This window comes from Meles meles, chromosome 6 (assembly GCF_922984935.1).
Source record: "Meles meles chromosome 6, mMelMel3.1 paternal haplotype, whole genome shotgun sequence".
Classification (NCBI taxonomy): domain Eukaryota; kingdom Metazoa; phylum Chordata; class Mammalia; order Carnivora; family Mustelidae; genus Meles; species Meles meles.
The window spans coordinates 93719170-93863348 of record NC_060071.1 but is presented as its reverse complement, the minus strand read 5'-3'; positions in this window follow the sequence as shown (position 1 = coordinate 93863348).

The window sequence follows — 144179 nt, the reverse complement described above, 5'->3', positions numbered from 1 at the left end:
CATTTCTATGAGGATTCAAAAGTTTCATCAATGTATTTACTATCCTTCAGGGTAGAGGTGTTTTCACAAACACAATCTTCTATCTTTGTAGCCCATCGACAGCATTCCCTGCTCAGCTAGTGAGCTTGGTGGGATTTTTCTAATTACCAGGAAAACAAACTCCAGGAAGCATATTTAAGTTGGAAAAGACAACAAAGTACATGATCTGTGCCACATGGTTTGGTTTCTGTGTGGTTTGTTAGTTTTTGCCTTTAGACTTACTATCTGTGCTTCCTCATTTCTTATTTAGATATGCTGAAAATGTGCTTTTGTTTATTTCCAATACCATTTTTGAGATGTAATTTATGTACCACAAAATTCACCTATTTTACATTGAGTGTGCAACTCAGTGATTTTTATTAAATATACAGAGTTCTACAAACATCACCACAAACCTATTTTAGTACATTTCCATTACTGCATAGAAAACACTTGCCTGTTAACAGTCAATTCCTCCTTCTACTCCAGCTCAAGGCATCCATTAATCTGCTTTCTGTCTTTACAGATTTGTCTTCTCTGCGTGTTTCAGATAAAATGACTCATAATATATGTAGTCTTTTGCCTTTGGTTTCTTTTACCTAGCGTAATATTTTTTAATTCATCCACGTTGTAGCAAGCACTAGTACCTCATTCCTTTTATATTGCTGAATGGCGTTCCATTGTACGGGTGTTTTACAGTTGATTATCCAATAACCAGATGATGAACTTTTGCATTGTTGTCACTTTGGGTATGTTATAAATAATTCTGCTAAGAATATTTAAATTTGTCTTTTGTGGGCATATATTTATATTTTCCCGATAGACACTCCAAATTGGAATTATTAGGTCACAAGGAAAATTTTTATTTGACTTTTTAAAGTACTGTGAAACTATTTTCTAAATTGGCTACCATTTTACATTCCAGTCATAAGTGTAGAAGAGTTCCAGCTTCTCTGTATCTTCCTTAACTCATTCTTGTCTTTTTGTTTATGACTATTCTAGTGGTTATGTAGAGGTATGTCGTTATGATTTTAATTTGCATTCTATAGTCGGCATGTATGATGCTGAGTTTCTTTTCCCTTTTTTTAAATTTAATTGGACATTTGAAATGTCATCTGGATTATGTCTCTGGCTGGTATTGTTTGTTTACTCTCTCTCTCTGTCACACAGACACATAGACACACACAGACACACACACACACATATACACTTTGCTTAATTTCTAGTCCATTATTGATAAACTGTTATGCCCAGTGGGTGTTTTGATTCTCTAGTTCTATTACCTTCTTGTAACAACAGCCCCCTGCTATCTTCCTACGTTTTTATATTGTAAATTCTTCAGATCCATTAGTCTCCTATGGGGATATTTTGAAGTACCAACTACAAAGTTATAGGAAGTCCGATTGTTTTAATAAGCATTTCATTTTCTATTAAGATGTTGCTATGCTTTTTAAATACATATTTCTTAATATTTATAACATACATATTTATTTAGAATGCAGGTGGTGTTGATTTAATATCTGTTCTCAAGGGGAAAAATAATCCTCAGGGAATTTTACTTTTGATTAGGGTGACTTTAACAAGACATTTTCTCCTAATGAGATTCTAATTGCCTAAAATCAAGTAAAGAGACCCTAAAGTCTACTCTGGGAGGCCATTTCACAAGTTTAGAAATTATCTTAATCTTTTTTTTTAATAGTGAAAGCCCTAGTACTGAATGTATCTATCACTCTTAAATGGACATTGTGTGAACTGTTTCTTAACATACGGTATTGATCACCTGGGAACTCTGAAAAGGGACCATGATCAATGGGGAGAAGAGTAATGGGTCTGGCAGCTAATTGTGTATGCCTGTGCCTGGGGGCACGTTCTTTTCTACTGGTAGATGATGATAGCATGCTCATTATTTTTCCAAATTACAAATGAACTCCCTACTTTTTTCTTATTATCTCTGAAACACCAAATAAAATGTCAATTGGAGCCAATATTATAAAGTAATGAAATCCCTAGAGCAAGAGAACCCTAGTAAAGGAAGAAAACACCTAATTAAAATGAAAGAATGAAGCAAAATGCTTTTATTAGCCTCAGTAAGACAGAATATGTGTGAATCCCCAATGCAGGTCTTGGATTTAAAATGTCTTTATGCCTAATATAAACAAAGGAGTCCATTTCTAAGGACTCCCAAATGTACCATTATGTAGTTAAATCAGAACACTTTTCAATGGCATTCCATTAACTTGCTTTGTTGAAGAAAAGATTCTCACCAAAGCCCCCTTCTGCCAAATAAATATAGTAATGTTTTCTCTAAAATAAAGAAAACCTGGTGGGATTATATTTAAACTCTCCAGTGCAGACAGACTCTCTATATGAAGCTCCATTACACAGAATAAAATTAAATATATACTTCCTTTGACACTCATAATCTAAAAAAAATAAAAATAAAAAAAAAAGAAGTAGTGTTATTTTTGATGACATTTTGAGATTCATAACTGAGTTCCTCCAAAATGGAAATATCCTGCTCATGGTCATACTCTAGTATATTATGCTGAGATTCTTTTCGATGGTTTTTAAATCCAAATACCAGTCTTCTTTTATCTTGTTTGTTTTCCCTTTGTACCAGAGACAATATCTCACTTGGGTTTATGTATGAAAGGAGAGAGGCATTGCTACCATCATAACTAGTTAACTCTGGAGCCTAATAAGTAATTTCATGTCAAAAAAGACATCTCACTCTTCAGGGGCATTAAAGAGAGAAAGCCAAACCTATGTTATGACTGAGCTCTTTAGAAGAGATGTCATATTTATTAAGAAAATTGTCACCTTTCACCAGCACATCATAGAGGTTCCTAAATTAAATCAAATTTCTTAGTGTTAAAAAAATGATAGTTTAAAAATTTTACTCATCACATATATGAGATATAGGCAAGTAAAAAACATGATTTGGCAACATTATATGGAAAAGGTATTTTAATACATCACTTTTAAGAGTATGAATATATACATCAATGTAGTGGGTAGCTAAAGAGGAAAAAGAGTACTCAGAGGGAAAACATTTTTTCCTCTACTCACTGAATACTCCAAATGTATGGGTTTCTCAAACCAAGCAATTCTCTGACACCAGCTGGGTGTCATACAATTTAACTCAATTCTGATGTTATCTGCCTGGAGAGAGTGTCAGATATCATCAGTTAGGGGCTTGGTCTCACAAGACTGCCCCTACTTCCAATGTCAATCATTTGTTGAAACGGTTCACAGAATCCAGGAAAAGAGTTTACTGAGCAGATCACTGGTTTATTACGAAGATTGTAACTCGGGAGCAGCTAGGTAAAAGACATGCCCAAAGCAGGGTGTGGAGGAAGGGACATGAAGTTTCCATGCCCTCCATGAGTGTACCACTCTCCCAGAACCTCCACAGGCTCGCCAACCTAGACGTTCTCCAAACCTCTTCAGTTAGAATTTTTTATGGAGGCTTCATTACCTAGACATGATTGATTAAATTACTGGTCATAAGTGATTACCTCAAACTCCAGTTCCTATCCTGTCCCCAGAAGTAAGGAGGTGGGGCTGAAAGTTCTAACCCTGAATCTTGAGGTTGGTTCCCCTGGCAACAGAGCTCCTTCTTTAGGGGTTTTCCAAAAGTTACCTTACTAACCTAAATTCAAGTGTGGTTAAAAGAAGCTTGCTGAAAAACAACCAGAGGGTTTTGAAGGGGCGGGGGGGGTGGGAGGTTGAGGAACCAGGTGGTGGGTAATAGGGAGGGCACGTACTGCATGGAGCACTGGGTGTGGTGCAAAAACAGTGAACACTGTTATGCTGAAAATAAACAAATAAAAATTTAAAAAAATGAAAAAAAAAAAGAATCTTGCTATGAATAAAAAAAAGACACTTTCTGGCCACTGACTCAGTGGGTTAAGCCTCTGCCTTTGGCTCAGCTCATGATCTCAGGTCCTGGGATCGAGCCCCGCATCAGACTCTCTGCTCAGCGGGGAGCCTGCTTCCCCCTCTCTCTGTCTCTGCCTGCCTCTCTGCCTACTTGTGATCTCTCTGTCAAATAAATAAAATCTTAAAAAAAAAAAAGACACTTTCACCTTTATCACTCTGGAAGGAGTTCGGGAACTGTAGTGATTTGAAGACAAAAAAGCCCAAATATTATAACAAAAGATACTCCCATGACTCTTACTGCTTAGGAAATTACAAGGGTTTTTGGAGCTGTGTAACAGGAAAAGGAACAAAGACCAAATAAACATTTTTTTATTTTAAATCACAACATCACAGTGGCTTAGTACAATCACTTAAAACTAAGAATATTTCTATGTCCCAGAACTTCTCCCTCAAGTGTCTTAACTTTGAGAAACTTCCAACTACACACAAGACATCCCAGATATTAATTACACCATTTAGTACATATAAACAAAAATTAAAATCTAAATGTCTACCAAAATCAACGTCTAAATTAAATATGGTGCATTTCTACAGTTCAACACAAAGCATGTATAAAGGAATGTTTGATCTACATGTTTTAATATGAATATTCTCAAGGAAAGAAACAGTTGGTTAAAAACAAGCGAGCTCCTAAGCAGTATTAAAGTAAGATACTATTTATCTGAAAAAATACGGAAAGTCATACAAAATATTGTCTATTAATTTTCGCAATGTTTTCAACTATACATAAAAGTTGAAAAATCAGTCAAGAATGATGCAAGAAAATGATGATCATCTCTGGCGAGGAAGAGAAGTGACTAGAGTACAGAATGATGATTAGGGAGTAATTTTAATTTTACTAACAATATGCATATGTTATAAGGGAGAAAATATTCACCTATTACTTATATAATTAAAATTTAATAAAACTGGATAGTTATTAAAATTAATACTCATTAAAATTTATGAATAATTTCATTGGAAACTGTTAAGTAAATAACATATCTTCCTATATTCATAAACTCATATTAAAGATTAGGGTCTATTTCCTACAGTGAAAATAGTTTCAACAACAGATCCATTTTTGTCAAATTTGTATATGACAGGTAAATGCATATGTTGTTACTAATTTACCTTGTGAGTTAATTTACTGCCACTATAAAATATCCGTGTAATCAAGAGTACTTAACCGGTATCTGTGAAGAAATTTTATAATCAAATTGAATGCAAAAAAAATCGCTAAAATGTTAGCATTAATATTCTTATAATCATATTAACAGCAATGTTGCATGTACAATATGCTCTCCTCTTTTACCAGCCCAGAAGCTTGTTTTATAATGAACTCTATTCCATTTTCTGTGGTTCACAGGGTTATGACTACAAAGAGTTACATGCTGCCACATCACTGTAATTGAGAGGACTGCCGAAAGTCACATCAATACCCCATAGTTTGATCCCAGACATTCTCACACTCACGTAAATTATTTTGATTTAGCTGCTATATAGGTTATCTTACCAAAGTTCAATTAGCCATTTATAAATTTGCAGGGGATGGTTTAAATTTGTCCTGGCCCATGACAAACAGAGCTGAGTATGAGAGTTAAGAATTTTGAGAATGGACCCAACTATAATGAGGCTCCAAGAAGCAGAGGTAAGAAGACTGCAGTGGGGTGGAGGAGGGAAGGTAAGAGCATGTAGGTGCAGGTCTGGGGAGGATGATTGACTTCATACATGTTCGGGTGCAGAGCTATTCTCTGAACATACAGCCATGAATAACAAATCAGCACATACACATGAAAAGTGAATTTAATTGTTATTTCTAAGTAAACAGGTGAATTTCTCTTTAAAGAAAACTTAGAATATTTGAGAATATTGATTCATTTTCTGTGTGCTTTAACAAGTTTGCAATATTCCACCATCGAGCAAAGTAGAAAGATACTGATAAAAAGCCACTTTAAAATCAATCTTGTCACTTCAATGTGTAATATTTTGACATATTTATAAATATCATTGAAATATTACAGTAGCAAGTAGCTCTCAGTCTTAAAAACGTAAATCTGTAAAATAGCGTACAAAAGTTTTAATTTTCTAGCCAGTACAATTAGGTTTATCCTTAATTTTATTCATAATATAAGAAAATAAAATATGGGCTTGTGATTCTGTAAGAAGTTCTGGTCCTTCAGAAACTTAAAGGAGCCCAAAGAAAGAGACAACTAGGTACCATAGCTGTGCGATAAGAGCCTTTGAGTTGTCTCCATTCTTTTTTCTACATGGCCTGCATGGATCAGTATTTGCTTCTTAGCTTTTCAAAAAGCAGTAATATCAGCTAAAGGCAGTGGGGCAGTATTATGACCGTAATGAATCTGCTTGGTATGGGGAGGACCCAAAACCAATCAGTATAGACAGACTCCTGGGAATCATTTTGGCAGTTCTTCACCTTTCAAGCAATGTACTTAGAATGAGACAATATTTTGCAAAGAGCAGTTTTTGTATAAAGTGAGCTGCCCTACAGAGAGCCCACAGTTAACACTGTAGGATCAAGTCCTTATTTGACATCCAGAAACTTATGGACCTCAAGGAGGGCTCTTTTCAGTGAGGCATGCTCTGAAAAATCCAAGTGCTTGCAGACATCACAATGACCATGACATAAAATCCTGAGATGCTTAGATAAAACAAAACACAGAAGCACATTGCTATGATAGATGCATTGAAGACAACCACAAAGAGAATATTAGGGTTTTGTTTTTGTTTGTTTCTTTCTGGTTTTTGGTTTGTTTTTTTCTTTTTTTTTTTTAAGATTTTATTTTATTTATTTGACAGAGAGAGAGATCACAAATAGGCAGAGAGGCAGGCAGAGAGAGAGAGGAGGAAGCAGGCTCCCTGCGGAGCAGAGAGCCCGACCCGGAGCTCGATTCCAGGACCCTGAGATCATGACCTGAGCCGAAGGCAGCGGCTTAATCCACTGAGCCACCCAGGCGCCCCTGGTTTGTTTTTTTCATTTCCTCAGTTGATGATACAGGAATAGAATACGACATCCTAGGCAAATATCAAAATACCTACAATGGTAATATTTATGACGGACAAATCTGAGCATGGTAAGAAAAACTTTAGGGGGGATGTTCTAATTGACAAAAATAACACAAATAACATCTGTACTTGAATTAATGCTTCAAGATAAATTAGTAGCTATCAGCTTTTGGCATAAATACAGAGAATTGGAATAAAGTCTGCAGCCATATAACAGAAAATGCACATTTTTTAGCATATGAATATGGTCATTTTGTATGTTTACTTCAAAATGACCTAAGTTTCCAGTTATTAAATCAAACACTAGCCTTGCTATTGCTGAGGAGATATTTTGTAGACATGTAATTAAAATGTATATCAGTTAACTTTAAGGCACATTTTCTAGATAATCTGGGCGGGTCTAATACAATTAATTAAAAGCAACCTGAGGATTCCCTGAAGAACACTGCTTATGGAGAAGAGCTTCCGCTTTTGCTTTAGAGTTCCAGACTACCCTTCCCGATAGTCTGTCCCATGGTCACATAATTCACATTCTTACACTAAGTCTTTAAATATATCTATCTCCTGCTGGTGCTGTTTTCTTGGTTGAACTCTGACACAGCATACATGGATCGATCATTCTTAAAAATGAACTACTAAACTAGACCACAGTCCAAAGACTCTGGGGAAATATTACTCTCTGACCTCAACACAATAAAATAAGAAATACATAATAAAAGGTGGCTAAAAATCCCATATAATTATGAACAAAAATCAATAGTAAGGACAAAGACTAATAGCATGGTTAAACACAAGACAAAATGGATGGAAAAAAAATTAAAGCTAATCCAAACAAAATAAAGAAGGAAAGGGGAAGAAACAACTATAGCTATAATAGATTTTAAAAATTAAGATTATATTTTTGAATGAATAAATTCAGCAACCCTAGCTGACTAGATTCTTATCTGGAGCTCTGAGCAATTCCAGATGATAATGGTAGTCAAAATGTTTTAAAAGCCAGTTCTACTAAACCTGCAGGGAAAAAATATTTCCTAACTTTGACGTTGTTCTAGATAATGTTAAAAAAAAAAAAAAGGATTTTTATCTAAAGAGTCAATGACACATATATCCTTATTAGTAAAATCAGATATGACTTTTTTTAAAAAAATAGACTATTATTTTAGAGCAGTTTTAGGTTCACAGCAAAATTAAGTGGCAAGTACAGAGTTCCCATATGTCTCCAACCACCCCCCCCATCATCACCCAAAGTCCATATGGGTTTTTAAAAACTCACCATATGCGTTTTAACAAATATATAATGACATGGACCCACCATTACAATTTCATACAGAAAAGTTTCACTGCATAATATCACAAAAATTGTTACGTGAGGTTGTATTAGTGTCTAGGCAGGAAAACAGAAACTACTCTGGAAACATCAAAAGGAGGGTACTTAATATGGGAATTGTTGACAAAAGTATTGAAAGTGCTGGAGAAACAAAAGGAGAATAATAATTTTTAGCCCACAAATTAAGAACAGCTGGAAGCTGCTATCATCCCTAGGGCTGGTGGAGCAAAAGTCAAAAGCCTGTGATCATTGTGTTTTTAAGACTACCGCAGTTACATTTACAAGACACGGGTGTTAATGCAAGGACAAATACAAGTAACAAAAATTGATGCTGTGGGAATTTGACCTGTCTGCTTGTGACACTTAAATCTTCCGCTACCACTTGGTAATATAGAGCTGCTGTATATCTAACAATATCGCTAAGTGAAATGTCTAATTAATGTCTAATCTAAATGGGCAGCTCAGGTTACAGTGTCACTTGGTGTGGCAAGGTGAGGCCATCAGTTCTCTATCAAGGCCCACCAGCAAAGAAGAGTTATCTGTAGATGCTTAAATGAATTTTCTCCAAAGCCCTAAATGCCATAAACCAGACACACATTTTATTCAAAAAACCAAATACACATTTTATCTAAAAAACCAAATAGTATATATTTTAGACTATGAAGACTATGTGGTTTCTGTCACAACTATTCAACTTTATCGTTGTAATGCAAAACAACACCTAGAAAATATGGAGTCAAGTGTCTTCCAATGAAACTATGTATAAACACAAGTCATGATCTAGTTTGAGCCATCAGGTTGTAATTTTTCAACCACTGCGATAAACACTTGAAGTTCATTTAGATCTACTCTGGACATCCAAACAGAAGGAAGCTTTCACTGAAGTCTAAACTTGGCCTCTTAAAACTGCAAGTTTTATTGGGTGCTTGGTAAGTCACTCAGAACAGCACATATATGTTTCTTTAAAAAAATATAAATTTCCAGCAAACATTGGAATTTTTCTTGCTGAGAGTTGGTACAAAGTTCCTCTTGCAGAAAGACTACTGTATCTCTGGTAACTTCACCAAAGAGGCTGGTCCATGAATTTTTACTGAGGTTATTCACCCAAGATCTATCATTCATATGAGTTATTAAGGCTTCTAGGATAGCTTCTACTTTCTGCTTACCAGGTGTAGTAAGTACTATATTTTCTGAGAAACACCAAAACATTCTGTGGGATATTGAGATAATAAAGTTCCTTGTTGACTAAAATCTGACAAAAACCAAGATAACTGAAATATCTTCAAGGTAGGACTGGGCAGATACACTGCTCTGAAAGTGCACCTTTCATTATCATGTGAAATAAAATACAGTATAGTTTTTCTTGTCTATAGATGTGATAATTATCTTTAATATGTCTACTTGACTGAAATATAGGGTGACCAGATATTTGGTTAAATATTATTCCTGTGTTGTCTGTGAAGATGTTTCTTGATAAGATTAGCATTTTAATGGGTAGTGAAAGAGACTACCTTCCCAACATGGGTCACATAATTCAATCCCTTGAGAGCCTGAATAAAATAAAAAGATGGAGGAGGAAGAATTCACTCCCTCTCTGACTGCTTGAGTAGCAAAATCAGTCTCCTGCCCTCAAACTGGAAATTATACCATCAGTTTTCCTGGTTCTCAGGTCTTTGTAACCAGATTATATTTATATTTATTCTATTCTATTTGTTCTGTTTCTTTGGAGAATCTTGACAAATACAAGAGATACAGGAGGAAAGTGTTTACCAGGAAAAATAGCTACATACCAAATTCCAGGAAGTGATATCCCCCCCCCCCAAATACGAGGTAATATTTTTAACAGCAAATGTAAGGTTAAATTATACAATCTTCACACATTCAAAAGTTAATTGAGAGAAATAAAGAAATGATAGGAGTCCCATTTCTGTACCTTTCAAGTCATGGATAGTAGTGGTACTTCTTTCTGTAGTTTCCCCAAGAATGGAATATCACATTTAGTTTACAATTCTGAAAGGACAGTCAAGTTCTGCAGGCCTTTCCCCCCAAAAGAGCCATCCCTCTGTCACTTTGGAACAGAGCCAAAACTTGGATAATGCAAATTTTGCATTAGAAAATAGAAGTATAGTTCCTAAATAATATTAACTAAATGAAATCAATGATGAAGTTACAGAATAATACACTGTGATCAAATAGGGTTTTTCCTGGGAATGGAAAAGTGATTTAATATCAGAAATGTGTTTATGAAAATCACTTCACCAATAAACTTAGAAAATGGTCAAGGAATGTAGAAAAAGCATTTGATGAATTCCGCTTCATTCCACTAAAAATAGAAATAAAATTAATTTGAAAAAGTATCTATCACAAAATATTTATAACAGAAATTTATTTTATCTAATATAGAATAGTATAGAAACCTACAATTTAGCCGTCCAGTTTCACTGAAGTTGATGGGAGAAATGGCACTCTTAGATCCAAGACAAAGGACTGTATTAATCATGGTACAGCAAGCACTCTGAGCGTCAGGATATTGGGTCAGTTCCCTTTATTCCCAAATTCCATAGAGGCAACTAAATGGCCCCAGATGGAGTCTTCTCCATGCAGTGGGCTATGGTTAAGAAGAGAACCCTGAACTTAGGAACCCAAGTCTTTTATAATACTTAGTAAACATGCTTGTCCTTTGCTTCAGCATGAGACAGTATCTTTATTACACTTGATGATCAGAATGCCTGCCCTTTACTTTGGAGGAAAAAAACACAATCCCCACAGTCCAAGATTCAATGTAAGCAGTTACCCTTTCCTAGCTGAAGAATCACCCTTTCTAACTTCCAAGGCTATTTACATTATAAACATCCTTTAACAATAGTCCTGACCAAAGGCAGTCATGATTCCTTTCATAATACATGCAGACACGTGAGCGATCCATAAAGAATTGCCTTCCAATAATAGTACCCTTCAGTCATAAATCATCTTGGACTCAGGTTAATTTTCCCATAAGTATCCCACCTTGGCGGCTACGCTGATTAATCTAACGGAGACTGGTATCAAATCTATTCAGTTTATTTCATATAGCATTTAATTAAGGCTACTATTAACAGGACTCCAAGCAACAAGAACATACTAACAGGCGGTATTGAACTCAAACATATCCCCGGGTTCTGGACCCAAAGTAGCTGAAGAAAACCATTGGGGTATTCTCCCTTACCTTTTAAAATTGGTCTTTCCACTCAGCCCAATCTGTTGATTGTATTAGCTATTGCACAAACAGTACCTTTCTCAAAAGTTGGAAGTCTAGGATAATTTTATCATCCAAAGCAACCTTGGTCAGTAAAGCAGAAACTGACCTAAATGCTGACTATAACTGAAGTGGTTTCATTGATCATTTCAGCTTTTCTCACTAGATCATCCCATTGTAGGGATAATGAGTCTTTAAAAAAATTATCTATCTACCTATATATCTATTAATTTATACTTTTTATTATTTTTATTTTAATTCCAATATAATTAATATACCATGTTATATTAGTTTCAGGTATATCACTCAGTGATTCAACAATTCTATATGTTACTCAGTGCTCATCATAATAAGTGCACTCTTAACTTCCCTCACCTTTTTCACCCATCCCCCATTCACCTCCCCTCTATGGCCATGAGTTTGTTCTCTATTGTTAAGAATCTGGTTTTTGCTGCTATCTTTATTCCTTTGTTTATTTTTTCTTTTTTAAAGTCCACACACGATTGGAAATCAGATGATATTTGACTTCTCTGACTGACTTATTTCACCTAAGCATTGTACAATCTAGATCCAACCAAATGGCAAGATCTGCAAATGGCAAGATTTCATTTCTTTGTGGCTAATACTCCATTGTTCTGGTAAGCTCCCTGGGCAAACAAGCATATCTTCAATCTGGAGATATTTCTGGTGACAACTGAGGACTACATGGTCTTTAGTGGAATTTCCTTGTACACTTGAATGTCTTCTGTGATACTTTCATGGTAGAAGTCATTATGTTTTTGCCAGGGTGGCATATTAAAAATTAACACTTGGCCCTCACACAAGAGGTATAGTTCCTGAAGTGCACATGGTCCCCTGGGGGGGGGGGGGAATATATTGCTTACAGTTTTTGTCCTTCCTGAGTGACTTACATCAATTCAGGTTTACAGGCTGACAGTGCCTCCAGCATGACACACCATCATCCAGGTGGCTTTCATCTTCCTGATAAAATTACTGGGCAATGGCAACGGAATTGAGTTGGGGGAAGAAATCCAGAGGTGTTGAGAGATATTTTTCTCATTGGTTCCACATACACAGGCAAATTGCCTCTCCAGTGGGGATGGAAAATGTGTTGTCCTAGGGCACCTGGGTGGCTTGGTGGGGTAAGCGTCTGCCTTTGGCTCAGGTCATGATCCCATAGTTCTGGGATCAAGCCCCATGTGGGGCTCTCTCCTCAGCAGGAAGTCTCCTTCTCCCTTTCCCTCTGCCTCTGCCCCACCTCACTGCTCGTTTGTTCCCTCTCTCTATCTCAAATAAATAAATAAAATCTTTTAAAAAAATGTGTTGTCCTGTTGTTATGACAATAGCTCTTCCTTTGTCTGCTTAAAGGAGAGTAAGCAGCAACCACAGAACTATGGGAGCAGCTTGTGTCAATTCTATTCTGGTTGGTCAGCCTTTAAATATTCATTATTAGGTAGTACAATGAGGAACCCTTGTTACCCCCACCACCCATACCAGCACTTGTGTTAGAGCATACACTACTGGATGTCTGGGAATCTTTTTATATCACTGAATCTACACACAGGAATCTTGTCCTTCCTCCTCCATAAAGTCACAACTCTCAAAGAATCCCATTCTGAATGGCAAAATTGTCAGTAAGTATGAATGGTTTGAGATTTTGCTCTGGGGGAGAGCTTACAAATTAACCTGCCACTATTTCATGACTGCTGACAGAGCACATAATTTCTGAAATTAAGAGAAAGGTCTTCATTTTTTTTCACAGTACAGTAAGTAACATAAGCGTCTGCTTATTTGTGTGTGTGTTCAACTTGCCCCGAGACCAATGGATACATGTACATGTGACTGGTTAACATTCAGAAGAACACTGAGCTTAGGAAACTAGGACCCATTATAATGGGTCGTAAGCATGTCTATATTTTGCTCCGCATTGAGACATTGTTATATTACACTGGACATTAAGAATGACTGCTCTTTGTTTCAGTTGAAGACACTGTCTCTATCTTCTAGGGCTATTTGCTATATAGACATGCTTGAAATTAGAGTACAGAGCAAAGGAATTTAGTGTCTCATTTTGTACGATGTGCAGAAATAAGAGAGATCTATGAAGAATTTTCTCAATAACAGTCAGGAATAGGACAATCATGCCTGTTATCATCATAAATAGCTAATGATTATGGTGAATTTAATAAAATTATTGTTCAGTGTTTAGACGAGAAGAACTTTCATTATTTGAAAATGAAATTATTACTTAAGTAGAGAATCCAATATAATCAACCAAAGCCTATGGCTATAGCATACTATAGCCATAGGCTATAGTATAGAGAGTTCAGCTAAAATACTGGATCTAAAGTGACCATATGCTTTCTTCCAGTCTGTGCATCTGAGATTTAATTTTTTTTTCTTTTTTACAGAGAGAGAGAGAGAGAGAGAGAGAGATTACAAGTAGGCAGAGCAGCAGCCAGAGAGGGGAGGAAGCAGGCTCCCTCCAAGCAGAGAGCCCGATACGGGGCTCGATTCCAGGACCCTGAGATCATGACCTGAGCTGAAGGCAGAGGCTTAACCCACTGAGCCACCCAGGCGCCCCTGCATCTGAGATTTAAAGAAAAATATAACCAGACAAACAAAAACAAATTGCTAAGTGAAGCAGCCCAGCAAGGGCCCTGAAAATTCCTGCACATTTTTGATGAATGTGCCAAACTGCAAGTCTGTGCTATACCCTGACACTGACAAGTTTCTGTGTTTATATAGTTAAATAAGTCAGTCAAAGTGAATACAACATGAATATCATGTGACAGCTTATTTCCAGTATACATTGACTGACTTGTTTTGTGGGTCACTATAAAAAATAGTAAGCCCTTGGGATTGTTTTCTTTCTTTTTCAGATAGTTCATTGTTAGTGTATACAAATGCAAACAGAAACAATTTTACTTCTTCCTTTCTGATTTGTATGCTTTCTGTATCTTTCCTAATTTCTCTAAAACTGCCAGTACTACGTTGAATAGGAGTAGCACGAGTGTGTACCCTTTTCTTGTTCCTGATCTTAGAAAAAAAAGGTCTCAACTTTCACTGTTAAATATGATGTTAGCTGTGAGCTTTTCGTTTACAGTTTTTATTATGTCAAGGTACATCATGTCCATGACTAATTTGTTGATGGTTTTTTATTATGAAAGGATTGAATTTTGTCAAATACTTTTTTTGCATCTATTGAGATCACTACATGATTTTTATTTTCATTATATTAAGGTTATTGTATCACATGTATTGATTTATTTGTATATGTTGACTCCTCTTTGCATCCCATATGATCATGGTGTAGGATCCTTTTAATGTGCTTTTGGATCTGGTTTGCTAGAATTTTGAGAATTTTTGCATCATATTATTCAGGGATATAAGCTTATAATTTTCTTTTCTTGTAGTGTCCTTATCTGGCTTTGGTACAGGGTAAGTCTGGCTTCATAAATTATGTTTGAAAGTGTTCTCTTCTCTTTAATTTTTTTTCAGATTTTATTTATTTATTTCACAGACAGAGATCACAAGTAGGCAGAGAGGCAGGCAGAGAGAGAGGAGGAAGCAGGCTCCCCACCAGCAGAGAGCCCGATTCAGGGCTCGATCCCAGGACCCCAGGATCATGACCTGAACTGAAGGCAAAGGCTTTAACTCACTGAGCCACCCAGGCACCCCTCTTCTCTTTAATTTTTTGGATTAATATTAGAAGGATTGGCATGAATTCTTTTTTAAATGTTTAGTAGAATTCACCAGTGAAACCATCTGGTCCTGGGCTTTTCTGTGTTGGGAGAGTTTTGATTACTCATGCAACCCCCTTCAGGCTAGTGGTCTGTTCACATTTCTATTTCTTCATGACTTAGTCTAATTAGGTTGTATATTTCTAGGAAATTATCCATTTCTTCTAGGTAATAGGGTGTTGCAATTATACAGAGCCTTAGCCCTGCTATGATCAGGGGGCCAACAGGCTGTGCCCCAAAGTGGGGCATGGCTATCGGTTATTCTTTGATATTGGGAAGGCTGCTAGCTGTGGTCCCCTTTTGGGTAAGGCTGCTGGCCTGGCACCCTGCTTTGGTGGGGCCATCAGCTGTACCTCACATTTGGGCAGGGTTAGAAGCTGTGCTCCAAGATCAGTTAGGGTCACTGGCTTTCTGCCTGGCAATGCTCCAGGTTGTGTTCAGTAATTGAGTGGGACTGCAGGCTGAGCTCAACTACCGATTGGGCTCCAAGGTTGCCTGGCATTATTATCCAGGGTTCCAAGTTAGGTGGGACCAGATGCTATGCTCAACAGTTGGGTGGGACAACTGCCTTGGCTTCCTGTCCTGACAAGGCCAAAAAACCATCTGATTAGTCATGATGGCTCAGTGGCTGAGGACCCAAACTGGGCAGAACTGCCAACAGAGCTCCTAGGCCAGATGGGGCCCCAGTTTTGCTCTGCAGATGGGCAGAACCACTGGCTGGGATCTCTACTCAGTTTTCGTCACCAAGAGGAATGCAGTCTGCAAAGATCCACATGCTCTTTGCTGTGAGCCCTCCACCCTTCTCAGTCTCTACCTGATTCCCCAGGTGAATTCTATGAGGCAATACCTAAATAAGAGTTCCGAAAAAGTATCCCTGAATGTGGGGGAATTTGAGTGTCCACTTTAGGTTCTCATGTTCCCACTGGAGAAACTATAGGCCTGGGCACCCCCTCAGTGCAGCGCTCCACCAGTTGGGAGAGGGACAATGAAGTCAAAGTGAAACAGTTCCTCTTCCCTTTTTAACGTAGGCACTCTCTATTGTAGTGGCCTGAGGGGATTCATCAGCTTCATCCCCAGTTTCTAACATCTTCACAAAGTTGTCTTGTCTCTAGATATTTGCAAGTTGCTTTTACTGTGACAGGAACTGAAGTCAGGAACTACCTAATTCGCCGTCTTGCTGAAGTCGCTCCAACATTCTCTTGTTCTTACTATGTTTCACTTCATCTACTCTTGGCTATTCAGGTTTGCATTTTTCACTTACACAAGAAGAAAAGAGGACAGAGAGTGAGAGATATTGACACAGAGAGAAAAAGATAAAGAGTAAAAAAAGGGGGGAACCCCCAGAAAAACTGTAGCAGCTAAACAGTTCTTATGTATAAAATACAATTCTGTATGATGAGGACAACAATTATTGAGCACCATTCTACTAAATGTCATGATGGATACTGAGAAACTTTCGTTTGACATCAAACCCAGTGCAAATGTTGTTGCACTAACTGGGGCACCTGGATGGGTCAGTAGTTAAATATCTTGATTTCAGCTCAGGTCATGATCTCAGGGTTGTGAGATCAAGCCCCGAGTGGGGCTCCACACTGGATAGAGTCTGATGAAGATTCTCTCTATTACTCTGTCCCTTGTCCTACCTCCCACCCACAGTGCATGTGCCGGCATGTCCCCTCTCTCTAAAAACAAATAAATAAATAAAATTGCTTTACTAATGAGAAAAAACAAAGTGTGGAAATGTGGTATACTGGAGAAACCATAGAGAAGCCTTCTGAATTCAATTTGCTGTGTTTTATAATATTGGGGAGAATCTCAAGCTGACAAAGAAGGCAATAATTCTTCTTTTGTGTTTTACTGAAATATTTCTGTATTTGACCTTACATTGAAAAGCATAAATATTTCCCTTGATAATAGAAATAGAGCAGACATGTAAAGAAGTCCCACAGAGAACAAGGCTGGAAGTTAGATATAAATGAGCCCTCTAAAATATAAACCTCAGAGAAATACAATCTACTTCCAAATGTTTGAAGGAAATATTCTCAGCAAAGGACATCAAATAAAACTGGCTAAAAGCTTTAGTGATCTCAACAGGTTTTCATGGGAAAAACATTGAGTTGGTGCCAATGGTGTCAGATTTTGGAAGACTTCGAATTGAGGCTTATCAAAAATTTCATATTCCTCAAAGACACCACTTGAACACCAGCTTAAATATGGCCTTTCATGGTTATAAGCACTGTTTGTGCAGGTATGTAATGATGATGATCAATCTGTAGCATGCAGTTAGTTTTCTAGGAGATATGCTAAAACACACCATCCTAGTGATTTGAAGGGCTGATGTCAATAATGGAAATAACTCAGAAGCTAGACAACAATAACAGAAATATTAAATATGAAGTGAAATGTTCTCAAGAATTCATCATGCTTTTCTGTAATTCAATTAACATAGGAAATTGGAAATAATTACATTTTTCTTCATCAAGTGTTTTAGGGGTTTAATTTCATTATCTAATAAGAGGAGAATGGAATACCTTTCCTTCTCTTATTATAAAATCTAAGGATACATATGACTCAGATGACTCAATGTTATTAATATGAATTTTTATTTTATTGACAGTATAATTATGCCTTCAGAGGTACATTAGTTGTGTAAAACAATTTTACCAATTTTTAGCTAACATTTACATTTACTGAGTTCTTACCACGTACCATTTTATAGCTAGGCACATTCAATTTATTACTTTATTGAATACTCATGAAAATATTCCTATTCTCATTTTATAGATTAGGGACCTAAAGCTGAGAGATATAAAAAAAAGTTTGCTATTGCATTGCCAGTGTGGTGGGTCTAAGCCACTGTTTGACTCCAAAACCAGTGCATATTAACAAGTATATATACAGTTCTCATGCTAAATGGGCTCTGTTGTCCTTTTAAAGTAATTTAATCTATTTTTGTAATCTTCTATTTTTTCTAACCTATTCTACTTCAGATGAATACATGCATGTGTTTAGGTACATATATGCAGTCACATACATACGCATGCATAGATGTTTGTGTCTGAATGTATGTATCTGTCTATGCATACACATATATGTGTACTCCCCTGCAGTATACTAGGTTGGAAAAAATAGAAAATTATAAAAGCAGATTAAATTACATTAAGGGAACAATAGTCCTTTTAGCATGAAACTGTGAAGATATATGTGTGTGTTAATGTGTGCACATACCACATACACTACACACATATGCACAGTTGTATATCAATTCATTCACTCTGTTGAGTGTTGGAAATATAAATAACAAAGCTTCTTTTTAAAAATATTTTATTCATTTATTTGACAGACAGAGATCACAAGTAGGCAGATAGGCAGGCAGAGACAGAGGAGGAAGCAGGCTCCCCACTGAGCAGAGAGCCTGATGCAGGGGCTCAATCCCAGGACCCTGGGATCATGACCTGAGCCAAAGGCAGAAGCTCTAACCCACTGAGCCATCCAGGCGCCCCAAATAACAAAGCTTATTGATGAGACTCTTGGACTAATGAAATTTTATTTTCAGGTTCTAAAGTATATAATTATGGGATGCATTTGAACAAGCAGAATAGGTAACTGAGAAATATTTTTCCCTTAGACCTTCACAACTGTGAGTCCAGTGTGTTTGTTTTAGAAATCTATCTTCATAAGTAGGATGTTATTGACCAGAGTATGGAAAATCTTCTAAAGTGAACTTTGGAAAAACATCTGGTCATTATACAAGGAAATGTTCTTTTGGGAAAGGATATTCACCCTTAATAGTTTAACCTGAAGATTTTATGAGTTATATTATGGTAGGATGAGTGAAATATCAGAAGTTTTCATTAAGTAATTTCATAAATAAAGGTACTAGATATTTCCTAAATATAGGGTTTAAAAAATTACAATGAGGTGTTTTTGAATATACTTTGAAATTATATATAAATAAATGAATAAATTTGAAAACTTGTTATAGATCAATTGCCATTGATGAAAGAGCATATCCTACTTTATAGAAGTTTCTTTAAAGAGACAAATTTCACTTTCTCACCTAGTTAGAAAGGGCATTCATCACTACTTGACACGCAGATGCTGTGAAATAAATGTACTTCCAAAGAACTCGATACCTAGTTCAATTTCCTCTTGACAGTAGCTTTCACATTATTTTCCTGGTAACTTTTGTGGGTTGACAGTGTTGTAGAAGTGCTAATTGACAGACATGTTCCATGAGTGACAGATGGTAACACAGACCCAATTGTCAGAGTGCAATAATGTTAACTGTCGAAATGAGAAACAAACACATCAGGGATCCCTGTTTTACACACACACACACACACACACACACACACACACACACACAGGGATACATATAAAAAGTCTGTGTTATAGAAGCCAAATGCCATCCTGAAGACTAAAAGCTAAAGGATTTTGTAGTAGGGGTCCCTTGATGGCTCAATAGGTTAAGCAACTGACTCTTGATTTTGACTCAGGTCATGACCTCAGGGTCATGAGATGGAGCCCCACGTTAGAGCTCCACTCTTAGCATGGAGCCTGCTTAGGATTCTCTACCTCCCTCTCCCTCTGCCTCTCCCTTGCTCCTCTCCCCACCCCCCCGCCCCTGCCATGTTCATTCTCTTTCTCTTAAAAAAAGAAAAAAATTAAAACGGACTTTGGAATATAAACAGTTTTCCAGAGAGTTCCCTAAAGGAAATGACAACTTCTCATAGCAGTAACCAAGATGAGGGGCAGCTGGGTGGCTCAGTCAGTTAGCCTTCCACTCAGGCCACAATCCCAGGGTCCTGGGATTGAGTCCTGCTGAGCAGGGAGCCCACTTCTCCCTCTGCCTGACGCTCCTCCTGCTTGTGTTCACTCTCTCTCTTACAAATAAATAAATAAAATATGTTTTTTTAAAAACTATATATAAGCTGATTTTAGAGTAATAGAAATGGTTCTGACAACAATTTCACAAAACTGATGGACACTATCATCATTCCTCAACCATCATCATTCATTAAAGATGTCCCAGGATGGAAAATAAAAACTTCTGTGTGTTATATCACTTCAGAATAAATACTTAATGCCTAAATTCAAATTGTATTTGAAGAAGAGAGAATGAGAGTTAGTGGTAAGAAATCAAGGGACTAAGATTTTATATAAAATCAGGTTATTTTAAACTCAAATTATTTTTAGAACTCAGAGAAGGAATCCCAACTGGAATGTTGTACATTGTGTTATATTTTTAAGACTTTATTTAAAAATGCACATGCTTTAATAATTCAAAAAGTTGGAACTTGTGAAGCAGAGAAGAGTTATACAATGACCCATCAGAACACAGGAAAAATGGTCTTTCAGATCTTATCCAGTCCCAGGAAACTTTTAAATATTTGTCTTATAAATCATTTTATGGACTGGATTACAGATTAAACTTGGCATGAACTTTATAATGAATCCAAGAATAATCTTCTTATGCCCAAACTCACATAGTCCTCTGCTAAAACTGTCAATCAGATCAAGGAATTAACAATAACTCCCGAGGAGATTTATATTTTATCTTTCTTATTTTATGAGACTATTTCTTTAAGTGATAGTAATAAATACAAAATGCATGTCTCAGCTTCCATGTCCAAAAATTCACATTCACAGCTTATAAAATTTGTTTCTGCTGGACTTGGTGACATTGCAATCCTAATGATGACATCACTTTAAAAGCAAATTTATGTATATATCAGGTGGCTAATATATTTCTAAGCATGGTTAAATCAAGAGGATTTAAGCCTCTCTTTTGGTAATGAAGAAAGAAACCTGAGATTTGCACTGAAAACAACTACTTTTGGTTAAGAGAGTGGACAGAACAAAAAAAGATCTGCTTCTTCTTCAAACCACACAACAATGACAGTAAACATATTTTTAAGGTGTAAATACGTAAATACAAAAAGAATAGGGGTGTAATGATAGCTACAAATTTTGGAAATTATAAAATAAATAGTGGGGCTCCATCTCATGGCCCACAGGCCAAACAGTGGTTCAACATGTATAAACCCATCATCTACAACACAGACCTATTTGCAGAAAAGAACAACTCCTTCCTGAACAAGCTGGATCCCAGCAAAGTGTTCAAGAGCAAGAACAAGACCTTAATCCCCAGATAGGGGCAGTCCAACCCGCAGGTGGTCAGAAAGGGCCCCCAGGTCCTCCCTCCTCTTCTAAATCTTCATCTAACCCTAGAAACCCTGTCTGTATATGAGCACCCGTACCTCCCTGCCAGTCCCTCAGCAATGATTTCTGTGCACAGATGACCGAAGCCTCCGATTCTGAGTGGCACCATAGGCGTCTTCCCATCTGGGTGAGCCAAATCCTAGGCTTTCTACTCCCACTGGCATTAGCCAGGAGTTCAAGGGCATACTCAGGTCTCCCCCAGAGTCTTTTCCTCATCCCTTGCTTCTGAAAGCTGTGGAGAGTTTCAGAACTTGTTTGTTAAATAAAACTGTTAAGACTTTTCCTCTTTCTACCAACGACCCTCTACACCTGTCAGCAGTGATTAGAGAAATCCACTGAAGAAACCACTGATTTTGACCCACGAGGCATTAGAACTGTGCTGTTCAATTGGTAATCACTAGCCACAGGCTATTTAAGCTATATTAAAAATTCAATTCCTCAATTGCATTAGCCACATTGTGAGTATTCATGTAGCTAGAAACTTCTGTATTCAACAATAGAGATAATGGAACATTTCCATCATCACAGAAAGTTTTGTTGAACAGCACTGTATTAGAATATTTTCATGCTGCCCCTACTCAAATCAGTTCATTTTTATTAGAAAATGTGGATACATTAATTTGGTGGGTCATAATACTCCATGAAAATGCTTGAAGATACAGTTGTATATGTTCTTTTTATTTTTCCTAATTCTCACTCTGGTCCTTTTTAGTTTCCTATAAAAGTTTGTTGTTTCCAGTTTAAAAAAAAAAAAAAGCCAAAAGCCTGTTAAGAGGTTCTATCTCATGTTACTATAGTTTAAAAAAGGGTGTGACTCTGGAATCATTTTTTCAGCACCTGGTTCATAAATGCAAGTATTGTATCAGTGAGAAACCAGAGTTCTTCCTCTTCTGTGTGGGTTACTGTTTTTCTGAGGAATCACCCTCCTTTTTTTTTTTTTTTTTTTAAATACATGGTGTCACAGGCTACACATTCCTGAAAATAGATGGACAGAAAGTGGGAGCAGGGTTGGGCTAGGGTTCCAACTGCATCCTAAAATTAAATACCACTTGAGTAACAGAATATGATCCAGACCTTTCTATTCTATCCTGTGTCAGAGAAATTTGGATGAGGAATGTTACCTCAAGAAAGCATAACTGCATTTATCACAGGGAATTGGATAGAATCTTCCATATATATCTTACTTCTGGCTGTAACTGTAGCTCTGAGAGGAAAATAAATTAATAAGCAAGAGAGAAAGGAATCAAGTGTCATTTACCTCTCAGACAATTACAAAACACCAGGTGAAGCTATTTTCTCAGTTGAAAAATAATCTGAGAAATTCCACATATTCAAAACAAATTCAAATATTCAAGTTAAAATCAATGAAACAAGATCCCAGACATAAAACATAACTGTCTTTTAAAACTATAAATTAAAGTTGCATACATCCAATTGGGGGAAAATATTACCCATTATGTAATGACATTCAGGCTTGCCTTGGATTTCTGTTTTCTCTTCAGCAATAAATGCCAGAAGTCAGCAAGGTGTCAAGTAATGGAGTTAGCAATGACAAGAATTTATTGCGGTTCACTATGTGTCTGACACAGTTTATCCACAACAAAGTCCCTATTGGTAAGAACTAGTGTTATCCCTCTTTGAAAAGTGAGGGAATTGAGGCACAGGGGAATTATAATTATTATCTAAGGTTAGATTGTATGAAGTGATTGACACAGGAATTATAGCTGGAACCTCAGGATTTATAGCAGAACCATTGTAATGTGCTGTGTTCCTTCTTTTAAAATGCAGGATGAAGTAATTTTAATATTTACATAAGGAAAAGCTAAAGGCAAGATGTTTTAAAGCATGCATAAACTCAGAAGAAAACATTCTCCACTTACCTAACTCAAAAAGAAAACAAAGATAAGAATATAAGAATAAGAAATGTGGAATACAAAATAATTGGTTTGAATCATTTAAAACAGCTATGCAAAAAGGACATATTATACAAAATCTATGAATTGAAGAGTAATATTCTGCATCTAAAACCCTAGCTTATTTTAATGCAAATCAGAAAGTGTGGGAGGTGTGGTTCCATATTAAATAAAGCAAGCTAAAATTTTTGTCTTATAAAGATGAACTTTTATAAAATTATACTAATCTTGAAATTTGGTAGAGAATTACACAATTACACTCAAATAAAGAGATATATTTTCACAGAATGCAGAATATTACTGAAAATTTCAGAAGAGCTTATTTAAATATAATAGATTTCATTATAGCAATAAGCTATAGAGTAATATATCAATAAATGATATGAATTTTAGCATCTATTGACATCTCAAGTAATCTATTACACTTATGAATCTTATACCAATGGTCAAAAGATGGAAATTTCAATCTGCTTTGTTGTATTACTGTTAGAATGTTTGCCAGTAATGGTTTGAGGCATATTTATTGCACAGAAAGGAACCATAAACATGGCAATGATAAATCACATAACCAGAAAGAGAAAATAAATAAAAAAATGTACAAACACTCTCATACTCTGATATGTGTCATTAGTGGCTATAGAGTATCAGGTATCAGTAATCATTTTTCATTACTAACTATCAACATTCTCTTTATTAGCATGTTGTGTACTATGTGATAACCACTGTCTAAAGCAAAGTCTGAATCACTTGGTCGGTTGTGATTAAAACTGAAAAAACGAATAAATCTCTTATTTCATTATAAAATGAAAATTCTACAGAATTCATAAGTACTTTCTCAGTGTATTTTGCCTGAGAACAAAGAAATAGAAGAGATTCAGATTATATTGCTATGCGTTTCTATTGTTATGCTTTGGAGTTAACAAAGGCGACTTTATTGTTACTATTCCAAGGGTGTTTCTTGCTGTCACTTACATATGTGATCCAGGAAACAGCATACCATTTATTACCTTTTTCATGAAGGAAATGGAAGATATTCATTAGTTCTGGTTAAACAGTCCAATCCTTTCTGTCAAAGTGCCAAGACAAGGTCTCTTAGATTCATGGTAACAAATCCTATAACAAAGGAAATCTGAAAGGTAATTAAGAAGGCCTAAGGAGCAATTGGATCTTATCTAAGAACCTCAAAAAGTGACATGGCACATAATACTAAGGAAACAGCAGAACCAATCAATTTGTCAGTCTTTCCTTTCTGTCTTGTTCTGCTTTTCGTGTTGTGAGTGGAAGAACAGCTGTGGAGAGAGCATTGTGTGCCCATCATTATGCCACTTAACATTATAATTCCCTTGAGATTGATTTACTTCTGCCCAGGACATTCATTTTCTGTCTCAGACACCCATACGTATGTAAGTAGCTAAGTATATGCAACATATCTATTTAAACTTTTTTTTTTAAAGATTTTTATTTTATTTATTTGACAGAGAGAGATCACAAGTAGGCAGAGAGGCAGGCAGAGAGAGAGGAGGAAGCAGGCTCCCTGTGGAGCAGAGAGCCCGATGCGGGGCTCGATCCCAGGACCCTGAGATCATGACCTGAGCCAAAGGCAGCGGCTTAATCCACTGAGCCACCCAGGCGCCCCTATTTAAACTTTTAATAATATGAGTGCTTAGCTTTGTCCTTTGAAATCTGCCTTTACAGAACATAACTTCTGTTTCCACGTTGAGAAGCTAGTCTACATCTCAACTTTGTAGGTATTGTTTAATGCACACTCCTTTAATGCACAAATGTTGAATATTTTCAGTTACAGAAAGATAATCTAAACAAACGCTTTGCCAAAAACATGTCATTTGTTCTTAATAGTCTCTTATTTGCATTTCATCAAAATCATTTCACATTATAAAGCACCAGCTTAATGTACTGAAACCCCGCATGGTGAAATAAAAGGCCTTAAAGAAAAGAATAAAATATTGATCAGCTTATAATTTGTTTCTTGATCTACTTTTGTGAATACACCTGCCAAGAGACAGATGTGAAATTTTTCTAGAACAGTTACACAGAACAACATAAACTAGTAATTAACTTTAATGTATGGCGAAAGTATAACCTTAAATATGATTTCCATTTGAGTCATAAGGTGTTAGTATGAACTATGACCTCTACAAAAAATAATTATTCCAGAAAATTATGTATATTCTAATGTGAAAAATTTTCCATTACCTAGTTGTTAAGGATTTCTACCCTTCTACTGTTGAGTTAGTGAAACAAAATTTTAGTCAGAGCCTGTCTTATACAATATACTTAGGAGGCAAGTAGTAGGAGACAATGCTTAGTTGGAGACTCATTTTCTACACTCAGAAGTCTCCAAAGTAGGATCTGCATTTAGCCTGGGCAGTCAGTGGTCTCAGCCAAAGAGTGGCATGTGTTATTTCCATATGCTGCCTATTTTGAAGTCTGCTCAGTCTTTTACAGACCAAACTACACACATTCCGTCTTCTCTTTCCATCATCAGTTCTTCCAGCAGCAGAGCCCTGCTTTGTGTTCCCTTTCTTTACTTAAGGGACCTCTCCAGGACGTAACTAGTTGGTCTGAACAGAAACGTGTGACTTAGATTAAATGATAAAGGCTTAAATAAATTTGCTCTTAAGATATAATTATTTTCTATCGTTATTTTACTAAAATACAATTTTTTTCTTTTAATTTATTTTACTAAAATACAATTTTTATTGAATGCTTTGTATATATGAGGATCTAGTCTACATACTTATAGTTCAATGAAAAGTAAGACATGTTGTCAGTGAGTTGATGCCACCTCTGGGTTATCTCAGAGAGAAACTAATCTTCAAAAGAACAGCATGTCTAAAATTCAATGTAACAGAGTCAGATAATAGACTCACATTTTGTCCTAATAAAATCATGTGCACTTCATTATTTCCAAGAAGAGTTTAGCTTATAAGCTTTATAGTATGCATAATTAAATATCAAATTAATTTTTAGTATCTGATGTTTATTTGCTGATTTAGCTATGTTAACATACCATGATGTTTTATTTTTATTCGTTCCTGACAGAACTCCTGGGTATTTTTTTGAAAGTTCACTTTGGGGATGATTCACATGCAAAACTCGATGAAGCAGCATATTCTTTGCCATATTTGTCTTCTTAGTTATGGAGGGAACTGTTCCTTATAACAATTCTGAATGGTTAGTATTAATGTGAGTATGGCTTTCCAAAGCAATGTCTCTTGACAGGTTATCACTCACGTAGCTTGATTTGCATTATCAACAACTAAGAGGAATTGGAATGCCAACCAAGTATGGCTAATATATCATGAGCTTAATTTACAAAATTTCCACAGGCAAGTCTGTTTGGCTGGACATCAAATTAGGAACATGGGTAAGATGTAATTTACAATTGCTTTCAGGCAATGTAGAGATAAAATACTTAATTACTTATTAATGAAGCCCTAATTAATCTTCTGAAATGCTTTTGTGTGGATGAGAAACAAGGCTTTATCTTAAAAGGCAAAATATCAAGTAATTAGCAATATAAAAATTGTGCTCTCTTACAGATTCACATGTGGGTCTAATGTCCTCAATCTATGTACTAATGCTGACATCTAACGCATGAATTATATTATCTGCTTCAGTAACAAGATTTATTTAGAGTTTAGTAATAAGGTTATAGGTTCTATGACCAATTATTTAAAAGTAATTCTTAGGCCTCCATTTTCTTTATATATATATTTGCTTTACAAAATGTTGGCTTCATACACATGTAATTCATTTTACATAAATTTTATTTAAGATTGGTCACATATGTTTTAATTAAACATGACAATAGATAAATTTCTGCTATCATTTCTTAAATAATGGTATTTATTATGGAAAATTATCAAAATAGATTGATATATGAATACTGAGAAAAAATATTATCATAAATAAGATATTACATAACTTCCTTGATTTTTTAAAACTTCCTCGATTTAATGAATAAAAGAGACCAAATATTAAAATATCAAATGCTTAATTAAGATCTATCTTTTCAGTTGCATTTTTATACATGAATAATGAAGTAGCAGAAAGAAAAATTAAGAAAACAATCCCATTTACAATTGGACCAAAAAGAATAAAACATCTAGGAGTAAACTTAACCATGGAAGTGGAAGACCTACACTCTGAAAACTACAAAGCATTCATGAAAGAAGTTGAAGATGACACAAACAGATGAAAACACATTCCATACTCATGGATTGGAAGAACTAATATTGTTAAAATGGCAATATTATCCAAAGCAATCTACAGATTCAATACAATGCCCATCAAAATGCCAATAACATTTTTCAAAGAACTGGAACAATCCTAAAACTTGTATGGAATGATAAAAGACCCCAAATAGCCAATACAATGTTGAAAAAGAAAAACAAAACTGGAAGCATGACAATCCCAGGCTTCAAGTTATATTACAAAGCAATAGTGATCAAAACAGTTTAACACTAACACAGAAAACAGATACACAAAGCAATGGAACAGAATAGAGAGTTGAGAAATAAACCCATATGATCATAAACAATTAATCTACAACAAAGGAGGCAAAAAATATATAGTGGGAGAAAGACAGTATCTTCAACAAATAGTGTGAGGAAGTCTAAGGAATGAAATTTCTTACACCAAACAAACAAACAAAAAAAACTCAAAATGGATTAAATACCTAAATATGAGATCTGAAACCATACAATTCCTAGAAGAAAATATAGGAAGTTATTTCTTTGACATAGAAACATTTTTCTAGATATGTCTCTTCTGGCAAGGAAAACAAAAGCAAAATTAAACTGTTAAAACTATACCAACATAAAAAACTTTTGCACAGTGAGGGAAACCATCAACAAAACAAAAAAGGAAACCTACTGAATGGGAGAAGATTATTTGCAAATGATATATCTGATATGGGGTTAATATCCAAAATATATAAGGAACTTACACAAATTGACACTAAGCCAACCAAATAATCTAATTTAAAAATGGGCAGAGAAATTGAATATACATTATTTCAAAGAAGATAGATTGCCAACAGACACATGAAGAGATGTTAAACATGATTAATCATCATGGAAATGTGAAACAAAACAACAATGAGATATTTTACATCAGTCAGAATGGCTAAAACAAAAACACAGGAAATAAAAAGTGTTGGCAAAGATGTGGAAGAAAAAGAGCCTCATACACTGTTGATGGGAAATTAGTACAGCTACTGTGGAAAATGGTACAGAGATTCCACAAAAAATTAATAAAATTGCCAAATGATTCAATAATTTCATAAGTTGGTACTTACCCAAAGAAAAAGAAAAGACTAATTGGAAAAGATATATGTACCCCTCTTTTTACTGCAGCATTATTCACAATAACTGAGATACAGAAGCAACCCAAGTGTACACTGGTAGAAGTATGGGTAAAGATGTGAGATATATATAGATATATATAGATATATATAGATATTACTCACCATAAAAAAATGAAATCTTGCCATTTGCAACAACATGGTTAGACCTAATTTCGCTTATGAAATAAGTCACTCAGAGAAAAACAAATACCATATAATTTCACTTATGTTAAGAAACCAACAAATGAAAAAAAATTTTTTTAAAAGGAAATAAAAAAAGAACCAAACAAATGAACAAAGAAAAAAATAAAAGAAAACAAAACCCAGAATCAAATACCGAGAATAAACTGGTGGCTGCCAGAGGGGAGGTGAGTGGGGGATGGGTAAAACAGAAAAAGGGGATTGAGACTACACTTAAAATGAACACTGAGAGATGTACTGAATTGCTGAATCACTATATTGTGTACCTGAAACTAATGTAACAATGTATGTTCATTATACTCAGAAAAAAAAAACTTTCCAAAATACTCCTTTTAGAAGGTCAGCTTAAATTTTATCAGATAAGTGAAAAAATTATCAGATAAAAAGATGACAAAATTTTACAGATGGGGAAGCAAATTGAATAAACTTGCCCAAGATGACAATCTAAACAGGTGGCAGCTTAAGATTTGCAACCATGATACCAAGTTCTCTTCATTCAAGCAAATAATGTTCTGCTTTTCTAAACCTTGTACAGGTCCCTCAGGCTTTCCAAGACCTTACCTTTTTTGTCTAAAGAGCCAAGTAGCTTAACTAGATATTCTTTTTTTTTTTTTTTTTTTTTTTTTTTTTGACAGAGAGAAATCACAACTAGGCAGAGAGGCAGGCAGAGAGAGAGGAGGAAGCAGGCTCCCCGCGGAGCAGAGAGCCCCATGCGGGGCTTGATGCCAGGACACCGGGATCACAACCTGAGCCTAAAGCAGAGGCTTTAACCCACTGAGCCACCCAGGCGCCCCTTAACTAGATATTCTTTCAGGTCCATTTCATAACCTAAAAGCATATTTCTGTTTGTTTCTAAAGAAATGTGCTGCTTTTGGCGTCTCCGTTCTTCAGGCGTTTATTACTTGAAGGTGGGAAGAGATGATTCTTGAAATAAATTTTAAAAATACAGTGAAATGTTATATTGTAATTTCAAAAAGAGTTCAAAAAGGAAATATTGAATTAATCTACAATACCCAGAGAGAAACTCATGTAGCAGATGGAGCTGGCTCGTGACCTTGAACAAATGGAAGTGTGTGGAGAGACAAAAGGGAGTCCAGGAAGAATTTCACTGAGGTACCGCTGGTGGGGACAGTGAAAGGTGAGGCAAGATATCGAAGGAAGACAACAGACTCTCCTGAGGATAAAGAGGTCAATGTCATGGTACTTGGCAACATGCACAACTAAACTATCTGTTTACGTTACAGGATAAAACTATCTGCTTACATGGTATCTGTTACATGTTACAGAACTTCTCCTAGAAGTGACTGCAGCTAAGTGAAAGAAGAGCTGATCATTACAAAGTGGCATAAGCTGGGCTCTTGGGCTCAGCAATTATTTTATGTCTTTGTTTACTGTCCCCATTTCTTTCCATGAGTGGTCAAAAGAAGGAAGCAAAAATTGAATTAAGTTGTCAGATCAACTGCCTTTTCCGTCTTCAGGTCAATTAAGAAAGAAGTTCGAGAGAAGAAAACAGAGGAATATTTCAGAGCGTCCACAAAGAACATGTGTATATGAGAGTACATAAAATGAAAATTTAAACAATGACCACAGTCTACTAAGTGCTTCAAACATATTGTTGCATTTAGTTCTCACAGCACTCCATCATTGGTACCATACATATTCCTACTTTGCAATACAGGGAAATAAGTCTTAGGGAGGGTCAGTAATTTTCCTGTTATTGTACAATGAAGAGGATTGACCCAAGAATCAAAACTAAGCAATCTGTCTCCTAAAACTGAATTTCATTATTTTATGTTCCTTCAAAGGAATAAAAAATACAAAGCCCTGTTTCCTCCTCAACTATTAATGTTAATATTTTTAAGGAAAAAAATTCACATATACTAAAATGTATACATATCTTAACTGTACCATTCCATGAGTTGCAACAAATTTTTAAATCCTTGCAACCAAAATCATCATAAAGATATGGAAAATTTTCATCACCTTAGTAAGTTCCCACATGCCTGTGGAACTTCCTATTTCTATCATTGTAGGTTAGTTTTTTCCATTAATAAAATGGAATTGTCAATATATAAACTTTTGTGTCTAGATTTTTTAGTCAATAAAATGTTTTTAATATTTAACCATGGTGCTATATGTAATGGTAGCTCATTCCACCCCTCCCTTTTTTTTTGCTGTGTGGTACAATATTCCATTGTTGGAATTCACCACAGTTTGGTTCAATTTCTAGAAACTGTTATATTTACTGCTTCTGGTTATGGCTATTAATAATAAAGCTGCTATCCTTGCATGAATTTTATGTAATATGTCTTTCATTAAGAACATTTCATAAATTAGAAATATATATTATTTGTCTTTAAGAAATCTGTCTTAGGTAAATTGCCAATTTTGAAATTGTGTAACTTAATGGCTACGATTATTCATACTGGTAATTATTATTTTGTGTTTGCTTGAAATAAATGTGGAAAATATATAAATGTAAAAAACAAATATATAAAACATAAAGTACCAGGTATTCCTTACCATTATGAGGACCCGTTCACATTTTCTAATCTCATTGTATTTCAGATTACTCACTTGCAAAATGAGAAGAGTAGCACTTTTATGTGTGGGGGTTTGAGGATGAGTGAGGACAAAAAACAGAAAAAGTTAGAATAGGGCCTGTCATATAGCCTGAGCTGCACACATTTTAGATATGCCAACTATAATAGCTCTTGACTCTGCAAAACTTAATGCATAGCATTGTTGTCAGTGATGAACATATATATTTTTATTCTCATTGGGATGGACAAACTGCTTAAAAATTTCTCTAAAAAAATTACAACAAAAGTGTCGGAATTTTATTTGAAAGAAGTAAGAAAGAAGAAGAAAAAAGGTCTGGTGGTGTGGCTGGGGGATGGAGAAGAAGGTAATATAATGAGGTAGTACAATGCACAACTATCTAACTGCTTAAAGATGATTGAACTAGGTGATCAGTTGACCAGGAAATCTTACCTTCCCAGTAGGAGTTCTTAACCTCATTAAATTTCATCAGAATACCAGTTATGTCCACAAAGGGCTGAATTAAATGATGCAAAAATGTTCTGAACCAAAAAAAAAAAAAAAATGTTCTGAACCAAGGAGGTTTAAGGCATTTTTTTTCCCTCCAGTTCCAGTGAAGAAACATCTGTTTAATTGTGTTCTTGTGAGAAAATTATTAATTGGATTTGTTGCTTATTTGATTGCTTTTAAAATTCCATATAGATGTTGAAAATCAACCACAGGCTAATTTATACAATAAACAATTACTGGTAATATCATATGCACATCAATATGATTTCTTTAAATAAATTTCTTACTTTAGGGAAAAATGTCCAAACAAAATCCCATTGTGACTCAGTTTTTTTTTTTAAAGATTTTTTATTTATTTATTTGACAGAGAGAGAGATCACAAGTAGGCAGAGAGGCAGGCAGAGAGAGAGGAGGAAGCAGGCTCCCTGCGGAGCAGAGAGCCCGATGCAGGGCTCGATCCCAGGACCCTGAGATCATGACCTGAGCCGAAGGCAGCGGCTTAATCCACTGAGCCACCCAGGCACCCCTGTGATTCAGTTTTTATGTTGGATATTTCATTTAGTCTTTGCACCTGGAATTTTGTATTTTGAATGTTTGAATTTATTTGCCTTGTTCCCTCTCCCCCCACTCCCCTCTCTCTTTGTAAGTACAAAAGCATTATTTAACACACATAAACCTCCTGGTTTGGTTCTAACATAAGTGATGCATACAAACTAAGGCAAGAGAATTAATTTTTGTTAGGAAAATTCCTAAAAATAAGAAATCAGAGCTATATTTTTGATTACTTCTATCTTCCCAGAAATAATGTTTTATTACCCTATTATCGTCTGTGTTTAGAGGACAGAGATTAAGCATTCATTCAATGTTTCCACTCAGGGTTTTTCCACATGTCCATTCATGTAAGGTAACATTCCTAGAACTGGGAGAAAATTAAGCCACAGAGTAAATACTGAACAAAAATTCTGGTTCTGATGGGACATTTTAGGCCACATATATGACCACATGTGAAGGGTTGATCCTATTCCATAGGAGTAGCTGTCATATCCAATAAAAATGGAATATATCTATGGTTGTGACATACCCCAGAAACTTTAAAAATATTATGTCCAGGTACAAAGGAAAACTAATTCTTGTTGAAACTATAACACAATATTTCAGTGAAGAGAAAATAAACCAGTTAATAATAATATATATCTTCAAATAGTATCTGTACTATTTATGTGGAGAATAAAGCCATTATTTTTACACAATAATTTTAGACCCTGACAGAGACACTACCTAGGAATATGTTTAATTGTTTTCAAATATAATGTGGTTGAAAATAGTAAAATTTCACATAGTGTCTTTTATAAAATGGTTATGATTTTTCTAAGCTTGATCAAAGAAGACACTCCTCTGAATTCCAGTCATTACCAGCTTCATGCTTCAGTTCTCCTGAGAGACATTTGCTTGTGTTAGCAATTTTTCACTTTAAAACTTTTTATAGGATAATTTCCTTCCTATGATCCCACCCAGGGACATCAGCGTATTTCCTCGTTCTAGTGGACTACAACAATGTTGGGATTATTCTGAGGAATCTAATCCTTTACTTCCTAAAGGTACATCATTTGAGATCCAGGTATTATTTCTTAAGTGGATTCTGAAGTACCTGTTTCAAAATAAACTAATTTTAAAAAGGAATTTTAAACAGCCAATAGATGAAGTACTTTATGTTACTGACTCCTTAGCATGGTTTTTTGAGAAAAAGAGTGTTCATTCTAGGTTGCTTAAGTATACCTCAAGAAAAGAGTGGGCTAAAGATAAAGTAAAATAGGGAACAAAGAGAGATGGACTTTATTAAGCATTAGAAAATAGAATTGTTGGAAATAGTGACAAGAATACTCATATATTTATAAATAGGTGTAAATAAAATTTCCCTTGGGTTTTCACCCAGGCCCATGTAAAAAGTTTTGCTTTGTTGGCTTTGGATGAGCAGAGCAATCTATCTCTCTAAGTCATGGTTTTCTAATCAAAATATTTCTAGACACCCTGGATCTCTCAGTTGCATGTGTCCTCGTCATGTCAGCTTGCTCTGGAAGCATTTTCTCCAAAATTATCCTCTGCACAGAAATCATAGACTTCCTTCAGGAGGCCAATCTCTGGCCTATAGCTCAGAGAAGGAGATTTCATATAAATGTTGAGACCGAATATGTCAGATTAATTTATGTCAGCTTTTAGAAATCAAAATTTAGAGGAGATGAATTTCTTGGGAGTATAGTTTATAAGTACATCTGCTTATAATAAGAAGATTATTGGAGTTAGGTGATGATTCCAGCAAGGAATAGAATATGCTAAAAATAGTTAGAGATTTTTCTGTAATTTTCAGCAAAAGATACCTCATATATTCTAGGGTGCGATCTGATATTTTCAGATGCAAAGTCAATTTGACTTCACAAGCTAATGATATTCACAAGACTACTACATATTTGTGTCATATAAATATAAGTAATGTAAAAAATTCTGGTTTTGCATTATACCTATTAAAAATGTATTTTATTACGTGCTACATTTATGAGGGTATTTCTTTCAGGAGTAGAAAAGTGCTAAATCTAGATCCTCAGATTTCACCTGTGTGATAATTAAAAGGATTCTATATTCTGGATTCCGGCTTTGTACACACTTTTTTTTTTTTTTTTTTTGGCCAGGCGCAATAGAACACACAACATGATATAATCACTGGTTTTTTTACAGTTTCATGGCTGGGATTGATTCACCATACCTTGCTCTACTTTCTACAGATTAGCTACGGCTGTTTGAATTCTTGAAGTGATCTAAAGAAAATAAACCTGGATCTTACATATAAAAACTCCAGCTGGAAGTCATAGTGGTCAAGTCAACAATTATCTCTTGCCAAACTCCAATAAGACCAACCTCAGGATGAAAAAAACAAAAAACATATATACTTCCATGAGAATATGCCAAGGTAATCTTGTCATTTCATTCTCCTCCAACATTATACAACCAGCATCAATTTACACTGGGCACTCTGCCTTGGCAAAGATAGTTGCTTTGGAAGGACCTTTTTAGCTTCTCTCTGTGAGCTCCTGAATTTAGGTCATGCCATAAATTATTACTCAGTGGTCCAGGCTTTACTAGTTATTTGGAGACCAAATGTAACAGTTATTTGGAGACCAAATGTAGCACATGTCTGGGCTCATACATTAACTATGAGAATGTTGCAGTATAATATCCTAAGATCCAGAGTGGCATTGTTTGAACCTACTTGGAAATGAAAAGTCCTGGAGAATTAAGCAGGTTGGCTTTGGCCCTTCATCTCTGTAATATAAGCATAGTTGAGACTATCATACTACTTTCAGTCATAGCCATTCTAAAACGAATATACAATGCTCACCACCCCACACCTATTGTAAGGTCTATGTTTAATGAATTGTTGACATTTTATAAATAATTACTACTAATATTAGTATGTGCCATCTACTTAGTATTTACAAATGTTAAACACTGTGCAAGGCTTTACAACTATGTAATTTCTAATTAACTCTACTGTGATTGTTAAATTTATGTATCATCCTCACTGGGCATGGGTATCCTGATATTTGATTAAACCGTATTCTGGGTATTACTGTGAAATGTCTGGATGAAATTAATGTCTAGATGGAGTAGAGTGGCTTTCCATCTGTAAAGTGTGGGCCTTGTTCAATCAGTTGAAGGGCTGAATAAAGCAAAGATTGAGAATCCCTCAAGTATAGAGGGAACTCCTCGTGCCTTACTACCTTCTAGCTAGGGCATTTTTTTTTTTTCTTTCCTTTTTCCCTTAAGACTCAAACTGAAACACCAGCTCTTTCTGGATCTCAAGCTGCCAGCCTTCAGACTGGAGCTACGCCATCTGTTCTCCTGGGTCGCCAGTGTGCCAGCTATATATCTTTGGACTTGACGGCCTCCATAATTGCATAAGCCAATTCTTTATAATAAATCTCTTTATACATGTGTCTGTATACATATCCTATTGGTCCCACTTCTCTGGACAACCCTGACTAGTACTCCCACAAATCTCTAAATGCTTTTGCTATTGTCCTTAGTTGATGTTGTTGTTTTTATGCTGATTCTTTCTTTAAAAAAAAAATTTTTTTTGTATTGTTTGTTTTCCACAAAGATACTGTGAATCTTAAATTACTTGCCCAAGTAAAGAAGCACAGCTAAAAAGAAACTTTGTTGAATTCTACAAACATAGTCGATCCCTTACACAGTACACTTTGAATCTCAAGGAGAATTTTTGTGGTACATTTCATTTGCATTAAATCCCTTAGTTATTCAAGTTATTACAGATTTTTAAAAACTACTTGTGGACTCTATCTAAATAAGGCTCAAATTTGGCTCATGTTTTTTTCAGAAACCCATCATTAAAATATAGGTTGGTGGGGCGCCTGGGTGGCCCAGTGGGTTAAGCCGCTGCCTTGGGCTCAGGTCATGATCTCAGGGTCTTGGGACCGAGTCCCGCATCGGGCTCTCTGCTCAGCAGGAAGCCTGCTTCCTCCTCTCTCTCTGCCTGCCTCTATGCCTACTTGTGGTCTCTCTGTCAAATAAATAAATAAAATCTTTAAAAAAAATATAGGTTGGATTCTCATATTTCTTGCTGGTTATGAAGTTTTTTAGATTGCCTATATGTCATATAAAACATACTAATGAATAATATAAAATAATATTAACATGTTTTAATTCAGTGTGATATACATATATATGCATGTATTCTATATTTTGAGAATTGAAAAAAGATGGCAATGAAATTCATGAATGCATTTGTAAACCTATAGTTTAATTAATCTGCAAAGTCAAGTAGGAAAAGGACTTCTTGTCATGCACAAGAACATTTGTAAGACAGGAGAATAATGCCATGAGAGAATATCAACTTTGTGCCTAAAGGAAAGAAGAATGTTATGCTCATTTCTTAGTCATATAAATGTAAGTCAATACCGTGAATTTAATCACCTTTTTTCTATTCACATTCAGCATGAAAAAATTTTCTGAAATACAAATGTCATTTTTGCACATTTTCATGTTTTCACAGATATTGTCAAAGTGACACAGATAGATACCACAAAGCTGGGATCATTTTGTTTGCTTAGTAACCAGTGACAGAAAAGTTGCATCTGTAGTAAAGTTAAAAATTATAATAAAACAGTGCTCATTTTCTATACAGTGAAATATGCATCTTAAATTAAAATTCCCCAAATCCCAGCATAGCTACTGCATATAATTAATTATTTCATTAATATGTTACTCTATTATTACCAACATATCTCTGGATAATAAACATATCCATCATCTCTAAGAATCCCCTTGCCATTCTTTCCTTTGTGTGTGTGTTAAAAATATTTAGTATGAGATTTATCCTCTTAAGTTCACAACCCCATATTGTTAACTACAGGAACTCCTGCAACTCAATAGAGAAAGAACGAATCCAATTAAAAAGTGGGCAACAGATTTGAATAGACATCTTTCTAAAGAAGAGGTACAGACAACCGGTATGTGAAGGTGTTCAACATCTCTAATCAGAGAAATGCAAATCAAAACCACAATGAAATAGATTATTTTTACACAGTAGCAATTTGGAGCTCAATTAGGTTCATGGTTTTTCAACATTATGTACATGGCAAAACACTGGGATCTAAGACTCAAGGGGAAAGGTAAGAAAATGTTGTTTTTGGAGCTCATTAAAGCTGCAGCTACAGCTGCAACAGAGACCTGGTGGTTGGTCTTCACCTGATATCCAAGTATAAAGAAGAAATAATTTCTAGAATAAAAGTGCAACATGAAATTAGTTTCCCTCTGCTTCAGCTATATCAAATCTATAAAAATAAATTAAGCTTGAATATTTATTCATCATCATAAATTGTTTTTGAGATTAACTATTTTACTTATAATGCCCTTCTATGAGAATACTGGATCCATTTTGAAATTATAAATATATAGACTAAATTATTTAGACTTGATCTTCAGAGCTTTTGCAATTTCAATTTTACACAGTAAATTCTTCATAATCTTCGAGTAATGTTCTTTACCTAATCTGACAAAATGCAAAATTGCTCATCAATTTGCTCAGATTAATTCACATAAAGAATATAGGCTAAAGAAAAAGAAAGGTGGGCTTTAATGAAAAATGTAACAAAATGTATCGTACCACTCATATTAGACTATCATCAGTGACCTATCATTGTTTACAGAAGAGTCATAGAGACTGCTGTTTTCTTCCCTGATGTCTAGCTCATACAAATGCATTGTATATGACAATTTTACTTACAAAAAATAGAGACAGCACAGCAACAAAGTCACTGCAAAAAACATGTCAAGATCACAAACAATAATAAATGCCTTTTATTTTTATTTTGGCATGTAAGAAAACATTGTAAGACTCACAGCTGAAAAGGTTTTCTATGGATAGTCCTTAAAGAGAACAAAAGGAGAGGAAATATGTCTGGATTAATTTGCAGAAAATCTGATGGTCAGCACACACTTCTGTCAAGTTAATGAGCTGTCCTACTAAGGCACAGCCACATGAGATTGTTCAACATAAAGAATCAAGGGGTACTAGCAATATCTATTGACAGATATTAACAGAAAAGTTTACATAAGCATTAGTTATCACTCTTTTAATAAGAGTTTTATCACACTGATAGAAAAACCAGTTTGTCTTACTTTCCTCATCTTTTCCCAAAATTATACTATTCTATGACATTTGGCATTCTTCTACTCCAAGTTTAGCTTTTGTTCTTCCTGTTGATTATATTGTTGTTTAATATACAGTCACCTTAATGAGTTAATTAAATAGGGAGAAAAGGCGAAACTTTTTATATCTTCCCAAGACCAAAGCAAGTATTACTCCAAAGTTGTTAATTACCCAAATACGATAAGTGTTGCTCAGCATAAATGAAAAAAGAAGTCTCCATCCTATTGAGTATGTTGATCTACCAACATGAGACAAATGCTAACAGATATTCTGAGGTTGAGCAAAAATATCTGAACAGATTTCTTAATTCAAGTATGTGCATGGTATATTCAACAATGAGAATATACATATATATATATATCGAACTATGATTTGAAATTTAGTATTTAAATCGCCTTTGTTAATACAACAGTAACACTGAATGGACTTCATGGACTCTGTCCTCAAAGTGTAACAGTAAAGGAAAAGATGCACAAGTGTAAGTCAATAATTAGGAACAGAGCTTGTGCCTTTAGCTTTATTGTATCCAAAATTACTGCTTATTTTTATTTAAGTAAAATGCAAGTTGCTCAACCTAAATCTCAGTATGCTTGCTAGTAATACCAGACTAACAGCAACTGCCATTCAGAGATTTTTATAATACATAAATAATTGTATATAAAGCTTTTGTTTTAATTATTATGAATGTAAATAGAATTCGAAGTCTGTTGTCTTAGCGCATTGTGCTAAGGGGTTTGGATGCTCCATCAGTCTTATTTTGAGACATTTTTTACATGTTTCAAAATATTAACTTGGCATGCACATTGAAAGAGTCCTTCAGTCTTTAAATAGGTCAGAAAAAAAATCCGAATGAGTTATGTAAATGTGTAGATCAGTTATGAATTATAAAATAAAGTCTAAGATCTGTGAAATCATGGGTTTCTCTGTTGTCAGGAAGACTGAACAGACATGGAAACTAATTAATTTCTACTCAATTCTTTTTCTCAGCCTTGTTCTTTGTATATTTTTAGCCTTTGTTTTCTAACTTTTGTTTTACAGTAGCTTTGAAAATAATCACCAAGATTTTATGTGACAGTTTCTCCAGCTCTCTTTTTAAAGACAAAACTAAGAGGTCATAATGAAAATTTTACAAAACACAAAGTAATTATCTGTTGTCATATGGAGAGAGACTGATTATCATTAACCTTAAGGATTCGTCTGCTAGAGGAAAGAAAACTGATAATGTTGTATTTTTCACATGGGGGAATAGAAAGCATGGTAGTGAATTCTAGAATCAGAAAGACCTGCCTTAGGAGGCCCCTGGCTGGCTTAGTTGACTCCTGATCTTGGATTTTAAGTTTGAGCCCTATGTTGGGGGTAGAGATTCATAAAAAGAAAAAGAAAATCTTAAAAAAAAAAAAAGGAAAGGAAGAAAGAAAGACCCGCCTTAGAATCCGTGTGCCACAAGTGCCTACATGTGTGAGCCTAACAGGGGAGCTGGTTAATTTCTTTGTGCCTCTGTTACTTTTCCCATGAAACAAATAGGTATAAAATTTTTACTTCTCTCATAGTACATTTTCAATGATTATGTGAAGCCATGCTAGTAAAGTGTTTATGATGTGGGGGAACAAAGGCAGAAGGAAATTAAATTTCCTTAATCCATTGACAAAAACTTAGGGCAGTAAAAGTAGGACATTCCTCCAGGAACTCCCAACTGTTTGAATGTTAATGCCTTGTTAAGAGGAAAAAACAATCTCACCTTGATAACAGCCAGGCTTCCAGGATTCTGTGAGTCTTCTTTAGCATATGAAAATCCTTTTGGAAACTTCCTATGTTTTTATCACCCCCAACTCCATAGTATATAATCACCTGCTCCTCACAATCCCAGTGTAGCTCTTTCTGCCCATGGGTCCTGTCCCTGTACTTTAATAAAAACATCTTTTTGCACCAATGATGGCTCAAGAATTCTTTCTTGGCCATAGGATCTGAGTCCCAACATTTCCACATCATTTAGAACATTCGCTAAACTTTAAGTTAAGCAACTGTGACATGTTCGCTGGATCTAGTTAATCACTTTGCCTCTTCTCCAGATCTTACACAATCATCCTATTCTGTTTAGGTTACTTGAATCCAATTATAACTAACAGGAAGTTGAATTCTTCTGATACCTGTAGGACATTCAGTTGGATCAGGCAGCAAATAAAGGATGTATTTTCCATAAATCAGAACTCTTCTTGTTTTCTAATTAAGCAGTTTTCAGAGATGTCACTCAGGAAGGTGACACCTGAATTCTGACCAGGCTTGGGGAGGTGGTATCAGGGACATATTGTCAGTACTTACAACACTGAAAGAAAAGGGCCTTGGTGACCAGCACCTGAAGCAACCTCAGTCTTAGAGCAAAGGAGATAGCAAGATCAAGGCTGGCAATTCACATTAAAGAAATCTGTAAATAGAAAAAGGTATTAAACATGAAGGTAAGAAATAAGCGTTTAAGTGCAAAACCCTTCTTTGACTAGTAGTAACCTTTCTTCTTCTTCATTAATCTCATTATGCCTTTCCTCAAAAGAAGAAATAAACAGCAGACAAGGAAAAAGATGCACACTAGTTCAATATAAAATGGTTAGGGAGAGAAAACATAAGGAAGAAAATGCTTTTGAATCTAATGAATGATATCTATGATGTACCTTATATATCTGAGGCATTTGATAAAGGATAATAGCTATCAACATTATCACCTATACATAATCTCAGAACTGTTGTATTGTCTGATGTGGGGGACAAAAGCAAAAGAAATAAAAAAACTAAATTTTTTTACTACTTACTGCTCTTTGATGAGCCCTTGAAACAGACAGAGTGACCTTCCTCTAAGAATGCAGTTGCCCCCATATTAATGTGAAGGGCAAAAGATAATCATCTTAGCTTAACATCATCGTGAATCCCCAGTATCCTGTAAGTCTTCTTTAAGATACAGAAATTCCTTTGGAAACTTCCTTTATCTCTACCTCTCAAGTGTTGCAGAACCTGGACTGGATCCTGGCAGAAGAACCATGTGGCATTTGGAGACTTTGGAGGATCATAGGTTTATTTAACACCGGTGGGCTCAGATGAGGTTGTTCTCCAAAGGTTTGAGTCATGAGCACAAGCAGGGAGGGGGATTTTTACCCTTCTACTTCTGCATACTTGGTACTTCTGGTGCGCACAGGAAACGGGGTAGGAGAGAAGAACCTGGAAGGGCTTTGAGACAGGAATTCCCTTGCTGGTTTGGTCAGCCATCTTACAGTACAGTTTTTCCCTATCATTAGGAATAGGTGGGCAATCATACTTCAAGCATATGGCCCACTGACACAATCTGAAGGGTCTCATGACTGAGTTTTTCTAAATAGTAATAACCTAACAATAGTTAGTCCCCTCAGGATCCTGGAAACCTTGCTTCCAAAAAACCTTGGAGGCTTATGCCATCCCTAATGCCCTCCCAGCTTGAAAGTATACAATCAGTCAGAGGCCGCCACCCTCATGCATCTCCTTCGGCCCACCAGTCCTGTCCCGTGTTTTAATAAAACCACCTTTCTGCACTGAAGACAATACTTTCTTGGCCATTGGCTCTGAAGCCCATTTCCTACATCACTGTCCACTTTTCTTTAATTTTCACTCATTTATTATACTTGGCTTTGGAGAGAAGAAAACATCATCTTCTGAGTCTCCTTTATAGTAAGTACAGCATTACCATACACAAGAAATACATATATGGTAGAAAGGAATTAACTAATATGTTTTTCAATGCAGTATTTACTCTCTTAATCTCATCATATTTCTTACTTCCTTACATTTGCTTTTATTATTTGTGTATCTGTCTCATCCTTGTAATTTCTTATTTTCATTTCTTCCCTCGTTCTTTCTTCCTCTTTTTTCTTTTTTCTTTTTTTCTTCCTTCCTTCTTTCTTTTTTTTCCCCCCTCTTTCTTCCTTGGTTCTATCATTTCTTAGTAATGGAAAAGCCTACATATAATTAACAAGCTAAAATACTTGCTAATTTAAAAAAATATAAAAGAAATATAAATGCATTGCTCAACTAAACCACAATAATGACTATCTTGATTTTTTTTGTCAATGATTTAATCCCCACCATTTTTATTGTATTTGTCTGACATGGTTCAGTCTAGTTAAATAAATTCCCTTATTAAAATTGTTAATGAAAACCAATGTAACTTGGTGAATAGAACTGCTTTCTTGTAGTGATTTAATTATGATTCTACCATTAACTATCTTGGCTACTTTTGACAAGTTAATTTTACCTTTCTGACTCAACCATCCTTATTAGAGATAATAAATGTCTGAGAGGTTACTGAAAGCTTAAAGACAATGGTGCATGTGATGTGTCTTATACACACTGGTCACTCACTAGAAGATAATACTTATTATCAATACCATCAAAGCCTGAATATAATTTCACAGTTTTTTTTCTAACATACAGCTGTTGACATGACATTGACTAAAAGTAATACTTTTAGCCTCTTCCCTTACTTAATGCCTTCTCAAATCTCTTCTATTTTTACAATTTATATTTGTAATTCAAATTTTGCCAGCTCTTAGATTACAAGATAATAAGACAATGCTGATTTGCTGTTGTTGATGGTGGTGGTGGAGTGTGTGTGTGTGTGTGTGTGTGTTTATTAGAGTATGATGGGTTTTAAGATTTAGGCAGCAGTACATATAATGATTAAGAGCCAAATAGCCCAACCTCAGATTATATCTGTGTGGCTTTGGCCAAATTAGATGGCCACATCTGGAAAAGAAGAAAATAGAATGGCCTCAAATGGTTAAGTGAAGAGTAAATGAAATAATATTTGTAAATATTGTGTACTTTCTTTAATGACATAAAGGCTTAACAAATGTTTGTCATTGCTATTCACCCTTGTAAGTTTCAATAGTTATATAGGACTCTAATTAAAATTATTGATTTTTGTTAGTGATTCTCACAGATCCTTCTATCAATAACAATTATAATGATAATAATTAACCTTTATGTAGCACACAACAAGCACCACAAATCTAAATTTAAAATGTAAAATGAATAATAATGTGGTTTTTCTAAACATTTTTTTGTGACATATGTAGTAAGTGAGAGTAATTTTTGTTCTGGCGAGATGCTGAAAAGTTTAAATTCTTGATTATTAAGAAAATAGTTGCAAAAAGCTAACATAATTATCCTGGGCCCTGAGGTTGAGATCAATCCTATTTCAAGGCAAGTTTCTCACTATTTTTGATCCCACCTTGGTGAGGGCATTTAAGAAATATGTACAATTTAGAAGACAAGTTTCTTGTCATCAGCATATTTCTGTTCGGTAATTCAAATGGAATCTGAACTGTGAGAAATAAACTGATACTGAAATACTGAATACTTTTGCTATTTCAAAGGTAGAACATGTTATCAGATGACATTTTATGTAGAATTCATGAAAAATTACTTAGCTTTCAATATAAATACTAACTTTGAAATGATGGCCGAGAGCTTTTCCCAAGATCAGTGGAACACTGGACACTCTATAAAGCATGGAGTACTTGCTATATGGTATCTCAAGTAAATCAATGACACTACAACTAGATTTTGTAAAAGGCAATCTTAAGTATATTTGTTTTCAAAATCAACTAAGAGTAAGATCAGAACCTGCTCTCTGACAAGTATATGGCATAAAGTTAAATATCCTTAATATGTGCTATTTTTTCACTCAAAGGAACATGGAAAATCTATGTGGGGATAAATTCAGAATCATATATTCACACTTAGTTGTCTGAAAGTAGAAGATGTAAGCCAATGGAGGCTGTTATTCAAAAAGACCCTCCATAGTTTTACCCCCAAATGGACACTGAGATTGTAATTAATATTACCGTTCACACTTTAGAGGCACATGTGTTCAAACATCTTATGCTGGTGGAATCTTTTTACAAAAATGGACTATGACTTGGTCAAATATTGACATACTAATCATGTGTACCTAAGAACCTCATAAAAAGGACATGGTTCATACAACTAGAATCAAATGAAGAAATTCATGAAGTTAGAACTACCTAAATATAAAACATTGTTAATAGGCTTCCAAAGTTATTCTTTGAGGAACTGATAAATTATGAATGAAGCCAATGTTATTTGATTTGGATGCAGTTATTGAACAATTTCATTTAAAAACACAATGTTCTTTTGCTAAAAGGGAAAAAGCTCTTGAACATTAAAAATGTAGGTTCAAAAAAATGTAGGTTCACATCTCAGTTTTATATAGCAAAAGTGATGCAAAACTAAAACCAAGAAACAGTTCTGTCAAAAATATATAATCTGACCTTGCCTCTCTCATGTTCCTGCACCACAATTTCCACCATGTAGAATTAACAGATTGTGTTTAATCACACCCAAGTTCCCTTTCTTTCTTTTTTTTTTTTAAGATTTTATTTATTTATTTGACAGAGAGAGATACAAGTAGGCAGAGAGAGTGAGAGGGAAGCAGGCTCCCTGCCGAGCAGAGAGCTGGATGCGGGACTCGATTCTAGGACCCTGAGATCATGACCTGAGCCGAAGGCAGCGGCTTAAACCACTGAGCCACCCAGGCGCCCCCAAGTTCCCTTTCTACTCTAGCATTTTGCATTTCTAAACAAATCTACATGTAAGACATGATATACATGTTATTATAAATCACAAGTCTAATGATAATGTTATAGCTAACAGAACTCAGGAGGATGTCACTGTAAAGTATGACAAACACTATTTTGACCAAACTTGAGTCATACCTCTTCTAAGCCATTTTCTCAAGTAGGCTTCTACCTTTGAACTTCTAAGTCGATCTTTGCAATTTCAAGAATCTCCTTAAGTTTGTTTAGACAGAAGTCTCCCACATGTGATATCTGATCAAATTCCACATCCCTCACCATCCCTGCCAGGGTGGTATCTGAAAATCCTGGCCTACCTTCAGCAAGAAACTTGTTAGGTCTGTTTACGCAGAATCCTCCTTTGCCCCGATGTTTCTTCTTAGCAATTTTTCCATCTATTGACCCCCCATCCTGCTTTTGGTTGAGTCCCCACTTACTCTTGCTGTATTCAGAGTTGAGCCCAAACCCTACCTGCTACTGCAAAATCCCACTCCAGTAGCCCCTGCTTGGGTAAAGTCTTTCTTCCCACCTTTAATGAGTATCAGAAAAAAATTTTTCTTCAGTAAGTACTGGGCTCCTATTCATAGCTTATATTCGAATATTAAACAGATGTTGTTTTAGAAGTCTGTTTAGTCACTTAAATGACCTAAGCCATAGTTTCCTACTACTTACATTTTAAATACAGTAGTTGTATTTAGGTGCAAATTATAAGATTGCGCCTAATTAATCATAAGGTCATTTTCCATTGGGATCCCCTGCCATTTCCTGGAATTTCCAGAAGTCTGGTGACAAGGTTTCATTTCTTTTTAAGACTCTGAAAAAAAAAATTTTGTTAAAAAACAAAACACACACACACACTCAAACAAACAAACAAACAAAAAACACCCCAAAACAAAAACACACTCTATTTTTAGTTGTCTTAAATTCATTTGTTAATATTCTGGCAGATTTTTTTTTCTTTCCTAAGACTCATTTCAGTTTCTCTTTTCAAAAACTTATGAACAAAATCATTTTATACTTGCTTTCATAATTACATCTTTGTATGATCTGCTGTTAATGACCTACGTTGGTGAGGAGGAGGAGAGAGCCCATTACAACAAACATCTCCTGTGAAGGGGAAGTGGGTGGTTACACTAAACTGCCTTAAGGAGCAGAAGACTGATGGATCTCCCAAGATATAAAAGGGATGATATTTAAATTGTCAACATTAAGGTTTCAACCCTACAGAGTAGTGCCCACGAACTGGAGTTATTGCTTACAGGGAAAGAACAGCACCTAAATAAATCCCTAAATACAGGGAAGGAAACACTGCTACTGTGGGGCTCAGAGAAATCTTCAGTCCTAGAAGAGACCTGGACCACAGGGAATGGAGGCCAAGGCCGAAATACAGGTTTTATTTAGTAAAAGCATGCATAGATGAAAAAGTATAGAGTCTGGGACAAAGAGAACAGTGACAAACTCATCCATTTGCCACTCACTAGGAAAACTACTTAATGTCTTTGAGGTCACTGCATCATCTATAAAATGTGAATAATACCTATCTGGAAGTGTTGTAGCAAAAATTAGGCAGGAGAAGCACCTACACAATATTCCACACATGGGTTTACTGATGTCAATTTAAACAGAGCTTTTTATTTATTTATTTATTTGACTAAAATGACCACATTAGTTGAACCCTTTACTAATAATGTCGGGATCCTGACTTTTAACATTTGTAAGTCGTATTATGTTATCCATATACATGTAGTCACAATATTCCTTTTGCTACACATATTTAACTACAATCGTGTTTCTTATCTTGTCAGAATAACTTGTCCTCCACTGAATGAGGTGGCTTTCTATGTAGTTCAATTTCAAGGACTGCTATATGAATGCTGGCAGAGTTTGGTGTTCACCTCCTGCTGTGCAGAGAGGTTCTATGTTGAACCAACATTCCCCACAGCTGTACATTTTGCAACGTTTCTTCAAGAATGTAGAAAAAAAAATCTCCAGATTCTATTATTGTCTTATCTTAATCTTCTACAAGTGCAAAATCTGTTCCAAGGTATTATAAGATTTAGTTTATTGGAAGATGCAGGAGCAGAGGTAAAGGCAATTTGAGTGTGTATTACCAAGATTACTACACTGGGCAACGGGTACTCCATTCTGCCAGGATCTCCTGATATGCATCCAAATGCTTGCCATTATTCTCTACCTGAAGGATGGGAAGTGGAAGCATTTTATTCACCAGTTCAGTCCACCATTACCCCCCAAAACTTGAGGGTTTTACCAGTGGTATGAAATCCTCCCACTTCTGAGCAGCATCCATGTGCAGCCTGAATAATTCTGAGGGAGAAATTCACTGGCAGATTGTCAGTCCCAAGGGAAAAAAGCAAGAGTAATTGAAGTGATATGCTGCCAACTCAAATTCAGTCAAATTTCATATGAAATGATGCTCTGTAGTCTCAACTGAAATCAGAAATGAGATCAAGAGGATGAATGGGAGCAAGGGATGTGTCAGATTCAAGTGTGGGAACAGTAAGCATGGGAACAGGGGATAGCAGACCTGAGGAGAGGTGTAGACTGGAAAGTTTGATTCTGAATTAAAAATATCATGTCAAATTTAGCCAACCAAAATTTATAAAAACTATTTTTATGTTTCTTTAAAATTTGTCCATTTTATGTAAAACTTCAAGTTTGCTGTGGTAAAGTTCACTATACCTTTTTATTACCTTTTCATAACTGAAGATTCTATGATGATGTTATTATTTTAATACCTAATATCATATGTACTGGAATATCTAGTTATATTTGTGCTTTTTGCTTTATACTGGTCAGCCTCTGTAGAATATAGGTTGACTTTGCTGATCTACTCGATCACATATTGGTTTTATTTCCACTTCTTTGCACATATTGTTCCTTTTTTTTATCTTCTGAAGATGAATACTTAGCTCATTAATTTTCATAATTTACCTTTTATAATAAATGTATTTGTAGTTACACATTGCCTTTTATCGGTAATCTTGGCTAATGCCCTAAGGTTTGCTATGTAGTAGTTACTACCTTTAAGTTAGGTAAATCTTAATGTCCATTGTGATTTCTTCTTTGCACTACAAGTTATAGAGAAGTAAATTTATTAATTTTAAGACAGGACATTTGTTAATTATCTTTGTATTATTCCTGTACGCTTAATGTTGGTAAGTCAGGTGGTAGTTGGATAACATAAATTTTATGATTACAACCTTTTGAAATGTGCTGAAGTTTACTTTATGGCCCAGCATGCATTCTGCAATCTTAGTTTCTGTTTCAACTTTTCTATTTCTTTACTTAACACTTTTCAGAATTTCCTATCATTTTCTAAAAGTTTTCATCAAATCTCCCACTACATTTTTGTACTTGCCTATTTTTTCTAATAAATATGACTTTTGTGGATTATATTTTATTATGTTATTATGCATCTTCACATTTAGAAATTTTTTCACCATCTTGAGTGACTAAACATTTTATCTTTATAAGATGATTCAATGTATTCCTAGTAATGGTTTTGGCTTTAAAGACTAACTTGCCTCATGTTAGTATAGCTGCACAAGATTTTATTTGGTTAGAGTTGGCATGACATCTTTGTCCATCTTTCTCTTTTAAACTTGCTGAATACTTCTGGTTTTGAACAAGAGAGGGTTTTTTCCCTTAGTCATATCTAACTTGACCATAGTTTCCTATTAAGTGTCAGCTTTAGTAGGTTTATATTCAAAGAAATTTCTGATGCAGTTTTGTTTAAACCTATCATCTTATAATAACTTTTCTATTTTCCCCACTGTCTTCAGTTTTCCTCTTATTTGTATTTTAATTGATTTTTTTAAAATACTTTGTCCACTTTGTCACTAATTGCTTGGCTTTTAAACATCAGCTCACTACATTTTTAGTGACTAACATAGAGATTTCAACATGTAAACTTGATTTACCATCATACCAAATTACTCTATATTACTGTTTACTTTTTAGACAGTGTAAGGTCCTTAGTACATGTTACCCTTGACTCTCTCATAGACATCTGATAAATATGTATTAACCAAGTACCACAAATTGAGTAACCTAAACATCAGTCGTTCATTATTTCATAGTCTGGGATCAAGGTGTTGGCAAGGTTGGCTCCTTCTGAAGGCCATGAGGGAGAATGCGTTCTTTGCCTCTCTCTTAGAATCTGGTGCTTTGTGGGCTATTTCTCCTGCTCCCTGGCTTCTGCGGCATCACTTCAATCTCTGCCTTCATCATCAACTAGCATTCCATTTATAAATACCCCATTCACATTGAGTTAGGGGCCCACCCTACTCCAGTATAACCTCATGTTAACTAAGTTGCATCTGCAACATCTCCATTTCCAAAGTGTACAGATTTGGGGGGAACACAACTCAACTAGGAATGAGTGTGTGTGTGTGTGTGTGTGTGTGTGTGTGAATACCAAAACATTATACCATTATAAATATTACTTTATTGTTATGTAAAATTGTTATGTTACACATTTAAATTGATATAAAGACTTACTGAAAATGGTCTTAGCTTTTAAACACGTCCTGTATCTCTGATCCTCCAGTTTATATTATCTTTCTTCTATCTGGCAAATATACACTAGAAGTTTGTTGTTGCTTATGTGTTGGTAAAAATTCCCTCATTTTTTATGTCTGCAATGATTATTTTCATTTCATTAATATATTTACTTAATATTGATAGTTTTTTTATTTAGTTATTTGACTTCTATTGTTTCAGTTGAGAAACAAATTTATTGGTCTAATCATTATTCCTTTGAATATAAACTTTCTTTTTCTGTGGTTGTTTTTGAGATGTTCTCTTCATCTTTTTTTTCCTATTATCTATAATGTTGACTCCTTGTTTTTCTAGCTTTCAATCTAGAATGTTTTAAATATGTAGCTTGATATTTTTTATCAGATTTAGAAATTTCTTATTCATCATCATTTCCAATTTACTGTGCTCCATTTTTCTTCTTCCTCTAGGGTTCTGATCAGCTATATATGAGGATTTCTCCTTCTATCTTCTTTCTTTCCTTTTCCTTCCTTCCTTACTTCCTTCATTCCTTTGTTCCTTCCTTCCTTCCTTTCAAGATTTTACTTATTTATTTTTCAGGGAGAGAGAGAGAGAGAGCGAGCACAAGCAGGGGTAGTGGCAGGCAGAGGGTTTCCCACGAAGCAAAGGCCCATGCAGACTTGATCCCAAAACCCTTGAGGGCAGGCGCTTAACTGACTGAGCTATGCAGGCATTCCAACTCCTATCTTCTTTACTTCCTGTTCACAGCTCTGTATTTCCTATCTTGTTAATTTTCCTGTGTTTCACATTGGCTATTTTACTTAACCTTTTACTAATCCTCTCCTCATCTCTGTTTATTATATTATTACATACCTTATTAATAGTACTATTCACTTTTTTCAGTTCCATTTCTAATTTTTAAATCTATTATATTTACATTTCCATTTCTCTACTAAATTCTAAATCTTAGACTGCTATCTTATTGAATACAGTAAGCAAGATTATTTTTAATTTTAATAATACTTTTTATTTCCAGATTTACATAAAGTTGCAAGAAATAATCAGACATAGCCCACATCCTCTTTACCTAATATTTCAAAGGAATTAGCTTTCAGAACTACAGTATAATATCATAATAAGATATTAGCACTGATGTAATCAAGATACAAAATAATTCTTTTTATAACTACACCCATGTCCTGCCACATCTATACCTTTGTCCTTATCCCCTGATAACCAATAATCTTTTCATCATATGAATAATTTTAACATTGTGATTATGTTACATAAAAGGAATCATAAATCATGTAATGTTTGGAGATTGGGCCTTTTTCACTCAATATGATACTCTGGAGATACATCCAAGGAACTGCTTATATCAGTAGTTATTCCTTTTTATAGCGTAATAGTAGTCTGCGATATGTACATACCACAGTTTGTTTAGTTCTTCACCCATAAATGACATTTGGGTTGTTTCCTGGTTTGAGCTATTACAAATAAAGCTGTTATGAACAACATGCATTTCTAGGCTTTAGTGTAAATATAAATTTTTATTTCTCTGGGACAAATACTCAGGAGTGCAAGTGCTGGTTCATATGGTCATTTCTTGCTTAGGTTTTTAAGAAATTGCTAATGTTTTATTTATAGAGTAACTGTATCATTTTACACTCCCTCTAGCAATGTATGAGTAATCCAGTTTCTCCACACCCTCACCAACCTTTGGTGTTGTCACTACTTTTGATTACAGAAATTCTAGTAAATGTTTGTTTATAATTCATTATGGCTAAATTTGTATTTCCTTAATGGCTTAAGCTATTGAATGGATTTTTATAGGCTTTTCTGTCTATCCTGGTCAGTGAAATGTCTGTTCATGTCTTCTGTTTTCTTACAGGATTGAAAGTTATTTATGTATTTTGAGTATGAAATCTTTAAGCTGAGCAAAAAGTAAATTTATTTAAGTGAAAAAATGAGTTTGTCTGAGAATAGCAGAGGAACTGCAATTCAGAACTAGCAAGTTATGGTGAACCATAGGGAAGTCGAAGAGACAAAGAGAAGGTCAGCTTTTATTAGGTTTTGGAGAAAATTGGGGAGGGTTGTCCTGAACAAAAGTTTATTAGAGAAGAACAAGACTTTGAGGTAGTGGTGGTTTTTCATTGGCTGTAAATGTTAGTGCATTGTGGCCGGGACAGAAAGGTAAGTTCTTTCCCTTTTTTAAAGGCAGAAAATAAAATTTCTATCTAAAAAGGGTCATCCCTTATAAAAGAATTCTTACCTTTCTTCTTTCTGCTGGTTAAGTCGGCTGCAAGGAGTGGTACAGGGGTGAAAAACTCCTTCAGAGCTTCCTAACTCCATTTTAAATGGGGTTTCCTTTATTTTCACAGGTACTTTGTCAGATATATGGCTTGCAAATGTTTTTTTCCTAGTCCATACCTTGTCTTTTTAACCTCTTAAGTGAAACTTTGATAGAGTAAAAGATTTTAAGTCTAATTTATATATATATATATATATATACACACATCCATCAATGTGTTTATTTTGCCAATAGCAACTGATAACTGATAATAAGTAGTAAAACTTAATTCAGCTTCAGTAATCCATCTACTTTCTTCATCGCTTTAAAATTTGTTTTAGCCATTATATTTTCTTTGCTTTTCTACATAAATTTTAGAATAATCATGCCTATCTCCATAGTGAATCTGTCAGAGATTTTGATAGAAATCTTTTTATCAATTTAGATAGAATTATATTTTTACTTTGTTAAGTCTTACAATCCATGAACACTGCATGTTTTATTTATAAAAGGTATGATTTATTTAAATCTTTAACTTCTTTGATTGGGATTTTGCAGTTTTAAGCATACTAGTCCTTTATATGTCTTGTTATATTTATGTCTAAGTATTTCATTTTTAGAGCAATTGTAAATGATTTTATAACATTTTAATTTTGATGAGCACATGTTCACTACTTATATGCAGATATACAGTAGATGTTTTGTATGTGTTTATTTTGCATCTTGTGACCATGTTAAATTCACTTAGTTCTAAAGTTGTGATTCTTCTTTTTTTTTTCTTTCTTTCTTAGATTCCTAGGGATTTTCTCCATTAAAAAATCATGCTATCCATAAATGAGAAAATTTCTTCCTTTCCAATCTATTTATATTTTATTTCATTAGTTCATTCACTCATTTGCACCTTATTCCACTGGCTAGAACTTGTAGTCCTATGTGAAAAAGAGTGTTGAAAGAAGAAATTCTTGTTTTGTGCCCAATCTCAAGGAGGAAAACACATTATTTTTATTTTTATTTATTTTTTTCCATTTTATTTATTTTTTCAGCGTAACAGTATTCATTCTTTTTGCACAACACCCAGTGCTCCATGCAAAACGTGCCCTCCCCATTACCCACCACCTGTTCCCCCAACCTCCCACCCCTGACCCTTCAAAACCCTCAGGTTGTTTTTCAGAGTCCATAGTCTCTTATGGTTCGCCTCCCCTTCCAAATTTTTTTTTTTTTTTAATAAACATATAATGTATTTTTATCCCCGGGGGTACAGGTCTGTGAATCGCCAGGTTTACACACTTCACAGCACTCACGATAGCACTTACCCTCCCCAATGTCCATAGCCCCCTCCCCCTCTCTCAATCCCACCTCCCCCCAGCAACCCCCAGCGACGACGTGGATGGAACTAGAGCATATCATGCTTAGTGAAATAAGTCAATCGGAGAAAGACAACTATCATATGATCTCCCTGATTTGAGGACATGGAGAAGCAACATGGGGGGGTAGGGGGATAGGAGAAGAATAAATGAAACAAGATGGGATTGGGAGGGAGACAAACCATAAATGACTCTTAATCTCACAAAACAAAACACATTATTTTTAAGTATGACCCTTGATGTAGGGTTTTAGGACATGCTCTTTGTCAAAATCAGATTTTTCCCCTTCCAAGTTTACTGAAAGTTTTTATCATGAATGTGTACTGAATTTTGTTAAATGATTTTTCTGAAGATAATTATATCATTATGTCATTTTTCTTCTTTAGCCTATTAAGTGAATCACACTGATTGATTTTTGAGTACTTAAAAGCCTAGTATCCCTAGAATAAACTCCATTTAGTCATGGTATATAATTCTTCTTATATATTGCTGAGTTTTATTTGCCAGTGTTTTTGTAAATGATTTTTTTCATCTATATTCATGAGGAATATTGGTCTAGAGTTTCCTTTTTGTGTAATAACTCTTATTTTGTATGATGGCCTCAAAAAATGAGTTGAAAAGTTTCCCTCCTTTTCTATCTTCTGGAAGAGATGGTTTAGATTCAATATTTATTCATTATGAGATTTGGCATAATTCTTAAAGAGAATGGTACTGGAACTTTCTTTTTGGGAATTTTTAAACAAATGAATTCAATTGATTTAATGGTTATATGGCCATTAAAATTATCATTTCATATTAGGTGAGTTGTGGCAGACTATGCTTTTCAAGGTATTGGTGCATTTTGTCAGAAGCTCAACTTTCTATATATGAAGTTGTTCCTAGTTGTCACTTACAATCTTTTTGATGTCTACAGGGTTTTTAGTGATATTCCTTCTTTCATTCTTGATACTGGTAATTTGTGTCTTCTTTTCTTTGTCAATCTTTGCAGTTTGTCAATTTTATTGATCTTTTCAAGAAAACCAGCATTTTGTTTCATTGATTCTTTTTGTCACTTTTCATTAATCTGTTTCATTGATTTCTACACTTTATTATTACCATCTTTACTGCTTGCTTTGGGCTTATTTTGCTCTATAATTATCTTAAATAATCCCTTTGAATATATTTAGAACCATCTTCATGTTCCAATATTCATTTCAACTTCAAATGGAAAACTTAAGAAGAAAATTACGTTGTATTTTCCCACATCCACATATTTCTATTTCCATATTCTTTCTTTCTTTCTAATGTCCCAAGATTCGTTCTTTTATTGTGAATATTTTATCTAGAGAACTGCCTTTAGCCATTCATGTGGGGTAGATGTGCTGGCAATAAATTCTCTCAGTTTTCCTTATCTAAGAATGTCTTTTTTTCCCCTCCCCTTTACTCCTAAGTATTAAATTCAGTAGATTTAGAAATCTGGGGTGGAATTTTTTTTTCATTCAGTAATTAAAAAATGTTTCATTTCCTTCTGGCACCCATGGTTTCTGATGAGAAATACAAATACATCATTTTTTTTTTCAGATATAGTACTCCCTCTCCAACATTTTTTCTTTGTTTTTAACTTCCAGTTCTTTAACTATTTTGTGTCTTAGTGTGGATTTCTTTTGATTTATTCAGTTAGGTTGTTTTCAGCTCCTTGAAATCTGTCAGTGTATTTTTTTTTTCTAAATTTGGAAAGTTATAAGCTATTATCATGTTGAGTATTTTATCCATCCTGCCCTCTTTCTCCTTCCCTTCTGGGGTTCTAGAGGTATTAGCTTAAAACATTTGTAATAGTATCTAAGGTTTTGTTCATTTTCTTAATCTATTATTTTTCATATTTTATTCAGGTTTGGTAAGTTGTATCCAGTTCACTGTAATCTGTCATCCAGTTCATTTATTCTTTGCTTTCTTCTATTCATTCTACTATTGAGCCTAATCATGGAAGTTTTTTTTTTTTAATTAATACATCCTTTATTTTGGAATATTTTTACAGTGAAGAAATGTTGCAAAGATAGTCCAGAAAATTCCCATATAACCACATCAAGTTTTCCTCAAGAGCTACCCAGGCAACCCTTGAGTACTTCTTAGTGGATAACTTAGGAATTACTATCCTTAGAAGACTCAAAAAAGCCAAGTCATTCGGTAAATTGAAGGAATGATCCTAATTTTGAAAAGTGATATTATAATTCAAAATTTCAATAAAATACATGTAAAAGGAAAAATGTTACAAAATACACAACAGTATATTTATTTATTTACCAATTATTTTCATCTGTCTAATTATATCCTACTCTAACCTTACACATCCAAACTGAAAAATAGATTTAGACATTCTCACTACGAAATTTTTCATTCTTGTTTTACTAAGGCATGCAACTTCTTAAGGGCTGACTTGTCTGGCATGCATTGAATCATCTAAAGCCTTTTCAATTATTCCTTTTAAAGAAGCAGAAAAGTAAGAAAAACAAAACTATTACCATTTGGCCTTTTATTTATCTAAACTAAAAGTTAGGTAACTTTACTATTTTTAATCATATTTCATAGCATTTATCTAATGGAGTAATCAAGCATAATTAGGATATAATAAAAATGTGGAATAAATCAATAAGAAGTTATAAATACTTGGAAATTGTTAGTATTATTCTCATATTTCTAAACTAATTTATACAAACTAGTAATCATACAAAATTTTTTTTTTTTAGTTCAAAATAATAAAGGTTTTTTCAAGGCACATTCTATGAGATATCTTCCTCATTTCTCAAAAGAGATATTTGCAAAGTGAATTCATGCCCTGGATTTATTTCTTCCTTTTTTAGCTCTGAACAATCTAGCTGAGATTAAAGGTTATCAACATACTGAAAACCTTGTAATTGAAGAAATAATATCTCTTGTCTTTACTCTAAGAGAAGAACATAGCTACTACAATAAAAGTGACAGTCATAGCCTTGAGAAGGTCTTATAACCCAACCTTTGAACTTTACTACGAATAAGGATTATATGTTTTATTTCCCTCTAGTGGATAAGCAAATGAATAAATATGAAGAAAGAAGTCAATTGTGAATTGTGCTTTGATGCACTTGCTTAAAAGCCATTTATAATATGAAATGTCTCATGTAGAGCACTTAGAGAATTGTACTGTAAAATTTGCAAACAGGAAATGAATATGTGCTCATTATTAAATAAGCATGCTGAACCAGTAAACAAATCACTAGAAAATCCGCAATCAGTACCAAATTATTTTTCTATATTCTAAAAGTCAGTGTTCATGAGGCATAAGCAATGAGATAAAGTGATGTTTTCCTTTTTTAAAGCTAATACAGGGAAGTTACAGAACAAACATTAAGAAAAGAACAATTCAAGTGTCATTTTATTTGCTTTTGAGAGAATTGATTTTGTTGAAGAAACTTAGTATTTACTTTGCTAACAATTATTTTTGATATGGCCAACTCATCACCTGAACAGATGGTCCTGGGCAGAAAAATTATTTTTTTGAAAAAAGCTATATATTTTTTAAAAGACAGATCATAGGGATGCCTGGGTGGCTCAGTCAGCTGGGCAGTTGCCGTTGGCTCAGGTCATGATCTCAGGGTCCTGGCATTAAGTCCCATATTGGGCTCCTTGCCCAATGGAGAGCCCATTTCACCTCTGCCTGCAACTCCCCCTGCTTCTTCTCTTTCTGTCTCTCTTTCTCTCTCTGACAGATAAATAAAATCTTTTTAAAATAAAATGATATGAAAACATTTAGATGAAATATTTAATTCCCACTGTAAATCATGTACTTTGAGCATTTTACAGATGATAACTGGAGGATATTGGTAAAATGATTCTAAGATGACAGGAAATTGTAGGGCAAGGATTTAAACCCAGGTAGTCTGGCTCCAGAATTTATATTCTATTAAGAAGGCATCAAGTCATGTTATCTGGCAAAAGAATCTGGGACAGTTTTAAATATTTACCAGGCAAAATGGATACTTGAGTAACCTTGGGTTATTTTTAGGATACAGCTCTGACAGTGTTACTGAATTGAGGTTTCATAGTACATTATTTTATTCAACTGTATAATGACATAATGAGATACAAAACCAAAAGAAGGTAAGAACTTAGTGATTTTTATTATAAGGGAATCATTTAACATGTATTTTCTCAGCAATTCTATGCTACAGAGACAGACATTGTTTGTAAAAAATGTTTTTATATTTTAGGCTATTGCTGTATACCTTATTGTTGAAAATATCATTCTGGAGAAACATGACATGAAATGCTAAAATTGAAAAAACAGAGGTTTTTGGTAATGAAATTACTTTAAAATTTTGAATTAAGTACAGAAAATCAAAAGAGCTAAATATTCCAAATTTCTATAGCTGGCATAAAATGACTTGTAAAATCAACTAGTGAAAACACATATTGAATGTTTTTTAGGATATTTTTCTATCAATGGGTAAAATATTAATCAATTTAGTTTCATTATCTTCAGGACAAGATTTGCTATCATTTAAACATATATTGAATTTTTTAGAAACAATGACACTAATGATAAATACTATCTTTTGTCCATTATAGATATAAAAATACAGTAATTTTCTATGGTCTACATGTACCTTGGGACAAATTTTTAGAAGAGACATTTCCAAAAATATTTTAAGCAAATGAAAATTCACTGATGGGGCATATCATATGTGAAAGACAACAAATGATGATCAATTAATTGGCTTCATACAATTTGCAATTTCAAAAAATATCTTTAATAGCTTAAATATTTCTACTACTTTTTTTTTAAGATTTTTTTTTTTTTAATTTGACAGACTGAGAGATCACAAGTAGGCAGAGAGGCAGGCAGAGAGAGAGGAGGAAGCAGGCTCCCTGCTGAGCAGAGAGTCCGATGTGGGCTAGATCCCTGGACCCTGAGATCATGACCTGAGCTGAAGGCAGAGGCTTAACCCACTGAGCCACCCAGGCGCCCCTCTACTACTTTTTAATAATTTTTATGCATATTGGAAACCATTCATGAACCTAGAAATTCTGCAAAACTAAATTCAACAGAAGAGAGATTTGCTTTGGTTGCCAACCACAAATGTTTAGTTGCTGAAATGAAGGCAGGAAAAGGCAAAACTAAAAGAAACCAAGTACAAGGGCTTCACCTAATCACGTTTCATCTCATTCATTTAGAAAAATAATTGCATCATTCCTATTGACATGCACTGTCATCACACATTATCCTATTGTAATTGGAAGTTGAAAGAAATGTTGAAGACAATTATCTTATGCTTTCTTTCTAATCATTAGTTATACTCACATGTTGCTTCATTACTAATACTGAGGTAAACAGAAATAATAAACTACACTTAGGAAAATAGAGTTTGCGAGGAAAAACTGACCATATACATAATAGGGATTGCTTTGTTATCAATATAATTCTTAAAAATTTTATGTGTTGATATGACCTTATCTTTGTGGACCATGTATATTGAGGACCACAATAGACTAGAATTCAGATGCCTCATTTAGTTGGCTCAGCCAAAGTTACTTTACGGATAATTTAGCTGTCAATTGATAGTCAATTGATAGTGAATTTTTGTACTGAAATAGATTTATACTATTGGTACAATTGAAAGATATGTAAACTAACTTACTAAGTAGTTTTTTTTTATTTTACAATATTCAAAATATTAATTGGACTATTCCTATGAGTATGAATAATTATCAAAATGTATTTATCTGGAAACCAATCAGAAACTGCCACTGATGTAACATAAATAAACACTTTTATACATAATTCCATATTTTCCTCATTTGCTTTCAAAGAAAAGTCCAAGTAAATTCCTAAGAAAGAGATGATATTATGTTGTACCCAACTGATGTTTCCTATCTTTTTATTTTTTAAAAAATTTTTATTAATTTATTTGACAGAGAGAAATCACAAGGAGGCAGAGAGGCAGGCAGAGAGAGAGGGGGAAGTAGGCTCCCGCAGAGGAGACAGCCTGACACAGGGCTCAATCTCAGGACCCTGAGATCATGACCTGAGCCAAAGGCAGAGGTTTAACCTACAGAGCCACCCAGGCACCCCAATGTTTCCTATCGTTTTAAGACAAAACAAAGAAATAAAGTTATAAAAATATTCTAATTTAAGGAGAGGTAAGATGGCGGAGGAGTAGCAGACTGAAATGACATCAGCTCGTAGGAGTTCAGCTAGATAGTTATCAAACCATTCTGAACAGCTACAAATTCAACAGGAGATTGAAGAGAAGAAGAGCAACAATTCTTGAAATAGGAAATCGACCACTTTCTGAAAGATAGACGGTGGGGGGAGGAGCTGGCTCTCAGCAAGCAGCAGAGCAGTGGACTACAAAATCAGAACTTTTAGAAGTCTGCTCCATTGAGGGACATTGCTCCAGAGGCTAAGCGGGGTTGGAGCCCTTACAGGGACAGGGTGGTCTCAGGACCCACGGGGTCACTGAAAGATTGGGGGAGTCTGAGTGTGGCAGAGCTCCCAGGTATTGGAGCAGGGAAGCCGACTGCAGAGACAGAGCTGAGGAGAGAGCTCTTAGCTCAGGGTTACCTTAAACCATTATCCGAGGCACAGTCGGGGCACTGCTCTTTGAGTAGAGACCCCACAAGTGGCAGATCCAGGGAGACTCACCTTCCTTCTCTGGAGGCAGGAATCTGCTGGGTTTGGACACTCCAAAATTGGCTGTGTGTCAGAGACAGAAACGCTCAGTCACTGGCTGGGTGAGCCCAGAGCATGGTTGGAGACCAGGGAGATGGGAGTGATTGACACCTTTTCTCTGAGGGCACACTGAGGGGCTCTGAGCTCTTGGCTCCTCTAGGCTTGAGATTGGGAGGCCACCATTTTCATTCCTGTCCTCCAGAGCTCTATGGAAAGTGTTCAGGGAACAAAAACTCCCGAGAGCAACTCAAGCAGATTTCTTAGCCTGGCGCCTGGCAATTGTCGTGCAATTCTGCCTTGGGCAAAGACATTTAAGAATAACTACAATAGGCCCCACCCTCAGAAGATCAGAAAGAACATCTAGCCAAGACCAGGCTCACCAATAAAGGAAAACAGCAGAACTCTAGAGATAGCCAAAAGCAATGCATGGAATTCATGGCTTTCTCCCCATGATGTTTTAGTCTTACAAAGTTAAATTTTTAATATTTTCTCTTTTCCTTATTCTAATGTTTTTTAACTTTTCCTCTTAACTTTTCAAATGTCTTTTAACTAGTTTATCTTAACAATACCTTTCTTTAAAAAAAACTTTTTAAACTTTCATTATTATAGTCATATTTTATCCTTCACTGTATTTAACCTTATTTTTTGTGTACCTATAGGGTTTTTTTTAATCTAAAAAATTTGGAATACGATCTCTGCTAATAGATCAAAATATACCCTAAATCGAGCACAGGGCTTTGTTCTAGTCTCCAGCATGAGCTCATTCTGTCCCCCTACCTTTTTTTCTTCATCTTTCTCTTTCCAACCAACTTATCTTATTAATTCCTTTTTTAGAATTTTTAAAGAATTTTCAATTTACAGTCATATTCCATCCCTTCATCATGTTTACCATTATTTTTGTATATATATATACACACACACACATATATATATATCTGGATATTTTTCAGACCACAATGCTCTGAAGCTAGAACTCAATCACAAGAGGAAAGTTGGAAAGAATCCAAATACATGGAGGCTAAAGAACATCATAGCAAAGAATGAATGGGTCAACCAGGAAATTAAAGAAGAATTGAAAAAAATCGTAGAAACAAATGATAATGAAAACACCACTGTTCAAAATCTGTGGGACACAGCAAAAGCAGTCCTGAGAGGAAAGTATATAGCCATACAAGCCTTTCCCAAGAAACAAAAAAGGTCTCATATACACAACCTAACCCTACGCCTAAAGGAGCTCAAGAAAGAACAGCAAAGAAAGCCTAAACTCAGCATGAGAACAGAAATAATAAAGATCAGAGTAGTAATCAATGAAATAGAAACCAAACCAAACCAAACCAACCAAACAAACAAAAAAACACCCAGTAAAACAGATCAATAAAACTAGGAGCTGATTCTTTGAAAGAATCGTAAGATTGATAAACCCCTGGCCAGACTTATCAAAAAGAAAAGAGAAAGGACCCCAAATTAATAAAATCATGAATGAAAGAGATCACAACCAACACCAAAGAAATACAAACAATTATAAGAACATATTATGAGCAACTATATACCAGCAAATTCGACAATCTGGAAGAAATACATGCATTCCTAGAGACATATAAACTACCACTACTGAACTAGGAAGTAATAGAAAGACTGAACAGACCCATAACCAGTAAGGAGATTGAAGCAATCATCAAAAATCTCCCAACAAACAAGAGCCCAGGGCCAGACGAAATTCCCACAGGAATTCTACCAAGCATTTATTTTATTTATTTATTTTTTTAAATATTTTATTTATTTGACAGAGAGAAATCACAAGTAGGTAGAGAGGCAGGCAGGGAGAGAGGAGGAAGCAGGCTCGATCGATGTGGGGCTCGATCCCAGGACCCTGGGATCATGACCCGAGCCGAAGGCAGAGGCTTAATCCACTGAGCCACCCAGGCGCCCCTCTACCAAGCATTTAAAGAAGAATTAATTCCTATTCTCCTGAAACTGCTCTGAAAAATAGAAATGGGATGAAAACTTCCAAACTCATTTTATGAGGCCAACATTACCCTGATCCCAAAACCAAACAAAGACCTTATCAAAAAAAAAAAAAAAAAGAAAGAAAGAAAGAAAGAAATTAAGAAATTACAGGCAAATATCCTGGATGAACACAGATGCAAAAATTCTCACCAACATACTATCCAATAGGACCCAACAGTACATTTAAAGGATTATTCACCACGACCAAGTGGGATGTATTCCAGGGCTGCAATGTTGGTTCAACATCTGCAAACCAATCAATGTGATACAATACATTAATAAAAGAAAGAACAAGAACTATATGATACTCTCAATAGATGCTGAAAAAGCATTTGACAAAGTACAGCATCCTTTCTTGATCAAAACTCTTTGCAGTGTAGGGATGAAATCAAAGCCATCTATGAAAAACCCACCACAAATATCATTCTCAAGGGGGAAAACTGAAAACTTTTTCCTAAGGTCAGGAGCACAGCAGGGATGTCCACTTTCACCACTGCTATCCAACATAGTACTAGAAGTCCTAGCCTTAGCAATCAGGCAAGAAAAAGAAACAAAAGGCATCCCAATCAGCAAAGAAGAAGTCAAACTGTCACTCTTTGCAGATGATATGAGACTTCAAGTGGAAAACCCAAAAGACTCCACTCCAAAACTGCTGGAAGTCATACAGGAATTCAGTAAAGTGTCAGTATATAAAATCAATGCACAGAAATCAGTGCATTTCTATACACCAACAACAAGACAGAAGAAAGAGAAATTAAGGACTCAATCCCATTTACAATTACACCCAAAACCATAAGATACCTAGGAATAAACCTAACGAAAGAGGCAAAGAATTTGTACTCAGAAAACAATAAAGTACTCATGAAATATTGTGGAAGACACAAAGAAATGGAAAAGTGTTCCATGCTCATGGATTGGAAGAACAAATATCGTGAAAATGTCTATGCTACCTAAGGCAATCTATACATTTAACTCAATCCGTATCAAAACACCATCCATTTTTTTCAAAGAAATGGAACAAATAATACCAAAATTTATATGGAACCAGAAAAGGCATTGAATAGCCAGAGGAATGTTGAAAAAGAAAGCCAAAGTTGGTGGCATCACAATTTCAGACTTCAAGCTCTATTACAAAGCTATCATCATCAAGACAGTATGGTACAAAAACAGATACATAGATTAATGGAACAGAATAGAGAGCCCAGAAATAGACCCTCAACTCTATGGTCAACTAATCTTCAACAAAGCAGGAAAGAATGTCCAATGGAAAAAAGACAGTCTCTTCAACAAATGGTATTGGGAAAATTGAACAGCCACATGCAGAAGAATGAAACTGGACCATTTCCTTTCACCACACACAAAACTAGAGTCCAAATGGTTGAAAGACCTCAATGTGAGACAGGAATCCATCAAAATCCTGGAGAACACAGGCAGCAACCTCTTTGACCTCAGCCGCAGCAACTTCTTCCTAGAAACATCACCCAAGGCAAGAGTCAATAAAACCAAAAGACATCTGACAGAATGGGAGAAGATATTGGCAAAAAACATATCAGATAAAGAGCTAGTATCCAAAATATATAAAGAACTTATCAAAATCAACACCCAAAGAACAAATAATCCAATCAAGAAATGGGCAGAAGACATGAGCAGACATTTCCGCAAAGAAGACATCCAGATGGCCAATAGGCTCATGAAAAATTCTCCATTCACTCAGCATCAGGGAAATACAAATCAGAACACAATGAGATACCACCTCACACCAGTCAGAATGGCTAAAATTAACAGGTCAGGAAACACCAGATGTTGGAAAGGATGTGGAGAAAGGGGAGCCCTCCTATACTGTTGGTGGGAATGCAAGCTGTTGAAGCCACTCTGGAAAACAGCATGGAAGATCCTCGAAAAGTTGAAAATAGAGCTACCCTATGACCCAGCAATTGCACTACTGGGTATTTACCCTAAAGATACAAATGTAGTAATCCAAAGGGGCACGTGCACCTGAATGTTTATAGCAGCAATGTCCATAATAGCCAAACTACAGAAAGAACCTAGATGTCCATCAACAGATGCATGGATAAAGAAGATTTGGTATATATACACTATGGAATACTATGCAACCATCAAAAGAAATGAAATCTTGCCATTTGCAATGATGTGGATGGAACTAGAGGGTATTATGCTTAGTGAAATAAGTCAACCAGAGAAAGACAATTATCATATGATCTCCCTGATATGAGGAATTTGAGAGGCAACTTGGGTGGTAGGGAAGGAAGAAATGAAACAAGATGGGATCCGGAGGGAGACAAACCATAAGAGAGTCTCAATCTCACAAAACAAACTGAGGGTTGCCGAGGGGAGGGGGTTATGGAGAGGGTTGTTGGGTTATGCACATTGAACTGTGTAAGGCTGACGATTCACAGACCTGTTCCCCTAGGGCAAATAATATATTATACATTAATAAAAATAATAAAAAATATTCTAATTAAAATATGGTTCAGGGTAGGGCAGTTTGAAATTGAAATTTGTAGAGGTAAAATATCAAAAAGAGGACTAGTGAAAATCAGTGTTAATTATTAATTATGCTCTAGTTTGATAAAGACTTTTATAATTTTAAAGGTAATCAAATATTATTTACTCAGCATAATAAAAATTAGCATTTTGCATGAAAACATGTAATTTATGTAAAGTGCTAAAAGTAAACAAGCAATTAAAAATATTTGTGAGTAAACTAAGCCGCTGAAAAACTGAAACGTTGGAAATTACCTTATCGAAGTTGAACTGAAGCATGTGGGAAGTGCTCAAATGATGTAAGTATAGAAACATGAATTTTTGATATTTTTTCACATGGGGTAAATGTTTATTTTGCTCAAAATACAGTGTGTAGGTCACAGAAGAACTGAGTGTGAAAGTTTGGATTTTCCAAAGATGGCCACTACTGTACTTCTAGAATTTTACCACTCCTGCATCAACCAGGACTGACTGTATCTGTTTCCCTTAAAACTGGCAGTTTTCTGACTACTTCAACCAATACAGTGCAGCAGACATGATGCCATGTAACTTCTGAAGCAATGTCAAAGAGATACCACTTTCCTGTGGTAATCACTCTTGTAACCAACCCCCTACCATGAGGAAGCCCAGGCAGCCTGTGGAGAAATCTTATTTAATAGTGTAAGTACTGGACTGACCATCCTAGCTGATAATTTGTGAAACAGAAATGAGCAACTTCCACTAAGCTCATCTTAAATTGGTAAATTAGTTTTGAGAACTAACTTATTAAACACTTTTTTAAGGAATATATTCACGGATAGTTTAATGAAATTTTCTAAATGGCCTTGTTAATATATCTTCACTAAATAAATGGTTGTCTCTTATTTTTCAGTGTAAAAATTTTCCATTTGGGTTTCCTAAGAATTAGGCCATGTGTGATAGACAGTTCCTGTTTTGTTCTACCTCCCCCCTCCACACTAAGATTCTAGTAAACTTCAGTGAAATTGTTGACTCCTTTGACTTCTTAATTTATTAAAATTTCTCTTACATAAAAGTGAAAACTAATGATTTCAGGGAACAGTTTAATACATGATTGGTTGCAGGAATGATCCATTTCTTTTGGGTCATTCTCATTCTCTCTCTCTCTCTCTCTCTTTCTCTCTCCCTTTTTAAAGATTTTATTTATTCTCTTTTTCTCTTTTTTAAAAAGATTTTATTTATTCATTTGACAAAGAGAGAGAGAGATCACAAGTAGGCAGAGAGGCAGGCAGAGAGAGTGGGAAGCAGGCTCCCTGCCAAGCAGAGAGCCGGATACAGGGCTTGATCCCAGGACCCTGAGATCATGACCTGAGCTGAAGGCAGAGGTTTAAACCACTGAGCCACCAGGCACCCCTCTCATTCTCTCTTTATTCTAATTTTTCCAGATACCCAGAAGCTATAACCCTTAGTTTGGTTGAGAACCCCATCACAGTTTAGTTGTATGTATCCTTGCACTCTGGTATTTGATCTGTTGAAAAGGAAAAAAATAAACACTGGAAACAAATTTCACTTAAACTCTTTCCCCATTTTTGTCTCTTTCTCTTTCTCGGTCCAATCAACACCCTTAGCAAACCCTGAGGTAATCTTAAGATTTGTCTAGATAAACAGATAAAGCTAGTCTGAAGGGAAGGTGATGTTTTAACTTCATTTAGTACTATCTATCTTTTTAATATGTTAAAGAGAAATAATGTGACAGATACCTTGCAAAGTACTTTATAAACTCATACCATTTAATGTAAAAACATATACATCAACCCCAAATTTCAGAATAATATTATCAGTAACTATAAATGTGTACAAAGTCATTAAATTCAAGAAACTTTCCTACCTCACTTTCCAAGATATCCCTGCATGGTTTGCTTCTGGGGCTAGATATCAAAATATCAACATGTTATAATAAGAGTCTGTAAAGGACTATGTGGCTTAATTGAACAAACTTAATAAGCTGATACAGCATTTTTATCATCATAAAGCATCTGGAAGGAACCCTTGATAATATGAGCCTAACCGACTCAAGTGAGTATCATTCATCTCTACTCATGCTTTTCTTGATAGGGTTTAAAATGGTAACTTGAGCTGCCAATGAACCAGAAATTACACTACAATTCAAAAACTACGAATATGTGATTATAGTAATAGTAAGCTTTAGAAAACATGGAATTGGATTTAGCACTCAGGTGAAGAATATAAATGAATTTCATTTATTCTCTCATATGGGTATATGTGGCTTACATTAGATTATTAGTTCCACCTTGATAAAGAAAAAATAAGTCTGGAGTGTATTCATTTATGCAACCAATAATTTTTAAGCATCTAGTATGTTTCAAGTACTCAGAGAATGTGAAATTGAAATTAATTTAAAAACATATAAATAAACACATGAAAACAAAATGATCTCTGCTTTCACGTAGTTTACATTCCAATGGAGGGTGAGAATGCTGATAAAATATAAAGTAAAAACTGTACAGTGTATGTTGAATGGTGGGAAATGTCACTTTTTGCCTCTATATTCTCTTGTTTCCATTTTTCTGTTCCTTTCTTTTTCTATTATTTGATTTCCCTAAGAATTATTTTGAAATTTATAAGTCCCTTTGCAGTTACTTTTTGTCATCATCCTAGTGGTTGTTCAGCATTAATCATGTATGTAAACAGTAGCTATTTTGCAACAGTGTACAACCTTTAACTCTCCTCATCTTTTACCCTTTAGTCATCACATTTTTACTCTATAGATACTAGCCTTTTAAATACTCCAGAGGTCATTTCAGCAAGAGTGGGAGAGCCAAAAAGTGGTGAAATACAACAGCAATAGCCACCTTCCTCTTTGTACCACTAATATCAAAAACAACAATCAGTGATCAGAGCACAGACCCACCAATACTTGTTGGACAGCAAGTGTCCAAAAACTACATGCAAGATTCTTCTAAAATACATGTTCACAACTACTTGCCATAGAGCTATGGGTATGAGATGGGGAGAGATGCTACTGTGCTAAGAGCTGAAATTGAGAGTAATTAACTGGAATTTATCCTCCAAGTCTTCTCCTGTTAAGTTGCAAGCTTTCAACAACTCCAAAGTTCCAAAAGAGATATATTAGATAGAATCTGGCAGTACAATTGTTGCTTAGGTGGTGAGACAGATTCTTGGTGCTTTCTACTCTGCATCTGCTGGAATCCTCTTGATGCTGTGTTTTTGCAGCTCTCAATACTTTTCCTTTACTTTTGTCTTTCAGCAGTTTGGATATGATGTGCTTAAATATATATATATTTTTTGTATTTTTGATACACTTCTGTGGAGAGTGTTGATATATTTTTTTAAGATTTTATTTATTTATTTGAGAAAGAGAGAGCGAGCGAGTAGGGGGATGGGTAGGGGGAGTGGGAGAGAGAGAATCTCCAGCAGACTACCCGCTAAGTGCAAAGTCCGATGTGGAACTTCATCCCATGAACCCAAGATCATGACCTTAGCCAAAACCAACAGCCTGGCGCCTAACTGACTGAGCTACCCAGGCACCCTGAGTGTTGACATTTTTATTTAATCAAGCCATTGACCTAGTTGTGTTCAAACTGCAAAATCTGTTTTACCTGGATGGTCACAGTAGAAGGGCAATTCATTAATCCTTTCCACTCCTTGCTTCAAGGTTTCCCTGCACATGCTGGCTTGGGGTCAGCCAGAGGATTAAGTAAAACTAATATACAGAATTTGGGACTAGTGTAGTTTTTGTTTGTTTGTTTGTTTGTTTTCCCCCTTGTCTCTCTCTCTCTCTCAGTACCTGCTCTCATTCTTCATGGGCCATAGTTGTCCAAAACTTTGCTTTCACTTTCCTCAGGCAAGAAAGATGATGGACTTTGTTGAATCCTTACTTACCATGTGTCATAACTTGGAGACCTTCCTGCAACATCAGTCTACCTCACACCAGCCCTTTCCCACAACACTGACTTGCTCTCCAAAATTCACCTACTTTATTTTGTTCTCCAAATCTCTTCTATAGTTTTTGTTTGTTTGACCTGGGTTTATAGTTATTACTTATGAGAGACTTACTCTATTAAAATCTTACAAAACCATGCTAGAAAGAGAAACAGTACTTAACTTTTAGCAGCCTTTTTTCCCCTTTCTTTTCTTTCCTTTTTTTTTTTTTTTTAAAGAGGGAGTAAAATGGGAAACCCTGGAGTAATTTTGGACATTTTCATGTTACTAGAGTGCTACTGAACCACTAACTCTACCTTGAAAATTATTTTGCTCACATGGAGGAAAAAGCATCTCAACAGATACAATTTCACAACTTATTCTTTTGAATTCTTTAATGAGGAAATTATCTTGTGTTTAAAAGAGAAAGTGGCTTTAGATATTGCTCATTCTAATTCTTTATTCAGACATTCATAGAGAATCATTTTTAGGCTTTTAGTTAATTCTTGAAAGAAAATTAATGTATGTACATAGTCTTGGTGTCACTATATGAAAAGGATTCAGGAAACTGACTTAACTTTCTCTTTGCCTACTTCGAAAATCATAGCCATTTTAATGATTGCTGATGATGCTAATTTGAAAAATATTATATCATAAAATCATTCCTCCATTTCTTCCAAAGACGAGGAATATATGTATTCCAGGGTCTAAGACAAATTATTCCATATGTCAACAAAGCCCAGTAAACGTTATTACAGCAGTGTCTTCAACTGTGAATTCTTAGTCCTACTTCCCTGGTAGCTATTGCATCTGTTCACTAAAAAGTCTATAACAAAATAAAGCTGTTGTGTATTTTGCAAGATGAAAATGTGCAGAGCCAATGAAATTTCTTGCCCTGCTTAATGCATTTTTAATACTCTGTTACTAATTCCAGTGTTCAAACTAGAAAAAAAAAATTTTTTTGTAGCAAATTTCTAAGAACCACAGCCTGGGGGTGGAGTTGGTGGAGAGAAAAAGCTGACCGGTGAAAAAGTCTAATGAAAGGAAATTATCAAATTATACCTCAAATCACTAGAGAGTTTCCATAATTGAGCTGCCACTACGATTCAGAGAAATTCTGCCATTTTCAAGGCACATCCTGTTTGTTAATGCTTACCTGTGTACTAGAGACCTTTCAGCCTCTAGAAGAGATGGTTGTAAAAGAGAGACTATTAGAGGGATTTTTCTTTAGTAAAAAAAGTTAGCAGTGGACAAGAAGCTTTTGTGAGGCACAAGACTGAGTAGAATCCCTGAAGGATCACATCAACCTCATCATTAGAATTAATTAATTGTTTGAAATAACTCATAGCATTTGCACATAAAAACTGAACACTTTTTAAAACCACATGCATGATACCTTTTATAGTATCGTGGTTGTTTTCATTATGCATCATAGAGTGGAACGTATCAGTAAGGAAATTACACCTCTCTTGTTTTAAAAGTGCAAACAGTCCTGATTTTTGGCATAACTGTCATAATCCCATTATGATGGAAGGTAATGTCTTCATATCAAACCGATACCTCTGTCGAACAGTTGTAAATGATTTAAAAATATCCATAACATGAACTTACTATTTAGACAATGAATTGAAGTCATATGAAATGAAAGACACGCAAAGGATTAACATGGCAGTGTCTTACCATGCATGACACTGCTAAAACTAAAGAAAATTATAATTTTCAAATTTTGACTTAGTTAATATTCAATATTTTTAAAGATTTGTGCTATTTAGGCCAATATTTCATGTTTAATTGAAAATCATTGACATTTTTTAAAAGTATCTAATTTATTAGTCATTTGCTCATAATTTTCTAACAAAGATCCTATAAATGAAATAGTAATTTATTTTGCCATGTCTCCATCTAAAAATGGTTTTCCATTTCTGGGAGGGAATGGAAGTCATTTTATAGCTGGTCAAATTTACAATTGCAGATCCTGTTAAGAATAATTTAAAATTTTTGTTGATTCTGATTCTAGGTCACTAATTTCATCAGTTCTTTTTAGACTTCTGAGAAGAAACTTATCAAATTCATTGTGTTTGCTGAAAAAATCTTAATATTATCTATATTATTATCTCAAAAAGGGTTTACACAACAAACAATTTTTTGTTGGACTCTGTTACAACAATTTCTATTGTCATTTTATGAGATACTTGACATACCAGTTTCCAGTACATATTTTCCGTCAATATTCTGGTCTTCACACTACTTTCTCCATTTTTGTTCCGTTCAGCATCACTAGTATGCTTTCATTATTAATTTACCAATGTGTTTTATACTTACATTTTTAAACCAGAAAAATGATTTAAGTATATTATAATTAAGATATTAAGATAATGATTATTTTCTTAATTTAATTACCACTGATGATTTCATAGGTAAAATTGGAACTCATGTTGCTTGAGTAAAATATTCAAATCGTGATGTGATAATTTTATCAGAGTATAGAAAATATCATTCACACTAAATCAATCCATTGACACAAAATAGATAAGTGGTCTGTTTGTATATATTACTGGAATCAAGGTATGCATCTTACAGACACACTACAATACAGCAGTACTAACTTGTGCAATCCAACTGTTAAATGCAAGTCTAATCAGAGCAATAATATAAGGTTTAATAGAAAAATTATTTTATACTGCTTTAGCTTTAAGTTTAAACTTATATTCCTTAAAATAAAATTTAAAAATCAGTTGCTTAGGTACAATAGCAACATATTAAGTACTCAATATTCACATGTGACTACGGGTAGAAATATATTGCACAGTGCAGCTCTAATCCTAAGAGAACCCTATATGTATTAGGATTTGTTTCTTATTGAGCTTGGTAAAATCTGTTTTCTCTCAAGGCATATGAATTAACTTTTTATTGTGGCAAGTATATAAGGTGAATGATAAAATTTACCACTTTAATCATTTAAAAATTGATCACTCAGTGGGTTTAGTACATTCTCATTTTTTGTTAAAAAAGTCACCAAAATCTTTCACGACAAAGAATTTTGAGAATAAAGTTTATACATCTGTTCTGTTTCCCTTGTTAGATGCTGAGAATTCAGTAAACATTTGCACACCTAACACCTAATGAAAAGTCTCAGTCAAAAATAATACCAATAGGGGCGCCAGGGTGGCTCAGTGGGTTAAAGCTTCTGCCTTCAGCTCAGGTCATGATCCCAGGGTCCTGGGATCGAGCCCCCAAGGTCCTGGGATGGAGCCCCACATCGGGCTCTCTGTTCAGCAGGGAGCCTGCTTCCTTCTCTCTCTGCCTGCCTCTCTGCCTACTTGTGATCTCTGTCTCTGTCAAAAAATAAATAAATAAAATCTTTAAAAAAATAATAATAATACCAATAAAAAAATTCTCCTTAAGCATACTCTGGTCTATCAATAGATTGCTCAGGTCCGAAAAATATTTTTTTTTTACTTCAGAGGGTAAAAAAAATATATTTTTCGGATCACCTCCCTTTTTATTTGTTTGTATTCTCTCATTTATTGTGGCAGCTGGAGTTTTCTTTAAAAGTCTACAATAAAATAGGTTAGAACTATCTTAACAAATAATCATTGAGAAGTTTTAAAATTATATTTTATGGCTTTGGGAATGTAGTCGTTTTGCTTTGACCTGACCCTGGAATCAGACTGTTTTAAAGTTCATACGCACTACTTGTTTTATTTATAATCTATTCTCTTGGGAAAATATATTTCCCACCAATTGGAGTGAAGACTGAAGATAGAGTAAACAATAAAAGATTTTCCAGAATAGAAGTGTCAACTGTACTGATCAATAAGATATATAAGCAAGCCTATGGGGGATGATTAAATTAAATTGTATTGAAATCCACTTGGGAAGAGAGACTATAGTTGTGTACTATCTCCCCAGTTCTTGTCATCTGTGGGAAAGCCAAATCTTGAGAGCATTTTCCAGAAACTGCCTTTTAGAAACAAAGATGTTTTACATATTGGACAATAAAACATTCCATAGAGCAGTGGATGATTGATGGAATATGTAATCAACAAATGCTACTGAGAAGCAAAGAAAACTGATCTGTTTCAAAGGGATTGTCTCCATCTATTTTCTTCTGCAAAAAAGAGTAAGACTGGGATTGATAATTCAGCCATATTGTCACAAACTTATCAGCTTAAAACCATACCTAATTATCATTCCATTATATATTCATTATTTATTATTAAGCTATAAATCAGATGTTCGGTTTAGATGAGGGGGTTCTGTGCCCTGGAGCTCATAAAGCCAAAATCAAGGTTTCTGCTCAGGCTAACATCTCCTCAGGGGGAAGAATCTGATTCCAAACTCATCAATTTATTGGGAGAATCCAATTCCTTGCAGCTGTAGGCCTTGTTGTCAGCAAAGGACTGTTTTCTACACTTGCAGGTCCATCATATTTCTTCTTATTGTACCATTCTCTACAATCTCTTTCAAAGGGTAGAAGTAGAGGGAATAAATATTTTCTAACTCATTCTATGAGGCCAGCATTATCTTATATCAAACCAGACAAAGCCACTACAAGAAAACTACAGACCTATATATCTCCCATGAACATAAATGCAAAAATCTTCAATAAAATATTAGCAAATCTATAAGAAGGTGGAGGAGGGTCAGTAAAGTATCCTTCAGACTGAGAAGTTAGTTTGACACCAAAAAAATGAAGTAAGCCACCCCATAACACTTACACAGTTTTATTTCAGGATAATGTACTGATGAAGGGATTGGATGGACAAACAATCCCATCTCTACGAAGCTATTCTCCACCCCTACTCTCCACCAAGTTCAAACCTTAATCCCAGCTTTTCTAGAATGAGGAGCAGTGGTGGTGAGGTCACAGGGTAGTTACCTAGAAGGATACCTTCTGTGCACCAGCCACATCTACTAGTTATCTGAAGTGGAGCCTGCTGTATGACACTCAGAACAAGCCTTCCCACATTCCACTTGGAATACATATTAACCTTTGTAGGGCCTGAAACACATAGCCCTGAAAGAGATCCTGGGTAGGCATGAACAAGATGGAGGGCCAAAGAAGGAATCAGTGTTGTCAGGACTGCTACACAACTCTAATCTAAAAAAGCATGAACAGAATTATATACCATGACACATGGTTACTGATTATATACCATGACCCAGTAGAAGTTCTCCCTAATATGCAGGCTGGTTCAACATTCAGAATCAATGTAATCTATCCCATCAACAGACTGAAAAACAGAAATTACATGATCATATCAGTAGATGCAGAAAAAGCCTCTGGTAAACTCCAATAGCCACCCATGATTAAAACTCAGGAAAATGGATAGAGGAGCTTTTCCTCACCTTGATAAAGTTTATCTACAAAAACCAACAGCTAACATTACACATAACGGTGAGAAATTTGAAGCTTTCCTGCTAAGATCATGTAGAGGCAGAAATGTCACATCTCACCACTCCTTTTCAATATTGCACTGAAAGTCTTTGCTAATGTAATAAGGCAAGAGAAGGAAATAAAATTGTATACATAAGGAAGGAAGACATAAAACTGTCTTTTTCTGCAGATGACATGATAATACATATAGAAAATCTGAAAGAAGAGATAAAAAAAGAAAAACTCTTCTGGACCTATTTAGTGATTATAGCAAGGTTGCAGAATAAAGGTTAATACACAAAAGTCAATTGTTTTTCTATACAATGACAATAACAAGTAGAATTTGAAATTAAAAACATAATACCATTTACATTAACCATTAAAATGAAATACTTATGTATAAACCCAACAAAGTATTTACAATATCTATATTAAGAAAACTACAAAACTGATGAGCAAAACCAAAAAATAACTAAAGAAATAGGTATTTCATGTTCATGACTCAATATTGTCAAGATGTCAGTTCTTCCCAATTTAACCTTTGGATTCAATGCAATCTCAATCAAAATTTCAGCAAATTGTTCTATGGATATTAGCAAATTATACAGAGGGGCAAAATACACAGAAGAACCAACACAATATTGAAGGAGCAGAAAAAAGTTAGGATTGATAGTGCCCAATATCTAGACTTACTAAGCTACAGTAATCAAAACAGTATATTGGCCAAATAGAACAATGCAACAGAACAGAGCCAGAAATAGACCCCCATAAATATAGTCAACTAATCTTTGACAAAGGAGCAAGGTAATACAATAGAGCAAAGATACTCTTTTCAACAAATGGTGCAGAAACAACTGGACATTCATATGAAAAACAATGAATGAAGACAAAGACACCCTTTTCCAAAATTAGCTCAAAATGGATCAGAAATCTAAATGTGAAATGTAAAACTATAAAACTCCCAGAAGATAACATAGGAGAAAACATAGATGACCTTGGATACCTTCTTAGATATAACACCAAAGACATGATCCATGAAAGAATTAATTGATAAACTAGACTTAATGACATTAAAATTAAAAACTTCTGCTCTGCAAAATGCAATATCAAAAAAAAAAAAGAAAAGACAAGCCATAGACTTGTGAGAAAATATTTGTAAAAGACACATTTGATAAAGGACAGTCATCCAAAATATACTAAGAACTCTTAACTCTCAAGAATAAGGAAACAAACAACTGTATTTAAAAATGATCCAAAAATCTTCACAGACACCTCAACAAAGAACATACATAGGTGGCAAATAAACATATGCAAATATGTTCCACATATGTCATCAGGGAAATGAAAATTAAACTAATGGTAGAATACTGCTACATAATATTTAGAATGCCCCAAATCGAAAACACTGACACCACCAAATGCTAAACAGAAACTCATTCATTGCTGGTGGAAATGCAAAACCATACAGATACTTTGGAAGATAGTTTAGCACTTTCTTTGAAAACTAGATATACTTAACATACAGACCACCAATCACACTCCTTGGTATTTATCCAAAGGAACTGAAAACTTATGTCCATACAAAGACCTGCACATGGATGTTTATATAAGCTTTACTCATAACTGTCCAAACTGGAAGCAACCAAGAAGTCCTTTAGTACATGAATAGATAAATCAAATGTGGGATATCCAGAAAATGGATTATTCAGTGTTAAAAAGGAATGAGCTATCAAGCCGTGAAAAGACATGGAAGAGCCTTAAGTGTGTGTCATTAAATGCGCCAATCTGAAAAGTCTTTACATTATATGATTCCAACTGTTTGACAAGGAGTCAAAAAAAGATTAGTTGTTGCAGGGGTATTGGAGAGAGAGATAAATAGGCAGGGCACAGAGGATTTTTAGCTCATCCAAAATACTCTCTACCATATATATAACAATGGACATATATCATTATTCATTTGACCAAACATACAGAATGTACAACACCAAGAATGAACCAACATTTAAGTAAACCATAAAGTTTGGGTGATTATGATGTGTAACGTAGGTTCCTGCTCAGTGAAAAATGTACCACTCTGGTGGGGGGTGTTGATAATGGAGAAGGGTGTTCATGTATGTTGGCAGGAGGTATATGAGAAATCTCTGTAACTTCCACTCAAATTTGTTGGAAACTAAAACTACTCTAAAAAATTAAGTATTTTGGAAATCAATTTACTTAATAGATATATTGGTGTTTAAACCATCTTTTTATATTGGGTGGGGTGTGATTTTTTGCAATTTATAAGAAAATAGTTAATTTGATCTAAATTGACAGATTCATGTGTGTAGGGTTATAGACAGTAGTGTGTGTGTGTGTGTGTGTGTGTGTGTGTGAGAGAGAGAGAGAGAGAGAGAGAGAGAGCAGGACTACTTTCTAGGATAATGTGCCATTTCACATTTTTTCCAGTCATAAAATTTTTATAATTCACCACTATCGTTCTCCTTTTACATCTCCTTCACTTTGATTGCTTTTCATTTAAATCCTTTATATTTTTGCTTGGAGTCACTGTTTGATGAGTATTGCCTCTTACAAAATGTACAGTATACACTCTAAATTCTTGCATATTCAGAAATATCTTCTGCACTAACAATGAAAAGATGTTTTGACTGGGTGTAGGATTGCTGTGTTTCACTCATCAAATTTCTACATTTAATGAATATAGATAATATTCTAATGTTTTCTAGCTTCAAATGTTTCAAAGCATCTGATGGTGGTATTCTAATATATCTTCTTACTTAACCAATTCTTTCAATTTTTGGAAACGTGATTTTTTTGGTAACTGTTTTTACCAGGAACTCTATGAAACTTTCAAAATTGACATGAATCTTTCCTCAGATAATAGTTTTTTCTATTCACTAATAACTTTCTCATATATTACATTTTCATTTTTAAACTCTTATTTGCATTTTGGGTCTCCTGTGTTTTTCAAATAAGTTCCCAAAATTTTCCTTCTTATATTCCTTCTCTACTTTTTCTCTTATTTCAGCAAAAATCTCCTTTTTGATATTCTAATCTACTACTTCAGATCATTAACTACAATACAGTATTTAATGTCAGATCCTTAAAGGCAACATTAATGTATTCATTAAGTTGTTTTCCTGAGAAATCATATCATCCCCTCCCTACAGCAGCTCTATTTTATGAATTTTATGGTTCTTTTTTTCCCTGTCTGATATTCCTCAGAGGGCCTGTGAGAAGGCAGTTGTTTGTTTGTTTAATTATCCATGTATTCATTGAGAATGAGGTCTTCATGCTAGATCATTCCAGGTGTCTTCAGTCCTGCAATTGGAGAAAGGAAATCACTTTCTCCCCATGGTGAGCCAACTGCATAGCATAACAAGTCCTCTAGTCTTTCCCTGAAGTCTCTTGCAGTAAAACTTCATTCTTCTGTAACTAGCATGCTCTCTAATACTCAGGGACAAGAATGATTTACCATATCCAAACAATAATTCTCATTATGTGTGGTTTCAGGGAGAGTGACTATTAAAGCAAAAAAGCTACTGCAATAGAGAAGAGAAATCAGAAAAACAGAGTTTGAATTCCACTCCTCTGAAAAAAAAAGGGTGGTGGGGATTTTAAGAGTCAGGGTGTGGGATAGTTGGCCTTGTGTTTGCTCACTAACTTTACTCAGAGGAAAAGTAAACTTATATCCTCATGACAGAAGGTAGTTTTACAACTCAGGGCTAGGTGCCCACCTGTTAGGGTTTTTGTTTTGTTTAAAGATTTTATTTATTCATTTGACAGAGAGAGACACAAGTTAGAGAGGGAACATAAGAGTGGGAAAGGGAGAAGCAGGCTTCCCAATGTGGGTCTCAATTCCAGGACCCTGGGATCATGATCTGAGCCTAAGGCAGGCGCTTAATGACTGAGCCATCCAGGCCCCCCTAAGTTAGGGTTTTATCTTCCCACAGAGCACAGGAATTATGGATACTATTTTCCTTGATGATTACATTTCAAAGAGCTCACTCCCAGGTCCTTGAGAAAGTCAGTCATAGCTTGTAACATTAATAAGAATCTTCTAAAAATATTTATAAAAGAAAGAATTTACAAATTTTCAAAGTATTTGTTTTAAGAAAGGGGAAGGGAGGGAACTCTGTTTTCAAGACTTCTGGATTCTGTAAGCCCTGGATGAGAAGTCAGGGGTCTAGCAACAAGAAGCTGTCTAAAATTTGGTCAAGCTGAGGGAAACATTAAGTCTGCCTTTGTCAGAACTCCCATCTAATCTCAAGTAAGCATTGGGAAGAGGCTAATGTTTGGAATTAGTAATGGAAGAGGTGGAAGACTGATTCAGAGGGCCATATGCTAAAAATCTTTGAGTATTAATTCAGCCACCAGCCTCATTATTGTTATTACTTTTAAAGAATCCAGAGGAGGGGCACCTAGGTGGCTTAGTGGGTTGAGGCCTCTGCTTTCAGCTCAGGTCATGGTCTCGGGGTCCTGGGATCTGGTCCTGCATCCTCCTCTCTGCTCAGCGGGAAGGCTGCTTCCCCCTCTCTCTTTGCCTGCCTCTCTGCCTACTTGTGATCTCTTGTCTGTCAAATAAATAAATAAAATCCTTAAAAACAAATAAACAAACAAAAAACACAGTGGCTTAATTTAGGACATATTTCCCTCCTGCTAATTCCCTAATATAACAAATTAAATTATATATGTTTGCTAATGTTCTGTGCTTTATTCTAAGTGACTATTCAGCATTTGATTTTAATATACAATCCAAGAAATTACATTTTAGATCTATACTATGCTGTGTCATGATTATATTATGAAAATGTAACAAGACAGGAATCTTGCTACTGAAAAATGCTGACTCACTCAAAAATGCTAATGTCCAACTGTTAAGAACTTCCTCTGGGGATAACTTTCATGTAAAATTAACTGTTCTAACAAGATTTGACATAAATGAAATATGCAAATGAATGAATAATTTATAGGTACACTATTGAATGCCAGAAAATTCCTGGATAGATTTGCTTATTCTGAATTGACAAGATATATTCCTAAAGGAAAATTAAACTTTAGTCCTTAACAAACTGCCCATTATCTCATCTGTTTAATTGGAATATTGGATAAATACAGATAAAGACCCATGAATGAACAGCTTGCTGAAAATAAAATAACTTTAAAAATGTTTAAAGGGTTAATTTTTATGATGAAGTCTTTAGCAGTTCTATTAAGGAAGAAAATGTGTAGTCCTCTGACACTTTGCCCTTTAAAATCTACACAGAGAGAATAGACAATAGATGTCAGTAAATAAAATGTTCTATTCTTAAATATTCTTAAATTAAAAGTTAATTTGCTCATGAAAGAACTTCTAGAAAATACAGAAAGGAAAAGGTAAATGAAGACAATGTGACATTTTATCAGTGAACTTGATAAAAAATCAAAATTAAGAAAGGAGAGAGGATGACTGTGAGTTGTAGGTTTATAGTCAGATTGGTCTTATTTTATGTAGCTTTTCACCTATAAGATTAAAAATGTGTACGTGCTTCCAAATGAGGACCAATCAACTTTTTCTGTGAAGAGAAATTTTTTAAATTGATGTAAAGACATGAAGTGATAGTTGAGGACAACTTTCCATTCCCCATGGGTATCTCTAATAGGAATGCATTATAGCCATTATACAGGACAGAAGTCCTGGCAGCATCTTCTCATAAAACATGGTGGTAAAGGAGACTATCCTATCAGGAGTGATTTGTCAACGTTACTGGGAATTTTTATCCACATTGTAACACATAATTTCTAGTATTTTTCTAGTATTTACATTTAAAGAAAGTTTTACTTAAATAAACTTTGAATTTTTTTTCAAAATATATTCTTGGGAGATAAAATATTTTATGTATAAGATGATCATTGGAGACAGCGATACTTCTTTTTTCAAAATTGCTAGGGACTACACATTAATTAATAGCATTACATATTTATGAACCAATTACAATATTTACACAGGCCAAGCAGATCCCTGTTCATTTAATTATAATTTGGTAGCTCTTTTGAATAAACTTAGCAACAGTGGCAAAGCCCAATAGACTATATTAGCATTTTACAAATGAATTACAAGTTATGAAGTAGAAAATTATTTTTTGTGACTTTAGGGTCATAATCAAAATCCCATGTGCCTGAAGACAGGATTAAGTGGAATATCATACTGATTGTTATGTACATGGATACAATAGACCATTTTATAAATTATGCTTTATATTATTATTATTATGCTATGACACAATTATGTTGCCATCACATTGTTTATTTGGATGCATTTTATATATCTAGTGACTAGGAAATTATTAATTCATTTAAGACTTGATACATTTGCATATTTATACCATGATCTTCAAATATTTACTTTTTCTGAAATTTTTTTTACATTTTATTTATTTATTTGACACAGAGAGAGAGATCACAAGTAAGCAGAGAGGCAGGCAGAGAGAGGGGGGTGGAAAGAAGACTCCCTACCGAGCAGAGAGCCCAATGCGGGGCTTGATCCCAGGACCCTGAGATCATGACCCGAGTCGAAGGCAGAGGTCTAAACCACTGAGTCGCCCAGGCATCCCTCTTTTCTGAAAATTCTTAAGGAATTAATAATCCATTAGGGTCAAATAGTTACAGGATAGGCAAATATAGGCTACGATCACATAATAATTTAAATATAACATTTTATATTCTACAAATTCAACTAAAACAATTTATTAAGGCATTCTAAGAAAGTTCTGATTAGAGAAAAGCTTGGGATATAGTTATTTTATCCATTTTGACTTTTGTCTAATTTATTCTTGCAATAATTTCTTTTTACTATTTAGTACCTTCTTTTTAATGTTAGCATGCTATGTCTTTCTCTATCCCTTTGCTTTTAACCTGTGTCTTTATATTTAAAGTGGAGCTCTTGTACACAATTGGTCATGAATTTGAAAATGGTTATCTTTCCTCCTCCCCTCCAGAAACAGTAGGATTATTTGGGGGTCTTGGCTGTGAGAATCTGTTGAGTTTCCGGTGAGTGAACCCATGGAAAGTGCTGAGGACCCCTAAGGCTGCATTCCCCCAGGAGTTTCTCACTGTCAAGATTGTCCACAGTTAGCATGCAGCCATTTATCATTATCACATAAGTGTTACTACCAGATCATGGCTCCAGCAGCTTTTGCTCTAGGTAAACTGATCTTGGCTGTGACTCTCTATATGAGTCTCTCCCTCCAGATTTCAAAGTAAAAGTTTGTCCTATGTTCTCCATTTTTTGATGGGTCCAAGAAAAGTAATTTTTTAAAAAAAGATTTTATTTATTTATTTGAGAGAAAGAGCAGAGATAGTGACAGAGAGCACTGTGACAGGGAGGAGAAGGAGAAGCAGGCTCCCCGCCTAACAGGGAGCATGACCTGGGACTCCATCCCAGGAGCCTGGGATCATGACCTGAGCTGAAGGCAGACACTTAACTGACTGAGCCACCCAGGTGCCTGAAAAGTAATTATTTATACTGACAGGAATGAGCGCTTCCAAGTTCTTAACATATCAGAGCTGAAACCAGGACTCTTAAATATCTTTAAGAGTAATTAAAAGTACATTTTTAAGAACATTGGTTGATGCCAGAAATGAAAACGATCTATTCAAACCTTAAAATAGTAAGAATTTTGTTTTCCGAACGAAGAAAACATAACATCAGTCAATAGAAAGAGTAGTCAAAACTGCCAAATACAGTTATTAAATATTTGTGATTCAAAATGTGAATAGCATATTATAAATAATAAAGGATAGAACATATATGTATATGTGAGTATATTTAAATTAACAATAACTTTGTTATTGTTATTTGTTAATAACTGTTATTATTTTTATGCTATTAACAATTATTATTATTGCAATTATTATTATTGCAAAAATAACAATTATATTATTGCAAATTATTATTATTGCAAAAAACAATTATTATTATTATTGTATCAAGTCTTAAATGAATTAATAATTTCCTAGTCACTAGATATTTAAAATGCATCCAAATAAACAATGTGATGGCAACATAATTGTGTCATAGCATAATAATAATAACAAATTTATTTTTATACAATTAACAACTATTGTTAATTGTTAATAACTTTGTTATTGTTAATTTAAATATAACAAAGTTAAGAAAGTTAACAATAACTTTGTTATTGTCCTTTCATAAACATATGCAGGACCATGCAAAGAAAATTTCCAGGTAAACCCCAAAAGTAAATGAGATATTGTGATTTATAATAAAAAGTATATATTTGGTCTTTCTCCAGCTTCAGGCACAGAGCTCCTAAAACCCTTGAAATTTCCTGTGTTGAGAGCAATAAAAGTGTCTTTTTTTAATGTTGATTAGGTGACTTGGAAAGCCCCTAGGTCATCCAAGGATGGGGACTAGGTTATCAGAAGAGCTAACCATATGTTTAGAGGGTTGGAACTTTCAATCCTACCCGCTGGCCTCCTGGGAGGAGAGAAGGGCTGGAGATTGATTGAATCTCCAATGGCCAATGATTTAATCAATCATGCCTAAGTAATGAAACCTCCATAAAAATTCACAAGGAGAGGGTTCAGAGAGCTTCTGGACTGGTGAATATGTAAGGATGTGGGAAGGGTCGTGTGCAAGGAATAAGCAGGTAAGCTCTGAGATCCTGAACCACATACTTTACCCAATGTGTCTTTCCAGCTGACTGTTCCCTAGTTATACCCTTTTATAGTAAATCAGTAACTTAGTAAGTAAAATGTTTCTCTGAGTTTTGTCAGCTGCTCTAGCAAATTAACTGAACCCAAGAAGGGGATCATTGGGACTTTCCATGTACAGTCAGTCAGTCAGTCAAAAGCACAGGTGATAACCAGAACTCACAATTGGCATCTGAAGTGGGAGGAGGCAGTCTTGTAGGACAAAGTCTTTAACCTGTGGGATCTGATGCTATCTTCAGGAATAATGTCAGAATTGAGATGAACTGAAAGATACCCACTTGGTATCACAGAATTGCTTGTTGTGGGAATCCCTCTCCTGGTGGAATTAAGTGCACAAAGAGAATACACAGAGTATACAGAGAGAAACAATAAATTATCCATAATCTCAGGAGTTAGAGATGACAAATGTCATCATAATTTCATGTCATTTTCTCTTTCTTTAAAAAAAAAACCACTTATTCGCACAACTATTTCCTAAAAATATTTTCTATTTTAAAACATCCTACATTACAAGTAATGCAACAACTCTTCCCTAAAAACATGGCTCATTCCATATCTTCAGAGAATATAACCATTAACATTATGGTCTGTATGCTTCCATTCTTTTTCTATACATTTGTGGACATACGCACATACATATATATGCTTATAAATCATTGTGTTGCATATAAATTGTATGATACTGCACTTAGTGCATCAAAGTATACTTGTTAAATTTAACAATAGTTCTTTAGGTTACTGCCACATCAGTTCAAATGAGTTCTATCTTTATGTTTGGCCTCCGAGTAGCATTTCACACTACACATCTTTACTGTTTAACCACATCTTTATTGATGAGTGTTGAGATTTTTTTCTAGCATTTTTTCTAATAGAATATTCTATTTTTCCACTTTCTGATTAGCCTACTATTCAATTTATTAAAAAGTCCTACTTTATTAATAGCAAGGCTAGTTGTAGAAATGCTCTAGCATAAGTTTTTCAAATATATATATTGAAATGAAGCACAGGGCTAATGTTAACTTGAAGGGTCTTTATACAAATCACCCCAAATCTAACCCAAAAAATGGCATCAGAACACTCCAGCATCATGGAAGGAGGAAGGACAAGTAAAGTCCACTTGCTTGATTTAATTAGGGGTCCAAATCATAACAAAACAGTGTAATAGGGTTATATCATGTGACCAGTTAGCATATAAAGGCAGACTTCATTCTGAAAAAAAACTGTTTAAGTGGCTTTTTCTATGAGCTTTATGGTTTTGAAAGTATGGGTTATAAAATCCCACAAACCAAGAGTTATCTTGGAACACAATGACACTAAAGAAGAGCTAAAATCAGATGGAGTCAGAATTAGCAGCATCAACACTTAATCAAATACAAATACAGAAAAAGAGAAATAATCCCTCAGTTTTAACGGGCCAACATGGGCTTTAAATTTTTTTTTTTCTGATACTGAATTATTTACTAAATGTTTCTCTTAGTAAACTGGACCAAAAGTCTAGTGCAGTTATTCTACAAAACCCTGGCATATTGTGACATCATATTGGAGATGCTGTTTCAATAAGGAAAAAAACCACATATTCAAAGTGATTAAAAACTAATGTATTCTAAAAATAAAAATGACACTTGTCATTGAATAATGGTAGTAATAATAATGGGGGATTTATTGGGCATGTATCAAGGGACATATAAAATTATGTTATATATAATAATTTTATATATTTAATATATATAATATATTTATATATAATTTAACTATATATAACATCTATTATATATAAATACATTTTTTTAGTGTCAACAATTATTATTTTGTAGCTTAAGTCTAGCAAAAAAAAGGTATGTGCAAAATGTTTACAATTTAGAGTTTTATTTCTAAACATAAAAATCCCTTTCCTTCCTTTTATTATTATGAATTTCTATGTTGATTAAACTGAGTAACACTTTAATTATCTAAAAGTAAATTTAGAGTTCTTTCACATAGTAGTGAATATACTATAGGGCTAATACATAATCTAGGCGTGTCATCTTAAAGTTTTAAAAGTAAAGAAACACATTGTAATTCCTTTTTAAAAAAGATTATTTATTTATTCACTTGAGAAAGAGCAAAAGCATGATCAGGAGGGAATGTCAGAAGGAGCGGGAGAAGCAGCAAGGTGCCTGATGCAGTGCTGGAATCCAGGACCCTGGGATCATGACCTGAGCAGAAGCCAAACACTTAACCAACTGAGCTACCCAGGCACCCCATACATTGTAATTCTTATATCATATTATTATTTCTTACTAAGACTAATTTACTGCAGCTAAACTTGTAGGTGTTTTCTTAGAAGTTTCTAAGTCATGTGGTATGATATTGATTGACTGAATATTTTTAAATTGAAGTGTAGTTGACATACTAGTATGATTTTCTATTATAAAATATTAGGCAACTCTATCATACACTTTTTGACTTAAAGCTGGGAAAAAACCCTGCAGTTTTTAATTTAATTCACCACATATTGTTTAGGAAATATTTCCAATTGTTAAAAATATCCTATAACGATACATCCAGACCTTTCTTAATAGTATCAGCACACAGTATACTAAATAGCAAGCCGCAATGACACCATAATTAAATCTATCCTGGGATAAGTATAGGACATTATAATAAATGGGCTGTTGTCAGATATATCCCAGAAACTTTAAATTCATGTCATATAAATACTCCTTACAGTATCCGCTATTCAAGGAGGTTTTTAATATCATGAAAGCCCTTTCACTATTTATGACACTGCTAAGGTTTATAAACTGATTACCCTCACCAAATGTCTTACCTTCTTTTAATTTAATTTGGGTATTTATTTGTCATATCTTAATTTTATGGTTAGTGTGTAATTCTTTACATTTCTCCTCTTCCCTAAAGAAACTTAGAAAATAAATGACCAAGTTTGAAGCATAATCTCTTTTTCCATTGCATCTTTTTTGTTATGAAAATGTCTTAAATTATCCCAATTTACTCTCTCAAGCTGATCTAGCTCCTCTTTCCACATCCTTAGGTATTTTTCTTCATACAAAATTAGTATACCTTAAATAAGAGAACATTTATTATACTCAAACACAGCAGAGCAAAAATACATTTGTATAACTGAAATGTAACTTAATAAACTAAGATAGGTCACTTAGAAATAATTTAATATTATAACTTTTAAACAATGATTAGTTTGATCACTATACTCTTTGTGAGATGGCAAAATTCCAAAGTATAAACTGTCATTTTTCTTCTGTAAGACAATGGAAGCCCCTCAGACAAAATTTGTATCTGTGTGTCTGTGGGACTAGGAGTCAATAAATGAACTGCCTTCATAGGATGATCCTTTCATAGGCTTTTAATTTTTTCAAACTTATATGTACTGATTTCTCATCTGTACTTTTATAGTGTACCTCTTTTGTACTTAGTCTTCAGAGTTAGTAAGTAGAGATAATAACAACCATTATGGGAGACAAAAGTCATCATTCAGAATTATCTGTACTCCCTTCAGTTGAACCAGGAGTGGCCTTCCTTTCTTCAGTTACATCAGATAAAGTTCTTTAAAACTAATAAATAAATTGATTGTTTTAGAACTAAGTGTTTAGAGTCATTAACTATGTATATTGGGCCAACTGTTTAATATCTACAAATTTAAACTTTTTAAAACTCTGTAACAAGGATATAATGCTATTCCCCTACCTATTCGATGAAATATTTGTGAGTCTCCAAAGAAAGAAAAATATAATTCATGTTTAAATGTTTTATAAACTATGAATTTCTATAAATATCTATAATGTCTTTACTTCTTACATCAGAAGATATTTATATGTTTTCCCTTTTGCCATTAAAGTTATCCTATTTGATTCCTATTAGAATTATTTCAAGCATTTATTTGATATTTTTATTCTCATCCCCTTCTGCTCATCACTCTTCATCTTTGAGGAGATCCATGCTCACCTTTCAGTCACCTTTATGCCATATTTCCAGAACCATCTATCCCAGCCAATGGAACAGGAAAAACTTTAGGTTACTTTCAGTTCCTCTTGTCAAATTTTCATTCACTTGGATCTCTTCTGTCAGTTAGCCAGCCTGGTTCTTCATATCTTATGATGTCAATATTAGATCTAAACTTAGTGTGTTTCTACATCAGAAAATAGTTATAGTTTTCAAATATTATTACTAAAGGCATACAAATATAAGTGGTTAACATCTAATGGTAGACCTCTGTCAATTAATGTAGAGCCAAATATTTAGATTGGGTAGTATGCTTAGATACCTTTAAAATTATAACACTTGAATGAGTATCTACTCTGAATTATTATGATATATCATTCAGTCACCCATGAGGTTAGTTCAAGAGATACTTGGGGGCAGTAGGCTTTATTATAAATTTAGAAGCCAATATTATACACAATCATTACCTCTCAATGGTATTCATTCATTAATCTGAAAACATACCATTTCTTACAATATCCTATAAAGCTCAGAAAATAGATCCAATAGCATACAGTGGCTCATTAAAAATGATAAACAGTGGGATATTTCTTCCAATGTTATGATTTTAATTCTAAGCTCCTCTTTTACATTTTAATGATCATTTTATTTTGCCTTTCTGCATATTTTGACTCATTTTTAGCATCAGTTGTGTATCTGGAATCATTAAAGTTGTTGTTAACACAAAGGAAATGGGACAGACAAGACACATGCTCTAATGAAGATTGCAATTTGCTGGAAGAGAAACATAAACTATAATAATCAAATAACTAATGAAGATAATTTCAGGTAGAAATAAGTTTTAAGAAGAAAAGAAAAGATGGTATGAAGTATCTGAGGGGGCATATTACTTTGCAAGAAATCCTCTCTGGAGGAATTCATCTCCGAAGGAAAAAAGTGTTTGAACTGAGACATCTACCACAGAAAGATGTGTGGATCGGAGTACCCAAAAGCAAAGACCCTAATGAGAAATATCTATGGAATGTTGAAGAAACATAAATGCAGGTGTGATTGGATCACAGTGAGCAAGATGGACAGTTACAAGACTGACAATGGACAATTTGACAGGCAGTAGGGTTTGTAGTGCTTTGAGAGCTAGCAGAGCTTAGATTTTAATCCAAATTCAATGTCAAGCCATAGAGGATTTTAGGAAATATATAAAAAGGCATGATGATCATTTTTAAAAGATCTCTTTGGCTGCTTTGTGAAGAATAAATTTAAGAGGACAAAATGGAAACACAGACACAGTGGTTCACCCTTAGAGAGAACTGTAGTTGTATTATAGTATTGGTTGTCCTATAGGGTTAGTAGAAGACAGGGAGAGAAGAGGATGTTTGTATCTCAATACCAGGTTTGGTATAGGTGCTGAGGGAAATGGAGGAGTGAAAAGTTATTCTGTTTTGGGCTTGAACCTGTGGGAGGATGGTGGTACCATTACTGAAAGGGGGGAAGATATAAGGAAGAATATGGGTTTTGTTTTATCTACTTCTCTATCTTACTACCCAAATCTCATCTTAACTGGATTTACACATTCTGTTTTTTCCCAATTCAATTTGATTCAATTCATTTCAACTAACTGTAAATTAATTAAGACATCTGTATATGCCAGGTGCTAGCTTGCTAAAGAATTGCCCCTTCCTGACCTCCAGAATTATAGTCTAGAGCATTCATACATACATAAAGGTTTACAATGAACAACAGCTTAACATGTTTATCACGTGCCACAGGAAAAGTTATTTGCTAATTCTTCTAGCAACTACCAGCAACAACTAACAGTAAAGAAGTGCCAAATGATTCTTCCTTTCATAGTTTCTCCCTCAGCCTCATCCATACATTTCTTCTTGCCTCTACTACCACTCCCACCTCACATGCCCCTTTGATTGCAATTTGAAACTCTACAGAAATATAATGTGAGCCATAAATAAAAGCTATATATTACATTTTCTAGTAATCACATTAAAAAGATAAAATATATAGATTATATTAATAATATATTTCATTTAGCTCAATCATAAAATATTACCATTTCAATATGTAATCAATATAAAAAATGAGATATTTTTACTTTCTTCTTTTATCTGTACCGGATCTTTGAACTCCAATCTGTATTTCATACTTGTAGTACATCTCAATTTGATTAACCCCTTTTAAAGTGCTCAAGAGCCTCACATGGGAGAAGCTATTACTGTATTAGGTGGTACAACTCTAGAATTTTAGAACCATAAGAAGTTAATAAAGAATATTAGTAGTTCATGTAGAACACAGTCTTCAAGTGTCACTATCAGTTGACTATCTCAGTATAGTAATTCTCAGGATAGTACAAATCGAATGAAAATCTCAAGGAAATAACATGCAGAATGTCAATGCCTGTTGAGATAATACATGATATCAGTTTGAAGGACGATTTATAAGAATAGACCTGCATATGAAGAGAAAGGAGACACAGCAGTGAGTCTAAGAAAAGAGTGACTGAACAATAGCCCATAGATAATACTAGAAAGGGGTTATTGAAATTAAACATCACAACGTGTTTTCAGGACAGAGAGACCACTGTTAGAATGAATAGATAAAGCTTAGTATGAGGAATCAAAGCCAGGGCTGCCAAAATGACAAAAATTTGAATGAGATGAACTAAGCTTCAAGATCACTGTGACCTTTCAGGGAAAACAGAACAGTGCTGGGAGCTGATAAGGATATTGCAAAAATAAATAGGCAGCAGTGGTACCAGAGATAACATAGATTTCTAAATCAAATCACCTGTTATTTGTTATCATCAGTTTTCACATCTGAAAGGGAATGGAGAGATTACTCCTTTCCTGAAAATTCCTTGTTGGAATTAAGGAATAGGATATTAACTGCTTTTAAGTCCCTAGGATTTATCAGGTACTACATAATATATTTTCATTCTTCATCCCCCTCCCCAAACAGGAAATGAGCTGTGCACAAAAGGGCAATACACAATTGGTATTGTTGCAAATCATTAAATGAGCTCATTTTGTGGGTTGATAATTTTGACATAATCACTTTGTCATCTAAAATGCATAATGATAGGTCGTGTCATTTTAGGGCATAAAAGAACACATTTTGCTCAGGGGTCAAAAGTCTGCTAGGGATGTAAGTTGTGATCAATATTATCAACTCTACGTACCCCATCCACACGTACTTATACAGCATCTGATGCCACATGTTGATAATATAAACACACATTTTCACTGACTGCTTATTTGCATATATAATAACAATTGATACTAAATCCCTGAGTCTCCATTCAGACAGCCCTTGTCCTAACAGGAACAAAGTTGTTCATTATAAAAACGATCTGGGGATTAATGGAGGCTATTTGCCCTGGCTGTGATTTTAGAAAAATGCAGCCATCTGGGAAATAAGCATTTATTAGACAAAAGGAAAAGTGCAGAAGTAAACTGTATCCATGAATTATACAATGTATTCTATGTGAAATATCTCTGTTCTGGAAGATGAAAGATGTGATTTAGGGGACAGAGCACCTCAGCTCTTTCACTAACCCTCAAATGTCCCACCTTTGCCCAGCCTATTCACACATAATCAAAGAAAAATTACTCTTCAAACGTTGATCTTCTTGCAGATGCCACATTTCCATGGATCCTAATGTTATTTTGTTGCCATTTCCTTAGTGAAAATGCAATTTATTAAACAGTGGCCTAATTTCATGCACCTTGCCAAAGCGAGTCAGTTTTTCCCTCTCTTCTAGAAGAAACAGATGGATTTTTAAAAATTGTACTGAAAAAAAAATTGTACTGAAGTTAACTTACAGTCTCATTCAGTTGAGCTGTTTGCTATATGAAGACTTAGAGTTATTTGTTCAAAATAAAAATCCAGTTGTCAGAATATGTTGGGAACACCGAATCTGGGGGAAAATGAAACATGATGCTTTCATCATTCCTTATTGATTTCTTCTCTCTGGTTAGATGATCCCTTCAATGTAAGTTTCTGTATTTTTTTTTAAACCTTTTTTGAGATAGCATAAATGGATTCTATACAAAAATAACAAAAGCCTAAGTTGTGATTATGCTTAATTTTGCTGTTCTATAAAATGCATGATTTAATAACATATAAAAATTACTGGTTTACGAGTAGTACAATTGTGGGAAATAATATACTATGAGGAAGCAAAGGCTGGATATCAGTCCAACATGCTGTGTAGAAAAATAATATTGTTTTCAGTTTTAGAGAAGAGCCATTTTGTATAAAGTAAAGTGAAAATAAGAGAAATCATCTGTGAAGTTTACTTGTAGCATGACATTCAACAATTCAGTTCAATAAAATCTGCATAAATTTAAAAAAGACTGTTTTTTGTATATTGAAATTTTCATCAAAGTCTCATTTTTGTGTCATGTATGTAGGTACTCATTTTTAATAGTTTTTTTATTTCTATAAATAACGTGAGTTTATTTTATCTGGGAAACCTAAAACACTTGGCTAAAAAACATTCAATTTGTTTCATTTTTACAAGCTATGTAGAGATTATCCTTTACCTTCAATTAAATACATTTTTGTGCACTATTTTTTAATATCATTGTCTTAGTTAAGTCTGACTATACTTAATAGAAATTTAAAATAATTGGGTATCCCCACTGTTTTTTTTTTTTTATTGTGACCCCCTCACCCCTTTCTATCTTCTAAAACTTTCAGGATATTTTTGAAGCCAATATTTATAAACAAATATATAGTACTGGATGATTCCCTTGAATAGTTTCTCATTATTCATTAAAAATATCTTTGGGGCCCCTGGGTGGTTCAGGTGGCTAAGCCTCTGCCTTCGGCTCAGGTCATGACCCAGGGTCCTGGGATCGAGCCCCACATCGGGCTCTCTGCTCAGCAGGGAGCCTGCTTCCTCCCCTCTCTCTCTGCCTGCCTCTCTGCCTACTTGTGATCTCTGTCTGTCAAATGAATAAATAAAATCTTTAAAAAAAAATCTTTAAGCTCATCTTGATAAGGAATAAACCTTGGTTTAGACTTCATTCATATGTTCACATAATATTTTAATCTAATTTAAAATGAACCTTTGGATCAATTATTGCCTTTTATATAACAAACTACTTAAAACTTACTAGCTTCAATCAACCATTTTACTGCTTCTGATTCTGTGGGTCAGGAACTAAGCAGGCATCCTCAGACTTGGTTTGTTTCTTCCTGTGGTGTTAGCTAGGGCAGCTTAGCCATCCAACATGGCTTTACTCACATATGTTGTTATTGCTAAGAGATGACTAAAAAGTCTGGAGACTGGCTAGTCTTCTTTGTAATCTCACATCTTTCAAGGCATGTTCATGTGGTTGAACTATAGTGGGGTGTGGAGTCCAAGTTTTTTACATGGTGGCTCAGGTTCCAAGGGTTCTGAGTCATTCTATAACTTAAAGTAAGTCACAAGACTAGCAAAATAAATCAGGGATATGGGGTAATAGATTCATCTCTCAACAGCAAGTGAGCATGTGGAATTTTTGGTGGCTATCTTTGTAAACAATCTGTAACAACCACCAAATCTCATACTCTATTCCACACAAACTGTTAATTCTTTGTCCCTGTTTTTGCCTCCATGTTAACTCCATCTGCTAAAATCTAATTTATCTCCCAAGGCCTATTTCAAATATTCTCTCATACATCAAATTACCTATGGGTCTGACACACAGCTTAGAAGATTTTATCCTCCCCTTGAAAAGAGTAAAATAAAATCTCATTCTTTTTAATATTTTATTTACATTTTCTATAATTCTTTTGCAACAATGAAAACAAAACTAAGCACTAAATCCAGTGGTCACTAAATTATAATCTCACCTGGATTAGGAGCATCATTTGACAAGTGTATTACCTGCTATTTCTTGAAACCTCTCTTGGCTTCAGAGTTATCACACTGATTTTCCTGCTACCTCACTGGTCTCCTGCTTTTCATTGTCCTTACCGGATTTACTTCTTCTTTTTCTGTTTCTGTTTTTTTGTTTTGTTTTCTTTTGTTTTTGTTTTTGTTTTTGTTTAAGCCCAGTGAAGGGCTGAACTCATGACCCTAAGATCAAGACCTGAGTTGAGATCAATAGTCAGATGCTTAACTGATTGAGCCATGCATTTGCTCCCCTCCTCTTTTTTTTTTCTTTATTTTTTAAGATTTTATTTATTTATTTGATAGGCAGAGATCACAAGTAGGCAGAGAGGCAGATAGAGAGAGAGGTGGAAGCAGGCTCCCTGCTGAGCAGAGAGCCCGATGCGGGGCTCGATCCCAGGACCCTGGGATCATGACCTGAGCCGAAGGCAGAGGCTTTAACCCACTGAGCCACCCAGGTGCCCCACCCACTCCTCTTTTTGATGGAAAATTTTTATAATGTCCCAGAGCTTCCCTCTTCTTTGTAATAATTACCTTGCTTTCATCTATACTCACGACTTCAATGCCATCTATAACCACGAATCCAAATTCATACTTCTCTAATTATAAAAGCATATATCCAACTAATTAGCATCTCTATTTGGGCTACATGGGTGGCTCAGTTGCTTAAGTGTCTGACTTCAGCTCAGGTCATGAGCCCAGGATTCTGGGATAGAGTCCCATGTAGGGATAAACCTCTTCAGCGTTGAGTCTGCTTATCCGTCTCTCTCTCTGCTGATCCCTGCTTGCACTCTTTCCCTCTCTCTCAAATAAATAAAATGTTATTTTAAAAAAATCTCTATTTGAATGTTTAATGAACACTCAACATTTCCAAAATTAATGTCTTTATTTTTAAACTCCACTTCCATCTGCCACTCTGCCAATTTTCCCATGTGAGTAAATGGTACCAGTTGCTCAACTTAAAATTTTATAATTGTCTTTAAGTCCTTTCTTTTTGTTTCATCCCACATCTCAACAATCAAGAATTATCCTTTAGATTTACTTTCAAAATATATTCTGGACAATGTATCACCTCATTCACTGCTAATGAGCCTATCTAAACCACCATAATCTCCCAATTAAGACCACTACAGGAGCATCTAAACTCTCCTTCCTGTTTCCACTCTTAAAAAAAAAAAAAAAAATCATTGGAGTATAGATGACATATAATGTTACATTAGTAGTATTAAAGTAGCAGAAAGAGAAATTAAGAAAACAATTTTATTTACAACTGCACCAAAAAGAATAAAATACCTAGGAATATCATGAAGAAGGTAAAAGACCTATACTCTGAAAATTATAAAACATTGATAAAAGAGATTGAAGATGATGCAAACAAATCAGAAGGTATACCATGCTCATAGATTGAAAGAATTAACATTGTTAAAAATGCTCATACTTATTTCGCCCAACAAAATACCCTCTAGTTCCACCCACATTGTTGCAAATGGCAAGATTTCGTTTCTTTTGATGGCTGCATAGTATTCCATTGTGTGTGTGTGTGTGTGTGTGTGTGTGTGTGTGTGTGTATACCACATCTTCTTTATCCATTCATCTCTTGATGGACATCTAGGTTCTTTACATAATTTGGCTATTGTGGACTTTGCAACTATAAACATTCAGGTGCACATGCCCCTTCAGATCACTACATATGATCTCTCTGATATGAGGAATTTGAGAGGCAGGGTGGGGGGTTGTGGTGGGTAGGGAAGGAAAAAATGAAACAAGATGGGATCGGGAGGGAGACAAACCATAAGAGACTCTTAATCCCATGAAACAAACCAAGGGTTGCTGAGGGATGGGGGGTGGGTATAGATAGGCTGGCTGGGTTATGGACATTGGAAAGAGTATGTGCTATGTGAGTGCTGTTAAATGTGTAAGCCTGATGATCCACAGACCTGTACCCTGGAGCAAATAATACATTATATGTTAATAAAAAATAAAATAAAATAATTTGTTTTAAAAGTTGCTAACAAATCTTTTGGTTACATTTTAAAGAATATGTTTGTTTGAATACTTTGTGTATTAAATATTGAAGTGTTGCTTCCGATAAAAAAATAAAATAAATCACTGATTCAAAAAAAAATGCTCATACTACCCAAAGCAATCTACAGGTTCAATTAAATCTCCATAAAAGCACCAACAGCATTTTTCACAGAACTAGAAAAAATAATGCTAAAATTTGTAGGGAACCACAAAGGATGCTGGATAGCTAAAGCAAACTTGAGAAGGAAGAATAAAGCTGTAGGTATCACAATTTCAAATTTCAAGCTATACTGCAAAACTGTGGTAATTAAAACAGTATGGTACTGGCACAAAAACAGACACATAGATGAATGGAAATGAATAGAGTCTGGAAATAAATCCTGTTTCTATTATTATTCCCCTATAACCTTTTCTTCACAATCAGTTGGAGTAATCCTTCAAAAATTTAAGTCATTTTTTTTTTCTCAGCTCAAAATCCTACAAAAACATTTCATTACATGGAGAATATTATCCAGATTCTCTTACATATATACATTGTTCCCATGTGCTTTCAGTTCTCATTATTAGAAATCTATGCATTTTCTGTGTCCAGAAACGATGCCCAGCATGTTCTGGACCTCAGGCCTTTGAGCCTGCTGACTATTCTCTCTGGAATGCTCTTTTAGATATTTGTTACAGCTTGCTCCATCATCATCTAGATGTTGGCTCAAATCGCAACACAGAATGACTGTCTTTTCATGAATATCCTACCTTGGATGGCAGACTGTTCTTTTTACTCTTTTTCACATCACCTAGTTTTATTTTCTGTGCAGCATTTACAACAAATCAATATCATATTTTTTATGTGCTAAATTTTCAGGACGATAACCTCAAAACCTAGGAGTCAGTGGAGAGTTCTAGGTTGAGAGACAGATAAATTTTAATTTAGTGATTAGTTAATTTCTAATTTTTCAATGTTAAAAATTCATTTTAAAACTAAACCATTCTAGGGGGCGCCTGGGTGGCTCAGTGGGTTAAGCCGCTGCCTTCAGCTCAGGTCATGATCCCAGGGTGCTGGGATCGAGTCCCACATCGGGCTCTCTGCTCAGTAGGGAGCCTGCTTCCCTCTCTCTCTCTCTCTCTGCCTGCCTCTCTATCTACTTGTGATCTCTCTCTCTGTCGAATAAATAAATAAAATAAAAAAAAAAAACAAAAACTAAACCATTCTATTGAAAGTATATATAACAAAAGCCTTATTAACCCTAGCCCTCCTCTTCTCTTTATTTTTAATTTAGGGGCCATGAGACAAAATCTCTAAAATAGGTATCTGAATACTAATGTGACATCATTTATTGGCAATGCAACATGGGGCAAAATTTCTGAACTTCTACAGATGTCAGTTTATTGACATTTAAAATGGAGATGAAAAAGCAATCGTTCTGCATTGTTTTGTTTTGTTTAATGGGGCCATTGTGAAGACTGGGTAATGTTCTGAGCACAGTGCAAAGGTTTTATTAGCACCTACTGACTACAAATCTACTTTATTCACTGCATTTGGATATTGCCTTTGCAATATCTAGGTTCTAGAGTCTCTTTCTATGAGTTTATTAATAATAGGTGCTTGTAAGTATACTTGGGTTAAAAGTGACTCTCTTGTACCTCCACTCCCTGTGAAGTGTGCAAACCTGGCGATTCACAGACCTGTACCCCGGGGATAAAAATACATTATATGTTTATAAAAAAATAAATAAATAATTTTTTTGTAAATGTGACTCTCTTTCAATGTAGTTCACTTTCCAAAATATTTTTTATTTCTGTCTTCTTTTGGGGAATAATAAAACTCAATGTCCAAAAAAAAAAAAAAATGAAAATCCATTTAAAATAATACAACTGTAATTTTAACACATCGGTGTTCAGTAAATCAGGATCTTAATTGCTGCAACTGTACTACATGAAAATGTTTAAGAGCAGATTAACAGATGTGTTGAGTATCAGTAAACAATTGGTAGGATAATGAATTTAAACCCTGAACTTCTTTCCAATATCAGTCTCTTCTAGAAATATTTTTTTTTCTTTTTAGGTTAAAATACAATCACAGCAAGCCATAATCCTTACTTAGCATGTAACTCATTCATGTGGCTTGTTGTTTAAACCTGAAATACATTTCCACTGACACAGCCACAATAGAACTATCAGAGGATGAAAACCACTTTGAATGTTCCAAAACTCTTCTGAGATTTGCGCCTTCACTTTCCATAAAAAGGAAATAAGTTGGTTGACATTAAGCATCATTTTTAAAGATAATTATGCATTTCAAAGACGTCTTGGGAGATTGAACAATGAAATGTCATTGAAAGTAAAGAGAATTATTTTTTTGAATTTACAAAAATGTTTATTCTCTTAATAGAAGATATAAAATACACTGCATGGTGGCATCTAAAAGCTCAGATTGATAGAATTTACATTAGTTTTATAAAGAAGTTCAATTTAAAATTGACTTTTTTCATTATCTTATCACTTTAACCAGACATATTAAATTTTTCAAACATTTCAATTCAAATAGTAAGATTTTTTCCATGGAAATCATCTATCACAAAAACAAACCAAAAAACACAAAGGCTCTGGCAGATGACCCAAGGTAACTGAATAAATGTGCTAACTCATTCTTTCTGATAAACTTCAATCCATTGCATAGACTGCAAAGTTTTCAGTGTTACCAGTTTGCTTTGAAAGGAAGCCACCGCCAGAGCTTTTCAACTAAATAAGAGTGGGGCCAATTACCTCTTGTAGCTGTTCATCAGTAGTAACAGGATTCAGGTGTTTTCAAAGTAGCTAAAATTTTATTTTCATTTTGTACCCTAGGTGAGGTTAATGTATACTTGTGTTTAATGAGTATTTGGCATTGCATATGTGGTCAGTTAACCTCAGTTCATTTATTTTTAAGTTCACCTATAAAATGTGATGGTAGATATTTTGACTGTTCAGAGGGAAAGGCAAAAATAATATGCTGAGAAAAAACTGAGAATTGCAGTGTAATTAAATCATTTTCCACCATGCCCAAATCTACTTTGGCATCTTTTCATTAGAAAAATTCGGGGAATAAAATGGAAAAAAAAAAAAAGGAAAACTCAGGGAAAAATCAGATGAGACGCTGAGAGTAAACTATGAATGCAAAATTATTGTATATTTTGTACCTTCTCAGTTCACATAAATCTAATTTGATTATTGATGTTCATTATTAACTTTACATTAGTAGCTCATAATATTTAGAGGGAAATAAGAGCTGATTAAAATGTTTTAGACCTAAAATAGCTCTAGGTGCAAGATAATGCTATATTATCGTATATACATCATTTTGTTTTCTCAGGGTAAAAATGTATGTTGTGTTGTTTATAATCATGTATAACAGTAGTCATAATCTTGTCAAATTGATAATGTAAAACAGAACAGTAAGATTTCCTAAAAAGTATAAAGTGTATCTGGTGAAATTTTAATTAAAAACTAATGTACACTTGTGTAGGATAGAGCTGATTTATAGCTGAACTGAAAAAGCCCTATTTTCATCACTGGGGGAGGCCCGGCTGTTTGGTTTTGGCCATTCCCAGCCCTGATAAGAGCAGTGGGATTTGTGATGCGCTTTTTAAAATCTTAAATTCCTCTGACAATCCTTGGATTCACTTTTTATTTATTAATGGTTTTTATCTGCATAACAGTTTAGATAGTTGGTTTGGTTATGGGGACCTAAAACCCCTGCTGGGACATTCTGCTTTGAGCTCTCCTGAAGCCATGATTCCTAGCACAGATCTTCATGGTTCAATTCAGAAATAGAGAGGTCTCTATGCAGATAGGGTCTCTAGGGAGCTTGCTCCTGGATGGAACAAATTTTATGACAAAATTCACCAGAATTATACAAGGAAAGTCAGTTGGAGAAGCTGAATTTATGGAAAAGATTATTTAACTACAAAGAAATCTACACAACAGTGTCCATAAAGAACTAAAATAAAATGGCACTTTGGTATTGTCTAATACCTAGAGTAAGAGACACTAAGAGACACCTGGGCATGGATGCCCCTTTGTTACCTAGTTGATGTATAGTTGTTGATTGTGATGGTCAAAACAGGAAAATAGGGGCACCTGGGTGGTTCAGTGGGTTGGGCCTCTGCCTTCGGCTCAGGTCATGATCCCAGGGTCCTGAGATCGAGCCCCGCATCGGGCTCTCTGCTCGGCAGGGAGCCTGCTTCCTCCTCTCTCTCTCTGCTTGCCTCTCTGCCTACTTGTGATCTCTGTCTGTCAAATAAATAAATAAAATCTTTAAAAAAAAAACAGGAAAATATATTTCATCAGCAGGACACACACAGAATGTTTATCAAAGTTCTTTCTCACTGACAGGTTAAACACCAGATATAAAAGGGTTGTCTCCCTGTAAGAACTGAGCTTTTCCTGAACTTGCATAACTCTACCCTAGGACACATCATGGAGCTAGGAGCTTGGGTGCACATCATGGAGCTATGAGTCAGGGAAACCTTTGCTAGAACAGACTGCGTATGCTCTGCTCCTGGTTAAATGTCTGTATCCTTGGATAAATGAAAACATGCATGAAGTGTGTAAGTGGGACCTCTTCTCACCCATTTGTATCACACATGAAGAGCTGCAGTATCATTTGAAATGTTAAGCCTGGGGTGCCTGGGTGGCTCAGTCAGTTAAGTGTCTGCCTTCAGCTCAGGTCATGATCCAGGTAGGTGTCCTGGGATAGAGCCTTGAGTCAGCCTCTCTGCTTAGCAGGGTGTCTGCTTTACTCTCTTCCTCCGCCCCTCCCCCTGCTTGTGGTCTCTCTTATTTCCTGTCTCTCTCAAATAATTAAAATCTTTAAAAATGAAATGTTATGCCAGATACCATATATGTTAAACTTAGCCTGTGATATAATAAAAGAACTGTGCAAGGAAATGGGCAGCATGAGGAAAGAGGATGAGTGGAATTATTCTTCTCTATATGTTTTGTTTTGTCCCTTTAAGTTTACAGGGGTGCAAGGCTTTTCCTAAAGAGTACCAGAAATGAAGTCTGTAAGGAATTAGGTCACATGGACATGAGAGAAAATCACCTTAAAGGTAACTAATATTTACCTATAAACTTCTGAAGAGATATTGAGGACGGCCATGAGACCCATCCTTTATCCATCTTGACATTCACTGGACACTTTATATGTTCCAGAAACTCTTTCTTGCCCGTCACACCAAACTCAGTAATTCGCTATCCCCGACTTCCACACCTCTATTCACTGTTGAAATATAACTTAAAAACTCAAAATTATAGTCTCTTTGGCTATTAAGAGGCAATGAAGTGTGGGTGAAAAGTTATTACCATCAAGTTTCATGTATTATGACTATAATATAAACAGTCTTATGATGCAACTGAAGGAAAGGAATAGTGGAAATGATTTCTTCATAAAAGCAAGATTATTATAAAATATACCAAGTAATTTTCAGTAAGTGTATCCAAAGCTACATTATTAAGAAAAATTCTAGGAGAAAAACATAGCTCTATATGACAGTTCTTAATAGCAAAAAAAGAAATATTTTTTAAACAAGGAATAAGATGAGAAGCTTTTATTTAATATATCCATGTTATTGAGCAAAATGGGAAAATGCTGTGTATACCATGTAACAAATTTAGTAAGCAGATTATTAAATCTAGTTTAAAACATGCTTTTGCTCCATCATGTCTGCCAGAAGCAATATTTCCATGCTGAATATTTTGTGTTGAAACATTCTTTTAGCCTTAGGGAGCTCATTTATTGTGATTTATACTGTACTTTTTTTTAATCAAGTGCATTATACAGTTTCTTATACTTCTATAAATAATAAGTGGAATATTTAAATGAAAAAATTGTTTAGTAGAAATTATTACTCATTTTCCAAAATTTGTCTAATACATTAATATACTAAATTAAAGGGAGAAATAATTTCTTACATTTCCATTGTAGTCTATATTTCCAGTTGTTTCCTTAGGAATTTGTTTGGAAGGGTGGGCTAAAAAAGCTTTTCTCACTGGATGCTGATTGCATCCAGGCAGAGGAAAGACTTCTCCTTCAGTTTTCATCCTAACCACAGAGTGGGAACCAGCAAAAGCCACCTCTGGGACAGTACTCCCAATTCAGCCTGTAGGACATTTAGGGTGTTAGTCTGTTTTTGTTCCACTCATACATGCAGACAAAAGCCAGACTGAATTGTTTTCCTCATTCCTTTTGTTTGTTTGTTTTCAGTACATTGATATTTCTCAGTTCAATGCTTTGATTATGAAAGTTATTTAACCATCCTTTTACATTCAATCATATGATGTTGGGAAATCTCAGTTCTCTACCACATCCAACAAATGCCATCAGGGTATGGACTTGTAGGATTGAGTGGGCTTCCAGAATCCAGGATCCATAAGAAGTTCCTGTTTAATTCAGCTTTGTTATTTTGTGTACTTGATTTTCTGCTTAATCTGTATAATCAGATTTTAGTAGTCTGTCATGTTCTAGTAAATTTACTATTCCTAGGATTGCTTAATCTTTTCTTTGTCTTGGTTTCTCTTGGCAGGTTTTGTTTGTTTTGATTTGGCTTATTTGTTTATTTGTTCAGTGCTTTTTTGTTTTAGCCACAGAGTCTGGGTTCCTTCTTTCTTCCCTGTTAGGTATTTTGCTGCAGTTCTATTCAACCCCATTTAAAAGTCTCTTTCTGAAATGAGCCATGTTATTACCTAAGGCATATATCTTTATTTTTAATTAGGTGACATGCACACATATTACCCCAATCTATTTGTCATTTCAAATGCCACAAGAAAAAGTTTAGGAAAACTAAGTAATTGTCTCCTAATGTCAATGTTTGCTTTCTAGAATCAATTTGTCTACTTGCCTTGAACTGGGTCTGAACACAGCCTCTTCATACTCAGCTTCTGCTGCAAGGGTCTTTGACTTCATCTGTGAAGGAAACAGAGGAAATAATGGCAGTTTTTCCTCAAAGACGCATTTTGGACTGTCAGTAAACAGTAGATTATCAGAAGATCACTCTTGCCTCTAGGTATCACACAGAGCTGCACAGCTTGTTACAATAGATAAATTTGTGTTTTCACAGATCATTACGCACATTTTGAAAAGGAGCTTTGGAACCTGCCATTTCGCATACTGTAAACAAAGTACTAGATTGTGCATAAAAATGTAAGCAATCATTTCACAAGCATTGTTTATCGTTTTTTGAAACTTTTTTTTTCTAATGTGTCTATGTACAAAGAGAGGCAGGCTTCGATATTCCCAAGAGGCTTTCTTTTGACTATTCTCTGAAGATATTTTTTTGGTAGCAGATTACTTAAGAACTTGACTTTACTGAGTTTACTTGCCTAGAGATCATTTAATAGCAGGAACTGATATACTCATTACTTTAAGTCTCTTACATATTTTACTTAACAGAATTTAAATGTGCCCAGTGGTCATATTTCAATAAATATCTTACCTATTTTTTATATTATTTCTCTCACAGTCAGAGAATCAGTGCGTTACGTGCGTGTCCATGCTTGTTTATGGATCATTACTTGTGCCCTAATGTTTTTATAAATTCTGTTTTTTCCATGGTATCATTAAATCAATGTCCATTATTCCTGCTATTTCTAAATCAATGACATGCTCTGAATGCCAAAGAAAGTCACATTTCAATAGATCAAAGCACATATTTTCAGGGAATATGAAATTATTTTTAATTATATAAGTGTTTTTAATAATAGACTGGTTTAGAGAGAAATGAAAATTAAGGACATAGTTAGAAGGTGCCAGGAATTACTATTAGAAAGACATATGACTTCTTATTCCTGATGAGACATTTTTCACAATACTGTAATTTCCTGTTTATTCACGTATTTCAGCTATTACTTTCTAAACTCAAGTTAAAAAAAAAGCTTAATTTGTAAACCAAACAATTTGTAAACCAACACAGCTATTACTTTCTAAACTCCTTAAGTTAAAAAAAAAAAAGCTTAATTTGTAAACCAAACACTTGCTAGCTCAGTGCTCAGATTATGTTAGAAGTATATTTTTTAAAAAAATAAATTAGACAATTGACTGTACCATCAATACCAGTGTAACAAAAGTGAATTTTTAAAAAAAGATTTTATTTATTTACTCTAGAGATAGAGTGAGAGAGAGCATGAGAGGGGAGAAGCTCAGACAGAAAAGCAGACTCCCTGTGGAGCTGGGAGCCCAATACGGGACTCGATCTCGGGACTCCCGGACCATGACCTGAGCCAAAGGCAGTTGCTTAACCAACTGAGCCACCCAAGTGTCCCAAAAGAGAATTTTTTAAAACTAACTTCTGATGATACACAATGTTATAAATGAAATGAATCAATTCTTTATAGGTGATGGGAATTAGAGGGGGTTTTCAGTCATAGACCATCTGATTATTGCAAAGAGAAGTAATTTAGGATGGCTAAGGAAAGCCTGTGTAAGGTTTTACATAATAGTTATGTTCATATGATAGTAACTGGATACTCTGGGACTAGACATATATATTTCTAACCCATTAATGTGGACAAAGGTAGTACTTTGAGGATTCCAAATCTATTTCCCTGGGGCTCTACGGATTGGACCTGGTATCTATCTCTGGAGAAATATTTTATTTTGGGAAGTAGTTATATAGACAACATTATTCTCTTCCTACATCATACTATGTTTTATGCTGCTATTAAGAATACATTCCAAAAATTAAAATCTGCTCTCGGACAAATGCATACACCTCAGCTCAAGCTAAGCTTTATCCTTTATCTCTCCAGTTACCATAGCTCAGACTTGATGAACCTCCTATCTCCCAACCAGATCACACAGTTTACTGCCTCAAAGCTACTGCTCTTACCCTTGCCTGGAGACTCTACACTATACCACATCTGGCAGTTTTCTTTCTTTCTTTAAATTCAATTAGCCAACAGTACATCATCAGTTTCACATGTAGTGTTCAATAACTCATCAGTTGCATATAACATCCAGTACTCATCACATCACGAGCCCTTCTTAATGCCAATCACCCAATTACCCCATCTCTCTACCACTTTTCCCTCCAGCAACCCTCAGTTAGTTTCCTGTAGTTAAGAGTATCTCATAGTTTTTCTCATTCTCTGATGACTTCCCATTCAGTTTTCCCTGCCTTCTCCTCTGTTCTTCTGTGCTGTTTCTTATGTTCCAAATATGAGTGAAACCATATGATAATTGTGTTTCTCTGACTGACTTATTTCATTCAGCCTAATATCCTCCAGTTCCATCCACATTGTTGTAAATGGTAGCTATTAATCCTTTCTGATGGCCGAGTAATATTCCATTGTATATAAATACACTACATCTTCTTTATCCATTCATCTGTCGATTGACATCTCAGCTCTTTCCACAGTTTGGCTATTTTGGACATTGCTGCTATGAACATTGGGGTGCAGCTGTCCCTTTGGATTAATACATTTGGATCTCTGGGGTAAACACTAGTACTGCAATTCCTGTGGCAATTTTTTTCTGTCCTTGAAGACCCAGATAAAAATGTACCTTCTTTGGTCAGGGGTGGGAGGTTGGGGGAACAGGTGGTGGGTAATAGGTTTTGCATGGAGCACTGGGTGTTGTGCAAAAACAATGAATACTGTTACGCTGAAAAAATAAATTAATTAAAAGAAAAAAAATGTACCTTCTTCAACAAACCTTCAAATAACCACATGATACAAATTATGGGTTTATTATCCTTTATTTTGCTCCTGAGGCATTTCCCTCATTTCCCCTACACTATAGGACCTACCTTGATGTTATGACAGTGTCTGCAGTGAATTTTGACACACACAGAACAATGACTTTAAGGTTATAAATTCTAAGATCAGTAATTAGATCGACTAATGAGACATTTTAAAAATAAAAAAATAAATGAAAGAATAGTAGTTATCAATAAAGGTTGTAAATATTTTTTATTTCGGTTTGTATTAAATATTTATAAACTAATAAGATAAAAGATCATAAAAATCCATTCACTCTGCCTATACTATTTAATGAGGACTAGAGAAAACATCTTTCATTAAAAACAATAAGTGACTATATGACCTACATTTGTCCTAGTTATAATTTATATGAGTAAGAAAATGAACATGTATACATTAATTAAAACATTAAAGTTATCTAACCTTTAGAAGAAAAAATATAGTTCTTTTATGGAATCTATCAAACATATACATATTGTCCTCCAGCTCAACCTTCAACATCATATAAATTAACTAAAATTTGCACAGTTTTTAAAATGAATGTTGTCAAAAGGTTATATTCTGTGCAATGGAAGTTTGGTTAGTGTAATAATCTTAGTCCATGTAGGTAATCTACAGACAACTTTCAAGAGTTATAAAGTTCACTTGTTACATTTTGTCAAACATTTTCTACTAGTGTCTCCATTCAGTCATTCCAGTCTTTCTCTATTCTTTACCAACAAATACATTTGAAAGTAGTTTTACCTTTGTCCTTATTTATGTAACAATTGAAAGCTGACCATAGAACCACAGCAATTTTTGTAAGGTATAAAAAAGCACACATACCAAACATACACCTACATGGACACACACCTACAAAACAGGAGTATCATCTCCTTTGCTTTAACTACAACACTACTTTTAAGATATATTTATTTCATTTTGGTGAGGCAAACCCCACGATGGCAAAAATACATGAATATATTATTTTTATGTTTGCTTGCTTTTGTCACCTTCAACATTGGAAGGCATACCATCTGGGTCCTACTTCATTTTATTTTATATTTTACAGATACATTCATTTAACTATTTTCAAGGACTTTTTACTTTAGTAAAGGCAGAAGAAAATAAAAATATCTGGGAAAATGATGTTAACTGAAGAAATTTCTGTATGTGTGATAAAGAGGTGTTCTCTGGCTAATATCCAGGGGAAAACAGAAATTAAGAGAGGTAAGATGGGCATTTGGGACTGCTTTTTCTCAGGGGATGTTTGAGGATTTGGAAGAGATAGCTATGAGCCAAAGTAACATTTCTGATCTCTGTATTGGAAAAGAGACTAGTGGCAGGAATCTATATTGGGCTCAGAGCTATAATAGGGAGAGTCGCAGGAGCACCAGGAAGGCCACACCATCAAAACCCAGAATCACAGTGCTTGCTTTAGAGTGAAGTCTGAGGAGAAGAAAAAAAGTCTCACCTGGCCTCCATTCCCCACCTTGCCCTAAACCACTGTTCAGCCTCTCACCAGTAGGCTAAGGAGAACTGAGTAACATTTAACAGTGTAATACTGCTGAATTTCAACAAAAGTTATCAGGCATACAAAAAGATAAAAAAAAATACTGTAAAAGGACAAAGCAACAACTGAATCACAGATGTTGGAACTATCAGACAGAATTAAAATTTATTGTCAGTAATATGCTAAAGGTTGTTTTTTTTTTAAGATTTTATTTATTAATTTTGACAGAGAGAGATCCCAAGTAGGCAGAGAGGCAGGCAGAGAGAGTGAGAGGGAAGCAGGCTCCCTTCAGTGCAGAGAGCTCGACGTGGGACTCGATCCCAGGACCCTGAGATCATGACCTGAGCCGAAGGCAGCGGCTTAAACCACTGAGCCACCCAGGCGCCCCTATGCTAAAGGTTTTAATGTAAATAAAAGATATAAAAAAAGAAATGTAGGAGCATCAATATCAAGATTCTATGTAATATTTCCATATTTTCTTTACAGTCAATATTTTCTCAATCAATATTATTTCAAACATGTTAAACCCACTAACTAAAGATATGTTAGTATAAGTAGTAATTGATGAACATATACCTTAGAGGAAAAAAGGATAATGAACTTAGATTTTACATGAATTTATGAGAGCCTTAATTGATATTTTGATTTTCATAAAAGAAAACATTGAAGCCATATACTAATCATAAAGCACAAATTAACAATATTTAAGACAATGAGTATTTTACAAATAATTCATAGGTAACATTGCTTCTTTTCTAGAAATATTTTAATGATTTGTTCTGGTGTCTTTTCTAAACTTCATTTTGAAGTATTTTAGATTTACAGAAGACTTGCATATATAATACCGAGAATTCCCATTAAGCCTTCATTCAGCTTCCCTTAATTTTAAAATCTTACATAACCACAGTGTATTCCGCAAAACAGACACTAACTTTGATACAATACTAACCAAACTACAGACTTTGATTTGATTTTCCCACGAATGTTCTTCTGTTCTAGGGCACGGTCCATGAATTTAATCCTATTTCTTAGATCTTTTCTAATTTTTACAGTTCTGTCTTTCCTTGTTCACCATGACTGACATTTTACGGAAGATATATCTTTTGTAGAATGTACCCCCATTTTGGTTTGTCGAATGTTTTCTTACAATAGTAAATGTATTTTTAAAGATGAGTTCATAAAATTTCTATCCATTGATTTTTCCTTTGATACAAATGTTCTATATTCAGAGCCACTGCATTCGTGCAGACTAATGAACAATATTGGGATTCCCCATAAGCACTCACATGGCCCCCAAAATGCAAAATAATTTATTATGAAAGTGTGATTTACTTTACTAATCAACCTGAAGACAATTCTCACTTGCTGATGTATATGTTTTAATGAACTACTTATTTCTGTTGCAACAACATTTTAAATAGTAACTGTTTGTTAGAACACCATCATGACTATAATATGCAACTGCCTCTTGTCTGAACATCACTACCCAAATCAAAAGAGATAAGAATGTAGGAGCGCCTGGGTGGCTCAGTTGGTTGAGCGACTGCCTTCGGCTCAGGTCATGATCCCAGAGTCCTGGGATCAAGTCCCACATCAGGCTCCCAGCTCCATGGGGTGTCTGCTTCTCCCTCTGACCTCCCCTCTCATGCTCTCTCACTCTGTCTCATTCTTAAATAAATAAATAAAATGTCAGTAACACCTATACTTAAAAAAAAAAAAAAATTGGAATGCAATCTCAAAATTCAGTGTTAGTTTTCCCCAATTTTCATGACCATTCCAGGGCTTCCCTGAAGAAATTTCTAGTCCTGCCTGGTTTTCCATTTTATGTATCTCTTCTCTAGCTAGTTCCAGTCTCCTCCTTTATAAATCAGACAATAAAAAATATTTTCTTCTTGGTCTCCATTATTGTGATTGAAAATCTCAAAGCTGTGATAAGACTATATAGAAATCAATTTTCATATAAAATAGTGCATAAAAGAAATTCAGATTTGGGGAAGGATGAAAAGAATTTGTAAGTTCCCCCAAAAAACTATCTGACAGATAATTCCATGGTAAATGTATTAAGGGAAAATGATTATGCAACTTTCCATCTTTGGGGAAATATACACTAAAATATTAAGTAGATTATAAAATAAGCTTCAGTGAAGTCTTCCTACCCTCTTTTATCAATGGGAATTTCCTTTAATAAATTCTATATGCCAGTCTTAGCATTAAAATTCTATAAGAAATTAGCATTATAAAAGCTATCTATCCCTTTCAAACCTAATATTCTATTCCTAGATAAAATTTTGTAAATTTTTAATTGACAACTTGATCTAGAAAGTGGTAAAAATAATAATTTGCATTCATTCTTGTATCTATGGGTGTGTGAAACATGATACACCTATTAAAAGACTTGGCAAAATTTTAAATACCATGAATATTGGCTTTCCTAAGCAAAAGGTACAAATTTCTCTCCATTTCTTTTCCTAAGGCATGGAGACTCAAATGAATAATTAGATTCTTCCTGGAATTCTGTAATACATGTGAAATAGGTACTACAAAAGAAATTAGTAAGATAACATAAAAATTTACCTCTACTCACTACCTCTTAGAACATTGTATTTTCAATACTTCAGGTATTTTTTTTTTTTAAGATCTTGTTTATTTATTTGAGAGGAGAGTGCACAAGAGAAAGCACAAGAGCAGGGGCAGAGGGAGAAGGAGAGCTTAACCAACTGAGCCACCCAAGCATTCCAATACTTCAGGTATTATTGAAACTTTCTCTACATACAAATATTTTTTAAGTCATTTGTACACGTTCTTTTCACTGTAAAATTTAAGTCTAATCCTTATATAATCACTGATACACTATTGGAATTTATAGTGTGCTTTTAAAAATACTATGGTAGTATCATTTGACAATTTAAAATTATTTTTAAATTCAGAGTCCTGATCAAATCAGAAAGGTCTAAGAATTCCTGATCAGAGGTTTTTACCAAAAAAAAAAAAGTTATTTTACAAGAAGTTAGTATTCTTGTATGCTTAGGCAAAATTGTGAAGTAGGGCAATTTATTTTTAATTTGATTTTTCCTCTCTTACTGCATTCTTCTTAATTACTACCGTGTCCTGGGTCTAGTACCATATGTGTCTACTTCAGAAACTGTATTTGTTCAGTTTCAATAATTATCATCTAAAATTACACCTTCTTGGCCACACTTTAAATTCTAGAAACTATGACCCATCCTGGATGCTTTTCCTAGGTGCTCAAATTATCACTCAGACCATATTCAATGTATTCAATAATTGTGTGTTACCCACCCAAACTTTGTAAAAATCAGATTTAACTCAAAAAAGAATTCACAGATCCTCCTAGTGGGGAAGATATTTGGACTCAAGCATATTTCCAGATGATTCTTAAATACTATGCTGAAATGCAGGCAATCAGATATGATATTGAGAACATGGCCTTGCAGTCTATATTTTAGCAGAAGTACTTCAAAAATATTTATTACTTATATAATTTTACATTCAATTCATACTTAAATAAACTACTAAAAGTGAAGTATTTCTCTGTACCAATCCAGCACTTACCATTTTCCCACAATGTGTTTAATTTTATTGCTTTTTCCTATTTATGTTACATACTCATTTAATTTTATTACCTCATTCCATATAGTAGTTTCTATTTTATAGACCTTAAAAAAATACATCAGTTTAAGAAACAAATTCTGATATTATAATGTTTTACTTTGTGACTCTTTCTGTTCATACTATGGATTCAGTTATAATATATTAGAATTCTTGTAGCATAATTACCTAATTGAGTATGAAATTTATTTTCCCTATTTTTTTTCCCTTGGTGAGAAATGTAAATATCTTTTTGATATTTTAGAAATGACTTGTTTAGTTGTAAAGAATACCAAAACAGTTAAAATAAACCTACTCTATTAGTCTTGAAATGAAAATCTTAATATAGTGACTTAAACATTTTATAAATAAAAACATAAAAGTCAATTAGAAAGATGGAAAATGAAAAATAGCTTAAAATTCCCTGATTTTATGTCCAAAGGAAGAAAACTTTTCAAGTTGTTCAGATTTTAATTAAAAGACTGCTTTTAGAGAAGAAAGGTTAATGTATGTGTTCTTTTTAAAAACTGTGAACCAGATGGACCAAGAGGATATTATCTCAAGTACACGTGGAGTCTAAAAAGCAAAGCAAATGAATAAAGAAATGAACAGCAGAATCAGACCGACCTATAAACAAAACAAACTGATGGTTGTCAGAGGCTAGAGATGTGGGGGGATGGGCAAAATGGGCAGAAAGGAGTTGGGAGCTGCAGGCTTCCAGTTATGGAATGAGTAAGTCATGGAATGAATGGTACAGCACAGAGAATTTAGTTAATAGTTTTGTAATAGTGTTGTATGGTGACAGATGGTAACTATATGTGGTGAGCAGAGCCATTATGTGCACTTGTTGAATTACTATGTTGTATACCTGAAATTAACGTAGCATTGAGCATTGTGTATCAACTACACTAAATAAAAAATTGCAAGTCATAACTAAAGATTTATTTGTGTGTGTATTTTTACTTAGTTTTTATTAAAGTACACTATGTATAGAAATACTACTTGTATTTTCAAATGTATGAACCAGTTGATTGGTAAAATCATTTTGTTTATGAGCAATTAGTACTTTTGATTGGTAAAATCATTTTGTTTATGAGCAATTAGTACTTTTAACTGTGAGATTGGAAATTCTTCAAACCTCTGATGTTAAAGCTTGTGAAACCAGCATAACTCTTCTCAAATGTTGAATTTAGTACTCTATCTTTATTCCTGTATGTGTTTCTAAATGTAATTAATTAATAATTTTAATTTCATATGTCATTTGTTAGGCAATAAGCCAAAATTATGTACATAAATGCCATATATGTTCACTCCTATGGAGAATTTAAAAAAAAAAAAAAAAGACAAATGAACAAACAAAGGGGAAAAGAAGAGAGACCAAAAACAGACTCTAAAATCCAGAAAACAAAATGGTGGTTGTCAAAGGGGAGGTAGGAGCACGGAAGCAGTGAAGTAGATAAAGAGGATTAAGAGTGCTCTTATCTTGACAAGTACTGAGTGTACAATTGTTGAATTATTACATTGTACATCTGTACTAATATACTAATGTACTAATGTACCATATATACCATATGTACTAATGCACATATATATACAGTTACTACACTACTGTACTAATATAACACTAATATAATATAACACTGTCTGTTAATTATCAATTACAAAACTATTGTAGGGGCACCTGGGTGGCTCAGATGGTTAAGCATCTGCCTTTGGCTCGGGCCATGATCCCAGGGTCCTCGCATTGAGACCTGCATTGGGCTCTCTGCTTGGCAGGCAGCTTGCTTCTCCCTCTCCCTCTACTGTTCCCCCTTCTTGCTCCCTCTCACTCTCTCTGTCAAACAAATAACTAAAAATCTTCAAAATAAATGAATAAAAATAAAATAATTATTGTAGGAATAAAAATTTCCATAATATTTTAAGTAATATACATGGTAAAGACACTGCTTCAGATACAGAAAATTAAATAAGTAGGATCACATTGTTGATCAATTTTGAAGTTATGATTTAAAGATTTGTTTTAGGAGAAAAAAAAAGACAGAAAAGAATTATCCATAGGAATGGACAGTGTTTATTATAAGAAAGAAGAAAATAATTTTTTGAATTATCAAAATTCTAATATATATTCTTTCCTTTTCATTAAATTTTAAAAATTTGTATTATATCTCTTTTTCATTTAAATAAGTATTTTGAGTAAAGTGAAGGTATATTAAAATGAGGGAAAATGGTATATTTCCCTAACAACAATAACAGAACATATTAAGTATTCATCATGTAAGGCACAGTCTTAAAAAACTTTTAATGAATCATTTACCTGTATTCTCAGAATGCCTGGAAAATTATAAAAACTTCAACTTCATCATTTTTATCATCCTCCTCTTCCTCTTCAATGTCATCAATATTGCCATCATAATCATTCATATACACTACAAATACTTTATGAATATTTTTAAAGAACCCAGAAAAGCCATTGATAAAGCACTGAGAATTAAAAAATTGTCAGAAACAGCCAAATATTTGGAATAGAAAAATATTTTCATTTGTAATCATGTTGATCAAACTCATGATGTTATTTTAAATGGATTGGTACTTTTTAATTCATTCATTTCAGAAAAAGAAGTAAAATATGAAAAACTCAGGCAGTAAGAGATAACATAAAAATTACTGTCATAAAATAACAAAATGATTTAGATACAATCCTGTCACTGAGGCCAAAATAATAGAAAATAATGTAAATCTGTAACACTTCAGTGTTACATAAAATAAAAACATATATTTATATTGGATGGATAAGGCAAGACTCTTTTAGAACAAATATTTGACTAAATTGCCTTTTTAAAAATCTATTCACTTGTGTGATTCAGCCCTGATTTTTGTTTCCCTGGAAGTTTATAAATGCTCCTGACCCAGTGGTAAGATTTTTCTATATTGAAGTATGTTATTTCCTATTATTGATATTTGTATTGATATTTCTTCCTCTTGAAATCAATAACATACTAATGATTTTGCCATTAAAATACACCTATCTACATTTGGTCTTTCCCAAAGATACTAATAGTGAGATATAAAATATTTGTCTCTCAGTAAATATTGCTAAAGTAATGTGTCACATCAATTGCTCCCGTATTTAGCTTTCACATTTCAATGAGATTTATTAGAAAAAATAAAAGTTTGTAATAAACGCCTAAAATATCAAGCTTTGCCAGAAGTCATTTATATTATTGTATTACTGCCAAATTTTAAGTTGTATGGGCAAAATTTTACTAATAAAAGTATCCTGACAACCAATGGCTTATTTTATTACTCAGAGTTGCCATCCATTCTAATTTCTCCAGGACAAACATTTATCATTGAAAGTCATGGAAGATATTTCAATATTGAGAGGAAATCTATTGCAGACACAGAATTATTTCTAAAAATAGACTTCTTGAGTATAATCAAAAAATCATCCCAAAAATATTTTGTCTGTAAAAGCAAATAAAGGTGTTTTTAAAAGCAGAATAATAATTTGACTGTCTTTTATAAAAAATAACAAAAATAACTATATGTCGTTCTTATTTGTTGAAGGACAAAATTACATGTACTTGTGTATAATGCATGTAAATGCTGGCATAAAGTGTACAGAGACATACTCATCATTCTTATCAAGTGTTTGAAAATTACAACAAAAGTTTCAGTATTTTAATTCACTGTCTAAAAAATGACCAAATGCTAAGTACTGGGGATATAAAAATTAAGTAGCATACACTTTCCTAAAGGCATCACAAAAAATATTGGGTATCAGACATGTTCATATGTACTGCTCTTTAAGATACATTTCAGAATAGAGGTATTAGAAAGGAAATAACATTAAATTAAGTCTTGAACATGAGTCAAAATGATGCTCAAAAACAAGTTTTATTTTATTTTTATTTTTTTAAGATTTTATTTATTTGATAGACAGAGATTGCAACCAGTCAGAGAGGCAGGTAGGGAGAGAGAGGAGGAAGCAGGCTCCCTGCTGAGCAGAGAGCCCGATGTGGGGCTTGATCCCAGGACCCTGGGATCATGACCTGAGCTGAAGGCAGAGGCTTTAACCCACTGAGCCACCCAGGCAGCCAAAAACAAGTTTTATTTTAAGTCTTGTGGAGCTTTTTTTTTTTTTTTTTTTTTTTTTTTTTTTTAAAGATTTTATTTATTTATTTGACAGACAGAGATCACAAGCAGACAGAAAGGCAGGCAGAGAGAGGAGGAGGAAGCAGGTTCCCTGCTGAGCAGAGAGCCCGACGCGGGACTCGATCCCAGGACCCCGAGATCATGACCCGAGCCGAAGGCAGCGGCTCAACCCACTGAGCCACCCAGGTGCCCCTGTGGAGCTTTTTTTAAAAAAGATTTTATTTATTTATCTGAGAGAGAGCGCACACATGAGCAGGGATGGGGCAAAGGGAGAGGGAGAAGCAGACTCCCCACTGAGCAGGGAGCCCAATGAAGGACTTGAGCTCAGGACTTCAAGATCATAACCTGAGCCAAAGGCAGATGTTTAACTGGCTGAGCCACCCAGGCGCCCCTTGTAGAGCTTTTATTCACTCAATTTTTAAATTATTTGACAGAGAGACAGATCCAGAGAGGGAACACAAGAAGAGGGAGTGGGAGAGGAAGAAGCAGCTTTCCTGCTGCGCAGGGAGTCCAGTACAGGGCTTGATCCCAGCACCCAGGGATCATGACCTGAGCTGAAGGCAGATGCTTAATGACTGAGCCACACAGGTATCCCTACTCAATTTTTTTAAATGTAATCCCTAAGTCCAACATGAGGTTCAAACTCATGACTCCAAGATCAAGAGTTGCATGCTTTATTGGCTGAGCCATCCAGGTGGTTCCCAATTTTTAAACAAAATAACAACATGATTTATTTTGTATTTTTAACTTAACATTTTAATGTGGGCATATACAATAGGAAATAAAATTATAACATATTTTTAAAATTTTGTGTGAATATGTGTAGTTTTATAAAAATAGGATTATTTCATAATACTATCCTATTACTGTCTTTTTTTTCAATTTCTGCTCATTTCACTTGGGTTTGCCAGGAACCATACCCACAGAGTGAGACTTGCCAACACCATTTCTACGATGTAATTTCACTTCGACAATCTAAATTTTACCTATTTCCATGTCGAAATGATGCTATAAATTATATATATAAATATGTTTTCTCATTGTTTGATTCAAATCAGATTGATTTTTCTATTAATGTTATTAAAAAGATAAAAAATTTTTAAAGGAAAAAAGAAGAAAACTATGCTTTCTTTCCATAATGTCGAGTCTTTCTAAGTCAGCTGACAATTCAAGGGTAGCAATTTCCAACCCTCTTGCTTCTAAATGTAGCTATGGTTCTTGTCAATAAAATGTAAGTGGAAGTGATATTTGTCACACTTAGGTCAATTTTTTATTAAGTAAAACTTCATGAAAATAGAGGACTCCTAGGCTCTGTAAAGCCAATGTTAAAAGACTGAAAAGCCTGGATTCTTGAATGGTCATGGAAAGGAAAATTTCTCATTAATCAGGAAGGCATCTATTACATTGTTGCATGATTATAAGGTAAACACGTATTTTGTTAAGCCACTGAAATTTGCATTTTATTTATTACAGAAACTAGAATTCTCCTAACAGAGGCAGAAAGCATATCTACACACATACACACAGGCACACAGAACTGTAATCCCAGATGGGAGAAAGAAAGAGTATGGGGAGGAAGCAGAATTAAAGGAAACCTGCCTGACACTTAATGAAAATTGAAGGAAAGGATCTTCTAAAATACAGCAGAAAAGGGAAACACAAAGAAGAGAGCCATTCTATATGTAATTACTCTCAAGATATTTGGTAACTCCAAGCTCCATTTTTTGAGGCAAGACTCCCACTAACAAAGCAGAGAGCAGATGTCAAAAGGCTAAAAAATGCTAAAAATAAGTGTTAGCAATCTCCTGGGATATGGATACAAAAATTGGAGTCAGGGCCACAAAGATAAAGGGACATAACAGGAACTGCAGACCATTTTTTGAGGCTTTCAAAAGTTTTTAATCTAGAAAAAAAATAAATAAAATGGAAATAAATCACTCTCATGATGATCTGCCTTTATTTATATTTTCAAGAGGTTTTATTTAGGTTAGGAGACAAGATGGCGGGGAAGTAGGAGGAGGCGCCGTTTCAACCTGTACCATAAAGAGAGCTGATTACCTACCAAAGAACTCCGATCACCCATGAAATCAGCCTGAGATCAAAATTATACACGTCTGGATCTCTACGGGGGCAGAAGACGCCAGTGGGCAGGTATAGCGGAGTGGGAACGTTGGACTGATATCGGAAGAGATTTTATTTATTTATTTGAGAGAAAGTGAGTGGGAGTCACATGAGCTGGGGAGGGAAGGGTCAGAGGGAGATGCAGAAGCAGACTCTGTTGAGCAAGGAGTCTGGCCAGTGCTCAGAATGACCAGAGCTGAAGGCAGACACTTAACTGAGTCACCCACATGCCCCAGATGATCTACTTTTACTCCACCTACGTACAAGAAGAAAATTTTAACTTCTCTGGAAAAAGGTAACATCATCCCAGAGACCCAACTTTTGTAAACATAGTATCTGACATGTAATAAAAATTACAAGATATAATAAATACAAATCCCAATGACTGAAATTCAAGAGCTAAAAGGGACAAAGGAAACATATCCATAAATGATACAGATTTTCAAATTATCAAACATTAAATAAGTGTACCTATACTAAATACTATAATATATATAAAAGTACAAAAATTTGTACAAGAAATTAGAAAATCTATTAATAGGAATCAATACCACATTCTTTTGCTGAAATATTATTAATATTTGAAACTATTCAATAAATGCATTTGAAAGCAAATTATAAAGAGTAGAAATGAAGTTACTGAATTTAAATATATGTTAACACAAAATAGCCCCATTGAAAAAAAAGGTTTACAAAAGGAGAGGAATGAGAGTGCTATCATTGTACAGACCATGGTGAAATGATTTAACATATATGTAGTGTAATCCCAAAGGGGAAGGAGAAAGAATATAAACTGAAGAAGAAAGAATAGAAGGAAATCTGACTGAGATTTTTTTTTTAATAGGAAAGAATAAACAAACTATAGATTTTAGATTTCTACACTATGGAATGGATTAAAAACACAAGAAAAAATACATTTAAATATAAAAATACATTTAAAATATAGCAAAATTGCTGAAAATTAAACACAAAGAGACTATCTTAAAACCAGCAAGAGATTACAAAAATACCACTCACAGTTTACTTCTAAACATACATAATTCAGAACACTATGGATGCATATATTTAAAATATGGAATTTAAAATGTGGAAGAAGAATTAAGTGTCAATTTAAAAATTATATATGCAGAGAAAATATTTTTCAAAGGTAAAGGAGAAAGAAGAAACAATGGCAAAACATAAACACTGAGAAAATCCCTTGTAACAAGAACTATATCAAAAATATTTCAAAAGGAGCCTTTTTTCCTGGCTGAATGAAATGATACTGAACAGAAATAGATTAATTCTAGAATAAATAAAGAGAACAGCCAACATATGTGTGTAATTAAATCTAAAATAATATTGATTGTGATATTTAAAATAATCTTTGTTTAAAATAATTCTTGTGATATTTAAAATACATTAATACTACCATGGCCAATTTAAAACATATTAAAATAAATTTCACAACAGCACAAAAAACAGTAGACTGTAAATATATCCACAAGGTCCTTATATATGTTAGAAATTGCAAGAGTTGTAGTTAGATGTTATTGATTCATCTAATAATTAATGCATAATTTTAAAAGATATGTATTGTACTTACTGTAGAAAATAATAAACACATGAATTAAAAATATATATAAAAGGGAAACACTGAGATTACCAAGTACCATTTAATTATAAAGAAGATTAAAATGGAACACAAGGAAAAAGAGAGAGGTAATACAAATGAAAAATAAAAAGGGACAATTTAAAATGAAATATACCTATAATTATCTTAACTATAGACTAGTTTAGCAAAATACAAACATTGATACACTAATTAAATGTAACATTCTTCACTATTTATGAGACATCTTAAATATGAGAATCCATAAATGTTGATTATTAAAGAATGAAAAAATTTTATCATGCAATATCAAAAAAAGCTACTGTAGTTTTATTAGTATCACATGAAATAGGCTTTAATGCTAGAATTAGTACTAAAATAAAGAAGGCTCTTCCATCCTATAATGTTAAAATGCTTATACAACAGGAAACAATAGGATCATCTCATAATATATAAAGTAAAATCTGACATAACTAAAAATAAAATAAAATAATCCATATCATAGTAAAATATTTTGATACAATTTTTGGAGTAACTGAAAAATACATTTAAAAAACTAGCAAATTAGATATATATATAATATATAATGGTATTATGTATTAATACTTGAATTATGTGTCACATATATACTTGAATGTGTATGGTATAGTTGATGTATAAACATATTTGTATATGTTTCTGTTTGTGTGTGTACCCCATATATATAAACTGTGGATTATTTAAAATATGTGTAGTATTGGGGCACCTGAGTGGCTAAGTTGGCTGAGCATCCAACTCTTGATTTCGGCTCAGATCATGGTCTTGGGTACCGGGCTAGATCCCTGCATCAGGCTCTTTGCTCAGCAGGAAGTCTCTCTCTTTCTCTCTCTCCCTCTGCCTCTCCCCCCACTACTACACATACTCTCTCCCTCTCTCTCTCAAATATATAAATATTTTAAAAAGTATAGTATTCTATAATTTATACATATGAAAATAGGTGCACGTACATGCATGCTCATATATAACCATGTAATTCAAATGATAAATCAAAATGGACATTAGAAAATTTTAAATATTAAATTTAAAATGCACAAGCTATTACCTAGGAAGTCTACTTATATATATATCCAGAGATATGTCATATAATGTAGCATCTCAGCAAAGTTATTTATATTCCCAATCTGGAAACAACCAAATGACTATCCACCATAATAGAGCTGTACAATAAATAAGTTGTAGCATATTGGTAAAATGGAATAGTACAAAACAATAAAAATAGTGAATTTTACACTATATATAAAACATGGGCAAATCTTAAAAATATATATTTCTGAACAAAAGAATCTAGACACAAAATAATGCATAAGCATGATCCCATATTCCACAAAAACAAAACAAAACAAAACAAAACCTAATCCAAGATCAAAGTGTTTAAAGCCAAAAGAACACTTTTTTAAATGTTCTGGAAAGAGCAGGTGGGAGGATTCTGAGTTTTATATTTACTCTACACCTTGACCTGGGTTTTGTTTACGTGGGTATATTTACAATGTAAAATGTCCTCAGACTTTATACTTATAATTGGTACACTTTACACTTTAATAAAATGTATGTATTATACTTTAATTAAAATGTAAAATGAATAAGTAGCTATTGTAATTTATCTTTCCACTTGCAAAAACCATAGAATGCTTCCTAAAAATATTGAATCTTTTCTCTATATAAAGTATTCTAAATTGACAGTTTTCTCTCAGCACTTTAATGTAATAATTCTATTGTCTTGTCTTCTATCATTTCTGTTGAGAAGTGAGATGCAATCAAATTGCTATTCCTCTAATTTCAACCTGAATTTATTTTAAATTTCTCTTGATCCTACTAAAAAGTATAAGGACAATGAAAACCTTTCTCTTCCCTTAATTTCTTGAGATGAATCAATAATATGTTGTTGCCCTGTATGATATATTCAGCTCTGACAACTTATGAATTTCTAGGGGAATAATTTCATATGCTGCTATAAAGTGTCTTCAACTCTAACTAGAATAAAACAGATGTTTAATAGCTACAATAATATTTAGCTCTTAAACAGAACATCTCATCTTCAAAGCATCATGCAAACATTGAATAACTAAACTTTATAGTTTCCTAGTGCTTTAGATAACATTCATGATAATGTCTGTTTAATATAAAACAGATATATCATTATACCGGTGAGTGGACTCAGAAAGAGAAAAAGCTATCATTATCAGAAACTACTTGGTTTGTGAAAGCAAATGGTTTTTTGTTTGTTTGTTTTTAGAAACCAGTACATACTTTTGGGGGGGGGGAAATCAGCATTTTAAAAAATACAAATATTTGAAAGGAAATTAAAAACTCTGATTCTTTTAATTGTACAAATTTAGAGTATGTTTTGTCAAAATGCTGTTTAAGGGGGTATCTATATCATATTTACTAGGTATATCTGATAAAAATAAAGATTTCTTAGACAAATTAGTATACCCCTACAAAATCAGAATCCCTAGAAGTAGTTTGAGGGAATTTAAATTTATAACATCACCTTGTAACTTTTATATAAAGTAAAACTTAAAACAACTGTTTTAGTGCTTATTTGTAAATAATATTTATTAAAATCTATTTAAAATGATTCAAGAAGAATGGTCTTGGTATATATGCTATGATGTACACACATAGGTTGAACTGGATATTACGGGGGATTATTTTCCTATAAGGTGCTGAAAAAATGTACTGAATAAGATGGCATCAGTTTATATGGAGTGCTGCTCAAACTCCCTTTTTCTGTCTGTCATTACAGCTAATAAGAGAATGATGTTTTCCCAAAGACATCTCCTTGTTTTGATGTCATTTTCTTCTTTTACCCAAGAATCTTGACACTTATAAATAAGTTGTCTGAAAATCCCTACAGTTTTTTTTTCCTGAACTTGTCTACAAAGACTTTATAAGGGTTCAAAACATTTTAAATAAGTGGATTTATTTTGACATAGACTTCTCTGAGCACCTGCAAAATCATAGCCTTAATTGAGATACAGCTGTTGCTGATTGCTATGAAGAGAGGGTGACTGTGTTGACTGATTGGCTATTTTTATTTAATAGTACACATTGAGCTTTCTCTCTCTTTTTTTTTTTTCAAGTTGCAGTTTTCTTAGGAAATGGATAAATGATTAAAGACCTAAAATGGAGTGTCACTTTGCCAACTATCAACAGTAGAAGATGAACTGCTTTCAGTGAATAAACATTGCCAGACACCTGTGTAGAGCTGCTTCTTTTTTCGAAGCAAGAATATTGATCTGAAGAACCAATTTGCTGAATGGCTCGGCAGTCACAGAAGTAAATGTTTTAAACTGATGAGGCATATGAAGTAGTAAAAATGTCAAGGCAGCAGGAATAATTAGGTTTGCTCTAAAAAAGTGTGGAAGAAATGGGAATGGTTCTAATGAGTGCTAAATAAATGTGTACTCTGATTCCTTTTCTAGTAAGGTCAGTGAAATACTTCCAATTCTCTGTGACTTCCGTTTACTAATTGACATTTAAAGCAAACATTTAAAAATTCTTAGGTGTTATTTACATTTCTACCCATACAGAAAATTTAATGATATAATGATGATTAGTACTTTTACGATTGCTTCTTCAATATATTTTTTTTTCCATTTTATTTATTTTTTCAGCGTAACAGTATTCATTCTTTTTGCACAACACCCAGTGCTCCATGCAAAACGTGCCCTCCCCATTACCCACCACCTGTTCCCCCAACCTCCCACCCCTGACCCTTCAAAACCCTCAGGTTGTTTTTCAGAGTACATAGTCTCTTATGGTTCGCCTCCCCTCCCCAATGTCCATAGCCCGCTCCCCCTCTCCCAATCCCACCTCCCCCCATCAACCCCCAGTTTGTTTTGTGAGATTAAGAGTCATTTATCATAACCACTATTTTTATAGACATAACCTCATATCGTATAGAGAATGCATTGGAAAAAGGCATTATTGGAAGAGGAGGACTAGAAACTACAGCAATAAGTTCCAGAGATGATGGTGGCTTGAAAAAGAATGGCAGGGGGGCGCCTGGGTGGCTCAGGTGGTTAAAGCCTCTGCCTTTCGCTCAGGTCATGATCCTGGGGTCCTGGGATCGAGCCCCGCATCGGGCTCTCTGCTCGGCAGGGAGCCTGCTTCCTCTTCTCTCTCTCTCTGCCTGCTTCTCTCCCTACTTGTGATCTCTATCTGTCAAGTAAGTAAAATAAAAAATCTAAAAAAAAAAAAAAAAAAAAAAAAAAATGGCAGGGTAGAGATGAAAAGAAGTGAAATGATTAGAAAAATAGGTAGAAGTCTAACTCAGTAAGAATTCATAGGAGAGAAGGATAGCTAATTTAAGGATGACTCTCAGAGTTCTGACTTGGGAAATCATGTTGCAGTTCGAAACACACAGTTGGATATATGATATTGTGCCCAGAAGAGAGCTCTAAAATTGAATACATCAATTTGGGTACTATCATTTAGAGCTGTTACCTAAAGCCATATGACTAGATAAGAGCTCCTAATGTAAAAGTGTTGAATCAGAAGAGACCCCAAAGTAGAGCTCTCTAAGATTTAGATGTCTAAGAGAAGAAACTGAGCTAGTATCGGATATCAAGATGGAGAATAACCAGGAGATTACTGTATCATGAAAAACCAACAAATAGTTTAAAGAATCGGGACTAGCTGATGAAAATTCCAAGAGATTAAATAAACTATGCTTATAGAGCAACAAAAATTATAAAAAAATAAAAAAAATATAATTAATTGCTCCTACAATTAAATACAATTTGTGCACATAACACTATGATATATTGGGAACTATATTTATAGTCTTAAAAGCTACAAAAATTGTTTCTTTACTTTCTTCCCTTTTTCTTTCCATATTGTTGATAAGGAAAAGGGAAGAAAGACTGATGTGTGTGGGCACACATGGAAACAACTGACCACATAAGAGATATAAGAAGATCAGACAGATTAGATTGTCTTTGATCACCAAAATATTCAGAATCTGAGTAGTGCTTGAAATTTTAATACTGAAATAGGAACTATTTATGGAGATAAAATAATGTACATGTAATTGTTTTAAACAGTACATTGTATGTACAAATTATGTATGTACATACGTATGTATGTATGTATGTATGTACAGATTAACTTTTAAAAATACTGATACCTGACTTATGCTTTCTTTAATAAATTTGTTACTTCAGTGTTCGCCTTAGTAAATGACTTAAAGGAAAGGATATATTTATACTTTTGATGTATGAAAAATAACATAAAATCATATTTTTCATGAAAAGGCTTATCACTTTTATATGAAAAACTACATCATAAAAATTTATTTAAGCATCTAAACATTTATACCTACAAATATAAAATTATGGAAATACATTTGGTTCTAGATAGTTTCAAGTGGATAGTACTGTGGTTAAAAATAAATCAATAGCTAAAAGAAATGAGGAAAAATATTTTCCAGCACAAGTTTTACAATAAATTCAATGAGGCCACGGTTATATGTAACTCACTTTAAAACTTAGAACTAAATATTGGCTTACTGCAGGCAGATCTGGGTCACAGATTAGAATGTTTTCCAGATTCTGACAGAATTACTACAGTCAACTTATTCTTTCTCCAGAGAAGATATGGTATAACTTGATATGGCATTAATATTAGAAATTATCCTTATTAATATTTTAAAGGATATTGAGACTGTATTAATGTATAATTATAAATTATCATGTCATAGAAAAACTATGAGATAATCATTATAAAATAATGTAGTTACCCAGTATATTTAACTGAAGATAACTTTCTTATTCAAACAACAGAAACAAATTATATGTCTGTGATGTATATGCTATCATAAAATTGTAATAAAAGGATTTAACACATTTTCATTAAGCATTTATTTTGGACATTGACAAATGTGCTAAAAATAGGAGAAGCCATAATTTAATCATTTTTGTCATTATGGCAATTTTTAATCCAAGTAAATTTTTGATGATTTCTATTTACATAGGCATATGATCATTTATTTTTCAAATCAGACTCTTACTAAATGAGATAAAGTGCTATGAGCCCACATTATTATATGTTTTGCCTATTTCTTGTTGTGTAATCTTGCATTTTGCGTTGCGAAGTTGTACTATAATTCATCTTTAAAAGAAATACTATCAAATCTAAATAATTTCATAAAAAGAGGTAAGTGGCATACTTTCAAACTCATTTTATGAGGCCAAGATTATACTGTCAAATCCAGATTAGAAATAGGAAAATTTCTCTCATGAACATGGATGTGAATTATTTACAAAATATCAGTAATCTGGAACCCAATGATATATAAAAATAATAATACATTTTGCACAAGTAAGATCACAGGAATGCAAGGATTGAATTAATAATTTGAAAATCACTCATATTAGAGCACAATAAAATAGTGCAATTCAAACAAATTATTATACTGAGATGAAGAAAAGTAATTTGACAAAATGTAACTACAAAGTATTTTAAAAAACTAAAAACTTCTATCACACTAGAAATAAAATGGAACTTCCTTAGCCAAATAAAACCATTTAGGGAAAACCCATAATTAACACCATACTCATGGTAAAAGATTGAATACCTCCTAAGGTAAAGAATAAAGGGAAAATTTTTGGATACACACACTTCGAGTTTTTACTCAGCTTCCTGTAAGTGGATTGTGCTTCCTTAAAGTTGTTATAAAGATAATGAAATATTTCCCTACTAATGAAACCATGAAAGAATGATCTTTAAAGTTTGTTAGTTTATATTTCATATTAAAATAGTTTTCATATTTTTGTTTAATATTAAACACCACTTCTTTCTTATTTTCACTTTTTTTTTTTAAAGATTTTATTTATTTATTTGACAGCAAAGATCACAAGTAGGCAGAGAGGCAGGCAGAGAGAGAGAGAGGAGGAAGCAGGCTGTCCGCAGAGCAGAGAGCCCGATGCGGGGCTCGATCCCAGAAGCCTGGGATCATGACCTGAGCCGAAGGCAGAGGCTTTAACCCACTGAGCCACCCAGGCGCCCCTTATTTTCACTTTTTAAAAATGTTTATACAGCAAAAAACAAAATGGAAGATTCTCTCTCCTCCTCTGATACAAAGTCAAAGAAATGAGGTAGTAAGTGTTCTTACAAATATCATTCATAACATAAGAACATACAGATCTATTCCTCCATTCTACACACACACACACACACACACACACACACACAAACACATTAATCCCTCTCCTTCCTCTGTGTGTGTATATGTATATGCGTGTGTGTTTGTTCAACATTCCTGTTTCTATATATTTGCTTCCTCTTTCCTTTGGGAGAATTTAACTCCTTCATCCCATTGACATCAGTCTTGTCCATGTGACTTATTTTGGACTAAAGAAATATGGACAAAATTAATATATATCTTTTCTTTGTGGAAGCACTTAGAGCCATCACCTGATTGCCATTGCTTGTACTTTAGGAATGTTGTGTCTACATATTTGCAAGGTGAATAGTCCGCTGCAATAAGCAATTAGAACATTACTAAAGTACAAGCTAAGATTACCTGCCATAATGCCTTCGTGTATACATATATATTATTTACATATCTTATGCCCAACAATTCTCCTTCCTATATTTTGTTTCATAGAAATGCACTGAAGATATTTATAGCAGAATTGTTGAAACAACAAAATGTTAGAGAAGTATATATGCCTTTTGATAAGGAAAAATTTTAATTAGTTATGCTACCTACATAAAATGAAGTTATAAGTATATTTATATGAAAGTGTTTATACATATATGTGTAGGCCATATATAAGTGTATATACATAGATATACCCCTTGCATGGATTGGGAGGGAGACAAACCATAAATGACTCTTAATCTCACAAAACAAACTGGGAGTTGATGGGGGGAGGTGGGGTTGGGAGAGGGGGAGGGGGTTATGGACATTGAGGAGAGTATGTGCTATCGTGAGTGCTGTGAAGTGTGTAAACCTGGTGATTCACAGACCTGTACCCCTGGGGATAAAAATACATTATATGTTTATAAAAAAAAAAAAAATTGGAGGGGGAGGCGAACCATAAGAGACTATGGACTCTGAAAAACAACCTGAGGGTTTTGAAGGGTCAGGGGTGGGAGGTTGGGGGAACAGGTGGTGGGTAATAGGGAGGGCACGTTTTGCATGGAGCACTGGGTGTTGTGCAAAAACAATGAATACTGTTAAGCTGAAAAAATAAATAAATTTAAAAAAAAGTAGCTCACAGATGATTTAAAAATATAGGTAAATGATATCAGTATAAGTCGGAAATAAGATTGTTTCATACGTCATTTTCCAACACACTGGTATGATATGCCACGAGGTAATGACAGCTGGACCCAAAGTGCACTAACACAGCTGAATATAGAAATCTGAAAAAATTTAATATTGGTACATGTGTATTCCTTTTGGTATTACTTATTAGCTTTTTTTTTAATAACATTTTGCTGTTTTTACATTTTTTTCACATGTTCCGTTTAATTAGAAGCCTCAGTGTTTTCTTATACCCACTTACATTAAACCATATTTACCTTCTTTTCCAAGGTAAATTTAGACCTATAGTAATTTAAACCTTAAATTACTATGATTCCATTGTCAACTTTGTTACTTTTGGAACTGTTTCGATTAGAGTTGGCCAAAGAAGGACCTATGTGAGATTTGGGAGATAGAAGAAAATCAGTGATCATTACCTTCCAAATCACTGTGGATAGATACAGGGTCAGGAAGATGCAGAGATATCTGGTAAATTTCAGATCAACTTCACTGTCTTCCACTCTGTGTCTAGTTTTTCTCAACTGCTGTACTTCTGTGACCAAAATTGTTCTATGAAATGCTTGGCTACAGACCCACAGAATGCAATTCTGGATCCAATTCAGGTACCAATTCAATATCAAAGTTTAATTATTGACAGAGGACATTAAGAATGGGAATCTGGAGTTGGTTCTCAAACTAGTATCAGTATCAAACTAGTTGATACTCAAACTAGTATCAGAAAGACTAGAAGAGTTGCCAAGGAGAAAAGGAAACTCTGGTGCACTATTGGTGGGAATGTAAACTGGTGTGGCCACAATGGAAAACCCACGGAGTGTCCTGAAAAAAATCAATACTAGAAGTATTGTACAATCCAATAATTTGAATTCTAGGTATTTATCCAAAGTTAAAACAAAAATACTAATTTGAAAAAATATATGCATCTGTATTTTATTGCATCATTATTTACAATAGCCAAGATATGGAAGCTACCTAAGTGTCTTATCAATAGACGAATAGAGAAAGAAGATGTGGTAGATTTATACAATGGGATATTACTCACCTATAAAAAAGAAGGAAATCTTGTCATTTGTAATATGGATGGACCTAGAGGGTATTAGGCTAACTGAAATAAGACAAAGACAAATATCATGTGACTTCACTTGCATGTAGAATCTAAAACACCAAGCAAATGAACAAACAATAACAACAAAATAGAAACAGATTCATAATAGTTGAAACGGTTTTCAGACTCTAACAGATGAAGGGGATTAAACAGTACAAACTTCCAGTTATGAAATGAGTAAATCACAGGGATGAAAAGTACAGCAAACAGAATATAGTCAATAATACTGTAATAACTTTGTATAGTGACAGATGATAACTATATTTATCATGGTGAGCATTTCATAAAATTTATAGTTGTCAAATCACTGTGTTGTATACCTGAAACTAATATAATATTATATGTCATCTGTACTTCAATTAAAAAAAAGGACCAGGTACATACACACCTAAGCCTATATTTCTCTTTGCCAGGACTCCCATGCCCTACTTAAAATTTCTTTGTAAATATTAATCATACGTATTATTGTTTAAAGTCATCTATAAAGCATGTTCCTGGGGTAAGGGGACCACTACTGATGTATGGCATGAAATGGCAAAAGTGTTTTAAATTAATAATTATAATACAAATTAATAATGATAATGATAATACAAATATAGAAACCAAGACTTTAATATGATTAAGTAGCTAATGCTGTTGAAGACTTAGCTGTACTTATGAACATAATGGAGTTGGTTGGTGGTTTCAAACTTTACTCAAGAACTTGAACTCAGGTTAAATTCTCAGCCCATTTAAGCCGAGTTTAGCCACATGTAACTTTCTAGTCCTTAACTGGTACTAGTGGAAATTAAAGGATGAAACCAACTGCTTAGATATTGTCAACCATCACTAGATTATTTGGTAAAGAAGGTGAAATAATTCCTTAACTAAAATCTCACTAGAATTTTTCAAAATTATATTACTATAGAAAATACTGGATTGTAATTTTGGAAATAGATGGTATACATCTGTGAATATCTGGATATAATAAAATGTTTTCTCATACACTTTTGGTTTAAGAGAACTGAGTGTTCATTTAATGGATTAACTTTTTTTTTTTAAAGATTTTATTTATTTATTTGACAGAGAGAGAGATCACAAGTAGACAAAGAGGCAGGCAGAAAGAGAGGGAGAAGCAGGCTCCCTGCTGAGCAGACAGCCTGATGCTGGGTTTAATCCCAGGACCTGGAGACCATGACCTGAGCTGAAGGTAGAGGCTTAACCCACTGAGCCACCCAGGCACCCCAATGGATTAACTTTTTAAAGATTTTTCCAATAGCTTAAAGAAATTTCTAAGAACAACTAATACATAACTATTACATTGAAGAAGAGAAAATGCTTCCCATTTTTAATCTAGAGTTACTAACACTGTACCCTATCAAATTTATCAGTGAATAGAAAAGGAATAATAATAATGATAGACGACAGACTCTCATTGTACTAAGTGATGTGTAAATTGTCATTTCCAAGCTGTTAGGCTAATATACCAATTTGACTCTTGTAATAACATCTGTATTATAAAGGCAAAAATTATTCAGTTTCAAAAACTCCGTTTCTTCATGCATGTGTTTTATGAATCTGTCAGTGCATACAATTTTTTCAGCTTTTAGTATTCTTCCTTACCTTTAAAAAACACATTCTGACATGTTGATATGCTTTAAAATCAGCCTAAGGGAAAACAAGCTAATAGTTATTTAAAAATTGCTCTATGCTAATTTAAAATGTCTTAATTTGTGCTATGGAAAACTGTATTCAAATTCAAATTCAAATTAGGATCATTTTACATTTTGACTCAGAAGGAATATTTACTGTATCAATCTAAACTCAGAATACCTAACATATATAGCTCTATTCAAAGTTTTGGTTTTTAGCCAGGATTAACAGTAAAGATTGCTGCTGAATCAAAATGTAAAATGATCCTAATTTGCTTGAGCAAATTAACACATGCCCTTGTATGTCGTATGCAGCTATTGATCTAGAAAATATTTTTTTTCTGGATACATAACAGTAAAAATCACCAAAAGCAGTTTGCTTTCAGCTAACAATATACCTTCCTTTCTACCCCAGGCATATAAACTCTCTATCTCATAGGGATCTTAATCACTTTTCTCTTTCTTAAGGACCGTATGGTCCATATGACATGTTATTGGTCCATTATATTGATGATATTATGCTGACTACACTAGTGAGCAAGAAGCAGTAATGATGCCAAATATTGATAAGACATTTGCATGTCAGAGAATAGGAAATAAATCTGACAAAACTTCAGAATTCTGACATCAGTGAAATCTGTAGGAGTCCAGTGGTGTAACACACATACAGATCCCTTCTAAGGTGAAAGACAAGTTATTGCATCTGGCCCCTTCCATAGCCAAAAATGAGGTACAACATAGAGTAGTACTATTTAGATTTTGGAGTCAACTTATTCCTCATTTGAGTGTGTTACTCCATTCTCTTTACCAAGTAACTCAAAGAGTTGTTAGTTTTGAGACCACTTAGAAAAGGTTCTGCAACAGATCTAGACTGTCATGCTAACTACTCTGCCACTGGACCATATAATCTAGCACATCTGATGTTGTTTGAAGTGTGACTGGCAGAATGAGAGGTTGTTTGGAGCCCATGGTAGGTTCCTCTAGGTCTAAATCTCTTAGGATTTTAGATCAAAGCTTTATTATATTTTGAGGATAACTCTTTTGAGAAACACCTTCTCCCCCCTATTTATTTTTATTAAGTTCAATTAAACAACATATAGTACATCATTATTTTTTGACTGGCATATTAGTCAGTTATCAGAAAGAATGAATACCTACCATTTGCATTGACATGGATGGATCTGGAGGGTATTATGCTAAGTGAATTAAGTCAAGCAGAGAAACAGTTTTTGGCTAGCTATTGAGCCTAAGTAAACACTAAATGCTTAAACATAATGTCACCTGAGTTGCCCATCATGTACTGAATGTCATTGACCCATCAAGTCTTAATGTTAGGTGTGAACATCAAAACTCTACTATCAAAGGATAATAGGCTTCAGAAGCCCTAGAGGCACAAGTAAGTTACATGAGGAAGTAGACCCAATGCCCATGATCCCTACTCTTGCCACATTATCTTCTCTCTCCCCATAACACCTGTTTCCTCATGGAGAGTTCCTATGAACAGTTGATTAATGAAGAGAAAACATGTCCTGGTTTACAGATGGTTCTACATGATATGCTGGTACTGCTCAAAAGTAGATAGCTATAGCACTATAGCCTCTCTCTGAAACATACCTGAAGGAAATGTGTGGTGTAGGGAAATGTGGGGAAGGGAAGTGCTCCCAATGGGCAGAAAAGTTTGAGTATTGTACGTGATTGTTCATTTTGCATTGAAAGGAGATATGGCCTGAGTTATAAGTCTATGTTGATTTATGTACTGTGGCAAATGGTTTATTGAATATGGTCATTGACCTTGATTACCAAGGGGAAATTGGACTGTTACTACACAGTGCAGGCAATAAGGGTATGTCTGGAACACAGAAGATCCCTTAAGGCATCTCTCAGTATTATCGTGTCCTGTGACAAAGGTCATGGAAAACTGTAACAACTCAACTCAGAGATGATTAATGAGCAAGACCCTTTAGGAAGGAAAGTTTAGGTCACCCCATCAGGCAATAAATGACAGTCAGCTGAAGTCAAGGGCCAAGGGATTATGGAACAGGTAGTAGTAGAATACCAAGTATGACCACATGACCAGTTATAGAAACAAGGGCTGAACTTTTCATGAGTATTTATTCTTTATCATTATTATGAATATGTTTGTGTGAGTGTGTAACTTAATTTTCATGAGGTATTTCTTCTCTAGTATAAATATATTTGAGTGTGTATATACATGTATAAATGTATATATTGATATTTCCCTCCTTATTGTTTTATAGTCTAATATAAAATATATTAATAATAGTTTAAATCTTTACATCTCAGAATTTAAGTTACATGATATCAAGAAGAGTGAATATCTCTAAACTTAGGAATCTGCTTTTTTGCTTGTCTCTTTTTTCTATGTTCATTTGTTTTGCTTCTTAAGTTACACATATGAGTGAAATTATGTACTATTTGTCCTTCTCTGATTTCACTTACCATTACACTCTCCAGATCCACCCATATTCTTGCAAATGAAAGATTTCATTTTTTATGACTGAATAACATTCCATTTATAAATGTAACATAACTTCTTTATCCATTCATTTATAGATGGACACTCGGGTTGCTTCCATTTTTTGGCTCTTGTAAATAATGCTGTAATAAACAGAAGGGTGCATATATATTTTATAATTAGTATTTACATTTTCTTTCAGTAAATATTCAATAGTGGAATTACTGAATTATATGCTAATTCTATTTTTAATATTTTTGAGGAACTTAAATATAGAGAACAGATGGTTACCAGAGGGGAGGTGTGTGAGGGAATGGGTAAAAGAGGTGAAGGGTATTAAGAATATGTTTATCATGATGAGCACTGAGTAATGCATAGAATTGTTCAATTATATTATACATCAGAAACTAATATGTTAATTATACTCAAATAAAAAATATTAAAAAGAGTGAATATCACCCAAGGACTTTGGATTATTTTCTGGGAAAATTTTAGCATATTTTTGGGTTATATATGGGACATTTGTATCATGTTCAGTGGAAGTATGACTTTGTTATTATCTTTCTGTGTAGATTAGGTGTGAAAAAAAGACAATATATGCATAGGTGACAAATTAGCAAGGAGTTAACTATCATCATCAATTTTATGTGTCAACTTAAAATCAGCTCTTGCTTGAGAGGTTTCAGCCTGAAAATTTATATAAATATATATATATATATATATATATATATATATATATATATATATACCTAATCTATCTCTCTCTCTATACACACACACACACACATATATATATATATATGTACATATATATATATATATATATATATATATAATGTAGAGAGAGAGGGAGAGACATTGGGTGGGGGAGGAAGAGAAAGGGACAATTGGGGGATCCTACTGGTTCTGTTTCTCTGATGGCATTCTTACTGATACAGAGATACAGCTAATCTGAAAATTTCCAAACACTGTTCAGAGTTCTTTTTGTTAAGTATTAGGGTATAGAAATAAAACTGCACTGAAATATTAAAGAGCATATTACTTATATTCATTCTTCCTTAGTGTATTCCCTAATATTACTGAGGAATTCACTATTCACAGAATTCTCAATAACCCACATTTTCACATCCAAGAACTAAAATATTGGTTAGCTGATCATCTGCCTTTGCTTATATCTTAGAATTCTAGAAAGAGTAGGGGTGAGATTTTCCTTTTTCCAATTTTTCGATTTTTATATAGTTTTGTTGTTTAATGTATTTATAGATGCTGGCATGGATATACATTTATCTAAGCAAAATTAGTGGGTCCAAATTTGCAGAATAACTAAGTATTTTATTTTTCTCCAGCATTTTGGGGATATGTCTTATGCTGATTTTATTTGTATTCATTTAAGATACAATGCATTAGTGTATAATGGATATAATGTACTGGATATAATTTAATATAATATGTACAAGGACAAAGTAGGATTATCAGACAACTGTCAAGGAAAAAATGCCTCTGAATTATCTTTGAGGCTCTCTATACTTGTGATAAGGCTTCCATGCCATTCACATTGAATGTGGATTTCTACAGTCATTGGAAAGAGTAGAGAGGAGTACTGTTCAATATATTGCAACTTCCATAAATCTTTGTAGAAGTTTATTGATTTGAGCTGTGCTACAGATATAGCATTTCCTAGTCTCATAATACCAGTAGAAACAAAAGGTAAACCGAATAATCAATCATCTTGTATTTTTTTTTCCTGTTATCCAGTAAAGTGAAGGTGGGTGGGAGGTAAGATGGAGTATTAATAGCAGTAATACTTTGCATATGATTACTTCTACTATGATCTGCCCTGGTGAAGTGACAATATAGCTTATTTTAAATAACACTGATTTTGATTTTGCATGTAAGAAGATATGAATGGTCATCCATTTGAACCCTTAACCAAGTTACTTATAGAGTTGACACTTGAACAACATGGGTTTGAACTATGCAGGTCCACTTACATGCAGATATTTTTTTGATAAATGCTACACAGCACTGTAAGTGTATTTTCTCTTCCTTATGACTTTCTTAATATTTTCTTTTCTCTAGCTTATTTTATTGTGAGAAAACAATATATGATACATATAATATCCAAAATCAGTGTTAATCAACTGTGTATGTTGTCAGTAAGGCTTCCAAAAGTCAAAAGTTACACATGGATTTTTAAAAAGATTTATTTATTTATTTTTATTTATTTAGAGTGAGAGAGAGTGAGCAAGTGCACAAGGGGAGGGGCAGAGGGAAGAGAGAGAGAAAGAGAATCCCAAGCAGACTCTCCACCACGTGTGGAGCCCCATGCAGGGCTTGATTTCATCACCTTCAAATCATGATCTCAGCTGCAGACACTCAACTGACTGAGCCACCCAGGTGCCCCACACATGGATTTTTGACTGCACTGGGCCTGGTCCCTAACCTACACATTGTTTAAGGGTCAACTGTATATGCTGAGCATTATTTCTTCCAGTGAAGGAATGGAATGGTGCTCCCTTTCAGAAATATTGCATGCAGAGTGACTAACAGCTTTGGTACATACACCATAAATAGTAGTTTGTTTATCTTTTTAATTGAACCTTCTCTATTTCCTTTGTTTTTGAAACGAAACATTTTTTCAAATGTCTTGCCAGTGGAAATGCAGTTGATAGGACATTAAAAAATGGGTAAACCAAAGCAGCAAATTTGTCACGATTTGATTGGTTGAACTAGAAACTCTCTGTCCAATTTTAGGTTGAGATTTATTTAATAAAGGAGTAAGATTTTCTAAACACTCAAAAAGTTATCATCAATGATCAGTATATCCACGTTTATGTATGACCCCGTAGAGTAGTAATGAAACATTAAATTCTCCATCGATGAGAGTTTATTTTGGAGGATGTTTCAAAGCAAAAGATATTATAGCATAGTAGAAAGTAATGTCTTATTTGGCAATCTTTGGGGTCAGGTTATTTATTCTCAGCTATGAGAACTTGAGGGAAGACACAATAGTAGGTTCTGTGATTAAATGGTGATAGCGCTTTGAAACAACGGAAGCTGGTAACCAATAAAATTGAACAATTGTCCCAACTTGGTAGTTATGGAAAAACTGGAGGCAAGGAGAGAGGCACCACATGAACCATGAGTCTCTAAAATCATTTACAAATGAAGAAAATATCTCTCTATTAACTTTCATGTAAGAATTAAAATATCCACAATATGTGAGACATCAATTGTAGGAATATTCATGTATGACTCCTCAACAAAGCATAAGTATAAAAGATCTTGATTATTTTGCTTTTGAGATTTTTTTTAGAGTTTTTATTTATTTATTAGAGAGAGAGAGAAGCAGAGGCAGAAGGAGAAGCAAACTCCCCACTGAGGAAGGTGTCTGACGGGTGCTTGATCCCAGGGCCCTGAGATCATGACCTGAGCTGAAGGCAGATGCTTAACTAACTGAGCCACTATGTGCCCCAAAGATCATGATTACAAAGTGAGCAAAAGATTGCTGGGAATCAGAGGAATGGTCTCCAATCCACTACTAAACTGTATTTTGATTTTGGATAAGCTATTTAAACGCGTGGTAAGATTTAACTTTTTTATGTGAAATCAGTCTTCTCTTGAACTCTATACTTGTTCTTATAAGCTGAAGTTCACAACAGTTTCACAATATTAATTCATTCAAAACTATTGTGCATATACTCTGCCAAGCATTGTTCTAGGATCTAGAATTATCCAGGATCTAGAATTATCTAGATCTAGCAGATAAAATTCCTTTCTCAAGGAACCTAATTTTTTTTTGCGATTTTTTTAAATTTAATTTTTTTTATTTGTTTATTTACAGCATAACAGTGTTCATTGTTTTGGCATCACACCCAGTGCTCCATGGAACCTAATTTTTAATAAAGGGGGACAGATACAGGAAATTAATTAATTAGCTAATTGTTAGATAATGAAATAGAGTACCTCTGATACTAATAAATGGTATCAGGTAAAATGGGCTGGGGAAAAAGAATCATAAAGGGATAGGGTTTATGTATATTAACAAGGAGATCAAAATCTTCTCACAGAAATGGCAACTGAGCCAAGACCTGGAAGAAGTGAAATATCAAGCCAACAATAACACTAATAATAGTAATACTGTGTTTAGTTGTATTTTAGCCATTTCTTTGATGGTGTTGATGTACAAGTTACATTCAGTCCCTGAGCTAATCTGTATAGTAGACCCATTTTCACAAATTAGGAAACTGAAATGTAGAAAAGTTAATTAACTTGCTCAAGGCACAAAGTTAGCCTGTTGTGAAGTTGATATTTGAACCTAAGATAATTAGGCCAAAGTCTGTGCTACCAACAACAGCAGCACCCTTATTATATAAAAGAATCAGACTTAAAAACAGAAAGCTTCCCCACCCTCTTCATGTACGATGCCCATGTTGAAAACTCAGACAAAAAAAAATGCGATCTTCGTATATCTTCTTGTGCACGTAAATCCCATATTTGACAAATCTGCTCGGCTCCACCTTGCAGTTTCTCTGGCTTTATCCTTTTTCTGAACCATACTACTTCAAAAAAACAAACAAAACAAATAAAAAACTTCTGAAAGGCTCTGAATATTTGCCTTCTTTCCACTTCTCATTATCATGTTCTTTGCTTCTTTACCTGTGACTTTTTGGAGAAAAAGCTAAAATTGTATAAAGAGACTAGTTATTCTTTCCTAAAAATCTACACATCTGAATGGCCCAATTAGAAAGTGGTAGGATATTTTTTTTTCTTCCTGGACTGTGAGGATCCAATTAATTATTGGCTGAGGAATCTTAATTTAACTCAGAAATGTTGAAATGTTGATATTTACCCCAAGGCCTATTTCAAAGGTAATCATTTTAAAATGCAAATTTTCTATCAATATGTTAGGAACATGACTAAATATCTGTTAATGAATGGACAAAATGTAATATGTTCTAGTCTGAGGCAGGTTACAAAATTACATTATGATTTAATGTTCATAGTGAGTTACATCTAATAATAATTACAATTGAGAACCAGCACATAACATTACTTGGTGAAAATTAGATGACCCCTTATAAATAAATTAGATTTAAACACTTATAGTAAAGGCATGAAATATTTGTTTGTGATATTGTTGCTGTAAATATTTCCCTATTAATCTTATAGTGATTGTGCCATTATACTATAAATTACACTGAAGTTTGGTATCACTAATTTTTGTTTGAAAAATAGTGCTATTTCCAAATAAGGGAAATTAATTCTTAGTGAGTTCAAAATATGATAGTTGGACATCTCTCTTCTCCAGCAGGCTGGAGCTGAGCAGCACTGTGTATCGCCCAGAATTTCCCATCTGTGCCCCAGATGCCTATCCATACTAGGCCCGGACACGAGGACACATCCCAGAACATCTCTGGATGCCCAGACATGAGGCACATACATGCACAGGTCATTCCCACACACCTGTCATGCATCTAGGCCCTCTAGGCCTGTGTGGATAGGAGCTACTCTCATCCACCAGGAAAACTTCCTATTTCCAGCAGTTACCCATACTGAACTTCTGATGCAGAGCCTAGAGAAGTTCTTAAAGGCAGCATTAATTAGAACTTAGGATGTCTTTCATTTTGTACTGTGTATCAAATATGGCAAATCTCAGAACAAAACACCTTAGAATATGTAATAATAATGAGGATGCACCCTGTCTGTGTTTTTGTTGTTTATATTTTTAAATGTCCTCAGTGAAATGATGTTATCAGCATGCAGTTAATTTAGGTTTGATAAAAGATGAATGACATGTGGGTAATAACAATACTTTCATCCAGGAAGGTTTCATACTTGCCAGTTATAGTGTCTTGAATGGTGGCCCTCAAGATAAGTCTAGGCCAAATCCCTAGAATCTGTAAATGTTACCTTACTTGGAAAAAGATTATTCACAGATGGAAGTAAATTAATAATGTTGAGATGAGGGGTGCCTGGGTGGTTAGTCAGTTAACATCCAACTCCTGATCTTAGCTCAGGTCTTGACCTCAGGGTTGTGAGTTCAAGCCCTGCAATGGGCTCCACACTGGGTGTGGAGCCTACTTAAAAAAAAGAAAAAAAAAAAACAATGCTGATATGATACCATTGTGGATGATGCAGTGGGCAATGGGAGCTATCCTTCTGGAAGACACACAGAGGACAGACATGCAGAAGAGGAGGTAGCAATGTAGAGTTGAGTGATATGGCCACATGCCAAGGAAACCAAGAAATGACAGCAGCCCCAGAAGCTAGGATAGGCAAGAAAGGATTTTGCCCAAAGTTGACGTTCAGAACAATAACAGAATAAATTTACATCATTTTAAGCTGCCACATTTTGGTAATTTACTAGAGCAATCATAAGAAAGTAACACAAGTTCTCGGGGCGCCTGGGTGGCTCAGTGGGTTAAAGCCTCTGCCTTCAGCTCAGGTCATGGTCCCAGGGTCCTGGGATCGAGCCCCACATCGGGCTCTCTGCTCTCTGCTCAGCCGGGAGCCTGCTTCCTCCTCTCTCTCTGCCTGCCTCTCTGCCTAGTTGTGATTTCTCTCTGTCAAAGAAATAAAAATTAAAAAAAAAAAAAAAAGAAAGTAACACAAGTTCTCAAAGTTCATGTACACATTTTTCATCCTTTGGATATAAAGAAGCCTCTTTCTGTAGCTTTATGCTGTTCCCAAAATAGATTAATGATAAGATTACATGTGGAACTAAAACTACAAACTACAGATCTTCTTCAGGTAATGATGGGGTTACATCTCACAAACCTTTTACAAGTTGAAAATACCCTAGGTAAAAAATGTTTTGAATACCCATAGCCTACCAAACATCATAGCTTAGTCTAGTCTAACTTAAACATGCTCAGAACACTTAAATTAGCTTATAGTTGGGCAAATTCATCTAATGCAAAGCCTATTTTATAGTAAGGTGTCAAATATCTCATGTAAATTATTGAATACTCTATTGAAAGTGAAAAACAGAATGGCTGGATGGTACAGAATGGTTTTAAGCGTATTGTTGTTTACCCTTGTGATTGTGTGACTGACTGGGAGCTGCACCTCACTGCCACTGCCCATGAGACAGTACACACTGCATATTACTAGCCCAGGAAATGGAAATGATCAAGTTTTAAAATTCAAAATGCTGGGGCGCCTGGGTGGCTCAGTGGGTTAAAGCCTCTGCCTTTCGCTCCGGTGATGATCCCAGGGTCCGGGGATCGAGCCCCGCATCGGGCTCTCTGCTTGGCGGAGCGCCTGCTTCCTCCTCTCTCTCTCTCTGCCTGCCTCTCTCCCTACTTGTGATCGCTATCTGTCAAATAAATAAATAAAATCTTTAAAAAATATAATAAAATAAAATAAAATTCAAAATGCAGTTTCTACTAAACGAGTATACTATCACACCATCTTAAAATTTTAAAAATGCAAATTGAACCATCATGACTGTCTGTACTGATCTTCAATAATTGTCTAACTACTGCCACTATGAATGTCTGATCTGCTGGTAGCAGAGAACATAGTGAGACTTTTATATAGAAATGTTGCTCAAGGAGGCAAGTCAGCTGTTAAATGACATGGAAATTATAATGGAGTCCTTTCAGGGACATTGATCCATCCTTACCAGAATAGGTACCTACTTTGGATTTGAGTTTACCTTCCTTGCCCAGATGCCTCCTACAGCATTATCTTCTCATCACTTTCAAAATGACTAATCTATTGGCATGAAATTCTACATGACATTGACTCATATCAAACAAGAGTTGACAATGCTATCATATAATCTTGCCATATACCATATATGCATTCATATACACAATATCCAAAAGCAGTTAGTCACAATAAAATGGCTTGATAAATGCTTGGCAAAGATGCTAACTCAGGGATAACCCCCTTCAGTTTTGGGACATTGTCCTCTAAGATGTGGTATATTTGCCAAAGAATTGCTAATATCTAGCACTGGAATATATAGGTGAAGAAACCAGGAAAGACAGGTAGTCCTGGCTGCTACACTGTAACTCTAACATACTTCTTGAATTTGTTTAGCATTCCCACACCTTAGTGACGCCTGGGTGGATCAGTCGGTTAAGTATCTGCCTTAGGCTCAGGTCATGATCTCAGGGTCCTAGAATCGAGCCTCACACCAGGCTCCCTGATTGGTGGGGATCCTGCTTCTCCCTCTCCCTCTGCCTGCCACTCTGCTTATTTGTTCTCTCTCTCTCTGTCAAATCAATAAATAAAATTTAAAACAAAAACAGAAACATTCCTAGACTCTATAAGACTGAGATGACAATTTCCACAAAATACAATGTTCTTTCAAAGGCTAACTGAATATTCCACTAAACTTGAAGTTGAGACTATCTAATGGACACATCCAGCACTCTATCCCAGCTGACTGAGGAAGATATTACTGTACTAACAAACAAACAGAACTCTTCTTGAGCTTGGGGATTAATGGATGTGGCTCTTGGCATTTCCATGCACAGTGATAATGGCAAATGGGCAATTTCAAGAACTGTTGCTTAATAAGGGTCAGGAATCTAAGGCTTAAGGTCATTCACAGAGAAATTGTGTCTGGATATCAGACGAGCAGCTAGAGCCAATCAAACTTCAGATCAGGAATGAGAAAAACTAAGAAGTAGTGTAGGAATAAGGTGACAAATATCACTTATGGCTTTGGGACCAGCTGCAGGGATATGACTACAGTTACCAAATCTGTCTAGTTTTTTTCATAAATTAAGGCTGAGTAACACTTTGTAGATAATTACTTGTACTTTCACCCCCGCCCTGGAAAGGAAGTGAGCATCTTGTTTCCATTAATATAGAGGCATCTGTTTTAATATGGGAGCTAAATGTAATGGAAGAACAACTAGGAATTTGTGTGATGCAAGAAGTAAACTGTTTCAGAAACTTATTTCTTCAAAGGGCAAATGGGTAAATGTATTATGTTTAGGACACAGTTTTCTTTGTGGGAGATGGATGATGTAATGCAAAATGTGAAAAGAAGAGAAAAAATCATGTGGCACCAGTATCAGTATGAACTTGCAACCGTTTTACAAAAATATTTTCCCAGTTCTATTCTCTGAATTATGCTATATAATGACACTCAGGAATTGGCATATCTAGTGTCTAGAATTGCTATTTAAATAGTATTCCCTACAAATGAACCAAGGTTCCTCAGAGAAATGGCTGATCCCAAACTTTGGGAGTCCGACACAACAAATTCTACCAGAAAGTAAGACAGTATTCATAGAAGAATAGAAGCACGATAAAATGAAACAAGAGTCCTGTTGTCCAAATTTTAACAACCCTTAAGACAATGTTCTTCACCTAAATGTTCCAACATATTGTTAGTAATGAATTAAAATCTAAAATCTAATAAAGAAGAATGAACAAATGAGGAATCCATGAATCCACAACAATATAAATAAGTAAGTAAGTAAAGTAAAAAAATAAATAAATAAAAGAAAAGTCATTTCCTAAAGTAAAATACAAACTAAATATATGTAGAAGTAATGGTGGAATTAGATAATTACTAATTGTCAACTAACAGAAATAATGAACTCAGACAACACTCATTCTTGCAATAATCATCAACTGATGCTATAATTAGTAAATGAAAATTTGTAGAGGAACAGTATATCTCCATGTTTATAAAACTTATTAATTAAAAGAGAAAAGTTTTAACTTTTACAAGGTAGTTTTGTCTAGATCCTTAATATAAGCTTATTAATCTATTTATGGAAGTATCCAGTTCTGCTGTGAATCATCCTATACAGACTGTTGTTATTATCATTAGGACAATAAAGATAGTATACTTTGGACAATAAGGGCAACTTTCTTGATAATAAAAATGATGTTGATATCACTATAGTCATGTTCCTTATCTAAATGTTTTTTGTCTCAAGCTCCTAAGTCAGTAAATCCATGGAGAGCATGAAGTCTTTACCATTTTATACAGACATTTTAGGTATTTCTGGTGATTTAATGCTATTGATTCATCAATCTATGGAAATCATAAAAATGTGAATTTGCAACAAAACACTCTCTACTGATAGATTACATTTAATTTGTGGTTGTGAAGAAATTCTTTTTACTATCTTTCCAGGCATATGCACTAAATGTTAAAAATTCTAACATGGAAATACTATTTTTTAAATGCCACATAAAAAACAAACAGTTAAGGGCATGATCTTCACCCAGATGAAAAGCAGGCATGATCTTCACATCATTTTTATTCTGCTCAACTCAAGGATGCTGATGGAAATATCTTGTCAGAGTAAGTAAGCTTTCCTACAGGCATCATTAAACACATAGAATGAAGGAGAGTCATTGGTAGGGATCACACAGAACCTCTTACTTCTTTGTGATGCTATTTCTCATTTAGAGAAAGCATCTCTATTATAAAGAGACAGGACTATAATAGCATTACCTAGCTGAAAGGGAGATCCAAGATAGATCACTTTACTTCAATTCCTCCTTTACAAAATATTCTCATAACATCTATAGTGTTACACTTGACATTTTTTAAACTAGGTTGTGACTGCTCCATTGAGTAAATTTGACCAAAAATATTAAAAGATCCATCATTTAAAACACAATTCAATCATAGTTAAGACAAAATTCAAGACATATTTTGATGTCAAACTGGTTTTTGTGCTTCAGCGATTCCACTTGTTTGGTATAAATTAGATGCCCTTTAAAATGGAAAAGTCTTTTCTTCTAAAATAAATACCTAAAATATTTGTTATCATTATTACTCCTAACTTATTTCATGTATGCATGTGCTAATGAATATAATTCTCTATAGTTATGTAATAGGGGTTAGATTATGCAAGCATTATCAATTTAAAATTCAGGTTAATGCCCAATTAACACCCACTTAACATAGGTTGGTCAAAGTTTGTGAAGCCTGGTACTTTCTCAATTTGGAAGACTCTCTACAAGAAAAGGAATGCAAATATAAACACATGTTTAGTACATGTTAAATTTTAAAACCTAGATACTATTCTATGGCAGAAAGAACAATATGGAGAAGGGCATGGGAATGCAATTTATGTGCAAAACAGATTAGTCTAGTACTTATGAAAGGAGGGGAGGCAGGGCCTGGAAAAATCATATGGGGCCGGAATGGCATAGTGCTATTTACCTGGGCATTGCCGCAAGACTTTTATTCTAGCCAAATCATATGTTAGTGACCTGACCTGAGGCAAATTACTTTAAACTTTCTGAGACTCGGCTTTCTCAATTTTAAAAGAGAAACTCATTTGATGATGGTAATTAATATATAAGATACTAGAACATTTGTTTTCCTAAAAGTAAAACTTTACAGGGTGCTTGAGTGGCTCAGTTGTTAAGTGTCTGCCTTCAGCTCAGGTCTTGATTCCAGGGTTTTTGGATTGAGTCCCACATCCGGCTCCCTGCTCAGCGAGAAGCCTGCTTCTCCCTCTCCTACTTCCCCCGATTGTGTTCCCTCTCTCGTTGTGTCTCTCTCTGTCAAATAAATCAACAAAAATCTTAAAACAAAAACAAAAACAAAAAAAACTTTACAGATTAGAAGTTTAGGATATAGAGGTCACAAGAGAAAGTACTCCTACAAAAATTTATGCAATCTCCAAAATCATAAATATTTTTCAGTTCATCAGAGTTTCAAGGCAACCAGGTGAACTGAATTCCAGAGTTAACTAAGCCCTTTCTAGGAGAAACTGTTTCATCTTCAGCAAAGCATAGGAAAAAGAGGCCTCTTTCTTGAAAAGCAGCAGCCTCTTGAAAATGAGAAAAATTTTAGTGGACCTTTAAAGGGCTAACATGGCCTAGAGTAAAAGAGGCCCCTGAAGTCCCAGATACAAAAGGTGTCTCACTTACCAACTCTCTGTGAGTCTCTACCTGGTGTTCATAGGAAAGGATGGAAGCAGGGCAGAAGACCCAAAAGAGCAAGCAACTCCCTTGGTAGTATATAGACATAAAACCCCACCTGCTTTCTGAATCTTCTCAAACGTACCAAAGTGAAGCTGAAACCTTTCTGAAGCCACGACATAAAACCCACTACAACTATCAAGACAACTCAATATCCTCCAATTCCAGGTAACATGGGTGACTACCTCTAAACACGGGTGAAACCTCTAAACCTGTTGTTCTCACCTGTTACTTTAAGAACCTCCCAGATATGTTATCTTTCAGTTGCTTCTTTCTGTAATCATCACCCGCTCCAAAACTGTCTCTCATTTCCCCGACCCCCTCAGAACCACGCGGCGCAGGCCTTTATTATTTTCCAATGTTCCACCTTTCCCTTTCTAAGATGCCATCAGTCTTTCAGCTCTACCTCACGGCAACAAATTAAAAACTAAATCAACCTATTACTGTTTACTCTAGATTTATTTCTGCAGCTTTGGACAATGGACTCTGGCAATATGGATACTAATTATCTAAGAAAAATATTATGGCCCTTGAAAGAGTTGTATATATTTGCACCCTTTCCATGTCTCCATGGTACGCAGAGTGTACTTCCCCACCCCTTAGTTCAGGTTTGGCTGTGACTTATTTTTGCTGACATGTCAGTGGATGAAATGTAAGAAGGGATTTGGAGAATGTTTTGGTCTTTTGTATGCTTCTGCAGTATCAAGAGAAAAAATACCTTATGTAATTACTGGACAATCCGGCTGAACACAGATTGAGGTACAGGGAGCCGATCCAGAAATCCCAGCCAAGCCTAGCCAAACTGTATCCTGAAGCAGAGTTACAACACCTCAATTTCAGACCCACAGACAAAACCTGAGCCTTACCAGCTGACCTGAAAAACTAAAATGGGAAAAATAAGAAATTATACATATGGACCACTGAATTGGGGGTAGTTTGTCATGTAGTATTACAATGATATAGCTGCTGGATACAAAAATGGGTACTAGCAATGGGACTGCCAAAGGAGGAGGGGGATCCCTGAAATATGTGGCATGCTGTGAAGCCAGGCAGAGAGCTGTGAGGAAACTTATAAAGTTGGAAAAATGGTGCCAATACAAAAAATAAGAAAAACTATGGAGGCAAAATATCATTGTAGTAACTAAGAGGACCCCAAAAAAGGTATCTAATAAATATTCAGCATGTCAAAGCAAATATTGCCCCAAAGTTAAGCAAGAAGGATTGTATTTAAGACTATTACCATGGCAGAGACAGACTGAACTCCAAGGGACTTTGCTGAAATAAAAAGGGAGAGAGTTTTAAGCTCTGGGTTGAGCATGTGGAAAAACACTGGAGGATTTCTGGGGAAAGCTGGATGTGTCCAGCACATAGCATTATTCTTGAGTTTGCAAATATTTTTCTCTGTAATTAGGC